This window comes from Cinclus cinclus, chromosome 5, assembly GCF_963662255.1.
Source record: "Cinclus cinclus chromosome 5, bCinCin1.1, whole genome shotgun sequence".
In the NCBI taxonomy this organism is placed as follows: Eukaryota; Metazoa; Chordata; class Aves; order Passeriformes; family Cinclidae; genus Cinclus; species Cinclus cinclus.
The window spans coordinates 72,293,342-72,397,924 of NC_085050.1; the positions used below are offsets into that span (position 1 = coordinate 72,293,342).

At 44.8% G+C, this 104,583-nt stretch overlaps 6 protein-coding genes across 9 annotated transcripts; 3 read left to right on the top strand and 3 right to left on the bottom strand.

Annotated features, from left to right (window-relative positions):
• Window positions 1-1,193: 1,193 nt before the first annotated feature.
• Window positions 1,194-24,139, bottom strand: LARP7 (La ribonucleoprotein 7, transcriptional regulator). Of its 3 annotated transcripts, none has more exons than XM_062493161.1 (13): window positions 22,993-24,139; window positions 20,082-20,290; window positions 19,125-19,225; window positions 18,932-19,015; window positions 16,712-16,876; window positions 16,133-16,241; window positions 15,145-15,516; window positions 14,458-14,587; window positions 11,877-12,025; window positions 10,888-11,006; window positions 8,335-8,494; window positions 6,242-6,333; window positions 1,194-1,671 (listed from the first exon to the last, which is right to left on the bottom strand). In XM_062493161.1, exons 2-13 carry the CDS (start codon window positions 20,278-20,280, stop codon window positions 1,591-1,593), a joined length of 1,761 nt encoding a protein of 586 aa, XP_062349145.1. In that variant the 5' UTR covers window positions 20,281-20,290; window positions 22,993-24,139; the 3' UTR covers window positions 1,194-1,590. The 3 variants fall into 3 exon arrangements, with proteins under 3 accessions (XP_062349145.1, XP_062349146.1, XP_062349144.1); XM_062493162.1 differs by having other exon boundaries at window positions 11,904-12,025; window positions 15,145-15,519; XM_062493160.1 differs by having other exon boundaries at window positions 15,145-15,519.
• An 808-nt stretch (window positions 24,140-24,947) lies between these two features.
• Window positions 24,948-40,545, top strand: ZGRF1 (zinc finger GRF-type containing 1). The gene is made up of 28 exons (XM_062494026.1): window positions 24,948-24,976; window positions 25,094-25,174; window positions 25,287-25,343; window positions 25,802-25,987; window positions 26,364-28,401; window positions 28,711-28,793; window positions 29,450-29,548; window positions 29,862-30,035; window positions 30,318-30,423; window positions 30,505-30,605; window positions 30,810-30,954; window positions 31,696-32,384; window positions 33,402-33,540; window positions 33,924-34,108; window positions 34,224-34,411; window positions 34,931-35,067; window positions 35,145-35,291; window positions 35,861-35,975; window positions 36,102-36,361; window positions 36,797-36,956; window positions 37,565-37,642; window positions 37,793-37,940; window positions 38,216-38,343; window positions 38,613-38,736; window positions 39,015-39,191; window positions 39,321-39,455; window positions 39,577-39,838; window positions 40,349-40,545. Exons 1-28 carry the CDS (start codon window positions 24,956-24,958, stop codon window positions 40,462-40,464), a joined length of 6,279 nt encoding a protein of 2,092 aa, XP_062350010.1. The 5' UTR covers window positions 24,948-24,955; the 3' UTR covers window positions 40,465-40,545.
• A 5,350-nt stretch (window positions 40,546-45,895) lies between these two features.
• On the top strand, window positions 45,896-46,594 carry NEUROG2 (neurogenin 2). Its single transcript, XM_062494027.1, has one exon. The coding sequence runs from the start codon at window positions 45,896-45,898 to the stop codon at window positions 46,592-46,594; it is 699 nt and encodes a 232-aa protein (XP_062350011.1).
• A 5,532-nt stretch (window positions 46,595-52,126) lies between these two features.
• Window positions 52,127-73,267, bottom strand: ALPK1 (alpha kinase 1). The gene is made up of 14 exons (XM_062494028.1): window positions 73,144-73,267; window positions 69,763-69,917; window positions 61,924-62,122; window positions 60,983-61,042; window positions 60,271-60,357; window positions 59,518-59,594; window positions 58,441-58,536; window positions 57,907-58,011; window positions 55,498-57,502; window positions 55,073-55,226; window positions 54,357-54,519; window positions 54,080-54,266; window positions 53,638-53,844; window positions 52,127-52,238 (listed from the first exon to the last, which is right to left on the bottom strand). The coding sequence occupies exons 1-13, from the start codon at window positions 73,265-73,267 to the stop codon at window positions 53,648-53,650; spliced, it is 3,609 nt and encodes a 1,202-aa protein (XP_062350012.1). The 3' UTR covers window positions 52,127-52,238; window positions 53,638-53,647.
• Window positions 73,268-87,117: 13,850 nt separating this feature from the next.
• On the top strand, window positions 87,118-88,611 carry TIFA (TRAF interacting protein with forkhead associated domain). Its single transcript, XM_062494029.1, has 2 exons — window positions 87,118-87,139; window positions 88,025-88,611. The coding sequence occupies exons 1-2, from the start codon at window positions 87,118-87,120 to the stop codon at window positions 88,609-88,611; spliced, it is 609 nt and encodes a 202-aa protein (XP_062350013.1).
• A 3,485-nt stretch (window positions 88,612-92,096) lies between these two features.
• AP1AR (adaptor related protein complex 1 associated regulatory protein) lies at window positions 92,097-103,473 on the bottom strand. Of its 2 annotated transcripts, XM_062494030.1 has the most exons (10): window positions 103,397-103,473; window positions 99,976-100,024; window positions 99,054-99,080; window positions 98,570-98,595; window positions 98,065-98,161; window positions 97,260-97,358; window positions 95,343-95,404; window positions 94,365-94,438; window positions 93,442-93,570; window positions 92,097-92,534 (listed from the first exon to the last, which is right to left on the bottom strand). In XM_062494030.1, the coding sequence occupies exons 1-10, from the start codon at window positions 103,471-103,473 to the stop codon at window positions 92,272-92,274; spliced, it is 903 nt and encodes a 300-aa protein (XP_062350014.1). In that variant the 3' UTR covers window positions 92,097-92,271. The 2 variants fall into 2 exon arrangements, with proteins under 2 accessions (XP_062350014.1, XP_062350015.1); XM_062494031.1 differs by lacking the exon at window positions 97,260-97,358.
• Window positions 103,474-104,583: the final 1,110 nt, after the last annotated feature.

The window sequence follows — 104,583 nt, forward strand, 5'->3', positions numbered from 1 at the left end:
CTGCACTAGCTTAGAAAAGGAGAAAAAGAAAATTGATGTTAAAGTGTAAGGAATTAACCTGTATAAATATGGAAAGAAACAGAGGGTGACTTCTACGTGTTCAAGTTAGGAATTATTAATAAACTCCCAAACTCACAGTTTTGCAGTTCTGTTCCACTCTCCACCAAACATAAAAAGTCTGAATCATTTATGATCTAAATTATTTATAACACAGATATATTTTTGACTTAAATGAATTTCTGCAGCAAAATCCCAAGCATTTCACCCAAGGTAGGCTGTGGGGTTTATTTTTTGCCTTCACATCACAAAGGGAAGAAGAAAAAAAAACAAAAAAACAAACCCTCCTGTCTTTCAGGCTGGATGCCTAGAAGACATTCATAGATCAATTCTTCTCACAGCTGGGTATGAAAACTCCTCTCTGCCACGTAACCCCATTTCTCACCCATTTAAGAAAAGAGAGGAGTTAAAGATTTGATAATAATAAATTAAAAACGCTGCAAATGGAGTAAACGGGAATAGTGCAGGAGTGCCTGGCATACAGGTTAGTTCCTGCTTTTCCCCTGCAGCCCTCTGGGAGGAATCCTCCATACACCATTTCCAAGAACCATTAGCAAGCTCTTCCCCTCCAGCCTTGAAAGTTGGTCCCTTATCTTGCACTTTTCCTCTCTGTGCTCTTCCTATCTTCAGTCTGATCACAGTTATTCCTACTCCACTCAATCCTGCCCCACCAGCAGACTTAGTCAGACAGTGAAGAAGACTTAGTCAGAAGTGAAACCTTGTGGAGAACTCTTTTTTTTTTTTTTTTCCAGATTCCTGGTCTCCCATGAAATACCTTAAAGCCATTAAAATCACCACTCTAACTCGTAAATTATACAACTTGAACACTTATCTGCAAGTGAGGAATGAGATGTACCAAACATACTCTTATTTCTTCTTCTGAAGATCCTTCTAAAAAACAAAAAAAGTCTAGATTCAGTTTAGTGAGTATTTATACAAGTAAATTTCCTTCCAGACTCCTCAATGGTAGATTTCCAGCCAGTCCTACCCACTTGAAAATAATAGAAAATTATTCTCCTCTATTTTGAAACGGCTTAATGGACTAAGAAGAGGCCTAGAGAGGTTTATGAAGCATTTACCACTTTTATTATTTATAGTCCCATAAAAAGCAAATGGAAGAATTAAAGATACACAACTGAAATTCTCAAGCATTTTATTTTATAACCTAGTGTATAAAACATACAAAAACAAAAAAAAACAAAAAAGAAACAAACAAAAAAAAATCACAAAAAAAGAAAAAAAAAGAAAAGAAAAAAGATGATAAAAAAAAAATCCCAACCAAGTGGAAGTGAACTAAAGGAAGATCTCATAATACACATGTTCCAAAAAGCTTTACCTAAGGGCTCAGAAGCAGAAAACATTCAGCCTATTAAAAATGGGATTGGGAACCAATCTTCACACTTGCAGTCTGCAGAGTTATGGATCCAAGGGCCCGGGTTTACTTGCTGTTAGCAGCAGTGCTTGTGAGGGCTGGTTTTGCTTGTTTGGTTTGGAATACCTACAGTTCACTTGCAAGCTCACCATCAGCCCTGGTTAGTTGTCATCAGTGAATCGAATGTGTTTGCTTGTCTGTTGAGTCTTCTCCAGTCGCATTCTTTCAGCTTTGGCAATCAACTGCAAGCAGGGAAAACGATGTGGAAAATTAGAGGAAAACTGTATTGATAGGATTTGACCTTAGAATATATCCATGATTGTATCTCTCCTTCCTCCCAACATGGTTGAAGAGATCAAAATTGCCACTTCGAAATCCTAAAATACAGCCTCACACAGGAAGTTAAAGAACTCTATCCTTTTATTAGATTCATGTTGCTACTGCTACAGGAAAACCAAAGTTAAATGCACACACACACAGAAAAGTGCTTGATGAATATTGTGGAATTTTGAACAGGAAAAAAATCCCCACATAACCCCAGCACACCACAGAAACTCCACACGAACCCACTCAAGAAAACCCACAAGCACAGAAAAAACACACATGGAGACCACAAAAACCACACACAAAATAAAAAATCCTCATAAACCGCACACATGAACAGGCAAACACACTGAAAACACACACAAAACCCACATGCCACAAAAAAATCCCCCAACCCAGGCAAAAGCATTCACACTGAAACCACCAACTCACATAGGAACACGCACAGAAACCACAGACCCCCTAAAAGCCACACAAGAACATAAAGAAACCACAAACTCCCCAGAACACCACAAGAATGCACACAAAACCACATATATAAACCACAAAACCCACAAATCAACACAAGAATAATCACACAAAGGCTCATGGAGAAATACCACAAACCAACACCACCACACCTAAAGGCACATAAAAACCCCACAGAATCCAACACATGAACACACTCAAAGGTACATAAAGACCACAGAACTCCCCTCAGCCTCCCTAAACCCACCAGCCTCCCTAAAAATAGCAGAAAAAACCCAAACCCACTAGGAAACACCAAAACCAACTGCTGATAATATACAACCTGCCAAAAAAATGCCCAAATGAAAAAAAATACCAAAACTCTTCCAAGCCTCTTAAAACAACCCTAAAGCCCCAGTACCTGAAGGCACCTAAAGGTACATATAAAACCCCCAAATCCCACAGAAACCAACCAAGGCACATACAGAACCTATAAAACCCATCACAATATACACAAAACCACACATAAAGGAAACACAAACCACCACAAGAAATAACAGGAAAACACACTCACATGTAACAAAAAAATACACACAAAAACACCACCAAAAATAGACAGGGAAAAAAAAAACGCACCCCACAACCCAAAAATCAAAATCACCACCCCCTTAAAAAAACCCATCAAAACAAAGAAACAAACAAACAAACAAAAAACCAACCAAACAAACAAAAAAAACACCAGTAACTTTTTTGCTGGGGACTACTGAACCATATTAGCTGGTGTTATGGGGAAGGGTCACTTGCATCCCAGGCACTCCAGTGTGTCAGATATGAACGATTTCACACACAAAACAAATTATTTATTACTTCTGCATACAACTGAGTTTTGCACACAGTATGGAGGTGCACGTTGCGCTGCTGCACTCACTGTGGTAGGCAAGATTTGACTTTCCTAACCAGTTTCCAGCAATAAAGCTGACCTAAAGATGGCTATTTTTTTTTCTCTGGTGGCTAAAAAAAAAACCCAAAAACCACAGTTTAATGTAGTTCAAGCCTAAGAGGAAGCAGAGTACAGTGGTTTACTCCTTCAAGCATATGGCATGGAGAACGACAAACACGGGAATGGAAGCTCTAAGATACGAGCTGCCCGGTTCATATTGTTGAATGTTTCTATTCCAGTGCCCCAGAATTTGCAAGAGGCCTCAAGGATTTTCATTTCTAGCTCATCAATCTCGTAAGATATAAGCACATGGCTGCTCCCGAATCCAAGCAGGGATTCAGCCATTCCACAGACACCAGGGTCACAGAACCAAGGCAAGGGGCTCTGGAGAGGGAGCTGTCCCACGGGCCCACAGACAGGGAGCTGCCATTCTTGCAAGGACACAGCCCCCGAGCCCAGGCATCTGGAGGAGAGTGCCAAAACATTCCCACCGTCCTCCTTTTGCACTGCAAATTATTCCACCCTTCACAAATCCTCAATTCTCACTCCCTCCACAAATGCCTTTCACTTCTACCACCCCTCCCACCCTCTTAGACTTCCTTCTTCCCCCTATGGAGAGGCTCCAAGGTGCAAACCGGGCTCAGCAGCACATCCCCCCGGGAGATGAGGATCCAAGTGGGAAACTCGCAGGCGCTCAGGCCTTGGCTTTGGTAACTGGAGACTCCAATGGGTCTGGAGTTTAAGGCTACAGACTGATTAATTGCTTTAGGTCTGAATAAAGTGGCACTGCCCTAAAAAGTAGTTCTGGCTGGAAGTTTTCCATCCGTATCAGTAAATCATGGAGGTGGTTTTATCAGGCAGTTAAACAGACAAAAGGGAAGATGGATTGGGAGGGGGAGGTAGAGGGGAGCAGAGAGGTGACAATTCTACCAAGCCTGGGGAAAAGACACTGGACATCTTTTTCACTCCCAAGGATGGCCAGGCCTTTTCTAAGGACTTAGGGATATCCTATCTCTTTTGGACATCCGGTTTATCTTAGGAACTATGCCAGAGGAAGTAAAATCTCTACCCCTTGCTTGGGTTTTGGGCAGTGCACCAGCCATCTGCTGCAGTGGTCCTTAACCCTTATCCTGAGGAAAGCCGAGTAGTCCTGGACTTCTTAGAAAACATGGAAAAGAGGAATCTCAAACTGCCTGCTGCGTGCTCCCTGTGATGGGATGCAGTGCATGCCTGTCAACACTGATTCAAAGAAAATATAAGATGCCTTAATTCCAAACACAAAGCACCTAATAAAAGGTCCACTTCAAAATCTTGACAAGAAGAGCAGACTAATGGCACATTTTACTGAATATGTTTAATTATGGATTATTATATTACTTTTTTCTACCTTTGAGACCTTGAGAATAAATCACCTTGGAAGTACTAAGGAAAACATTTCAAATGGGAAAATATTAAGGAATAGAAAAATATTTTTTTCATTAGCAGTCTGTATTTCAGGAATACAGCCTGTCAAAAAGTAAGGAAGGGGTTAAGACTTACTGACTGCTGCCCGGCAATCTTGTCTTGATGTTTTAGCTTAACAGCCTTAGCATTTAAATAGAATTCCCTGGCTTTGAAGTTCACACCTCCCAGGGAGGCAAGGTGATGGGCAGGGGGATGGAGCAGGAGTTTGCATCCTTGTGCTGCCATTGTTAGGCAGAACCAAGACAGCTTGTATTTGCAAGCCTAGGTGAGGTACTGCCAAATTTACACCAGCTCGGTCAACAAATACCAACATTCAAAAGATGAATAGAAACTGGAGAGTAAGGGCCCCTACAGTCAAAACTGAAGTCAAAGGTCTCACGGCACCTTTGGTTTAAAAAACTTAAATTACATTATAAACCTGGCAGCAGTGAGAAATATGTTCTAAAGCTGTAGCTTTCAAATTCCCTTTCTGCCTGTATTAAATAATAACGTCTCAAATCAATGTCATTTTCAGACTTTCAAGACAGTTAAATTAGATCTTCAGGCAAATTCTTTATGCACATCTTTGTTAAAAAAGCCTCAAGTTATTTGTCCACAGGATATCAGGATTTCTGAAAAGAACATTCACACAAACAGGATAAGACATGCAAAATATGCCTTGTACAAGATAAGGTTTTGACCTGTTCGACTGCTGTCCCTTTAGGTCAGTGAAATATTTCTTTTCCATTTTATATGGGACAATATTTCTTTCTCAGCGTCCAGAAAACAAAGAGTCGCCAAAGTCAACAACAAATAATTAAGGTCAGATGATTCCGAAGTTTTGCAAGCCACAGACAAAATAATTCAGGCTAAAGCCAACTCAGAAACCTTATCTGGACTGTGTGTGAAGCAAACCTGGCAATAAAACGTCTGTGAAATACTCTCTGGCTCCTCTCTGTCAAGTCGGGGATCTGACTGGCTTAATCAAGGAAACCTCCATGCCTGGAAGCATCTACTGGGGCCGGAGCATTGGCTGCAAATTCACTGCAACACTCCCTTGAAGCCGCAGCCCAGCAGGCACAGCCAGGAGGAGGCTGCAATTCCCCAGTTTGGAACAGGAGGGTGTACAGCTATGGATGCTTGAAGCAGCACCCAGATTTGGCTGGGTCACAGTGGTCACTCTGGTGCACGGGCTCCTGACCACTCTGGGAACAAGGCATGCACCCCAGCACGAATAAAACTGTGTTAGTTGTGAGGGAAATGAGATTCATTCTCAAGGAAATTATTTTCTGGATCATACTAGAGATTTAAGAGTGTAGCACTAGACTTGATTTCACTAGAGCAAATCAAGACAACTTACTAATGAGCTCATCCAGACAGGGTTTCAAAAGAAATCCAGCTTCCAAATTAAGTTCAGGCCTTTAGTCATGGACTTAACTTTCTGCAGTCGTCCCTGCAGTGACAAACCTCGCACTTGTCAACTGGAGCAGGACACCCACACTCTCCACTTTGTGGCTGTAATACCCTGCTGCCAAGTCAGTAGGAAGTGATTTAACAGAATTAAATACACAGAGTAGCAAAACACGCGGAGCAATGCAGAAACAGTGGCATGTTTTCAAGCGTGCCTATAGAGGAAAAAGCTGTGATTTGCAGGTTACCTTCTCAGTACCCCGCTTCTTTTCTCGAGGCTGGTTCAGCTTAGCCTGTCTGTCCACCAAAATCTTCTGCCAGTAACGTTGTTCATGGTCACCTTGGGGGAAAAGTGACATTGAGGAGGTAAACACACACGGAAACACCTGTTAGGGAAATCCAACAAGTACTTCCCCAGTAGTCTTACATTTCCTATCCACAGAAGCCATACAGAATTGCTCTCTACTTGTAATATTTGCAATTCCTCTCAATTTGTCATCAGCAAAAGGAGCCGAGTTTAAGCTGAAGTTTCATCACAGCACACACAGGCACCTTTGATTTGCTCATGTACTCAACCTGTGACACATTTAAACAACTACCAAACAGGAGGGAAAAAAAAAGGAATTACTGTAAGAACAACTAGTTCTGTTTTGTTTCATGAAAACCACTGCCTGGGCACTTCAAGAGCTGTCAGAAATATTTGAACATGGGCAGCAATAGCAAAGCAAAAAATTCTGCATCTTTTCTCAGCAGCTGCCTTGCAGGGAAACAGAAGTTTGTCACTGTGTCCCCTGGTTTGTGATGCAATTATCACTCAGGGAATTCTGTGATATCATATTGCAAGGTCTCAGGGTTCATCTTCAGCCACAGGGAAGTTTCTGAATGATCTCAGAAGATTGCTGCAAAAGTTAACATCTAGAGGTGATCACACATGCTCACCATCTTGCCAGATGCCAAGCTGAAGATACTTAAAGTCAAATCCTGAAGAGTAAAATACTATTGGGAAATCTTTAGTCCCTGCTGCAGAGAGAATTAAAGATTCTTCCCTTTTCATCTCTCACCTTCTGCCACCAAGAAAAACAAAAATCCTTACTGTGAATCCCTTGTGCATTCCTGGAAAGCTTTTCCATTCTCATTTCAATGAGTCAGTTACAAAAAAAAAAAAAAAAAAAAAAAATCTTAAGACTATGAATGGAATGGTCCTACAATGTAGTACTTACTCCTAATCTCCTACTACACTCTTATGCAAGGATACAAAACCAGAGACAAATGGACACAGAGCACACAGCTGCAGAACACAGAATTTGAGGTTATTTCTGGATCTCTGAGACACAGAGCACACAGGAGACAAATCTATCTCCAAATGACATTAGCAGCACTCACTGAGTCTAAAACTTCAATTAACTTTGATATGATCATGGAGGTTAATGTTTCCATCAAAGCTTCTCCTCCTGCAGTCCTTAACTGCCATCTACATCCCTGCACCCACAGGACTGGGTCCTAAAGGAGGATTTAGGCAGGAGTGGGGTAAAACACTTAAATGCAGATGAGGCAGTCTCATACCGATTGTTTAACCTGTCGGTTTTGGGTTTTTTTTTTTCCATGTTTACAATTCTGGTGGGTCTCTCAAATACAAAAGTTTCATGAACACACCAAGTTTGATGGACTTTTTTTTTCCTGTCCCTCAATCTCACAAAGAGGCTTCTCCACACTTGGCAAACTAATCCAGTCTAGTACAAGATGCAAATGTAGATAAAAATTCACAGTAATTTCAGAAAGAAATAACACACATTTAAACGAAGTTGAAAAGGAGAGCCCTTAGGAACCCCTCTTCCTCTGGCCTAAATTATTCAACTTCCTGAAAAATAAAGATCAATTAGTAGGTAAGTGCTAAACCCACTTTTAAGTGTATCCATGCTGTTAGATCCTTGCCATGCCATTTCACACATATGCTCAGTATTTTTAAGTAAGTCTTCCTTTAAAACTCTTCTGCATTATCAGAATGTTCTATACATAAAGTTGAAATGTGAATTAAGTTCTATAGTCCTTTGCTACTGAGAGTGAAGCAAATCCATCTAAAAAGAACAGAATTAAATTGGTAATACCAAGGAAAAATCGTCATTTTGCTCTGAACAGTGGCATAAAATCCCTTTTAGTTATGTCAGTTTCATAGGAATTGCAAAATAAGAAGATTCTCAGAAAAAAAAAAAAAACAAAAACCCCTCAAACCTAAACATTCAATCTTTTTCTTCTGAGACAGCTAAATAAATCCATAAATTCACCACTTTCACAGTAATTAAGGCTTCTCCTGTAATTCCATGGAAAAAAAAAAAAGTCTTACCAGTGAGAACTTCGAATTTCCAGTTGTTTTTGATCTGTATTTCTTTGTATGATTTCATGACAGTCTGTGCATCCTCAGGAGTCTTAAAACGGACGTGACATTCGGTGTCTCCCTCCAGCATGTCAACATAAGCCACCTCAGCCAGCACTGCCAGAGCATCCTGTCAGAGCATGAGACAACACGCACCATAAATCAGCCTTCAAAAAGAGAACTTAAAAAGAGTGACTTCTGACCATTCCATTTGGAGGTCATTAACATTTTGAAAAAGGTCATGGAGTAGGAGGCAGTAACTGAACTTTGTCATTTAATCGATCAATCTCTTGTCAAAGAGTTTTGAATTAACATTTTTTCCCTAAGAAGGTTATAACTGAATCCTGATTTATGAGACTGCAACATCTACCCATCTATCTTTCATCCTGCCCTCCCATTAACAATTTAAAGCAGTAATTCCTGGAAATGTTATGGTATCATTTCACTAATGGAGCATCACCCATTTCTTTCCACACTGTATCTGACTTTTTTTCAAAATCAAAAACTGTGTACTATAACGTTGAGAGACCTCGGCCTAACAGAAAAATATCAAACTTGATTTTACACATTAAATGTATAAAAGCAAGCTCATACATGGCAGAATATTTGAGAAAGGAGAAGTGGTAAAACAACTCCATCTTCATGAAGTGACCTCTGCCTGAAAATTTTCACTGACAGCTGAAGGGAGAAGAGTCACAAATGCTCTTGCAGATGAAGTACTTCACTCCTAATTCCTGCTGTTAGGGAAATTAAGAAGGACCACACATTCCTAGTCAATTTTGTTCACAGCAGGCAGCTCAAGTAAGATGCTTCTATTCAGCAATCACACACTGCTTTTAACCCTCCACTACCAAGGGCAGCCTTAAAACAGAAGAAAAAAATTAAGTGAAAACACTGTTAAGATCATTTGAGAGCCAACAAAAGATATTTTCCAGCCTTGTTCTGTTATCCTAAAGTCATCATTTCATGGAAAATTAAAACAAATCAAAGAGTCTGCTGGAGCTGGCAGAAGTTAGTAGCTCTGAGGAGCACCTTAAGGGCGAAGAGGGAAGCAGTGAAGTGCAAAATTAAAACATCAAAATAACATTTAAACTACACTGCAAAGACTCCTCCAAGTTGTGTGGCATGCATAATTGCTTCCCTAAAACGAGAAATGAAGGTAATTTTTGGAAGTCAGAGGGGAAAAAAGCCCCGGAAGCACTGCTGAGTGGCAGTTTGCTGCAGCTGATAGCCCAGGAACACAGCAAAGCCAGATCTGGTTGAAACTCTGCTTTCCACAAAGTAATGCAACTAGTAAGGCCAGAAAAAAAAAACAGGAACAAACAAACAAAACCAAAAACAAGCAAACAAAAACAAAACAAAACAAAAAAAAACACCAAAACAAGAAAAAGGAAAGAAATAATTCTCTCAGTGCCTCCAGCACTCAGACAGGTGCCTTCAAAAGCACTGAGAAAGATTAGGCTGATGAGGCTGAAACCCCAGCACCAGTGAGATGAAGGTTTTTGGTCAGGGAATCTCTCCCGTTGCTTAGGTTCATGTACACACCAAGCCTCACATGCTTGCAAGCGGCTGGTGACACAAAATGTTTAAAAAGTTGGATAAAAAATATCCAACTCCTATTTTAAATCATTCCCTCATGGTCCTGAGTGGGCTGGATACATGCACCAACCTGAGTTGAAGTTGTTCAAATTCTTTGCAGCTGTTATTCATCCTAAAGTGCAATATGGGAATGAAAAAGTCCTGGGTAACATTAAAGGAAAATTCTGGATCTGGAGAAAGCTTGTTATTTCTTTTGAAAAACTTTTAATATTTCCATTTCAAAAGGATGCAGTTCAAAACTGGTACTTTCCTTAAAATGAAATTATGTGTGTAACTTCTGGTTTGTGTCATCCCACAAAACAGAAGTTATCTAACCACTTTTTAAATGGAGAAAAATGAGCACTTGCATTAGGAAAAAAAGAGACTGAATCAACAAGTTGCACTGCTGTCACTCTCCCTGAAATTGAGGTTTTGTCATTGTAAAATTCTTTCTGAAATAAACAAAATCGGTTTCTCATGCAGAGAGCATTTTCCTGCCCCCCAAATTCCCGTTAATGATAAAAACACCATAAACATCTAAAAATCCCCACAGGTATAGTTTTGTAGCTCTCCTGTCAGGATGACTGGCACAGTGACAAATGCTGAACACTGAAGCAGTCTCCAGCTCCTTTTTTAAAACTGAAAAGCACTACAGCACTGCTCATCCTCCTCAATATTTTCATTATAAACTTGACATTGCTCCAAGCACACTAAAGGCATGGCTTTACTTTGAAACATCCTCCTTTTGCCTATTCTGCCATTGAAAAATCTGCAATTAGAGATACTAAAGAAGAATTTGTACTCGGCTACTGGCCAAATAGATTAAAAAAAAAAAATCAAAAAAAAATCAGTGAGACTGGCTGAAATGGTATTCCATATTCAAACATTTGGGGGGCAGGGTAAGAGGAAAAGCTAACAGCTACCCTGAGGTTACAAAGGCATTACCTTGATCTGCTTCCTGCCCGGCAGGGGCTCGGTGCTAATGATCTTCACAATTACTCCGCTGACAAACTGAGGCCCCATTGTGTTGCCCTTGGCGGGAGGGGCACAATCTTCACTGGTGGCTGGTCGAGTTAAAAACGGGGAGGGGGAGGGAAAAAAAAAAAAAGTTTTTACATTTATTAAGTTGAAAAAATTAACACATGATGGAAGTACAGAAGTAACAATGTAAACGAGCGTTAAATATTGTTACTGCAGGTTGAGGTTGACTAAAAGAAGGATGAAGATTGTCCATAGGTTCAAGTCGATTTTAGTAAAAAAAAAAAAAAAACCTTTAAGAAAAAGTTTTAAATAAATTTTTACAGTCCATAGGGTCCTTCTATAAAGACATTTTATATTGCACCAATAATAACCCCGCATTTTTAGTGATTAAAGACATGCAGAGGGCCATTGGAACATCAGTGCTGAGGTTACTGAAGAGAAGCAGAGTATTCAGAGCAAATTAAATAAAGAAGAACACTAAACCTTGAAAAAAAGCAGAAATTTAAGTACAAAGATATAATTTCAAGGCTCCTCACATCCACAGAGCTGATAAAGCCCAATTGCAACTTTTTTTTTTAATACCCCTGTTAGAGTTAAACCAAATCAAGTCGGGCCCAAGCTGCAGCACCAAGAAAACTGAATGTTGATTTACCTCTCTGAGGCTTTACAATTGTAATTACCTAAATATATCTCCAAGCCTGGGAAGTGCTATTGAAATAGGCTGAAATCACTTTAGTATTTTCTTTATACAACTCCGTAGGCCCAAATATAACTAAATATAGGGAAGGGGTTACTTCTACTATCCCACATCGGAGAAACAGCAGCATTTTACAAAAAAAAAACAAAACAAAAAACCAAGAAAAACCCCTTGTGGCAGTTTCTGCAAGATCAGGGTCTTGCACCGCTTTTGTTTGCATAAAACATGAGGAAAACAAGCCAAAATCCAGGATTACTTTTGTCATTTTCAGATTTCTGCGCACCAGATTCTGTCTCCATCTCTCCCACGGGCTCAGGTTTGATTTGAGACATGGTTTTCTTCAAGGAGGCCATGCTGGCTTTCTGCAGGGCCAGATATTCTTGTTTCAAATCCATCCATTCAGTCCTAAAAAGAGCAACACAGGCACGGGATGTCACTTGCAAACAAGAAACTGATGTTTAGAAACTTAATGGTAATTTAAGAGGTTACAAACAGCTTTCGGTGGACTTGGTGAACAGTGCAGACCATTCTGCCTCTGGAGATCTCCCTACTCTTCGGTCAAATTCAGTTTTGTCCCTAACTCAGTTTCCCATGACTTGGCTTCAGAGAGTTTCAACAGCATCAACCTGTCATTCCAACAGAGAGGCTTTCAAAATTGTTTTAAATATTCGGACAGCATAGAGAACAGTTGGGTAAACTATGTTTTCCTTACACAGAGCACAGGCACCAAATTCAGATTTAAATCAGAGACAGTGAACTCTCAATCACTGAACCAGTTCAGTGAACCCTCTCCCGCGTCACTACACTAAGAATCAGTCATTCATTTTCTAGAAAAAAATCATTGATGGAAAATCAACAACTGGTTAAAGTCACCAAAAACCTACCGAGATAAGGACATTCCTCACTATTCAAATGCATTTTGGTCAAAAAATACCCCCCCTATGGAAGCAATTTATATATTTACATACATTTAACATGGAGATGTTTCTGCAAACAGCGAGAGCTTTGCTCCACAGCAACACAATGCCCGCAGTGCCACTGTGAGAACGACTCATTGTTACCCTAATCTGTGCTATCAAACAAGCTGATAGAGGATTTTTAAAGAGGAGGATATCTTGTGGTAATGGTTTTAGCTGTTAACAGTGACAACTGTATACTTCAAAAAAGCATCCAGACTCACCCAGGATCATACATTCTCTACAGAGCAAAGGCATTAAAATAACAAAAGACCCACGTAATGATTCTTGGAGATAAAAAGGCAACACCATCCCATAGCAAGGTTTGGTATAAATACAAGCTCAGGGAGGAACTTGGACACATGCTTCGTAGGAAGAGGAGATCTTGGAGAATGATTCAGGCAAGTATTTGCAATGCTTATACTCTTTAAACATTTTATCCCTTTGCTACAATTGAATAACTTTTAACCAGAACTCTTGTTTGTTGCAGTTTGCTCAGGATGCCGACGGCAGAGGAGAAGCTGCGACGATAACCTTTATTTATTTTTTTTTCCCCTGTGGACCCCTTTTACTTTAACATGGAGGTGCTTTCTGTGATAAAGAAAAAGTAAGTGCTTCCATGTTTTAGTAGAGGTGAATCCTGATCGCAATCCTGAAACATCATCCGGGATTATATATTTTTTTGGACTGCACTATATTTGGAGATTTTTAGATCCTGAAGACTTTTTAAATTCGGGAAACAGAAGCTAAGATGTTAGCGGATCTTTTCCAAGAACTAAAATCTTAAGTGGGTGAAGTTTATTTGAAGCGATTTTTAACTTTTAAGGTCTCCCTTTGCTTTAACATGGAGGTACCTGCTGCATAAAAAAGTAAGTGCTTCCATGTTTCAGTGGCGGTGGATCCTAACCTTCAAAGGCTTCTTACAGGAAATGTTCATTTACCTTTTTTATTCCCGCATTTTTACTTAAATTTTATTTACTTCCCTGAAGGACCCCCACAACTTAAATGTGGATGTGCTTGCTTTGGTTCACAATAGTAAGTGCTTCCATGTTTTAGTGGTGGTGAATCCTTTTAACCTCAACACTTTCTTCGGGAAAATGCATAAAATTATGAAAAGAGTTTTGTTTGTACATAAAGCACAATTTTGCAGCCCGAGGCGGCGAGGACCCCCTCTACTTTAACATGGAGGTACTTGCTGGATGCCTAAAAAGTAAGTGCTTCCATGTTTTAGTTGTGGTGACTCCTACCAAAGCCCAACCAATATTTTTGGAATATAAGGTTGGCAGAACCTTGACACGTCAAGCAATGAAGGCTCAAAACTCTGGTATTTCCATCTTGCTACAGGCTAATACTGTTGCTAATATGCAACTCTGTTGTATAAAAATTGGAATTGCACTTTAGCAATGGTGATGGACTGTCAGACATACCAAGACCTCAGGAATAAATGATTTCAAACGTTTGAAATATGGCGAATTAAACTTTTAAGCAATAAAAATGTAAATAAAGTATACAAAGCACATGACTTAAACTCCCCTGAAAGTGATATCAAGCCCTACATACCGCAGGAAATCCTGAACAACCAAACATTTTACAAACACTAAAAATGTGATACCAACAAAGCAATATTCCCGAGGGATAATTCAATTGTACTAAATTGCAAACAAAACTAAAGGCCCATCATAGAACCAGATTAAAACTATATAAAAACATACATATTTCCTAATTATAGTAGGTGTGGCAACTGGAAAACCTTGTTAATTTTGTTGGCATCGGTATTTCATTTGGGGGTCCCTGTACAAAACCAGACAACCATTTCACACTACAGAGGAAAAAAAAAAAAATCAGTGATATCACAGAAAACCGGTCATTTATATCACCTACTTGGAGAGCACCCTGAGGGGAATGACTTCTTCACCCATTTTGTGTCTTTCTTTGTGTTTTTTCTTGTGTTTCCTTTTAGATTTGGAAAGGGATGTGTCTTTTTTATCTTTGTCTTCTCCTGCACAAACTTCTGCATAAAGACAGGTCAAGTGAAAACAATTCAAACATGGATAGTTGAACGTTATTACAATAAAACCACTTTTAATATCTCCTGGATTTTAATACTGACTACTTTCTAGTCATTTCTTTGAGTACACAAAGTTACCATGCTTTTTCACACTACAGCTCTTTGCAATGCAGCTTTTCTTATCTCATGGAACAAACGGACCATTACCTTTTCCCTTTTGTATTTTAATTTATTTATCTAGATTCCCGTGCTGTCTCCATTTGCTCAGGCTGTCTGTTTATACTTTACTTCACTCAAGTTCTATTGATATGAACTTCTTTGAACTATCCTGACTTCTGATTAGATTTCTCTGCTTTGGTGTTGCAAGATTTTCCTCATTCCCTCTAGCTCCCTTAGAGTGACTCCTTACCAAGTTTAATTTTAACTGCAGGGAACACGAATATGGCCAAAATAGATGTAAAGTTTCCACTACATCAAGGTCATGACTCCTAATCTGTAAGGATATCATCGATTTCATTCATTCATACAAATCACAATAATTAAGAGGCAAGAATTTTTACCATTGCAATCTTTTGGAGCTTCTGTTGTTTCTTCTTTTACTGTTTCAACTTCATCTTTTTCGGCAGTTTTCATAACTTTTGGAGCTGATGTCTCCCCATCTCCTGAGGTGGTTCTTTTCCTCTTTCCTGGCCTGCTTTCCCAGGTTACCTCTGAGCTCTCTGCTCTGTCCCATTTCCTCTTCTCCCTTTTGGAGGGCTGTTTGGGAGCCTCAGTTGCCTCCATCTCAGAACAGTCTGATGGAGTCCTGTGTCTTTTAGACTTTAGTACCGGCTCTGCTGTATTGTTAGTGTTTGATTCCTTTGGCTCTGCAGCTGCCTGCGCATTGCTCTCTTTCTTGATTTTGGATTTCTTCTTTTTCTTCTTTTTCTTCTCTTCTGGATTAAAAGAAACATTATTTAAAAACTGCCCATGGTTAAACACTAGATTATTTATTTCAGACAAACAACCACATCAGCACATGTAATAAACTGGGTTGTTCACCTATGGAAAAGATGCAAGACATGGACACAAAGTTTCTGCGGGGTGTTTTAAGAAGAGTAAAAAAACAGGGGGTAAAACACAATTTGAAAACCATTGCTTTCATTTCAGTTTTTTTTGTTTCTACTTGACAGTTGCTGGTATAACAATGATATGGTGATAATTGTGAGGAATATTAATGTGTTTTATCGTCAGTCTTAGAAAAATGATGGGTAGGGTGTGGGAAGTCAGGGAAATTGTATTACACAACCAGAACGGAGGGAGAATGTTGTAATGATGAAGCTGCAATATAATTCTGTGATACTGGTTTGCAAATTACAGCAGATTTTTCATACTGGCCATGCTGGCCAAACACAGCAATGTGAATTGTTTTTATTAAAAGCTTTTAAGACACACAAAATTCAGCTGCAGTAATGCAGCACATGAAAATTTTCTCTTCAGAAGCTGAGGCACAAAACTGATCCAAGTAACTTAACACTTCCTTGATCCCAATAACTTAGTAACACTTACCTACTACAGTGTTATCACTTGAATTGAGTGTAGGAACTGGTTTGTTCTTTACTGTTTTGGGGAAAATCCCAGGTTTCCGTGGTGCTTCTTCTGGTGGATTATTCAAAAACTAAAAGAAGGAAATTGAGAATCGTATAACACTCCAGAATCATACTGTCTTTAACCACTCTGCATTCAAGTCAAAACCAACAATCCCTATCATATTTCAATACATCAGTAGTTTCAAATTACACTTCAGTACAGAAAATTGGGTATGACCATGCTTGCTTGAGGAAATTTAAACACCACCTATTGTTACACAGAGCTCTCTTCCTGTACAAGATGCCAAATTACTTACAAAAAATAAAAAGCCATATTTCTAAGTCCTCAGGTCACTGACAGAACTAAATCTTTAAAGAACTGTGGCACTGATGCTAGGTCTGGAAGCAGGAAAGAGGAGCTAACTCCTGTTAAGTGAAGCTTTTAAACGGAGATATTTTTGGAATTTCACTAAGATTCAGTGGGTGACCCAGTAAAGAGCACACCATATTACAAGGTGACACCAGGAACAGTGTCAGCAGCAGAAGTACCAGCACTCACCTCAATGGCTTTCTCTGCTTGTTCTTTAGTTTCAAATTCAACAAAAGCAAAGCCCTTTGGATCCCCAGTACTTCTATACCGGGGGATACTGACGTAAACTACATTGCCACACTTCCCAAACACCCGCTCAATCCAACTGTGATTGACATTTTTGGGAAGCAGCTCCTAAAGGAGAAAAAAAAAATCATTAAAGTTTGATGTCAAAACATCGAGAGGCAAAGTATTCAGATGGTAAAATGTGACCTGAGAATAGATCTGTAACTGTTCATATACCTACAACAAACACATGATATATTTAATTTAGATTATTATCTTCTTCACATGACAGATACCAAGAGCTTACCTGCAGCTGGACCTTTGCAACACAAAATCTCCTGGTAAATTTAAAACCTTGGAGCAAATACCAGACTGGCTTGTCCCGAACTACCCTCTGCAAAGCACAAGCTAATGTTTTTAATTGGTGGTAATGCAGGGAGACATCACAGAAAGAATTCCTTCAGGCCAGTAAAGAGTCACTACTGATAACATTTTTACCAATAACCAGTATTTTCAAGTTTAGCAGTTAGAGCTTAATTCATCAGAAACTTTTAGGCAGCTTCTTGGATGACAAAATTATCTTGATTTTTACTTCTATAAAGTGCTTAATATAGCAGCACTTCTTAGCAGCTTGCAGACATCGTGTCTGAGTTCAGCATTTCCCCTCCCCAATCAAACAGAAATCGTGTCACACCAACTTGTCCCTAGACCCAACAGAAGAGTTTAAAATCCCACTCTCAAATCCATGCCTAAACAACAACAGTGTCAGCGCTACTTCTTTTTTTATTCCACAAGTTACTGCACTAAAGGATTCTCCTTGTAGGGAGACATTTACTACATTCAGATTTTCTTTTTCCATAAACTTTGCCATCCTCAGAAAAACATTCTGGTATGGCTGGGCTCTAGGTTGAAAAGCCAGTGCCTTCAAGGTTTTTTTCAAGTTTTAATAGTATAATAGTAATGTCCGTGGTGAACCATATAAAAAAGTGAGATAATTCCAGAGAAATTTAACCTTCCAACAAGTGGATTACTTCTACTCTCCCAATTGCCACAAAGCAGCTATTGATAAAACATTTAACCTCACACTTAAGCTCTGTATAGACAATATAGCTCACGACTTAGAATAACTTATCCAAAAATTATACAAAGTATTTCAGAGTTCTACTGGCACACAGTGTTAAAAAAACAAAAAAACAAAAGCCAACCACCTTTTTCAGGTTTTTGTTAAGGAAGGAATCATCAGAGCACTTTAGCTCCTCCTTAACTGCATGGGCTGGCATTTTGGCCTGATTATTTTCAATCTTTATCACAGAAAGCTCAGTGCTGTCTGAAAAATACTAACTCAGCTGCTAACAGCTACAGGTACATAGCAAAAATGGTACTTGTCATAAAAAGAAAATAGAGACAAAGCAAATTCCATAGGGGCTTCAAATCTAGCAAATAAAATTGCCCAGGGTTTAAATAAGTAAAACTCGACCATCAGATTTCTTTCTATCTACCACTTAGTTGGCTCCACAATGTAACAGCTTTTTCACTCTGACAGGGCTGAAATACCACAGTGAGAGGCAGACTTATCCCATCAGCACAAGCTATTTTCATTCAAATTAAGCAGTCATCCCAGTATGAAGGTAGCCATGGGATAGTGTGCTGTTAAGAGGATAGTTAAAATTTTTCAGGTATGGTCTGCCTTTAAAAGAATGGTGTTTGTGTGTACAAAACCAGGGGCACTTGCAGTAACAGATCTTATGGACAGATAATGCTGTTAAAAGTACCCTGATAAACCTGGCAATGCAGCTAGATGCTGTTTGATGAAGCTAATTTAGCTGTTATTAGAAAGCTTTAACTATATTAACATAATTAGTAAATATTTCTTAATACCACTGGTGCTCCTCTAATGGCATTTAAAAAGCCCAGGGAACACAGCAATAGCTCAGTGCAATGAAATTGCACCTTTTCAGCCTGGGAAGCTGCACTTTGCTCAGCATTCAACATGATTTAAGACAGCACAAGAAATCCACAGCTTGCCACGGCCACTCCCAGCTCTTGCTCACCTGCCTTTGCTTAATTTACTTCTTTTAACCTTTGCTGCACCATTAGCAGCAGCCAGGGAAAATCCTGACGCACAAATGGAGTTCCCACAGTTAGGAACAGACAAGCAGGGGACGCTCACGAGCCCAGCCTTACCACATAGACAGTCCGACTGTCCACGTCCTTTGGGCGCTCGCCCAGAGGATGGCGCCTCCTGATCCTGGTTCCTTCCAAGTCCAGCTGGAAACAGGGAGAAACAAGCATTTTCCATGAGATTACTGCTTACTTCAGCACCCCCACGATAATTTTTCCAGCACCATCAAAAATAGAAGGGTCAGATGTTAAATACCTCTACAACAGATGAACTCTTAACTGCCCGAGCGATCAGCTTCCCATCAGTAGTCAATTTTTTCATTTTGTTGAAAGAAACAAGAAGTGATATGTCAACATCTAGAGGGGGGGGGGGAAAAAGGGTAATTATGAAATCGGGTGATGTGTTCTAGTCCACTTGTTTACTTGTGAAACCATCTGCAAGTTCTAAGTGCACTATTTAACCAAGGATTCACAGAAAATTTTTACCATCAAAATTTAAGTACGCATAAATTCAATTTTCTTCTGTGCAAACCTTTATCAAAGGAGTTTTGTTCGTTTACCTCCCCACTGATAAATGTTGTCTTTAAAAAGAAAGGAAGAAACCCCCCATTTCTGATGTAGTTTCACAGCACAAAACCAATCTGCATTGAAAACATGCCTCTCCTCCAAGTACTCACTGAGTATTTAACCCAGTGCTGCAAACAGAGCCCCTGCTTGCACTTCGGTTTCAACCAGACACGCTGCTTAAAACCTTGACAAAACAATTACACAGCACTAGTCTTAATAAAAATGTAGGCATTTTTAGTGTCTCTAGAAAATGTAGGGCAAATTTTACTTATTTATTACTTTATTAAATATTTAAGAGGGGCCTTAGACAAGTCCAAACAACCACATAAAAAAGTGTCTGGAGAGATTCACAGGAACCCTACAAGCAAAAACCACAATTTCTTATCAAACACGTAGAGAGAAAATTAACAAAATACCTATGCTTAACAACATATTCGAGTGACATTTTAGTGTCTGCATTTATCTACCCTACAAAACATGTCCAGTACCTCCGAGGGCAAAATGACTCTGACTTCCAGCATGGAACTCCTGCCTTTCCCAGGAGAAAGACAGGCACCTCAAAACACCCTGTGACTGCTGCCAGCAACACAGGGAGGAACAAAGTGACACCTAAGTGTCTGCTGAAATATACTGAAAATCAACTTACAGCCATCTCTGGACTTCTCTATTTGTTCTCGAAGAAACCTGTCTTTGTGCAGATTGACATCCCCAAACCAGAAATCCACTTGCTTGGCAATATCTGCCAGCACCTGTTTCACTCTGGACCTCTTCTTCTTCTCTCTCTCCTTTTTCTGTTCAGTGCTTTCTTCCTCCATGGCTTTCTCTCTCGCTGTTTCAGTCTCCATTCCTGTCACTCTGTCAAATAGACATAAATAAAGTATTAAAAACACAACGTCTTATTTCAAGGGCTAAATGCTCTTGTTTAATCTTCTGCCCTGCTACCAGAAGAGCAAGTTACTTCCTAAAAGGAGTCTACAGCAACTAAAGCTGAAAAGCAGGTCATTTCCCTCCTTATAAACACGTTTTTCTAAGAATTGGGAAAAGATGCATATTTTTTCTCCACTCCCCCTAACTCACAGTACAAACCATTAGAAAGATCACACACAAAACCCACGAGCACTACACACTTCAGAAACTAGCCTTGCATTAACTTTGCTCATGGCAGATCTGGTAGCACTAAGGTTTGGTTTTAAAAAAATTGTGTTTACTATGTCAGAAATGCAAACCACTCACTCCATCAGCTACCAAGAGTGTCAATAAAGTGCCTCTAATGGCAAACCCAGGTCTGTCAGAACTCCAGAATGGGCCCCTGGAAAATAACTAGAATCGAGTGACTTAACAAACAGATCCATCTTGAAAAATATAAAACCGTTTTAATGCACCAATTCATCTCTTTTGTGCACGTTTCAGTCCTCTGCAGCTGAGAACTGCCAGTCACCACTTCAGTACCTCATTTCACAAAAGCAAAACAAAGCAAGGCTGCCAGAAGCAGACAGCTTTTGGAAAATTAAATTAACACAAAAATTAAAGTAATTAATGTCGCAATCACCATATGAAAGAGTTCTCAGCTCTCTGCCAAGGCAGCAGAGAGGGAAAAGAGAGTACAGCCATCAGAGAGGAAGCCCACCTCGACAACAGGATGGCAGAAATGGAAATGGTCCCCAAATTATTGTGCAAATCAGGTTTCCTGAGCCTGAGATCAGTTTCTCCCCCTGCTGTGAGCTGAGGACTCAAGATAGTGAAAGGTCAGCAGTTACCTTGGAAAGATAAGTCAGGTAAAACTGCTCAGCGAGTTCCAGCTCCACTCAAGCCCTTCAGCACGTTTTTTAGATTAATAACCAGCAGACAGTACGGTGCTCAGCACTGAGGTGCTTCATAAGCATGAAATGTCTTAATCCATAGTGGCTGAACTGGATTAGGGGACCACACCAACACATTAGCGCGGCCCATGGACAGCACAGTTTTGTTTTAAGGAGCGTTTTGAGTCACTCAGCTCTGGGACTTCCTCCCCAGAAGAGAGGTTCTCACTGAAGCTAGAAGAAAAGCAGCTGCAAGCTGCATTCCAGGCTTCCCTCTCACTTTGTGTTTTAGCAATGAAGCTTTGAGGAAATTACTTTGTACTTCAAGCTCCTCCAGAGTCAGAGCATATACAACTACTAACATGTAGGTAAAAACCCAAGTCATGAATTCAGCAATCTCCATATGCCCGGGTGTAAGGCCGTCTGTAGTTTTCACCTGGCAACTCTCACACTGATAAACAATTAAAATCAAAGCAAAGCAGAAGCAGGGTCAAAACTTCACACTGATAAAGCAAAGGTCTCCACAGGAGAAATAAAATCACAACGCCTCTGCGTGCCAGAGTGAAACCAGAAAAGGAGGGACAATGAAACAGGGGGAAGGAACTTTAGGAAAGCAAAGATAATGTAAATCAAAATAACACAGCTCCACACTCATCTAGAGAAACTTCTCTAGGCTGGATAAAAATTTAATAAAATTCAACTGAATTACAAGGTTTGGAAGAAAGAGGGTGCAGATATAAAATATACTTTATTCTTTTAAGCACAGATGCAAATGTTTGTTTGCTTGGGGTATTTCAAAAATTAAAATGGGGCAGCAGGAAATGAGCAAGAAAAAGGAATTCAAAAGGTACTACTAAATGTTTTTGTAGAGTCAGGGCAGCCCCAGGCATGTACTGCAGAATAAACGCGAGTGCTCAGCAAACCTGAAACTACTTAAGAAGACACATCCTGAAACAGTTTTACACCAACACAGACACAATCAGAGCTGCAGAGTGAAGTTCCTGCCCTGCCCGGAAACTTTTCACTATGCAAAGTGAGGTAACAAAGGACAGGAGTTAATACATGGGGGTCAGCACAAATTTCTTAACCTAAAACCCGAGAAAATTCTGCTTTCCCCCTCCCATTTTATGCAATGAAACCAATGTATTACTTTAAACGCAGTTTTTAGGCATTTGAGAGATTCCATGAAACTGGTGTGCCCACAGACAGAAAAGGCTTGGCTTCCACTAGACAGTGATGAGTGTTAAAGCTTTTCCCACACATTGGGAGATCCCTGTGTGTTAGTCGTGCCCTTCCCTCTGTCACCTCAGGAGGTGCAAAGTGGATTTATTTGTGTTCAAGACCAGTCATGGGACTTAGTGCCATGGTCTGGTTGGCAAGCTGGTGATCGGACAAAGGTTGGACTTGGTCACAGAGATCTTTTCCAACATAAGCGATTCTGTAGTTATAATATATGCCAGTGCCAGATTCTGATTAGGTGGATTCACCTGTATGACACCAGGAGGGCAACCCAAGTCCTTCACCTCACAATATCTTACCCTCAAGAAACACAACTGAATTGGAAAGACTTGAGCACTTATTTCTGGCTCTTCCCTGTGGGCACAACCAGGTGATTAAGGAACTGAACAAACAGCAGAGCTACTGGAGGCAAACACAAGAAATAAGGACTTGGAAGTTGTTACAAAAAACGAGCATTCTGAGGCCCTGGCAGCTGCTGCACTAGACCAAAACCACTGTAAATCCATGCGAGAGCCTCACCTTCTTTACTCTTCAAATAAGGGGCAGACCACAATGCAAGGAAGATTTTTCTAGCCGTGATTTATCCTGAGAAGCCTGACCACCATACACTTACCACGGCACAGGTGCTGACCACTGCAGCGACTCACAGATTTTTCCGCGATAACACTTAAAAAAAAAAAAAAAAAAAAAAAAAAAAAAAAAAGCTCAGACTATGTTTGTGGGGCCCAAAGACCGCTGAGCACGAGTCCCTCGGCCCCAACACGAGGCGTGAGGCCACGACACCACGCAGCACAGGCACGGGGGCATCACCGGCGGGCAAAGCCGCCTCAGCGCCGCGGGGCGGCCACGAGCCCTCAGGAAAGCGCCACACGAGCCGGGATCAGCGGCCACGGGGAGAGGAGGATGCCCGGGGGCGGGCAAAGGACGGGTCAGGGTTACAGCGGGGTTACAGAGCGATGCCGGCGGGGAGCGCTGACCTGAGGGGACCGACGGGACCCCCCCCCCACCCCCGCCCGGGCCGTGAGGGGAGCGCGCGGGAGGCGGGAAAGACGCTGAGGGGAGGACAGCGCCCCCTGTCTGCGCCGCCACCGCTGGAACCGGCAAACCCGGAGCCCCTCCCCGCCCCCTGACCTGCTGCCGCCGCCGCCACAGCGGCCACACCGCTTCGGCTCCGCCCGGCCCGTCCGCGGCTCCAGCTCTGCCGCCTCTCTCGCCAGTCCCGCCGCGACGCGCTGCTCGTTCGCTCGGTTTAGCCGAGGAAGAGGAAGGGAAGAAGGGAAAAAAAAAAAAAAATAAAAAAAAAATGAAAGGGATTAAAAAAAAAAAAAAAAAAGAAAAAGCCCCGCGGCAGCGCCCGCGCGTGCGCGGCGGCGTCGGGGGCGCGCCCGGCTCTGGGCGCACGTGACTTCCTCCTGGCCGGGCGTCGCGGCGTCGTGACGTCACTCGGGGCGCTGGGGCGGGAAGTTCGGAGAGGCGGCGGGAGCCCCGTCCCGCTGCCGGTGTCGGTCCCGGTCCCGGTCCCGGAGCTGCCGGGTAGGATCGGGGCGTCCGCCCGCGTCCCCGAGAGCGGGGTCGGGGGGGCTGCGGTCGGGGGAGGTGGTGCTGGCGCGGACGGGAATGCCGGTGGATGGAGGCCGGGAAATGGGCTGTGGGGAGGGGGCCGCTCCCACAGCGGCGGGACCCATTGTCCCCGGCCTTCCTTTCCTCGGGAGTCACCCTAAGGGCTCTGCTGTAATCCATTAATGAGTAACTCCGTCCTAAAAGTTGGCGTGTCCAAAGATTTTCACCTTAGGAAGTACCTAAGGAGGTGGAAACCATAAAAAGCGGCGCAAATCTCCTTTTCGTCATACAAACGTCTTCTCACCAATGTGAAGAGTATATAGCAACTTAGCTTAAAATCTCTCGGGACCTAACTTCAAATACACAAAGAGGTTTGGGTTCACGGGCAGCTGGTTTGGAGAGTCAGGTTTTTTTAATTTTGCATAAGCTAAACATGCATGATCGACTCCACACCTGTGACAAAATCATCCTGGCAAATACTTCTCTTTCTTTTTTTTTTTTTTTTTGGTTCCTTGTTTTTTTTTTTATCTGCAATTAAACTTTTGGGTTTTTAATTCAAGTAATTCTGAACAAGAGTATTCAGAGTTGTCAGCCATTCATTTAAACGAATGAATTCATCTAAAAGCTGGAACGTATCTTGACATGTATTAAGAAAAGAGATTTTTTTTTTTTTACCAACAGTCTCCTAGATTGTTGTTGAGTTCTTTCTTTAAAATGCCCACAGGAGCTCTCTCCCACTGGTTTAATGCTGTGGGGAATTGCATCTAATTATTTTCTTTTCAGGAGAAAACAAAAGTAACGTTTTATTCACACTTTTCCTTCACAGCTCTGGTGCATCCTGAGCATTTCTCTTTCTCTCAGGCTGTGGTGAAAATGTGGATATTTGTGAAATAAATTGTTGGATTACTGGGTTGACCAAATAATGGCCTCCCAAGAATTTACCGTGAGTGACTTTTAATACTTTGCAATTAAGTAGGAATAAGTTTAAAGACTGTAGCTCCTGAAATGTTGTCTTATTTCTTATTTTTTATTTTTTCAATATTTTTCATATTTACAACAGGTGTTATATACTCACCAAAAGATGAAAAAATCAAAAACATGGCAAGATGGAATTTTGAGGGTTAGAACTGGCCGAAATCAGGTGAAATTTCAGATTTAATCCTGTTTGATTTGATATTATTTGTTACTGCCAGTGGCAGTTTACTTGATTAGTGAAATAAGTGGTTATTTAAAATCTTATTTTTATATTGCAGGCTTCCTTGTTTGATGATAAAGGACAGTGTCTGGAGAGTATTTTTATGAAATCTCAGGTATATTTTGTTGTTCAGAGTTGTTATTTTTATATATAATTTGTCTTTGAGGCAGCATACCAAACACTTGTTTGGTAGCCAAAACAGTCATTGTTCTTGTTGTTGGTGTGTTTTACAGTTTGCTACAGTGCTAATAATGGAAAGGGAAAGCAGTTTTTATTAATTAGTAGATCTTACTGTTTGTCCAGAAGGTTTCATGGAGTTTTTCTTCCTTTGTGGTAGAAGCAGTTTGTTACAGTGATATATGAAATAATCATTGAAGTGATTGAAGTGCTAATGCTTTTTGGAATGTCTGTATAAATAAAAGTATTATATGGCATCTGGGATATAGTAGGTGTAAGTACCTGGATTTTTTACATATAAGTACTTAGAAGACTATATTTATTTAAAATAAAACTGTATAATATTGTTTCTTATATAGTACTATTATGTACACATGGCGGGTGTCTCTTTTCCAGGTGACTCCTGGAGATGATTTCGAAAGTGAGAGATATTTAATCACAGTTGAAGCAGCCAAAGTGAATGAAAAGCCCTCTGAAGTCCAACCAAAAAAAGCAGAAGCTCCAGCAGTGAATAGAAATGGTGTAAAACCCAGTCTCTTATCCCCAAGACATCTCCCTGTTGGCTTGAAAAGGAAGTTTACGGTGTGTTTTTGTTCCAAATTTTTACGTCTCATGTTCAAATGCATTATAAAACACAAGGGACACATATTTTCATGAGTGGTAAATATATATGTGATTTTTTTTCTGCCTTTCTTTTTTTGTTTGTTTTTTTTTTTTGAGCTGTAATCCAGAATGTATTTTTTCCACATTTAGGAAATCTGGTTTAGCAGGATTGCTATTGCTAAGCCTGCAGTAAAAACCACAAGGACTTGAGGTGGTTTCTGTGCCCCTGTGGAATCATCATGTAGATTTGATCAGAATGTTTTCAGGCTGCTCCATCAGAATGTAGTTCATGGAGCATGCCCCATTTTCAGCATTTGGTTAGAAAATGTGGATTAATTGAAACTTTCTCTCCTAGGGGTTCCAAGGGCCACGCCAAGTTGAGAAGAAAATGCCAGCTGTGGAAGATGAGGAAAAACCCACAGCAATGCCTTTCTCTAAGGAGTGCCAAGGGAGTTTTCCATCCAAGTTTTACATCAGCTCTCCGTTATTTTCCACGATTTGCAAGAAGGATGCAGAAATAAATCCCTCTGCTGGTTGTCAGGAAGGGAACAGTGGTAGAGAACAAATGTCTGTGTCCTCACTGCTTTCATCTCCTTTCAGTGACAAGTGTGAGGAGACAGAGAAGCCCAACTCCAGTCAGTTTGTTGTGAAGCCAGGATCTCCTCTCCTTACTGGGCACGCTGGTCCTGGTGCAGTGTCCCACCACATCAGGAGCACAGCGCAGATAATTGCTCTTCTGAAGTCTAAACCAGCACAAGGACACAGAGAGCAAACATCTGGAGTCACAGGTGGTCTTTCCTGGTTTCAGGCAGCAGAAAATGCAAATTTATGTGCCAAAAAAAGCCCCGTCCTACCTGCTTTTTCAGGCGACCCTGCCGAAGGACACATTCCAGATACTCAGCACCTGCCTTTTATTCAGGGAACTGTTAAGGATGAAAAGGACTGGAATGCTCAAATGCTTCCAAATTCAGCTGAACAACTTTGTGGTGAAGAAGTCACAGGACAGAGACAAGACAAAAAGGTAAATAATTTAAGTCCAGATTTACAAGATCACCGCAACACCAATAGTTACCTCCTACCTGAGTCCACTGTGGGTAAAACGAGTGACTGTCAGTTTGTCCCATCCTCAGGTGACATTTCATGTTCAGCAAGTCCAGCTACCTCTGAAAAGAATCCTTTTGGATACAGGGAGCATTCAGGGACTGACAGTCTTGGGGAGACTTTATCTGTGAAGATGCAGAGTGAGCTTCATCCAAGACACAATTCAAAGGGAGTGTCTAGTGACCTGGAGCTCTCTGGGGATGTGACGTGGACTGAAGGTGGAATTGTGAAGGAGGAGTTCAGTTTGCAGGGCACAGACTGTAGTCCTGATGGGGAACGGATGGAGGTTAGCTTTAACCTAATGGAGACTTTTGATTTTAATGACACGGACAGTGAAGATGTGTGTGAAAGAGAGGGGAAGGACTTCTCAGAGGGAGAATCTTCACGGGGCCCAGGTTGCTTCCAGGGAGAAGGTGTAGCACAAGATGCTGCATCGAGGCCTCATTTGAAGCCTCATTCTTGCTGTGAAGTAGAGACATACAGCAAAAATGAAGTCAGATGTTCCAGTTTTGATGGAGAACGGGGTACACCACCCCAGCTTTGTGACAGTGATGCCAGGAGAACTGCAGAAGAAGCTGCAAACCAGACCAGAATCCAAGTGGAACTTGTAGGTGATGGATGCAACTCAAAAGAGATCAATGAGAGTCAGTCAAGTTTTGAAGCCACAAAGAAAGAGAAGGATCTGGATGGCTCTGCAGCACTCACCATTAATGGCACATCCTGGATAAAAAACCAGCTCTCTGATCTCTTGCCTGGTGACACCAATGTTAATGAAACCAGGGTGTTTGATCCAGCTGGAAGTCTTCCAGATATTTCTCCCAGCAGAATAATTTCTGCTACGGACAAAAAGACCAAGGAAGGAGTTATGCAGGTCGGGTGCATGGAATCCCCAGATGTTGGCTCAGAGCACTTCTGGGGTGCTAAGAGTGATGACATTAAACCAGGCAGCCCTCTTCTGGCTTTGTCACCAAAATCAGATCATCTAGGAACAGGTTATTCACCTCCAGAGCAAACAGCAGTAGGAGAAACTGCATTGGAAAATGCAGAGAGCGTAACTGCTTCTCCTAAAGCCTGCAGAGGAGAAACAATAGGGGTGGATGGCCTGAAATGCACAGCACTGGCTGAGAATTCCTCAGCACTCTCTGATTTGGTGAATGATCTTGCTCTTCTAAGAGCTTTGACTCAGCATAGCACAGCATTAGAGAGCTTGCAAAAGATGGAGGAAAATAGCAGCGTGTTCTGTGAAACAGACACTTCTAAGGAGACACTTGAACCCCTTGAGAAGGATGAAGGTTAGGTCAACTTGTATTTTAAACTGGATTCTGTATGTCTGTACCTGTTTGATTTAATTTCTCCTCATATTCAGAAGTACTTTTGGAGTGATGTGTTATGTAGGTTCCCTCATGGAATTGTTACTGTTTAAAGCAGTGTTGTGAGCTCCAAGTCTGTCTCTGTTTGCTCTCATTCAGACTAAAATTAGTGTGCAATTTGTGGCAGGGGTGAGGTTTGCAAGAACCTGTAAATATTCAGATGTTTTCGTGTAAAAAAACCAAACCCCACGCTACTGACTGTAACTCACTGTGCTTTTCCATCTCTTGTAGCTATAAAAGAGTTTACAGAAATGCCTTACTCAGAAAGTTTACAGGCATCTTCCCGTTCATACTTTGATTCTCCTGGCCTTATGGTAACCAATTTTTGACTATATGTATTTATCTTTACAAGATAAATTCATTTTGCACCTGGAATAAAAATCTTGTTTTATGGAACCACAGAGGTTGAGCTGCAAATTGCTTAGGGACGTTGTTTATGAAGCTGGTAATAAATAGAAAATGTAATCTAGACAATATTCAGGAGGCCTCATGTGTGACAAGGAACTTAATGGAAATTGTAGTATTTACTAATGTTTAATATTCCATTAATACATCTGGTGCTACTCCTTCCCCATCCCATCTTTTACCACCTTTTTCTTTTTTCCCCCACTGTCTTTTTAAACACATGGCTTTCCTTGGAATTTTAGCATTTGGGTTGAAATGCATTGGGAAAAATGTTTGGTTTGATAATTCACATTGATTTTTATCCAGTGCTATTCATAGCTTTTTTTTTTCTCAATCCATCTAAAGCTTCAAAAGCATTTTAGAAATCCTTCCCTTTTTCCTGTTCTGTTTGAAAAGCAAATGTTGTTTCTTATCCTGTTGTGGATGGTCTTGGCTTCCAAATAAAAAAAGCTGTAACTGAAAAGGCTTCCTTTGTATGAATACAAGACATTTCTTATGCTACATTTTGAATTTAAATGGTTATTAAATTGTTAGACTAATTAGGTTTTGATACTTTCCTATGCAGCCCAACTGTGTGGACAATTTATTACAGAAGACAGAGGCATTTATTGTACCAATAGCAGCAGCCCAAAGAGACCCTGGGACGTCTGACTGGCAACCAAAGGTACCATCTCTGTGGAAATGAAATATAATTAACAGTGTTTCCTAGATTTCACTTAAATGGTTTGCTAATTGTAGTATATTATACTAAGTCCTAATAAAATTGCAACCAGTTCTTGAAATTTTTAGTACACTTCATTTCCAGGAGAGTTTTAAACTTGCATTACGAGGAAAAAAAAGCCCAGATTTTTTTGTTTCTCTCCTGCAGTGTCAACAGATTATTTCTGTTCTGTGTGTAAGAAGTACCTGTGTTGACTGTAGATAGTTGCAGAGCAGTTTTTACTTCCTGTTAGTGATAATTCCAATGCATTGTGTAGCCTGTTGCCTTCCAAGGGCATCAAGTGAAAGGATCAGCAGCCAGTGAGGTCATGTTGAGAGCTCCATGCTCCCAGCTAGGATGGCAGCAGCACTCTGAGAACGTGGACTTTGCAGATGAGACTTTTTTCTCATCCCTCTTTTCAAGGAATTATGACCTTGATGACTTCAGACAGGTAAAACATTTTTTATGTTCAGTTATCCTTACTAACCTTAGTGCAAAATTGTATCCTGTCAATTTCGGATAGGAAATAGTTCATTTTTAAACAGCTGCAATAATGTCAAAATCAATTATTTTTACTTACCTTTGTCATAAAACTTTGTCATGTGTGCTTGTTTTTTCTGCTCCTTTGATCAGTTGCACTTTGAAAAAAAGAAGATAAACAGATTAATTTCTAACAAGTTTTTGCTTATGGTGTTTGTTTGTTTTTTGTTTTTTTTTTTTTTTTTAAATAAAGCCTCCAGTTTGCAGGAGCCTCCATAAGGATGATGTTGATATTATCAGAGAAGAGAATTTTCAAATGAAGCTTGATGATATTGAAGAGCTAGGAATAAATAGATCCTGTAAGTGAAAGTCAAAGGAGAAGGGCAGTGATTTGCCTCAAAATTTCTGCATGCCTTCAGTGCTTGATGTGTTTTTCCTAGCACTGGCATTGGATGTGTATGCTGAGGTTTCACCAGGGACAATGTCACTCTCACCCTCTGACTTGAGGCAAGCACAATGGACTGCCTGGGAACCTGGCAAGGTAGGGACTGGCCATCTCTTGCAGATATTTTTTGGATTTATTTCCTGTGTGTTCGTGGCAGGTTCTTATTTTTGAAGCTGTTGTATCACAGCTCTGAGAGACATTGCCATTGTTTAGAATGATGAGAGAGAGAACACTGATAAAAGAGTTGTAATCAGGGCTTTTTCCAGTCATTCACCTGCTGTGTTCATTCTTCACCTGTAGATTTCATCAGAACAATCTTCCCCACCTGATCCAGATGCTACAGTTTCTCTACCTTGGGAAAATGAGGATGCTGTTGGAGACATCCAGGAGCCCCTGACACATGGGGTCTTACCAAGTGAACCAGACCTCCCAGATTGCTTTTTCAGTAAGAATTTTCAGTTTTATACTGGCACCTCACGGTGTTTAAGCTGAAAAATCTCTGAGGATTCTTGAGGCACTATGAATTGGGCTATCATATACAGTTACTCTGCCAATTATATTCTCCTGAAAGAGGCTTCAGCAAAGGGATTTAGTTTTATAAAGAAAAATATGCTTCTAGTTTGGGGGCAAAAAGGCTGTAAGATAAGATTCTAAATGGTACCTATATTTTTATTTACCTGCTTTTAGTTTTCTTCCATATTCAGCTGTCCTCTGACCCTCTCCCACTTGACACCTATCTGTAACTGTCTCTAATGATAATTAATATAGTCAAAAGGATGCTTTTTGATACTAAGAGTTTATTTATTTGCACTATTTAATATTAATTCATAGGTTTGTGGGTTATCTTTTGGAAAATGCAACAAAGGTTAAGCTGGGGGCTTTCTAGTTGGCAGCTGTCAGTGTCATCAGATTAATGACCTCCAAAACACAACCATGTTTAAATAATGGTCTTTCATACAAGCAGAGTGGCTACACAATTTGTTGTGAATATGGAGATTTCAAACTAATTAGAAGAATCACACAAAATCCATTCTGTAGTATAATGCTGCACAGGAACACTCCAGAGAGCTTCCCAGTTAAAAGATAGGATGTAAAAGGAAGAACTTAGGAGTTCCTTCCTTTTTGTGCATCTCAAGTGCCATCCCTAGGTGCTGCAAGTTGCTTGTAAGCTGTGTTTGCCCCACAGCCCGGGAGGAATCCAGCTATCCAGAGGGATGCAGCCTCCCAGCATTCAAGCCCACGATGAAAACACGAACTCCATTTGTCACTCTTCCTGCCACTGATGACATTCCTGACATGTCTGACCCCGCTGAGAGCGAGGAGGGCCAGCAATCTTTGGGCTTTTCAGGAGGCAGTTTGTGCATTCAGCAAGTGGCATTTCCTAGGAGTGCTCCTGGCCCCGAGGACAGGAATTGTGAAACCTCTGTGTTTGGGGCGTACAGGGAAGATGGACAAAGGGCATCTGTGCCACCAGTGCTCCCTCAAGTGACTTCCCAGCACAGACAAAGCAAGTGGCTGAAGTATCAAAGCAGTGCTCAGTGTGATTTGATCCCTGAAAACAGCACTGATGAGGAACAGAATGAGGACATCTGTGCCCAGAGCATCCTCGGAATGGCGCCGTGTGACACAGGAGAGGGCAGAGCCCTGGATCCAAGGGGGAATCCAAGTGGGAATCCAAGTGCTCCCAGCTCTGCGCTGCTGCTGCCAGCCGGGAGCTCACCTGGGGAATGCTGCAGGGCTGCAAACACCAGCCCCTCAGATCTGGTTTCAGAGGGGAAGGTGCTTTCCCTGCACTTAAGGCAGACACCTTTGGCTGCAGCCACACAAAAGGTGTGGAGTCACCTGAGCTGCCACGCCGGAACAGGAGACGGCCAGGTGTGTAACTGTTCAAGCAAGCACAGCTATCGCTGACACAAACACATTTCTCTGGCCCAAGGCACTGCCTTTATCCGATTTCCTGCAAGATATTATCAGTATGATTGAATGAAATCTTTCTACCTATGTAGTGGCACAAAAAAAAGTATTTTTTTTTAAAGTGCCGTGACTAATCCTTGGTAAAGGTAATTCCTTGGCTCACGAAGTGCCAGATTTACAGTTTTAATCTGAATGTTGATGACAGGAAGATGAAAGAAAAGCTGGTGGGCAGTTTCAACATCTGTAATTGATAAGAAATCATGTGCACAAAGGGTTTTTCTTAACTGTGGTATCAGCATCATTTTCACGAATACCTGTTTTTGCTTCAAGGCATAGTCTCTGACTTCAAAACAGTGTAAATTCCTTCAGTTTTACTTCCTTAAAAATGAAGTTAGGTCACTGAATAAGCACCTAAAAATTTAGCACAGCTGTTTGTGACCAGTGGACAAATGGAGTAAATTGGGGGAAAACACCAAACCAACCACAAGTCAGGTTTTTAAAGTTATCAAATGATTTTGAGAGTTAAAGAAAATGTTAACTCTTTTTAATAAAGTTTTTTAGTTCTTTAGAACTGTCCAGTTCAGTATTTGTGTGAAGTAGAGGTGAGGAAATAACTAATAGATTTGATATATACACTGGTATACACTTTGTGTTTATATGCATATACATGGATGTAGATATAGATATGTAAAATCAATGTATATGTAAAGTGATGCTAAAAATGGGGTTTGTGTGTTCCATACCTAGTGCTGATAAACTTGATTTTGAATTACGTAATTTACTCTAAAGCCTTTGCAAGTATTATTTGTGTTGTTATTATTAAATGCAGGCTGCTTGGCAAGGGGCAGATTTTAACCTCACTGTAGATCCTAACTGGCAGCCCAAGCCCTAGGAACATGTATTTTTACAAATCTGTACAATTTGTCTCATTCAAGGTCTTGGAGTTTTTAATGGTTTATTTTCCTGGGTCTTTTTGAGGTCATAACAGTTTCTGAGCTGTCTTTTCCTCCTGTGGATAAAGTGAAACATGCCAATCTTCCCAAAAGAAAGATTTCCATCCCAGCTGTGTTTCAGTCTCACACTCACTACAAACAGGTTTTTAAAGCTGCTCTGACAGGTAAATCTCTGCTCTGTGAAATGCTGTTATTTTCAACATTGCCTATTAAAGCAACAGGGTGCTTTTATTTTTCTACATACATACTCAAATATATTCAATCTATACCTCAAATTGCCAAGACAAAACAAAAAGATTTCTGTTCAACTATGTAACCTCAGGCCTGTTTCCCAGTCTTAAGATTCCTAAGCCCCCTTTTTTTTTTATTTTATTTTCTCCTGGAATAAGTGAATTTTGTGGGTCACACGGTTTCTTCTAGGACTCAGATTAAATATTTATTTTGGGGTGGAAATCTTCCAATTACAAGAGATGTTTGAATGTTGTGTACCCGTGTAAGCATTTTAAGGCTGTGCTAATGATTCTGTTGTTCTCCTTTCCCTGCCAAGAGCAATTGAACATAATGCTGTTTGAGTTGGCACAGAGGCTGCACAATGCCCTCTCCAAAGTGGATATATCATTTTACACTGCAGTGGAAGGTGGGCAAGGCCAGAGCCAAGGAAGCTGTGCTCCTCTCTGCAACCACATGCACCCTGCCAAGCTGGTGATGGTTAAAAAAGAAGGTCAAAACAAGGTGCTGTTAACTCCTTGTGTTTTTATACTTATGGGTGAAAGTATCCCTGGCTTTCTCTTTTTCTTGCTTGTTTTAGTGCTCATGGTCTCTTTTTTTTGCCTCCCTTGCCTTGCAGGGTCGTTTGTTCTATGCCTGTGATGCCCCAAAAGGTGAGCAGTGTTCTTTTTTCAAGTGGATTGAAGATGTGAACCCCACACAGACAAAATCCAGACCGAGTGCAGTGCTCCATGATACAAAAAGTATTGGGACATACCTCAGGAGTCAAAAGATTGCTGTCTATGAGGAATGCCAGCTTTTGGTGAGGTATCCTGGATTGCTGTGCACTTCTCTCAAGTGCTGTGTGAATTCAGGGTTTATAAATCTTTCAGTAGCTCAGGATTTCAGCAGGATTTAACACCTTTTCTCTGTAAAGAAATGCAAGAGCTAAATAAGTGAAGGAAAAATATAGCAATGGTATTTCCTTTTAGCAAGGATCAAAACTGCTGACCAATAACTTGATCAATTGCTTCATGTTACAACTGCTGCGTTTGAATTATTGTTCATTTAATCATCAGTAGAATTTGATTTGTTCTCTTCAAGATTCTAATTTTAATGCTAGAAGTCATCTCAAAGGCTATTCTGTGCTGCTTAACTGTGGAGGAAACAATTTAATTGTGGCTGAATAGGAAGGAATTTTGCAGTCAATATAAAGGTGTTTAAAACTTGTTCATGTAAAGATGATGTGCACCCACTTGGTCGAATCTGTGACCATTTCTTGGTGCTGAATCCAAAATGTGCTGATTGTTTACGTACTTTTTTTTTCCCAATATTACAATTTCCCAGGAAAGCCTTTGAAATTCCAGCACAGCGGTACAGTAAGCTCACGAAATTTATGAACACATCTGCCAGCTTTGGCGACTCCAAATCCAAATTATATCTGAAACTAAGCAGAAAGGAGCATTCTTCTCTCTACAGCAGAGGTGAGCACATCTTAAACATCAGATTTAAAAGGTAGCATTAGGAGAAGCTTATGAGGACTCTTTATTTTTTTTGGTAGATGACATCTGGGTTGTTTCAAAGACTCTAAACTTTGATCCCATCAATACTTTCATTGCAAGCAGTGCTTTCTTTGGACCATCCTCCAACAATGAAATAGAATTGCTTCCACTGAAAGGCTACAGTCCCTCCAACTGGAGATCAAACAGTGAGTTCCACAGCAAATCATTCAGAACTGTGGGAAACAACTAAGGAAAAATCCAGCCAACAATGAAGGATGATCTTACAGTTTCTCAAATCTTGTACATGATTTAACACATAGTATATTTTTTTGCCTGTATGTTTGAATATATAATTGGACTGCAGAAATTAATGGAATTAAACCTGGCAAATTGCAAATGGGTGGGGAAGAAATGAGAGTAATATAAACAAGTAGTAAATTATATAATATGATGTACAATGTAAATTGACTGTCAGAGTGTAAGGAAAAGGAAAATGTTGTTACTCTCCTTGAAAAAAAAATGCACAAACCTCAAGCAACTCAGTGGAAAATTCATATTTATATAAAAAGCCATGTATTAAGTCTCTGTTTCTGCACAAGTTTCTTGGTGTTGCTGTTGAATTGAGTTAAAGCTTTGGGGTTGTTTTGTTTTGTAAATGAAGAAGATAAAATCAGTTAATTACTCTTATGGCATTTTATAATTATTTTTTTAGCAGATTCAAAATTTCTGCTCATTTAATTTTTTTCTCCTTCTGTTTTTTCTGTGGCCTTTCCAGTGTGTGTTCATGCCTTGCTGGTTTGTAATGCCAGTGGTGAGCTGGCATCCTTAAGGAACCTGGAGGAGCATTTCAATCCATCCACATTACCAGTAATCCCTTATCTCCTGAAAATGTGAGTTACTGTTCTGTGATTCTGTGAGCACGTCATAAAACAGCAGCAGTCCAGTGTAGGAAGATCAGAACCAGGAGGTACCAATCAGATCATATCACGACTTTTGGCTATTTTTTGTTTTCTTAGGAATTTTAATTCTGAAAGTGCTACAAAAAGATCCAACAAAAGGAAATTTACTCCACCTGCCATGAATCTGAAATGCTCAATGATGTCTGGCCCTGTGAGCTCTGAAGTGGCAATGGGAGTGGCTGAAGAGATGATCCAAAGGTTTTCCCTGAACCCAGACCAAGCAGCATCACTGATTCACATAGCTCAGATGATGACCTCCTGTGAAAACCCCAAACCAGGGGAGGAACATCAGAGCTTCCCCATCACAATCATACGTGGTACATGGCCAAGAATTGTTACATTTGCTGCTGTTGTATCTTTGGAAATGCCATTAATATGGAATGCCAGAATCAGCCCCTCTGATAATGGCAGTGGCATTAATACATCCATTCTGTCAGCACAAAGCTTTTGCCCCTTAAATTTTCATTCTGCCTTGTGCAGGATTTTGCTCTAGTATAGGAGGCTTTGCCTAGAAATATCTGTACATAAAATCAGTTATTTAGTGTCTTCTGCTTCCTTCTTTGGTATTAAAACCACTTTTTGTCAGGTACTAGCTTTGCTTTTGTAACTGTAAGGGTGCCCCTGGGAGCTGCTGAAGCAAGCCTATGCAATGTTTTTAGAGGAATCACAGCATAACTGACGTTAAAGCAATTGACTCAAACTTTGTAGAAAATTCTCACTTGTAACTTGTTTTTTTTCTTCTAAAATGCCAGGTGTTTTTGGAGCTGGCAAGAGCTACTTGCTGTCTGTAGTGATTTTGTTCCTCGTGCAGCTCTTTGAAAGCAGTGAAGCTGTAGAGGGTCCAAGGGCAACTCCATGGAAACTTCTCATTGCTTCTTCCACCAACGTTGCTGTGGACAGGATACTGCTAGGGTAGGTTCCTGAGGCTTTTATGGACTCCTCTTCCAAAACCAATAATGCATTTGCGTTTTAGTGGTAATTGTGTCGCTATTGCCTGTAAAACATATCAAAAAGATTGATTTCTTTCCCTAAAACAATGCCACTTACAGGCTTTAATTTTACCTCAGCTCCTTTGCATAGTTAAAAGAGTAAAAGTACATAAAATATTGACAGAAGACTACTTAAGGCTCTGCTCTTATCAAATTTACTATTAAAATCCATCATGACCAAGTAATACTGCTCAGGAATCTTTGTGATGTAGCAGTAGGGGAAGGAGGAACAGAGAGAATCAGATTTGTGAAAGTTCAGCATGAAGTTACCATGAAATAAACACATGGTTAGGAAGGAAAAAGGAAATTACATATGGAAAGCTAGGAGTGGGGAAACATCAAGGCATTAAGCATTATTGAGGCAAATCATTATAAGATGGTTTTTTCCTGAATTACAGAGGTTCTTCATCTCATTAATCACTGAAGTTTGTGTTCCTCAATGTTCTGATGTGTCTTTGGAAACCGCTTTTCAAGTTTTCAATATTTCCTTTTTCCATTTGTTTAATGTTTATCATCTCTTTTTCTTTGAAGTCTGCTCGATCTTGGATTTGAGGATTTCATACGAGTGGGAAGTATAAGGAAAATCACAAAAGCAATTCTTCCCCATAGGTAAGAAACCCCTTTGAGGGATGTGATGCTGTTTGGGGTAGGTTAACACATGGCTGTATTAACATTACTGTTATCTATAAAGTATGGTTATTTTTCCAAGCAGTGCTGTTTTCAGACACTGTAATGTATGTTACAAAATCTTCTTTGAAGTTTACATGCAGGCTCAGGAAATGAAAATGAGCAGCTGAAAGAGCTGCTTGCTCTCATGAAAGAAGATTTGACTCCAGCTGAAAAAATATATGTCAGGAAGAGCATTGAGCAACATAAACTGGGGACCAATAAAACTATTCTGCAACAGGTACAGTCCAAGGGATGGGGTGGGAAAGCAGGGATTAGCTGTGTCCTATCCACAGGGCCCAGCAAATCAAAACTGAGAATCCCCTCTCACACCTGCCACACTCCTGGTTCTGAAATACCAAGTGAATGTTAGGTTTGATTCCACAGGCACAGCTTAGTGTCCTCTTTCTGCAGATAAACCTAGGTGTGTTCTCCTGCTATAGTTATGTGCTGCAGAGATTAACTATGAAATGATCTCAACTTTTTGCCTTGCCGTTTTCTCCTGGCTCGTGGAAGGTGAAAGTGGTTGGAGTGACGTGTGCTGCCTGTCCCTTCCCTTGTCTGAACACGCTCAGGTTTCCTGTGGTGATGCTGGATGAGTGCAGCCAGATGACTGAACCTGCTTCTCTCCTTCCCATCGCCAGGTACAGCCTGCCTGTGGGGCTTCAGCAGGGGCACAGGCTCCAGGTAGTGCCAGACTCCACACCTTTTTGAGCACGTGAGCCTTAGAGAACAAAAAGAGTGATTTTTAAATTGAGACCTGTCCTCAGGTCGTGTTAAACTGGGGTGGAGAAGGGAGGCAGATGGGAAGCAATGTGATACAGAAACATAGTACTCTCTTTGCTTATGAACACCCTTTAACATCCTTTTTAGAACACTTCTTTTTTCCTTGTTTTTTCATGTTCTTATTTAGGTTTCAGTGTGAAAAGCTTGTCCTTGTTGGAGACCCCAAGCAACTGCCACCAACTGTTCAAGGGTCTGAGAGTGTTCATGAGCAGGGATTGGAGCAGACTCTGTTTGACAGGCTCTGCTTAATGGTAGGTGCTGCTGAACACACCTTCAGAAAAGGTGGAGAGTGGAACTGTAGGTCCCCTGAAGTCGCATGGGGAATTCTGGTCCAGGTGTCAGAGGATCAGGATTTCAGCATTGCGAAATATCATAAAATCACAGAATGGCCTGGGTGGGAAGGGACCTCAAAGGCCACCTAATCCAACCCCCCACCATAGACAGGAACGCCTTCCACTAGACCAGGTTGCTCCGAGCTCCATCCACGTGAACTCTTCCCAGTGCTGATTTGTCTGCCCTCCTTCTTTAGGGACACAACCCCATTGTTCTTCGGACCCAGTACCGCTGTCACCCTGCCCTCAGTGCCATCGCCAACGAGCTGTTCTACGACGGGAACCTCATTGATGGGATTTCCCAGGAGGACAGGACTCCTTTATTGGAATGGCTCCCAACACTCTGCTTTTATAGCGTTCATGGCATGGAGCAAGTAAGTTCCTCAACGCTTCTTAGATATGCTTCTTATATAAAAAGTCAATATTGTAGTCTTTTCCTCCACTCCATTTCTTTTTACCTTGTTTGTGAGAACTAACTGGGGAATCTTTTCCCTCTTTGCCAGATTGAAAGAGACAACAGCTTTTATAACATGGCAGAAGCTCATTTTACCGTCAAGCTCATCCAGTCTCTGATTGCAAGTGGAATAGAAGGAGCTGCTATTGGTGTGATTACCCTTTATAAATCACAAATGTATAAGGTTTGTATCATAAATCAGTAACAAAAATCAATGAAGCCGTTTTCTTAAACCTACTCGTACACTGAGCAGCCTGACTCTGCACTATTCCTACAAGCTCCCTTCCCTGTTTCTTTGCCCACAGATCCAGAATTTGCTCACTGGGGTTCACTCTGAGGCTTTTGAAGTCAAGCCTGTCCAGGTGTCCACGGTGGACGCGTTCCAAGGCGCCGAGAGGGAAATCATCGTCCTGTCGTGTGTCAGGACCAGGCAGTTTGGGTTCATAGACTCCGAGAAGAGGATGAACGTGGCACTGACGAGAGCCAAGAGACACCTGCTGATTGTGGGAAGTCTGCCCTGTCTGAGCAGGAACAGGCTCTGGGGAAGAGTAATTCATCACTGCAAAGGTAAGATGTTCTCTGCTGGGGTTTTTGAAACCATGCGCCTCATTTCTTTTTTTTAAATTAGACTGTGTATAATGCAACTTATAGTGTTTATATACTATAACATAATATATAAAACACGTGGTATGGGCACTAGAGCAACCACTATATTCATTACGTATGAACTCCTACTTTACATATTACATAGAAAATCTAAGATATTGCAGGAAAATCCAGGAATGTGCAAGTTGCACATTTGCAGTTTGACCTGCAAACTCTTATTGTATTCAAAGGGGTTTTTACTTAAAGGGGTTACTTACTTTAAAGGGGTTCCATTAATGGAACTTTACCTGCCTGGCTGACATCAAAGAAAGCATCTTGTTAGTGACTGAACTCTGAAAAGCTGTTTTCCAAGCAGAAATATCACAGCCAGTCAATACTCTTGGGGAAATAGGTGTTGGCATTTCCAGGGGCTGATTCCGTGATGGATGCTGTAGAGAGAGGTGTAATTATCCTGTTTATTGCTGCTTTTAGGATGGGAAAATGGCTTGCAACATGCAAACCAGTGCGAGCAGCAGCTAAATGACATTCTCAAGTCTTACTTGGAGAATTGGGAGGAAGAAGAACAGAGTAAGAAAAAGGAAAAATAAAATATGTATTGATTTTTATGAACAAAAAATTGCTTGTTACAGCTATAGCTCCAGTCATTTTTAATCCAGTATTTATTTCATGTGGTCTATTTTTGTTTGGATGTCAGTGCACTAATACTTCTGTTTGACCTTGTGGTCATACAACTAAACATTATTAAAGTGACTTTATTTGGTTGATAACCAGAAATCGAGTGACTTTATCTGCTTGAGAAGTGAAATCCTTTTTCGCTGACAGTGTGGTTCACGATATTAGTGGCATTTCATTGTTCTTCAGATTAAACACCGTGATGTTTTAGCACAATTCTGCCACCTTCCATACTTAGAGGCAGGTCACATCCAGGAAGGAGCTGGGCTGGAACAATTAAAAGGCCCCTTCTGCACTTTTTGGAAAATCTGGAGTTCAAGGGCATGGAGAGTGCCAGGACAGGGGGGAACGTCTTCAAAATGCCGGGGGACGGGTTTAGCTGGGATATTAGGGATAAATTCTTCCGTGGGCAGGTAGCGACGCACTGACACACAGAGCTGTGGCATGCCTGTAAGTACTCAAAGCTAGGCTGGGCGGTGCCCGCGAGCAGTGCTGCAGCGGTGTCCCTTCGGCCAGGTGCCCCCCCCCAGCGGGAATTCCTCGTTTTGTTCCCAGTTTTCCCGGCGGTCCCGGGTACCTCCATGTCCCGCGGGTTCCTCCGCCGCCAGGTGGCGCCGCGCGCGCGGCGGAGGGAGCCGCCGTGGCGGTGATGCGCCCCTCCCGCCTGCCCGCCACTGCGGCCGCAGCACCGCTCCGCCCTGAGGGGCAGCGCCGGCTCCTTCCGCCGGGGGTGGGCTGAATAGCGCCTTTAAATTATTGCTGACACCGCTGTCCCGGCTCCCTAAAATCTCAATCAACAAGCCATTAGAACTCAACGGGAGTAAAACTAAATCCTCGTTTAAGTGTATTTATCCGCTCTCTTTTCTCTCTTTCAAATGCTAAATCCATTTCAGCATATGCCCCTTCTTTCTCTCGCCTTTCTCTAAAGACTGGCAGCCTGCACTACTCTTGTAAATATGAAAGATGCTAATCATATGACATATCACGTCTCAGTCGGAGCCTGGAATAAAGCCTTGAGATTTGGGATCATTGCCTCCAGACAACAGCTTCATCAGCCGGAAAGTTGGGTTTTTTTCTCCTTTCCTTCAACTCTCAATCCCTTCTTTGTCTGAGGGAAAATGCAGCCAACTCGAGCCACCCCGGCCATATGGTTCACTCTGTGTTTTCTTAGTTGAATCCTGAATTGTTTGTGACTTGCGAAGGTTTTTTTTTTTTTTCGTTTTTTTTTTTTTTTTTTTTTTTTTTTTTTTGTATAAAGACATAGAAGAGGCTGCCCGGACCGGGGCGGCTCTGCAGGATAACTCCGTGTTCTTCACGTGATTGCTTTCAGCCACCTCACCACACAGTCAAAAAATTATAAACCTGCAGATACACTTCATACCAACAACCTGTTCCACTTAGCTGGTATTCTTCCCCTTCTGGGCAAAAAAATCCAGGTGCTTTTCCCTTTTCTGGGTGGAAGTGCCTTCTTGAAACACAATTTTTGTCTTTACTCAGCTCCATAAAGCAGAGTTATTCCTCACTGGCAAATCCTTTCTAGAAATACCTTAACTAAGACAAGTCCCCGAGTATTTTGAGTAAGGGGAAGTGTATTTTTAGACCTGTAGAAATATAAATTAGGAGCCCGGCGCATTTGGCACACCCGAGTTTGGATATCCCCATTTGATAACCAGCGTGCCAAATTTTCTTTTTCTCTTTCCTTACATAACCCCCCCCCCCCAAAAGGCCCTTTCACCAAACCATTAAATTCTACAGAGGTGGTCAAGCTAGTCCTGCTTTTCAGGCATTCGAGAAAGAAAAGGGTCCTTGAAGTTTAGAAGATGCCCAAGGAAAACTCATTGAATGACATCAAAAGAATGAGTTTCCATAGCTGTTGAAGCACGAGAGCCGTGTAGCTGCACAAAGGCGGGTTGGGGCAGTGGGACTGTCCCACTGCTCTATCCCAGCACAATTGGGTCACTGAAATAGGGAATTAATTACCATTGGAGAGTGGGCAGCCCATTCACCACTGGCTGAGTTTTATTAAACGCCAATATAAATAACAAAACAACTCTTGTGGCTGCACTATTCCTACACGCCAAAGGAAGGATTATGTTGGGGATTAACATCTTAAAGTCTATGAGACTTTCTGACTCAAGGCTCGGAGCTGGTAATCGTATTTGTCTCCTGGTTCAGCGATTAGTGCTCTCCCTCGCGCACCTTCGCCTGGATGGCCAATGTCCCTTTTTGCAGGCACTGGGTTTTTCACACAATCGGCTGTTCTTTTCCCCACATCTATAGAAAAGAATAAGAAAACTGAAGCGTGTTCACGCGATCCTCAAGCTTCTTCTCTTCTTCATGGGAAAGGAAGGCACCGGCAGCCTTTTTTCACAAGGGGGGGGGGGGGAGGCAAAGCCTCTTGGTGGGGGAAGGACTGAAAAATCTCTCCTCAGGCCTGCACCTGCCATGCAAATCGGCCGGGAACAATCGGCCCCCGACGAGGGCCAGGGTGGGGGGAGCCAGGGAAGGATGCCGGGACAGCCCTTATGATCCCAGAACAAACCCCAAATGCCCTAATACACCTTGGGAGTTGGGGGGCTGGTTCTCATCTTGTGGCTCTCCTTGCTGCCGCGTGCACGGGGTGTTCGGGAAGGACCTGGATCAGGACGGGGGGGATACGTACCCCAGCACTTTTGATTTCTTCCCTGTGCAGAGCACCCCAGTACTCTGCTGTGTGGGGACATATTCTCGCACCCTATTTGAGAGCAGAACCACCTCGCTCTCAGGGTTTGTAGGTGCTGCCCAGGGCTGGGTACCACAGGGTTCAGGGAACCCTGATATGTGTGAGCAGCCCTGGGACCCTGAGCCCCTAGGACCCTGCAGGCTGCGGGATATGAGGGAGGCAGAGTGGGGAGGGGTCAGGCCACCCCGTCTCCACAGCTTTGTCCCCACATTTCCCGGGATGTCGTGCCCCTGTTCACCTGAGGCAGGCTGGCCATTAACGCCGGCTCTCAACTTGTGAGGTCGACGTGTGGATGGGCTGTGCCCAAAGGTCTCTCAGCAACACAGACCCTAAACTTTTAGGGCTATCGGGTCGCCTCAGAGTTCAATCTTCTTACAGCAAACAAAGCCCTTCTGAAGGTCTCCCCCTCTCCCCCACACGAGCTCAGCGTCCTTTATTTCAGGGCTGCGCGATAAGCTTAAATCATTGTGCTCCCATTTCTTGATCATTGCCTACTTTGGGCTTTTGTTCCCCTAAAGTAGGATTGAGTCTGGCAAAGGGGCTGAAGTTGAACAGTTTGACCCTTGGAGGACAGTTCAGGCGGTGGGCAGTGGCAGCAGCATTCCTGCTCCTGATCCCACTCCCTCTCCCCCCCTCTACCTCCTCTCCCCACCGCCCTCGGCCGAGCAGCTCGGCCCTCGCTCTGCCCACAGACCACACAAGTGCCTATGGAGAGCTGTGAGGATTTGGCAGCCAAACCATCCTTGGTCACCTTGTGCTCAGCCCTACGGAAAAAAACGCTGCATGGCAGGGCTGGCAGCAGGAATTGTAGTGAACCCCAGAAAAGCTATGCCCCCCACAGCGCTGCCTCTGCATCACCTCTCCATTGCTTTGCATCAGCAGTGGAAGCACGGAAATCTCAGGAAGCAGGGTGTTAATAGAGGGATGTGCTGGCCCTGTCACAAGCTAAGGTGATGAAAAAGAAATAAGGTCCTTTTGCGTCACTCTCCTGGGATGCTAAGGGGACCTGTGAGTCTCCTGTTTTTAACAAGGAGGCGGGTGGAGTGTTAAAGTGTTTCATGGAGTCACAGAGATACTGATGGAGGCACCCAGCCGGCCTCAATTGTTCCCAAAGGCCATAAACACAGAGGGCAGCAGGAGCGAGGGAGTGATTTGAGTGTGAGTTTGTGGTGTGCCGAGCACGACTTGTGCAGAGGTTTCAGCTCCTGAATCTATTTGGGCTTTTCTGGCAGTTGCAGTTAAAATTCTGTTTCAAAGCCCAACTCCCCCTGAAGAGCCTTGCTGATGGTGTTTCCGTATGGAGAGGACAGTGTGCTGGGGTTTCAGTTTTGTGTGTTCTCATTGTCATTTCTTTGACAAGGGCTTGGAGAGACAGGGAAGAGGCGATAGCTTGACGCTGACAGAGGGCAGGGTTCGATGGGATACTGGAAGAAATTGTTCCCTGTGAGGGTGGGCAGGCCCTGGCACAGGCTGCCCAGAGAAGCTGTGGCTGCCCTATCCCTGGAAGTTTCCAAGGTCAGGCTGGCCAGGGCTTGGAGCAACCTGGGATAATGGAAGATGTCCCCAAGGGGTCTGCTGAGCAAAGCCAGCCTGCCGACTCCAATGGCTCTGCCATTGACGGAAGGCTGGACGGGAACAGGGGTGAAAGGAATGAAGATTTTCCTGGTGCACTGACCAGTTGGTGTTTGGGTTTTTTTTTTTTAATAGTCTCCTCCAGCCTGTGAATTGTATTTGACGGCACTGAGCTGCCCAGAGCCCAGGGCTTTTCCCCCACTTCGGGTTTAGCCTGATGCAAAGGGAGCAGCCGCATGCCCGGAGCATCTCCCCAGCAAGCCACGTATGGAACTATGCACCTTCACCACAGCACCAAGCGTCCCCAGAAAGGCAAAACCCTCCCGGGAACGAGAGGGGCTGAAGGGGAGTCCCGCATCCATCCATCCATCCATCCATCCATCCGTCCGTCCGTCCGTCCGTCCATCCGTCCGTCCGTCCGTCCGTCCGTCCGTCCGTCCATCCCTCCCTCCGTCCGTCCGTCCGTCCATCCCTCCCTTTCCTTTCCCGGCCGGGCCCGTAGATGAAGCGGCTGAAAGGGAGCCGGCCCCGGGCGCGCGCGTGGCGCGCGGGGCGCGGGGATTGGCCGCCTGCTCCTGGCGCGCCCCCCCCGCTCCCCATTCATTAATAAATTAGCGGCACGCTCCAGCCGAGCGCGAGGCGCCAATGGGGCCCCGCCGGAGGGGGGGGGGGGGGAGGGCGGCGGCGCCCCCGACAAGAGTCGCGGGAGGGGCGGGCAGGGCGAGGGGGACCCCGGGGGTAGGTTTGATTGTTCCCCGCGGGGTATATAAGGGGTGTTAAGGAGGGTCGTGTGCCAGACACGCAGCCCGACGGGCCCCGGGCGCCGCTCCCGCCGCACGCCCGCCGCCCCCGGGGCGCGTGCCAGCGACGCGCCCCCGCCGCCCCCCCACCCTCCCCCCCGCCCCGTCCCCCACGCTTTGCTCCCCCCTCCCACCCCCTCACGACCCCCGCCTCGAACCGGCGAACCGTCACACCGCCGGACAGGCGAGGAGAGCGCGCCCGCTGCTTCCCGGTAGCTGCCCGGTGCGGCCCCGTCCAGCCGCCGCGCAAGGATGCTGGTGAAGGCGGAGGTCCTGGCGCCGCCCGCCGAGGACGAGCTGCTGCTGCTGGGGCTGGGCTCTCCCGCCCCCTCGCCCTCGCTGCCGTCCAGCGCCGAGGAGGAGGAGGAAGAGGAGGAGGAAGAGGAGGAGGAGCTGCGCGCCGCCCCGCCGGCTCGCCCCGTGGAGGCTCCGGGCGGCCGCGGGCTGCGGCGGGCGGAGGGGAAGCGGCGGCCGGGGCGGTCCCGGGGCGCCCCGCGGGCGGCGCGCACGGCGGAGACGGCGCAGCGCATCAAGCGGAGCCGGCGGCTCAAGGCCAACAACCGCGAGCGCAACCGGATGCACAACCTGAACGCGGCGCTGGACGCGCTCCGCGACGTGCTGCCCACCTTCCCCGAGGACGCCAAGCTCACCAAGATCGAGACGCTCCGCTTCGCCCACAACTACATCTGGGCGCTCACCGAGACCCTGCGGCTGGCCGGGGCGGCGCGGCTCGGCCCCGACGGGGCGGCGGCAGCGGCGGTCCCCGCCGAGGGCAGCCCCTCGCCCGCTTCCTCCTGGAGCGGCGGCGCCGCCAGCCCCGCGCCCTCCGCCTCCCCGTACGCCTGCACTTTATCGCCCGCCAGCCCCGCGGGCTCCGCCTCGGATCCCGAGCACTGGCCGGGCCGCTTCGCCCCGGGGCCGCCGCCGCCGCTGCCCCGCCGCTGCCTCTAGCCCGGCCCGGCGCTCCCGGGGATCCCCCCGGAGCGGCGGCGGCATCTGCCCTCTTCCCAGGGCAGACCGGGCTGTGGGAACGGCACCTGCCAAACCAAACTTTCCGTCTCTCTTTCTCTCTCTCTCTCTCTCTCTCTCTCGCCGATGTGCACTTTGCCCAGTTTTCCCAGATCTGTCACCGCGGGGCTTTTGTGTGTGTGTGTCCCCCCCTTTTTCCCGCTCCCCTCTTTGCCATCTGTCCCTTATGATTTATAGGCGGGAGGGGGGTGCAAAGCGAGGGGGGGAAAAAAAAAAAAAAGTAAATTGTTTTGTTAGGGGTCCAGGTTAGAAGTCATTGTATAATTTGTAGGCTTTGTGAGGGCTGAATGCAAGCGTGGAAATTTAGGCTGAACTCTCTATCAAAAGGGAAAAAAAAAATCGGGAGGGGGGGAATGGGGAAGGATCTCCTCATACATTATTTATTTCGACCTTTAGGGGACAAGGAACTCCCCCCTTCTTTCAGGAGATTAAAAATAAATCAACAGACTGAAAACCTCAACAGACACGGAACATTACAGCGATCAGCCACACACGTGTTCACATTTATTTATTATAAAGACAGATTTCATGGAAAATATGTATTTTTTTGTATAATTTACAGAGTTTATTCTAGTATGTATTTACACCTGAAGAGCAAAGGAATTGTCCTTGCGATAAAATATAAATAAAAAGCTCTAATTTTCGTAACTTTGGGGCTGCTGCTTTTTCTGCTTTACGTGCCAGCGACTGGGAGTTACGGGATTGGGCCTGTCCTTGTCTCTGGTGAAACCAAGGTCCAGTGAGGCTTAATGTCACTGGGTGCATGGGCAACTGTTTATTTGGGAAACAACATGAGAGAGAGGGAGAGAGGGAAGTTCAGTGGAAGTTTACTCGTCATTTACCTTTGCCTCTCAGTACAGAGTATGCTGACAGCAAACACAGTAGGGATGGATGGATGGATGGATGGATGGATGGATGGATGGATGGATGAACAGTTATCCCACTTCAGGCCGATGGATTTCACCAAAAAGGCAGTAGGAAATAAATGTTATCGAGGAAAAAATGTGCGGGTTAAAAGAGGAAGGATTTCCTCTCCGTGAGGGTCAGATGAATTCCGGGTCACAGGCAATTCCAGGGGGTTCGGTTCAGCATGCACAGCACACAGCCAGGGGTGTCACCATGGAGGGGGATGCTGGAGGCTGCCCAGGCCCTTCAATCATCATCCCCGTGCTCCCGGGAGCACTTTGTGACTTCTGGGTACAAACACTTGGAAATCATTAAAAACCAGCAGAGGCGCCTGAGTGTATTAATTAAATAAAACGCTCAGCACGCGAATCCCGCCCGGTGCCCTCCGGATCCTGGGAGCGTGAAACCCAGCCCTCGGAGCGACGTCCGCAAAAGGAAGGCGGGCGGGGGAAGAGAAAAAGAAGCCCAAAATGTGTGAAAAGAGAATTAGTGAAATTAGGTTAGGCCAATAAACCGCGCGGGGGTCCCCCGGCCCCGCAGCCTCGGGCGAGCAGGGCTATCTAGCCTCATCTATTGTTTCCCCCCCTGGCAGGGGGGTTATTGTGTGATAAATAATTCCCTAAAAAAAAAAAAAAAAAAAAAAAGTGGGAGCATTTGCATAATCACTTGCTTTGATGTGGCCAGCAAGATGAAGCTGTGTTCCCCCAAATCTGCCACGGGCCAGGAGGAACAAAACAAGAGGGAGCCTTTCACTGGCGGTGTGTGGGGCAGCCCTTGAGGAGCGGGTTTTTCACTCTCACTCGCTTTTAACGACCCCTTTTAATGACTAAACTCCAGGAATGCCAAAAAGAAGCCAGGCACTCTCTCTGTCTTTTCTGCTCGGGCCTCATTGTCCTTTCTGGTTTCTCTCCTTCTTTCCAGAGACACTGGAGTAGGTGCCTTCGGCTCTCCAAACTGAGGACGGCATGGATGGGACGCACTTCTCTCTCGGCGCTGGAGCCACGCAGGAGCAGGAGCGACATCCCGGGTGGCTCAGCAGCAGGATGCTCCCCGCAGCTGTCCTCGGGGAGGGAACGCTGCTCCTTGCCAGGTGCGTCATCCTGGAGGGATTTCCCTCCATCCCAGGTACAGACCCTGTTGGCAGGAGCGTTACCATCCTGTTGGGGCTGTGGCACCGGGAACCACCGTGGGAAAAAGCACACAACGTGTTGGAGGATGGAGAGGGTTTCGGGGTGGGAGCCACGCTAGCCAAACCTTCCCTGCTCCCTGGGGGAGGCTGGCCTTGGTTGGAGATGCCCTCGGAGGAAATGGGCCTGAGCGGGACCATGCTGGGAGAGGGTGGAAGGACCATGCTGGCAAAAGCTGAGTTGGAGAGGCTGGATTTGTCACCTAACCCGGTCACCTACATCCTGAGTTTTCATCTGAATGTGGCCGAAAGTATTCATTTCCCTTTCTTGCCCCTTAGTTTGAGTTTATTCCTCTCCTTCAGTTCTTTTTTTCGTTTCCCTATTTTCTCTCAGACGACTGACATTTTGGAGGTGACGGGGAGTCCCCAGAGCCAACTGCAGCCTACCTGGAAACAGACCAGGAGATGCAAGATGGGCAAACACCTCCTTGGATGATGTGAGGAACCTGAGGGTGGTTTCCATGGCAGCCCCTTGCCCCAGAACATGTGTTTATGATCCTTCTGTGTATTGTATTTTGGCATAAAAGCTCCTCTGCGCCGGCAGGCCTGGAGGGGAAGCTTGAAGGCCCCCAGGGGGGTTTACAGCCCTCCTTGGCATAAGAATGGCCACGAGGAGCCAAACCAGTACCCCAAGGGCTGCCGCACGCTGCCTTTCATGGCAAGCATAAATCTGTCCACGTAGTGCCATTGCTAAAGAGCCCTCCCGACACGGCTCTCAGCTGGCTGGTGCATTTTAAACCCACTTTTCCTAAAGCCTTCCTCAGGTGCCTCAGGTTGGGCTTCCCCATGGTCCTGTATTATGCATGGGTTTGGCCCACGTAGGCCCAGTTCCCATTCCCCACGGGCAAAAAGGATCTCAATTATCTATTACACAGTCAATCCCCTGGCATAAGCAGAAATCCCAGGGGGATCTTTTTTGTAATCTGATGAAGGTTGCGGTCTTACTACAAGGCAAAAGCTTGTGTTTTAAAGCCTAAGACAGACTGTTTTTCTCTGAGAAGCTCACAATTAAGGACATAAAGACACAAGGATATCCTGCCTTCTACCTACGATTCTGCAACAGCTGTGCAGCTCCAGCAAAATTCTGGCAGCTCGCTCATCCCTGTGACCTCTCGTACTGAATTCAGATTAAGGAGAGGCAGAACTCCTGCCAGATTTAAAATCAAGCCTCTAAAAACTGATTGGAGAAAAAAAAAAAATAAATCCTTGGAAGGTCACTTTGCAGCGGCCGGGAGGGAACAGGGATGGTGCTGGGGTGGCTGTGACACACAGCCGTCCCCCCTCCCTCACCTCCCCTCCTCCTCCTTTTATTAAAAAGCAGAGAGACCGGCCCAAAGCTGATGGCATATTTACCTTCATGAGTTTTAAAAAAAGTTAATTACCGCTCGGAGCAAGTTGGTCGGGCTGTCCTGAGCTGTCTTTTATTAGTAGTCGCCTTCATTAATTTCCCTCGCTGGATTTGCTGCTAATAGCTGCCTAGTCCTGGGCAGCACAAAGCAGCATCTGTGCCATTGAGCAGAAAAGCGGGAGTCAGGCAAAGGGGGGCACTGGGGGGTTGGGGGGGGTGTGGGGCGACGCCGTTTGCAAATCAACCTCTATTAACGTGATGTCCTGCTCGGAGGGGACCGCAGCCCCGGTTAGCCGGCACGGCAGTTTGGGCCGTTTCCGAGGGAGGAAAGGCACCTGCTGCCTGCCGGGGGGATCCTGCCCTCGTCCTGCTCCCCTGGGCGCTGGCTGTGCCCCTCGGGACCCCCCCCCCCGGGATGCTGGACCTGCCTCTGGACCCGTGCACCCAGCTCGGAGCTGCCGACGCTGCGGATTAAACAAATCGTTAATAACTGGGTGTCTTTTGATGGGAGATACGCTCTGCCTTAAGAGCAGCTTGGCAGAGAAGTTTGGGATTAGGGAATGGGATTAAGTTCTGTCTGGAGGGGGCAGCGGGAAGGCCCGGCGGGGGGGCTGGAGGCACGGCTGGATCACAGGAGCTGGGGCAGCGGGCAGAGGGCAACAGCCCCATCTGCTCCCGCTCAGCCAGGGGAGAGCGGAGATGATTTCATCCGAGTGGAAGAAAGGAGGGTGGCGTGTGTCACTCCCGGGAGAGGGGTGAGAGCAGCACGCTGCCACCAGCTTCCCCACAGAGCTGCGGGAGGCACCCGTGCGCCCGGGACTGCCCTCAAGGCAGCAGGTGACAGCAGCAGGTAGCAACACCTTGCTGCAAACACACCGGTTCTGGTTAGTGGGAAGGACGTGCCCAGGAAGCTGATGCTGCCGCCGTGTTCTTCCAAGCAGAAGAGATTGGGGCCGCGGCTCTGCGCTTGCTGACGTGAGGCTTTCCCTTCATTCCCCGTGAACAGCCGTGCCTGGTGAAGGAGCTGTGCCTAAGTCCAGCAGCTGGGCTCTGGGGGCAGCTGATGCCGGGTTTATGGCAGCGAGGCCGGGCTGCCTTGCGTGCAGGGGCTGCCCCACAGCTGGAGGGGTCAGCCCGTGCCCGCTGTCTGCCAGCCAGAACGGCCTGGGATGGGGCAGCTCACAGGGAGAGGGAGGGAGGCAAGCTTGGCTCAGCCTGTATTGTTGGGGTAACTGAGGGGCTCCCTTTCCACTGCATCTTCTCTAACAGAAATTCTCTCAAGTGCTCCATGGAGTCATTAGCTATTGGCAAACGAGTGAGAAAGTCATTCTACCTGTCAGCAGGCTTTGGTTGCATCAGCTTGTTCCCTGGATAGCAAATTTACTAACTTGGATGCACAAGTACGACACAGCCAACAAGACTCCGCCTTTCACCTGGATACCTGCAGAAAGGGAAGGAGGAAAAACCTCTTTAATACGCTCCCTGAAGGACAGGAAAGGGTGTCACCCCTTTGTCACAAGCAGGCTAGTTTTGTGCTCGACTTACAGCAGAGTGTAAGTGCTCAAAATCCTGGAGCTTAGGTGAGAGGAGATATCCCTGCAATTCATATTTTATTATCCCAGCACGGCACAGTTCCACTCATTCTGTACAGACTGGCCCTCAATGGTTATACCCAGTACTTAGGTTGGAATTTGGAGAGTGTTACAATTAATCAAGCCCAAAAAAGCATCTTGGCAGCAAGTTACTTAATACAAACCATTGAATCTCCAAAAAAAACTTCCAATTCCTAATTGAAAAAAGAAAAAGTATTCCCGATGCCTCAGTTAGTTCAAATCACTTTATTCTGAAACCAGAGGAAATAACAGCAATTTTTTTTTTTTGTCAGTAGCTCTAAGATGAAATTTACAGCCAAAATATTAAATTCTCCATCCTCAGAGTCAACTATTTATTTCCTCAAAAATTCCCTACTTATACCACAAACGTGAACCAATAATTTAAACTCTGTGTGTTTGGAGCCATGTGTGTACCCCAGTTCTTCAGGCCATGGGGTTGTAAATCCATGATTTCCAGCATCCAAGGCCTGGATGAAGACAGAGTGCCCGATACACCTGAAATTGTGTCCAATCCTGCAAAGAGTAAGACCAGTAGAATATGATTCCATGTCTGTTTTAACAGGGAACTGGACAAGCTGATCCTTGACCCTAACTTTTACCTGTAAGTAGCTACAGCTTTGGCTGAGGTGAAAGCAAAAATGTCTCCTAAGACCAACAAAAGAAATCAGCTGCTAGGTGGAAATATGAGTAAGGAAGCAAAATATTACAATTTCACAGGGATGGATTAATTCAGAAACGTGTCCAAATAAATTTTCTTTCTCTTCCTTTGAGCAGGAAGGAGCTGGAAAACGCATGACTGGTCAGGGAGTCCCAAAACTACGCGTGCTGTCGGAACAGCCACGGCGGGGCCGGCTGCTGGCAGCGCGTTAGGACACTTTGTTGTGCAGAGATGATTGTCCCAGAGGTTTTGTTTTGGTTTTAATTGTCTCTATAGAGCAGGGAAAGCTTCTGCAGAGAGGTTTTAACACAGCATCTCTGCCGCCCGGCGCTGGCCGACCGGAGCACGGAGCTATGCGAGCGTGGCGCTCCTCATTTAGTTAAAGCCAGCATTTCCCCACTGCCGAGGACAAGGCCGGCCTTTATTGGCTGCACAACAAGATAACGGGGCTTAATCTTCCCAGTAACACGTGAGTTTTCATGTATCACTTTAATCTGCGAGACACTGGGGCCGAGTGTCCCGTCACATGCCGATTTCACTGCTGTGTGAGCCGGCGACTGCCCAGCTCAATGATGGATTGTTCCCTGGCTCTTAACAACAGGCAAGATGGGGAATGCCCCGGGGTGACAGACAGTGTGCAATGGGAACTGCTGCAAATCTGATGGCCCGGTTCAAGTTCACCTGACAAAGCTGGAGCAGTCTGCGAGCAGCAGCGCTCGGGAAAGGATTATTCACACTGGCATTATATTTTTGAATGCATTTTTCTCCCCGCGCAGCTGCGCAGCTCCCCGAGACTGAAGGTTTATGCACCATAATAAAGAGATTTAATTTTTTTCCCCCTCTTCCTTCTCCCTCTTTACACCTAGTTCTAATCAGTTGGCCCAGGGATAGGGCATCTTTCCAAACAACTCGGCACAAACATCACCTAGAAAACAATAGCATTGCTGAAACGTGGGGACAAAAGCCTAAAAATCTCTGCTGGCTGCAGAAACAAAAGGGGATGGTTTTGTTAAAGCAAAGTCTGTTGGGGACCCATCTTTTTGTGGAACTTTGATGCTGTGCTCCCTTTCTCATAGTGAAAATCTCTCCAAAGGAGTGACCCCAGCGCTCGAGGGCAGCGGGACATCGGGGCTCTGTGGGGGAAGAGGAGAATGGGAAATGAAGGCAGCTTTTCCCTGCCTCGCTGGACAACCTGTCGCCAAAGATGTGCAGGGTAAAACAGTGTCCAGCTCATGGGTCATTCCGTGGACTGACCTGTGCCAGCCTAGGCCAGCAGCTCCACCGAGGGCCTTCTCAAAGACAGGCAGCTACAGATCTCGTTGCACTCCACGTGTTGATTGTTAAAAAAGTAGTAAATTCCTTTCTTCCCAAAGTTGGAGCGCGAGATGTCTTTGCTATTGAGGGAATGAATCTGGGGGTCTGTGAGGTAGATGAGGCCTTTCCCGTTACCTGTCACCCAACCTGTGGAAGACATGGTACTTCTTGATATCAAACACCACAGCCTTTGTATCACCACACTCAGAACTCTCTGCCTGGCGTGGCCCTTGCTCTGCTCAGTGATTCCCAATTTCCACCCATGGCAGCAAAAGCAGAACCCTATGAGACACATAATGAATTTTAACGAAATGAATAACCCAAAGATACCTGTGGGCTGGAAGTTGAGTGTGAAAGGCACCAACATCACTGCCATACTCACCTTGAAGGTCGACGACGACGTCAGTTCCCTTGGAGAACTCGTAGGAGAAGTGGCCGTAAGCCAGACCGTACTCCGTGGCTTTGTACTCGTTCTTCACTACCTTGGTGTTGTTGGACAGCTTCACAAACTCCCCGAGGATGTAGGGCTCCACACTCACACACCCTTTTATAGTTCTGTCTTCCAGTATCTGAAAGGAGACAGCCTCACTGCTGCTGTACTTGACCCAGGACACCCTTCCTCATCGGGTCCTTGGAATTGCTTACACGATGGTTCTTACCAGGAGTACTGCAGAGGGGATATAAAAGATTTGGGTAGGGACCTTCTGCTCATACAGCCTCTTGTTGAACTCTGTCACATAGTACTGGGCGGTCATTTGTCGCTCCACGTCACTGAAATGATGGAGGAGACCTTTTTCTTCTTTATATTCCTTCCCAACATACCTAAACAAAAGGAAAAGTGTCTGGAGTGCTGTTTGTTCTGGATGCTGTGATACAGAAACGTCACTGCAAAGCAGAACTTGTCAGAAGCAAATCCACCTGTGGGTGATGCATTTAAAATGGCTGTGATTAAAACTGGGTGGAATTCTTTTATTTTCAATCTCATAAAAGTGAAAAATTATCAATCAAATCCTTGGATGGGGGTTTCATAACACTGGAATGTTTAAACTCAACTCTTCTTAACTCTGAAGGGAGACCTGACTCAGAGGCATTAAAATACTGCACTCCATCCGAAATAATTCATAAGCTACTCCTAGTAATGATCTGAACTCTGCAATTAGCTGTTAGAAGACAACAGTAAAGCAGCCTTTCCTTCCTAGAAATTAAAATGTAGACTCACGTGGAGTGGTGGGAGAGATTGCCAAAATGCCAAATACATTTGGCAAAGCCATAAAATATTCTTGCTACGGCAAATCTTACCAGACAGTTTTTGTCCATATTTACAAATAAGCAGCATTGATAAACACTTTGTTTCAGAGATCTGCTAGGTCCATACCTTCCCAGGCTTTCTTCTTGGTGCAGGAAGTGTATCCAAAAGGCTCTTCTCTGCTTGCCTTCCTTGGCCACGTTCAGGTAGTCCCCGATGAACACGGCTGTCTCCTGGCCTGTCCACAGCCCGGATTTCTTGGAGTATTTCAGAAGAAGAGCAGCTACAAAAAAGAAAACGCACAGGTAAAAGGGAGAAATCCAAAGGACTGCCCTGAGCCTGTGCTGAGGACTGGCTGTTATTTATGATTAACTTCATGATCATTATCTTAAATCAGTTTTCAGGTATGCCATGTGGAATCTAAACTCAAGTAATGGAGTAGAAAGCAATAAAAAAAAAATTAATTATAACAAATGCTGACTAAAATACTGAGTTAAAAAGCCTGAGTCAAGCCTGTGCTCTGTGGAGGCACATGTTGCTGTGTGGGAACTCACAGTACGCTTTGTGAAGATCTTTGGTCCTAAAAATCCCAGTAGCCATCAGTCTCTGGACAAGCCAATTATGGTCCACCCCTGCCAGAAGCTGCTTGTAATCATCATCCCTCAGAAACCGAGCGTCCAGGATCTCTTCCTTCAGCTTTCTTCCAGGTGTGAAGGCAAAACCACTTCCCCTTAGGACTGACCCTTCAGGGGAGCTCGTGGGCATCTGTGCTGGTTTGATCCATGAACTCAAAGAGGAACTGGACTGTCTCTTGCTGCTGACCCCATCCTGAGACTTCTCTTCATCTTCTTCTGTAGTGGCACAGTCAAAGTGCTTGGTTGTGGATACCTTTCCCCAGCAAGGCAAAGCTGTTGGCACACTGAGAGCTGCTTCATGCTTTGGAGCCAGTGCTGGAAGAGAACTGTTTGCCAAGTCTCCCACACTGATAAGTTCAAAGTCAGGGTCATCTATGGTTTCTGCCTGGGTGTCAACTTGAGGCACTTGGAGAGAGCTGTTCCCCAGCATGGCAGATTTCCTCACCCAGTCATGCACAGAGGAGTCACTGCCCGTTTTTGGTCCCATGTTTATTGATGGTACAGAACTGCCCCTGTTTTGGGGGGGCGGTGGCTCAAATGAGGGATCCTCAGTGCTATCTGCAAGTTCTCCTGAGTGGACCCACTCAAAGTGACCAATGCCTTCCTCCCTGCTGCTGTCCTTGGTCCTGCAGCTCAGCTCCCTCCAGGGAAAGCACTTCTCCTCCTCCTGCCCTGTAAGAACAGAGTAAGAGATGGAGAGGGAAGGAAATTCATCGTTTGAGCCCTTTGGTTTCTTTTCTAAAGAGCTCCTTCCACGGTGCCTTCCCTCCTTCAGCTCTTCTCTGCAGGGAGACTCCTCCACCATCCTCCCTGCTCGAGGGGCACACCCCTCTAAGGAATGCTGAGGAGACGGCCCACATCCATGGAGGGACTCTGGAGGAGCAGGATGCCAGGCTCTGGGAGGTAAGGAGCACCAGGGCACGCCCTGACCGTTTCCATCGGATTCTGTGGTGCAGCATTGCTCCTCCAACCAGCCCTTCTCCCCTTGCTGCCTGTCCTTGAGAGACTCGCTGCTGCTATTACAACTTAGATCCTCCCAGCTGGAAGAGTAACTGGATTTAGACAGCTTGCACTGAGAGTTCTTGGAAGTAGTGCTTTGGCTTTTGTTTTGCCCTCTGCTGAAAACATCATTTTCGCTGTTTATTTTAATTTCTAATGGTTCAATCTCTTCCTCGAAGGAAATTTTCATCACACCAGAGCCAATGTCTTGATTTCTCTGGCCACCGAGTCCCTCTGAGCTGCTTCCTGCTGTTGATGAGTTTAGGATTTTCACAGCACCTCTCCTCTGGTGAACTGTGTCTTCAGTAGTACACACAGTGTCCGTGGTTTTGGTCTCTGTTCTTAAGGTTGTGATACAAGCTCCCACCTGGATTTCTCCCGGTGTGGTTTTATGAATCCTGCAAGATTTTTCAAACACTTGGCACACTGACACGTGATGCTGGGAATGCTTGGCAAGGATTTTCTCAAAGCTGGTTTCCCCTTGCAGGACAGGTTTTTGTACCGAGCCTTTATAGCTGTCTGGGACGTAAGACCTGGCATCGGAATTCGGGAAGCTTCCCACTCGCAGGCGCTTCTTCACGGATGCGATCAGAGACATGATCTCTTTGGCGAGCATCCCTTTATCTTCCTCCTCTGGAATCAAGGTGCTGTAGGAGTGCAGCTTTCCCAGGGCTTCCCTGCACAGCTGAGTGACCTGACGGAGCTCCTGGCTCTCTCCGTAGAGCCATCGGTGCACGGTGGCGAGGCAGAAGGCAGCTTTGATGAAACTGTGCAGCTCCTGCTTGCTGGTGATGGCACTCTGATCCTCCTTGGTGAGGAGCCCGATCTCAAAGGACTCTTTGGCTTCAGACAAGTAGAACTCTCTCTTTTCTGGGGGACAGTCCTTGGAGTGACTGTAGGACAGCAGACACATCCCACGGATGTTCTGGGAGGGGATCAAAGAGGAATGAAGGGATTAAAAACATGTTTCTTTCCCTTACACAATTTGAAGCAAAGATTGGCTCTAACTGCCTGCTGCTATGTTTCCTGGAGGAAATAAACTTTCTCTCCTTTATTTCCTTTGAAATACAGCTGTAGTTCAGGAGAAGCAGCATTCCTGGGGCTTGAAAGCCCATCCTCACTCTTTGAATAGCTCTCCCGACTGCAGTTTGGAGCAACACACACCCCACATAACCAACCAAACCCTCAACACAGACACGATATCCTGTGTGGTGCACACACATACAGACAGTGTGATGCACTGTTTGAAAGCCATGTCAGAGCCAAATCTAGCAGCCTGGACTCTTCCCCTGCACAAATCCCACTTCCAGAGGGAGGTGTGCTACTCACCACGGCCGTGAGGACAAACAGGGGGGTGTACTGGCTGTAGGCAGCTGCCAGCTTGCAGGCCTCTGCCGCTGATAACAAGCGGTGGCTGAACTCCTGCAGGAGTCTCTGATGAAATAATAAAATAATAATAATAATAATAATAATAATAATAATAATAATAATAATAATAAACATCAGGAAAAAAATCCTCAACTCAAGGACTTTATTTCCAAATATATGGGACCTGGTAGGCAGGGACAATCATATCTTAAACAACAGCCTGGTGTGTTTCTGCAGGACCCTTTTTGCTGAGGTTTACCATGGATACGTCACTTTTGAATCCATAAATATTGTAAATATATGCACTCCATAAAATACTCTTAATATGTTCTTTTTCCTGAAGCCAGGCATTCTCCCATCTAGGTGCCACTGAAGTTTTTTTCACTGGGAGCAATGGAAGTTTCTTCAGCCCTCTCAGCACAGGAGAGGAAATGTGCAGGTGAATTTGAGACCACCTGAAGAATACACACACACAAACTCCAAACCAAGTCTCACCAGGTCAATGTCAGCATTGGTTTTAAAGCGTGTGTAATCCTGTTCATTCATGGAAGCAAAGATGTCTGCCATAATACCCAAGGATGTGGCAATTCCCTGAAAGAGAAATAAAACTTTTTCACAGTGGGTTTTTTCCCCTGTATTTTGAATTTTACTGCTCTTCTGTGTAGAACGTGCCAGAAAAACAAGCAAACAAACACAAAAATAAGATCCAAAGAGAAGCATGGCTAAGAAATTCAGAGATGTCATCTTGGTAGAATTTTATTAATTTCACTTGCAGGAAGTGTAATCTGGAAGACCCGAAGCCACCTAAGGGCCTGCCTGGACAAATAATTAAGAAAACCAGGTAGGCTTTCACAAAATTCACTGCAGAATTCCCTGCTCCCACTGAAATGAGGAACACAGAAACGTTCTGAGCTTGAGGTCAAGCTTTCAAACGTGGCAAACAAGAGGTGAAGAGGTCTGGGTTTGTGGGATACCTGATGCTGGGGTCCAAATTACAAACCCTCTCCAAGCATCACCTGAGGACTTGCCAGGCTTAGGTTCACATTCCTGTTTAGCCATGGACACATGGTGCGACTGCTGCCTCATCTCCAGTGGGAAGATTAATGCTGCCCAGCCTCACAAAGGTGTTAGGGACAGGCACAGCGTCACTGTGAGGTGTCCAGGTCCTGCAGGGCCAGGGGGATCCATCACCCACCAGAGACAGTGCAGAGCAGCCCCACAAACAGACATGCTTGGGGGAAAAAATTAGTTGTAATCCTAAGAAATGGCTAAAATCTGTGGCTGCACTCTGGAATCAGGCTGTCCCTGTCGGAGGCACCAGAGGCATCCTGGGGGATGGTTCACTTCAGGTGGTTCTGCTTAATGAGAAGTATTGCTTTCATCCCCCTGCAGGGAAAAAAGTGTGGGTAAGGCCGTGCATGCACGCGGAAACAACGCGGAATACAGACTTTGTGCTGCCTGTTAACCCTGGCTGAGGTGTGTCATCCCAGCACTGCTGCTCAAGGCAACAAAAGCCAGGCTGGAATGATTACTGGATTGGCAGGGAGATGCAGAGTGGAAAGGAAATGCTACCTTTTTATCTGGCTGAGGAAGTTTGAAGTATCCCACGACTGAAGCCCAGATCAACTCTGCTGCCTCATACCACATCCCTGAAATAAAGCAGAAAACAGGCACTGAGCAGGTCACTGCCAAGGATGGCTTTCCATAACTTATTTTACACCTCGGGTTCTCAGAACAAGATAAAACCATACCAGGGCATGTTTTGCTTCAGTGACTCAGACCATTTATGAGTTTCATTTAGCTTTTGGCTGTGCATAAACATCCCTTTTGCCCTCATAAAAGAGTTCAGTTCCACAGTCATGGAAGATTTGGTGTCCCAAACCAAAAAGACAAAATGAAGGCCGCTGCCTTAAGTGCCAAACTCTGAATACAAAAGTCCAGCCTGCTGAAAATCAGGAGTTTTCCTGCCTTGAGAGAGGATATTGCTGGGATGTCTCTGTGTTCAACTACCACCTGCCTTTGGGAATAATGAATTTGGGACAAGCATTAGCAAACATGGAGTGGTACAGGGGAAAAGGGAACATTTCAAATTGTTCCTTGGCTTCAGGTGAGATGAGTAATAAAATGAGAACTCCTGCAAGATGTTTGCTTGGCACTGGCTGCAAAGAGATGGGCGTGCAACTTCCCCACCTGTGCCTGTTTTACAGGCGCAGGGTGTCCACCATAAGCCAAAATTCCCACATGTGCCCAGTGTAATATTTTAAAGGGAAAAACCAAAAAAAAAAGGGGAAATCTTGAGTGGAAGCTTTCAGAAGAGAGCCTTACCAAGCTTTTGCAGAATCTGTCCCCTGATTTGTAGGCAGACTGCCTGAACAAGAATCCTATCGCTCTCCTCGGCGTATCGCCAGGTTCCTGCAGGGAGGGTGGGAAAACTCAGCATAAAATAAAAACTATTCCAGTCATTCTAAGGCTCCAAAGGTGACCTGAATCCCAGCAAACTGCCATGATTCTCCTCTTTACATGGAAGCCCTTTCCATATGAGAATCTCAGCTTCTCATGGAAAACAAACCAACAGAACCCTGAACTGCCTGAATTTTCACAGTTGTGTAGCACCTTGAATATACCACTAAAGAAAGCCCAAGGAAAGGAAAATAAAACGTACAGAATAAAGTACTTATTTAGTCTGTAAGATTAAATAAGTATGAAGATTACTCCAACAATCTGGATTTTGGAGAGGATAGAGTTGTCTTTGTTTTCTACATCACTCAGTTGCTTGAAACTGCTCCACAGGTTAAACTTCTCCATTCAGAATATTTTCCCACCCAAGTGAAGGTAGAAGAATCAATGATGGAAATTTCAACATTTTAGTAATGTTTCCACATTTTAGGAGAGAATGGTGAAGGAAAGAGAAGTGTGATGTAAGGAGTCATTACTGGGGTTGGTTTGGCTTATTTAAGGCTGGTGTAACTGTTAAAATTGGGATCAAAAATCACACCAGAACAGCAACTATGAAATTGGAAAAGAAATTTATACATACCCGTTGCTCCGTTGTCATTAATCAGGCTGCTGAGGATATATTCAGCTTTTAAAAGTTTACCTGATTGAAAATTAAAGGGAAAGAAAAAAAGACAATGAACATAAAAATGTGTTGCGGCAGGACGTGAATAAAAATGCTCATCAGGTATCCCCTGCACACAGAACTGCTGCTGTCCACAGCCAGAAATGCACCTGCCCCACCTTCTGCAACATGTGGCTGCATAGTAACATGAAGTTGTGAATGATATCTTTTTTTATTTTACACATTATACATTCCTGGAAGATTGTTGGGATTCCCAGCTCTTATTTCCCTCCCAGATGAAAGTAGGTCTAGCCTGCTTCCTGCAGCAGCAACGCTTCTGGATTCTGTCCCAAGGAAACATGGGCTTTGGAAACCCATTTAGGGATGACTGGGGAGTGGAAAGCACAGTCACAGGAAGACATGTTAAAAATCCTTCAGGTGTTGTCCATGTTACAGGAATGATGGAATTTCATTTTTTTTTTTAATCCTGGAGGAGTTGTAATCTGCATTGTTTGCATAGTCAAGTGGCCCCACTGAAAAATAAAAAGCAGCTGGGACAGTGTAGAGAAAATGCCAGGATTCTAATTTCCTTTCTTCAAGGCCCTTGCTCAGGAGTACAGCAATTCAGATATCCCTGTTTGAAACCAGCAGGGAAGATTTGTTAAGGAACAAAAGCTCCAATTAGTATTTTCCACACCCTTTCACAATTTTCTCTCCTGCTTTTGCCTCTGAAACCCTTTATACCGGCCCCTTTGTGCTAGTGAGAGGAGCCGGGAGGGCTCGGGGCGGGGGGAGAGAAAAAAGATGGCACGGTGAGCGTGTCACTCCCAGCGCCTCCCAGTGCCTCCCAGTGACTCCCACATGCTGTCCCGAGTCCGGGAGCTGCGGATGGGGCCGGAGAGGCGGAGGCAGAGCGGTACCTGCGTTAAGGGCGAGGCGAGCCTGGCGGATGAGCAGCTGCGGGCTGATGGGAGCGCAGGGATGCAGGCGGTGCAGCCCCTTGGCGATCCGCAGGAGCCGGCTGGAGGCGTCGATCCAGTACAGGAATCGGTCCATCAGGAACACCACGGCCGTGGCCGTACTGCAGTCCCTGGCCAGGATGGAGGCCTTCAGATAAGCCTAAAAAAAAAACCCCCAAAAAACAGGCAAACTTAGGGAAACTCATCTCCAGCGGCTCGGAGAGCTGGGAAATTATGTTCGCCTTCAGCAACCTTATTCGTCACCCTATTTTTATGTTTAGGATAGGGAGGTGCCAGCTGTTTGTTTGAATTGGAGATATATATATATATTTTTTGGGGGGGTGGGGGGGTTCTTTATTAATTGCCTGATATTTGGAACTGCAGAATTTGGTGGTCTGCTACTGAATTTAAGAAATGCCCAGCAGGAAATAATTGAAAAGTGGGGGATGAGACTGGGAAGGCTGGAAATGGTCACTGTAGCCATTATCCCATTTGGAACTCAGGCCACCCTCTCCTCTGTGCACCACAAACAGGCAAACAGGCCAGGAAGCCCAAGTTTTCCCCTGCAGGCCATCCTTAATGACTACTGAGTGTCCATGAACTCTCCTGGATTCCCACAGCAGCTCAGCCATTGCACCCACAAGGGGAATTGTCAGAATTCCTGAGATCCTTGCTGTTACCAGGATGGGAGGCCAACACAGCCTCATCACAGGTGCAGAACGCCACCTGGACCTGGGGACATTTGCCAAAAACCCATCACTTCCCATGCTGGGCAGGGCCTGGTATTCCTGCCTGGTGGAGCGAGGCGGCGCTCCACACACTGACACCAGGAGACTGCTTTTCCAGAGACTGCCAAGAAACCTTTGTCCAAATCCCCACTAGAGCATCAAGTAGCACCCTCTGAGGTGTGCAGGAATAAGCCCATGTCAATCTGGGGAAGAGCCTGTGGCACGGCTTGCAGCACCTACCCATGGCAAGCATTTCCCAGCTTGCTTGCACTTCAGCAAGGTGAATTTGTACAAATGTTTCTTTTTCTTCCCTTTTTTTTAAAATATTTCTTTTTCCCCCTTTCCTCAGCCTGAGTTGGATTTCCTGCGAGGATGGCACTTGAAAAGGATTCCTGAAGCTCCCTGCATGCCAACAACGGAGGAATCCCCCTCTCCAAGCACCTGTAAACTGACACTGCAAACCAGCCATTCCAAATGCTCATCAACAGGCCATATATTTAAGCACAGAGCATCGCCTAATCTATTTTTTTTCCTCCCCTTCTTCCTTTAATAGATCGGAGCACAAAAGCCTGAGAGAGGGTGACCTACCAAACAAAAGGGCCTTTGAGTTCCTAGGAAAAGTAGACTTGGAGGAGGATGGAAGGAATCCAAGTGGCCCTATTATTTCCACTTGCACTAATTAGACATTTTTCTGTCAGCTATTGAGCACTGCTGAGAGGCCAAACTCACTGAATTCATTTCTAAAGTGTTTACAGAAGTTTGCATCTGTTTGTGTCTCTTCAGGAGGAAAATAAGCACTTCAATAGCATTGTGGAAAATCTAAACGAAGCATCCTATTCTGAAGGGTTTGGCGGTCTTGCAGCTGCATAATTTAACTCCCCGCTCAATGCCGAAACCTCTTGTGTCCCTCTCCAAACCCAAATGGACACAAAATGTAGAAAAGTCAAGCCAGGGGGAGAAACTGGGCTATTTTTTTTTTTTCTTTGGGAGGCAGGGCCGCATGCTGTGTGGCACACAGCGACACGGTTCCGTGTCAGCCTTTGCAGCGACGTCCCCCTCCCCGTTCTGAGCAGGACACCAAGAAATTAATACCCGCTCCTTTCATCCCCTGCCAACTCGTGTGGCTGCAAAATTCCTCAGCACCTCCAGCGAGCGCACCGGTGTGCTGGGCACGCACCCAAGCCGTGCACAGGGACCCTTCCCAAAACACCACTCCAAGAGGAACCTGGGCAGTGGCTCCCTGTCACCAAGCTCAGAGCCAGGGAAACCCTTCTGGCTCCCAGGATGTCTCAGCCTGCTCCATCACAACCAGAGACTGGCAGCCTACACAGATTTACTCACTTTCTCTATTGCTTTAGGCACATCCAGAGAGAGACAGAGAGAGAGAGAGAGAGAAGGAGCGAGGTACGGAGCACTTTGTTTTCACATCTGTGCCCGCGATGTGAAATGGATCTGCCTAATTGAGTTTATGACACAAAGGGAACCTCGCGGCTGGGAAGCGGAATCAGGTGGTGGGAAGAATTAGATTTGCACCGGATTTCTATACACGGGACCATTGGGGGAAATGCAAAGCAGCCTTTGGAGAAGGGGGTCTGGCCTTAATGGCGCTGAGTGGGAGGGTGTGCGGTTCGCATGGCTCCCTGCATTAGCGGGCTCAGCTCCTCCTCACGCCAGGGCTGAAGTTTGGGTCCCAGCTTTGGGTTCAAAGCCACGACGCCTCCTTTGCATTGACAATGGGGGCTGCTCCCAAGAGAGGGGAGAAGCTCAGAACCGGGGCCATCTGGCACTAGGACGGGCAGGAAAGCGTCAAAGGGAAATTATTGGTGCATAGTAAATGAGGATGAGGAGGAGGGGAAGGAAATTGGGGAAAATCTTTATGTGGCAGCTGATGTAAGAGGAATTACAAGCCCAAATAAATGAAATATTGATTTAATCCACTCTCTCAGCCCTCTTTATAAAGCCGAGATCCCAGAGGCAAGCCTTCCTCCATAGCCTGCGGGCTCAGGAGGATACCCTTTGGAAAAACGCCTCTACAAACAGCGTGATTAAAAGCAGGGGAAAGAAAGATTTAATTTTTCAGTGTCCCCACAGTTTTGCAGATGCTCTGGACTTCTGTGTTTGCTGGTATCCACTTGTCTCAGACCGGTCCAGTGACTGTGACTGCAGCTGAGGTTTAAAATCTTTTTAGGAGGACACAAAACTAAGAGCGGACGGCAAAAGAATTTCTAATTCCGTGCACAAGGCAGGAGTGTCGGAGGCACACACGTACTTCCAGGTGCTTTAGTCCTCTCCAGGAGCTGCTCCCAGATAGCACTCCACTGAACCCTAACAAATTGCCCAGTTTTCTTCCCCCCTGTCAGATGAAACACGGCTGGAGCCTTTCCCCCTCTTACCCCACGCGCTGCTAGCAAAGCCCATCCTTCCCAGAGACCAAAGCTGCTGTCACCGCGAGGGACTTCTCTATCAACCCCTGCCTTTCAGCTGGCAATCAGAGCCCACTCCACAAACAGCAGGGAATTAAGCCTCCCACCAGCTCGGTGATGGGCAGAAGAAAGCGTGTCTGGAGGTACAGACTGACACACGGGACAGTCACACGCTGGATTGCTGCAGACTGAGGAGCCAGCAGCTCCTGGACGCTTCTCTCTTGGCTCAGAGCAGATGAGAATTCTCCCCCCACCCCGAACCTGTCAATTATCTCAAGTTATTCATCCTGCAGGCAACGAAGAGTTGGGAATTCAAAGGCAGCAGCATTAGGTCCATTAGGAGCAGCTCAAAACACCATAGACTGGGGCAGCTTTTACAACCAACCTGAGCTTGCTTCACCGACTGAGGAAGTCCTCAGAGTGGGAATAACTCCTGATTTCCTCAAGAAAAAAGAACAGCAGCATTTTGTGATGAGGACAGAAGGAGAGCTCCTAAAGTGCCCAGGAAGCTGCTTGAAGGGGGGTGCCTGGGGGCCACGTATCCAACAGGGTAGCAGGAATTTGGGGGACCATGGTCGCATGCAGGATCCCTGCTTTTGATTAGTACCAAAGATACAGAGGAGCCACAATAATTTTGTGGCCCTGGTTTGTTCTGGACCACTTGTAAACTATTGTGGCACATTAAAAGGAGATATTTTAATACTTTAGAATATAGCAAAACCAGTGAGAGAGCCCCTCCTGAGGGAGCAACAGCGAGACCATTATCGACATCTAAAAACATAAGAACTCTTCCCTGAATCTGTGTCCTCAAAACATTGATCCACTTGAGAAAACACCATCTCAAGAATACAACATTTAAAGTTGTAAATACTCCAGGAAGCTGCCTCTGAGAGGAGTAAATCCTACCCATAAGCAAAGTGAAGTGACAGTCCTACGCAAACCCAAGATCCAGCTTCCCTTTTTTTCTTTTTTTATTTATGGTCTGCATAAATTTTGCTGTAGGCAGCAGAAGACAGAGTGCTCTGCAGCACCAGGGCAGCTCACCGTGGACAGCTGAAACTCTCCTGCCTGCACCTAATCCCTGACACTTCTCACTTACAAAGCCCCAGGGAGGCTGGGGTGCCTCGATTCCCTCCTGGTTTGAATTCATCACTCTCCTTGAATTCATCACTCTCCGTTTCACTGGGATCACCCAAGAAGAGCTCTTTGGAGGCAGGTATCAAAAGGTCAGCCTCAACAACCGAGATCCCAGGGCTATGATTTAGGGCTTTAATTCTCCTGTTACCACACTGACAGTTAGAAGGAGGGGAGAACTAAATCCTCAGCCCCTGCTTTAGTTCTTTTTCAAAGGCTCCCAGCTCTTAAGCGCCACACACACACCTACAGCAGCTAGGGTACTGTCCCTTGGAATGGGTTCCCTAATGGCAATCCATCAATACCTAATTAGCCAAGGCCCAGCCAAGGGCTGCAGGGCCTTATTTTCCACTCTTTTCAATATTCCCATTAAATCCCATGAGATGCCAGGCTAGCAGGGCCAGGATCTGTGCTCCCCCATCCACAGCAGGGAGCATGGAGCCAGCCCGCACAGCTCCCTCCAGAGGGACCAGAGTAGCCCCACTCTTGGAGGCTTTTCCTTCTGTATTCCCATTGTACCCATCCCAGCAGATCCTGGTCCATGACTGAACACAGGAACTACTGATAGGTTTGATGAAAATGAAGTAAAGCCCCACATCATCACTATGGGTCTGCAAACGGGTTTAAAAAACAAAAGAAGAAAAAAGATAAATGAAATAATTACGTAGCATGAATCATCCCACAAGAGAGCTATGTGTGTGCTTAAAGTTGTCCTTCAACTAAAGTCACAGCAGGTTTTTTGGGATCAAAGCTTCCCTGGACATGGGCATGTTGCCCTCTATTGGCTGCTCACCGAGCATTAGGCTAATTCCATCTCTTGGGAAAGCAAAGATCTGCAGGAAGGGCATCCCTGGCAGCCTCCCTTTGGGATCTGCAGCCCTATTCTGAACCCCGCAGCGCACGTGGTATTTAGAGAGGAAAAATAATCCCTCCTTCTTTATCCCTGCCAACAAGGATGCTGTGACAATTCTGATTCTGCTTTGCCTTGTTAAAAACAAAAATCCCAGCGTTTGCCAGCTTTGGCTATGGATACAGATGTTGGCTATCACCCTTTGAGCCTTAGTGCAGATTCCCACCATGGGGGCTGCAGGAAGGGCTTGGTTTGCTCGCTGAAACCTGTTAGGAAAACGTGGAAAACGTCGCGTTGGGCTTGTTGAACTGCGGCTGCCTTCGGGAAAAAAGAAAAATAAAAACAAAACTAAAATTCAAAGCAAACCCTGCACCTTCTATGGGATGCAGAGGGGCACTGAGCACTTCGAGAAGCTGCAGGTGGCTTTGCCTTCCCGATGCGCCGAAGGAGAGCGGTGCTGCCAGCAAGGTGGATCCCACTTTTTTTTTTTTTTTTTAAAGTGCCACAACACGGAGGCAAACCCTTGAAGCTGCAGCCCTAATCCTCTTACTCCCTTTGCCTGTGTCTCATGGAGCTTTTCAGCCCCCCTCCCAGAGCGAGACATCCTCACCGAGAGAGAGAGTGAGACAGAGAGAGAGAGACAGAGAGAGAGAGAGAGCCCCTGTAGCCTGTGCTGCCTCCTGCAACAGCACCAGTGTGTTATGGTAATGAAGTGCCTTCCTTTCATGGATCTCAAAGCACTTTTTAAATGTAATGAATTACGGTTTATGAGCTTATTCTAAGCATGGCAAATTAAAATAAACGGAGAGGAAAAATTTTAAAGTTTTTTTTTTCTTGCTTTTTTTTTTTTTCCCGAACAATAAATCGATAAAGACTTCAGGTTTTTTTGTCCTTCAGGGAATTAAATTATCCTTCTGTCCCTCATGCCAAAAAAAATAACCAACCCGAAAAAAAAACCAAGAAAAGAAGAAAAAAAGTTGCTCAGACTTTTATCTTTCCTCATCACACTGTAATCACTTCTCTTCAGCCTCATTTCCCCCCCAGCTTTTTATTCAAAGAACTGAGGCAGCCTTTGCTCTGCCTTGAAATTTTATTTAAAATAAAAAAGAGGGGGGAGAAGGAATGGATGAAGGGGGAAAAAAAATCCCTTTTCCTGACTAATACTAATAATACAGGTCAAAATGTCAGTCTATCTACAATTAAATGGAAAACAAAAAAGGTTTTCCCTTTTTCCCATGGTACAATGGCACTGGAATATAAATTACCGGTGAAGATGAAATAATACTTCAAAGCACATGGGGAAAAGCAGCACAACGTTTACAAAGTATTTTCCACCACAGGATGAAACATTGGAGACAACAGCAACCAATGGACTTCAGGGGGTGTGGGTGAATAGTCCAAAACTAGCACGGAGGAGGATTTGAGGTCCCTATAGTCTCTGACCCCACGATAGGCTTTGTTTAACAAGGGCAGCTGCAGTTATCAACAGATGTTTCAGCAATAAATAATTGGTATCATCCCAGAAAAGATCCATCTACCTGGGGAGAGGGCATAATGCTGCAAACACTGCTCCACTATTACAGCCACATTAATCTCCCATCTAGCCAGGTCTCTCGGGGAGTTTGCTGCAGGTGCTTATCCCGGGAGGGAGCACACAAACGCTCCAAAGTTAGAGAGCTGAGCTGGAATTGTAAAGGAGGTCAACCTCCGTCATAAATTTCTGTCTGAGGCCACACACACCAAAGGGAGAAAGAAAATAAATACCCGAGAGCAGCCACTCCCCGCCCTCCCCGGGGAAATTGAGGATCCCTGCGACGTGGGGATGCTGGGGCTCCCACTTCCCAGCCCTGCAGTTGGCTTTGCTCAGCTTCTCATTGCTCCATGCTGTTCAGAGCAATCAAAGCTGTTCCCTAGGAAAACCTGCTGGCCTCACCGAGGCAGGGCTCTCCAGAGCAGGTGAGATCTCCTGGCCACCTTGGAGTTAACAGCAGGCACGAATGGGACTGTGTTGGTTTCAGACACGTGCTACAGGAACACCCCCCCCCCCCCCCCCCCATAAAATTCACAAACCTCATCTTTATTCCTGTCCTGGCAAAGCCCTTAGCCCAGATATTATATTTACCATGGAAAAAAGGTGTCCTCTATTTGCCACATGTCTGACATGTCTCTAGGAAAATCAGAAAAGCAAAAAGTAACCCACGTTTCTTGTCACTTTCTAATCTTTAAGCTCAAACTCATCCCTTTAAGGGACGGGATCCCCAAGGACCTTTGGGATTCTGCAACTCCTTACACAGCCCTCCTTTACCCACAGGAAAAGATCACACTGAATCCTTCCCTTTCCTGCCTAAGTTTTGGCCAGCTTTGGTCCCCAAAGGGATTCTGCCATGTAATTTTATTGAAAGAAGAGCAGGTGATGAATCGTGCAAGCCCTACTATAGTGAGTGATCCTCACGATCTACCTGCAGTGCAGAATTAAAAGAAGCACTGCACTCTTGTCAAATTCATGGGGTTTTTTAAAAATAACATTATCTAGACATTTGGCATTTTAGTGTTATTATAATGCCATCTCTCCAGGGACAGAACCAGAACCTGTGAACCTGCCCTGTGAAACCCCCCGAGCACCTCAGTGGGACATTTTACACCACAGGTGTGTTGAACTTCATACCAGCAAGTCAGGGAGCCTGGCGCTGATCATATCTTGCAGGTTTGTTTTGTCTTCTGGGCCAAGGTCTTGTTTGTACTGCCACCTCTCCGGCACAAAGGGCCACTTCATTTCCTTTGCCTCCTCCAGAAGGCTCCTCAGCTCCTCAGGAAGCAGAGCTGAAAGGGTCAAAGAGCAGGTGAGGATAGTGCAGCAGGTTCAGCCGCAGCGCTCGCGACAGCAACCTCTGAAAAAAGCCTTCTCCCAGTTGTTCCCAGCTCTCAGCCCTTGCCACCAGTCTCGTGGGGAGGGAAGGGGAGCCTGCCTGCCATTCGTTCCCCTTGGCTGCACTGCCCTCCAGGTAAATGGGAGCCTCCAGCCATTAAAAAGGCTTTTAGCAGGAAGTCATGCCGGCTGGTGGCTGCCTGGGCATGAAGAGCTGCTCCAAAAGAGGCAGGAGGAAACCTGTTCCCCCATGTGGGGAGAGGACAATGGGGTCAGTGACACAGAAGGTCTGTCCCCCTTGCTCTGGTGACAGTGGCAGAGCCATCCTGGACAGCCACTTCCAAACCTGGACCGCAGATAGCAATCAGACAGAAATCTAAAGGGTTATAATAAATAGTAAGCACAAGCTCTTGAGCAGTTTGTCCCTCCCTGCTCCCTCTCCATACTGGTCCTAAGCCACTCTTATCAGCTTCAGTTGGAACTCCAGCCTGATCCAACTAAAGATGCAAATGCTAGGAGCACACAGCCAGACATTTGGGCTTGGATCTGTCCCTTCCTTTCAGCCACAGCCCACATTCATTTTCTTTGCAACAGGGGTGATGTGGATGTGCTGTGCCGTGCTAACCACTCGTCTGGGCAGCCTCTCTGGCCAATAAAAGCGGATTAACAAAGATTATTGACCAGATGGGGTTAATGGTGATCATCAGCTGCAGATCTGGCCCCTTCTGGCAATTAATCCACCGAAAAACCCCTGCTCAGAGACCATCACTGCTTTAACGAGGCAGTGCAATAAATGCATTGCTACATACTTTTAAATCAATCCTGTTTGTAGGGGCTGTAGAAAATGAACTTCATAAAAAGGATATCACAGGCTCATATTTCAGCACATTTACAGGTATGGTTTCCCCGGGAAGAAACAGGAAGTTGGTTGTTTAAGGCCATCCTCCAAAAAGTCAAGTTTACGTTACCCCTTTTTCCAATCCACATTTTCTCACTTGTTGCCCTCCCAAGGAAACATGGGGTTTGGCAATCTTCCCGTTGCACATCCTGGCTTAACATAAAGCCCAGTTTCCTTATCCTCCTGAAGTGGTGCCTGAAGGGGCTCAGGCCTGAATGCCTTGGCAAAGCGGACAAGTGCCAGAACTGATGGGCAGAGGAGGTCCTGCTCCCACCCTCACACTTGGCACTGGAAAGTCAGTGCAGGAGCAGAGATTCCCACCTCATCATGGAGATATTCATCTCATCACAAATCATCCACCTCATCATGGGGATGTTCATCTCATTACAAATTATGGACAGAAGGACTTATCTCCCATGTAGAAGAGGGACGACTGAACTTCCTAAGTCTTTTCCTAAGGAAGATCCAGCTCCAAAGACAAGAGTTTACCCTTGTAACAGAGAGCTGTTCTCACCCACTGCTGGCAATATAAACTCATTAATTAACGAAGGCTGAATGGGCATAGAAGCGGACTGGAATGATTTCCAGCCTAAAAAAGAAATAAAGAAGAAACCCAGACCCACCCAAGACCCATCCTGCCCCTTAAAGTGAGATAAAGATGTGCTCCTCCTCTCAGCTCTCCCCACCATTTCTATGGATTTTTCTATGGATTTTTCTATGGATTTTTCTATGGATTTTTCTATGGATTTGGCTTTCAGTCCTTCCCGCTGCAGGTCTCAGAAAACTGGGGGGAACAAAGGCAGCCCCAGGAGGAGAGGGGGGTGAGGAAAACCCCTCGGCCCCTGTGCTGGGAGGGTCCCCCCAAAGTCCAGAGCCTGCGGGGCCCTGCCTTGCCCGGGCAGAGAGCCCCAGCAGTTATTAATGTCGCTGTCACCACCCCGCTGCTGGGTATTTTTCTTCCAGCTGATGGGAACACTGCCCTCGGAAAAGCCCGAGCAGCACTCGAGGCTCTGATCGCCCATTTCCTGAAGCAGTTTACCTGAAGGACCGTGTCTAATCGAGTGATTATAAGGGCACTGATTTACCTTATCTGGAACTAAACTGATTATTTCTCATACTTTGTGGTATTTAATAGGAGAAAAGGAGGGAGGAGGATGAGGGGGGAAAAAAAGCGCTACCTGATTAGGAGTTCAAGAGCCTATTCTGCCGAGCCATAATAAAACTTAAAAGAATTTGCTACGAGGAAACAAAGTACCCTTTGTTGGAAACAAAAGAAGAGGAGAGAAAAATCTTCCAGTATCCATAACAGAAACCTACACGCCACCCTCCAGCGCAAACAGACTTAGGTGCTTCAGAAAAAGGCACAGCTGACCTCCCAGCAAGAACAAGGATGGTCAGAAAAACATCTCCTCAACGGCTCCCGGCCCCGGGATAAACAAAGGGTTTTTAAAGATCACATTAACGTTATGGCCCAGCCACTCAAGCAAGGCAAAACTAAACATTATTAACACCAAACTGGAAAACGGGCAGCGCCGCAGATGTGTCACGCAAAGGGAAACCTTAATTCCGCCGGAATTGGGAAATAATAAATCCTCCTTTAACAGCGCCGCAGAGATGCTGAAATAGCTGCTGGTTTTCAGCAGGTAACGCCAGCATTGGAACAAATGAGGAATCCTTCTGGCACAGCTCTTGCTAAATGCTGCTTCATATCCTGGTTGTTTATTCCAGCCTTTAGCCAGCATGGATTTTCCTTTCAAGAGGGATATTGCAAAGGTTGGGGTTTTTTGTTGTTGTTGTTGTTGTTGTTTTTCTTGGACACCACTTATAGAGGTCACACACATTTTACAAGATAAAGATTCGGGCAATGAGCTCTTTAATATATGAGGAGAAGCTGACAAATAGAGAGGGCCCTCCCCCAGTCTCTATGAAAGGAGAGGAAATATGTGCCCGTATTCAGAAGTTGCATCCTTTTTTTATCTTTTTTCTTTTTTTTTTTTTTTTTTTAATAACTGAAATTTATGTGCATCAGCAAACTTTCGGGCATTGTTCTTCCCAAACTAAACTGTTCCTTACAGCCTCATGTTTACTGAAGCCTAAAATTAGAACTGACAGCAATTCACTGCAACAAAGTGGACTTCTTTCCCTGCCTGCCTGCAGCCCACAACCCATTCATGGCCTCGAAAATCCAAGCATCCCTTGACACTCATCTGCCCGGAGAAGAAAAATAGGGCAGGGCTGAGGGCTGGCAGAGTCCTGCCGCCTGTCCTGGGGAGAGAGCTCACCTTGGCAGCGGCGGTATTCCCGCTGCTCTCCCTCGCCCGTGCCTCCCTTTGCCTTTGCCAGGAGCGTGTCCAGAGCCCGCTCGCACTCCCGCAGCAGCGCGGCCACGGCGCTTTGCTTATTCATGAGCGCTGATCCCGCTGGGATGTGAATTGGGTGTCCCCGGGCGCGAGGTGATCGATTACTTGGGAGAGCGCACGGGGTCCAAATGAAAAGGATCCCTTGGAGGCTGAGGTACCTGGCAAACAAAGGAAGGGGAAAATGATTAACTAAAGTATCATCAATTATCCGAAAGGCTCAAGCAGGGGGAAATAATAGGGGAAATACATGAAAATACGTGACAGTCTCCAAGGACTTTATTAGAGGAGTGTGTGAAATCACTGCAGGGTCCTGGTGACAGTGTGTGAGGGGAACATCTCTGGGATGCCAGGGAGACAGGACAGGCTCATCAACGGAGCCATGACATCCCAAGCAGGGAAGTGACAGTCGGGGCTGTGCGGAAGCCCTTTGCACCTGGGAGGCTCCGGCTGTCACACACACTCAGCCAGGACTGAATGGCAGAGAGGAGCATGCTGTGTGCATTTCCCAGACCACGGACACTGTCTCTTTTACCCTGGGATGCCATCCCATGGGTGAGTGCTCTCCAGGTGCTTAGGATGATGCAGGTGCCACTGGTGATGCAGGAAACCCCCACCATTTCCATGAGTGGCATCTGGCTCAGTACCTGCCAGAACGTTCAGACAGCTTTCCAAAATTAAGCACAAGATAAATATTTAGGGTTCGGGGGTTTTTTCCCCCACCAATTTGATGATGGTTTCACTTAGAAAACTGTTCCTGCAGTTGGAAGCAATATAGTCAGGAGCAGCCTCAGTGGAAATGTATCTAAAACTGGGGAAACACTATAGTAGTGAAGAAGCAAGTGCAAAGGACAACACACAGAGGCACAGTTTGCTCTGCTGACTGGAAACCACTCACACTTCAGCAGCTACGTTTCCAGGCAGTATTTTCCCTTTCTGCTGTGGCTCTGGGAGTGCTGGATCCAGGAGCTGGTGGCAGATAGGCTGTGCTCTCAACGGCACTGAGCAGGAGTAAGCTGCCAGACTGAAAAGCAGAGGGCAAAAGAGATGCACTCATGCGAAAGCAGAGAGGATCAGAGAGCCTGCAGTGGAAGGGCAGCTGGAGCAGGGCAAAATATGGGATTCAGCAGTGAAGAGCCTGGAGGCAGGAGCTACTCAGTGGGGCTCTGACTGACTGCAGACAAATGTCACAGAAAGAAGAAATTTTAAAAGTAGCTGTAAAGGGGAGACCCAGAGAAGGAGCACAAGCACATCAGAGAAGCTGGGAAGCACAGAAAAGATCAGCCAGAGGCAGAGTCACGGATAAAAGCAAAAGGAAAACCTAGAAAGTGTTGCTCATCTTTTTAGCCCCAAGTAGGAGCCACCAGGGCCACCCTCTGCAGGGTTTGAGCCGGATGAGCACAGCTGGATCTTGGGATCACATCCCCATGGATGCCCTAGGCACAGGGCCCATTCAGGGACTCCCATCAGGAGCAAAAGGAGATGGGGCCAGACACAGGGCTGGGGACAAAGCAACAGCATGGTCCAAAGTCCACCCAGGAGATGGGGCTGAACTACCTGTCTCTGACAAAGATGAATTTAAAAAATGACACAACAACGAGATTTGCTCAAGGAGCAAGGTCCAAGTCCACATCCTAGTTCCCAAAGGTCCTTTCTCCCTAAGGATCTGTCAGGGACAGATCCCTGAACCCAGGAACAACAGTCTGAAAGCAGAGTCCTCTGCTTCCCCCAGCCAGGTACAGACAAGCTGATCCAGTTGCTGGGTATCCATCAGGGAAAAGCGTAGCCATACTAACACACCTATGCCAGTGTGGCTTGCTCTGCTAACTGCACTGACATCTGCTAATTGATTTATCTGATTACCCAGCCCTGTGGGAAGGAGTGTGCAGCCATCCCAGGAGCACCACCCAGGTTGGGATGAAGCATCCCTGCCATCTGGCTCGGACCCCATTCCTTTGTGTAATTGATTTTTCAAAAATCTCATTTTCCAGGGAGCCCACTCCAGTGACTACCAAGCATATATACACCTGCCTTAGATCTGCTGTGGACAGTAGTCCTGGAAACTGGGACTTGGAAGCTGGTTCAGGAGTGTGCAGCAGCACACTGGAGAAGGACTGTGCTCAGCCGCCACCTCGCAGCCTGTACAAAACTTCTCATAAGCACAATTTACAGTGCAGATGCCCTAAAGCAAGCAAACACCAGGGTATTTCCCTTTACAGAAAATAACATGGCACCAGGAGCATCCAAGGGAGCTCATGGATGTGCTCTACTTGTCTGTGTTGCAGCGCAGAGCCCCAAATCAGAGGTTTAAGCCCAGCTCTCCTTGGGTCTTTACTGCAGGCAGGAGGGCCCCGTGGCTTTGTGAGCCACACAAGCTGCCACTCTCACAAAGAGCTGCCGGGGCTTAGCAGGGAAGCTCAAATTAGTGTGGAAGTACAGCACTTGGCTTCCCTGGATTGGGAGGATTTAACTCACCGGGAAACTGCCAGGTCCCTAACAGTGATCTATGCATGTCAGCAAGCAAGGGATTTTTCTTCAAGTACATTTTTTTCCCAAAGAACTGAATAAACAGCAAGGACACGGGGTAGTAAAATAATGATTTACGACAGCAGCAACACCGAAGTGCTGGAAACATAAGAGAAAAGTGCAATAAACTGTACATTAGTACTCAGAAGGTAGAGGGGCTTTTGAGAGCCATCATGGGGGACAATGACTCGCATCATAAAATCAGCTTAAAATGCACCACAGAGCTTGAAACCACATCAGCATCCTTTACACAGATGCCACTTGGTAAGTTGGGTTTTGTGCCAGCTGTGGCGTTGAGTGACAGCTGGGAGGGGGAAATAACCAGGCACGCAGCTTTCCTGGGGAAACACGGGACCTGAGCCTAAAGCCCAAGAGCAGAACAGCAAAAACTTCTGGAGGCCTTTAGAACCCTCTCAATGGTTACTAATCAGCTTTCTCAAAGTTCCCTTAAATCCTAACAAGTGGTACTTTAAGGAGATGGTTTTGAAGTGGTAAAAATTGCAGCTTGACATGCTGTAAAACTGCCCGGGCAAAAATGTTTTCTAAGCACGCGCTTTAAAATGTCCTTTGAAAACACATAATAAAAACAATTTTGTGTCAGATTGAGGATTTAAGCACTCCTTGGTGACAGGAATGCTGCTTTACTCCTGTTTTGGGCAGAACCAGCTTTTAAATGCTTGATGTAATTGTTAAGACACTTCAAAACAGAAACGATGAGAAAAAAAAAAATCTGTGCTATTTCTGATTGGAGTCTGGATTAAAGTAACTCCTTGCATCAAATATGATGAAAAAATATTACACAGGTCTCAGGGGATAGGAAAATACATTTCTGTGGTTGCCTTCTAATTGGAGCTGGGGTTCAGAACAAGAGGGATGGAGAGAAGTATTGGGTGGGCTACAGAGAAATGATCTCTTTAATAAGAAATGGGCCATACTGTGACATTACAGAGCCCTTGGGCTAGAAGACCAAAAGATCTGTCAAGAGAAAGGAATTTTAAGTTCTGCCATGGATGGAAGGAAGCCTGGGAGTCAATCTAGCTGTTTTAAGACTGCAATTAGCTCTGGAGGCTTTAAGAAAAAGAAGATGTAATTGCTGCATTCAAACTTCAAATGCAGCAAGGATAACAAGCACTGGTTTCTCAGACAACATAATTTGGGAAATTTTCCACAGCATTATGGTCCTGAAACACAAATTAGAGACCGCCAAACCTTTTCTCTCTGATAATATATTATCCTAATTTTCATCTTATTCAGGTTACCCTCGAGTTCCATGCAGAGACTAATGAAGAGGAAGCAAAGACCTGATGAGTTCCATGTGGAGACTACATTTATGGATTAATCCCAACAGGGAGCAAATAAACCTTATTCCCAGAGCTCTCGGTTGGGACTCGACACAATCAATCGAGGAATGGATAGTTATTTATGACTGAGGCTGTTTTGACTTTCAAATAAACATTTTAATTATTTTAAGTGTTACGCTGGAACTTAGAATGTGATCCCTGTTTTCATTGCACTGCCTTGCTCTCCTGTCTCCTAATCCCAAACCACTCAGGTCGTTATGACACCGTGCAAATTGTACTGATTTTCATGCCTAAAACCTCTGGAAGGTAAAATCTACAGACGAGGCAAACTGGAGAAGAGGAAGGAGGAAAAGGGAGGAGGATCCCTCTGAGAAGAGCCAGCATAAACAAAAAGAACACTCTCAAACTACACTGAGCCCAAAGGAAATGAGGTGCCCAGCTCTGAAACCCTTTTGCAATCAGGTTGGCACATCCTGATCCATCTTTGTATCCTGCTCTTCTCTGCCTGCTCCTACAGCAATTCTAATAACCAAAGTACTTCGTAGTGTTTCTTTTCTAACAGTTCATTTTCAGTTCAAGTACCTGCACCACTTGCACTGCTAGCTTTTCCCTCCTGCCTAATTTGGTGTGCTGTGTCCTTTCCACACACGGCTTCCCTGAGGTTAATGAAGCCACACACATTTTTGGGGAAGCTCCTTAGGCTGTTAGAGATTTTTGCTAAGCAAAGACAAGGGGTGAAACCACGACACAGAGGCAGCGCTAGGTCTGTTGTAGCTGTTGGAGTTATAGTCTCACCTTCACTCCACATTATGGAATTTCACCTCCATCTGCTTTCCGCAGGGAGACTGAAAAAACTGCAGGAGATTGTCCTTGGAAGAGCAATGGAACATTTGGGCTGGTGTTTTCACCTGCAGCAGGTAAGAGGGAGCATGCACATCACACAGCACCCTCGGCTGCTCTCCCTCCCATAGATTTGTGCATGAGCCTTCTGGAGTCCTTCCCACCACCCCTGTCAAAAATAACAGGCTCGGCTTTATTTTTGGGTTTGGCAGCTTGAGGGATTAAAAACTAAAACAGAAAAGAAAAGAAAAGAAAAGAAAAAAAAAAGAAGAACAAGAAAACATGCACTTGATAACTTAGCAAAGGTTTCAATAATTGAGTTAATACCATCTTCCACAGAAGGCAAATACAGCTTCCTTGAATATTTCAGTGCACACATGCTTGTGTTTTCCTAGAGCATTCACCCTTCTTTGCAAAAAAAGATGTTTTTTAAAAAATAAATAGATTTGCTAGGGGCTTTATTCAGCTAGTTAGCTAGTTTACTTCTCTGGCTTAAAGATTAGATGTTTTCTTTTGGTAAAGCTGGCTATCCCAACTGGCTGTATTAAAATAAGGAAGAATCTCAATCAAAAAGCCTCTCCTAAGGCAAGCTTTCTTGTTAATATGCACCAACATGAAAGGGTTTCTTTTCATCCTATACAACTACAGTGTGTGTAAATTGCAGGGGGCTCATTGGCATAAATCTTGGCTGTGACCTCTGAGGTAAACTGGATTTACATTACTTTCTGACAAGAATTAAATGAAGGCCTTGTGGATATATGAACAGCCTTCTAGACTGCAACAGATGGGCATGAATGTGCTCCCTAGGCAAACTATCAGTGACATCTGTGTCCTCCAAATTCTGGTGGTCTCAGCCAATTAGCAGGCAAAAGGGAAAAAGAAAAAAAAAAAGCAAAAAAAAAAAAGCAGAAGTGCTTCTGTTTGGAAATGGGATCAAGAACAGCCTCCAGCAGCAAGGAGGTGCTTTGGGGGATGCTCTAATGCTGAGGTAACACTACAGAAAAGGCTGAAGTCATAAGGTAGAACAGATTAATATTAATATTAGAGAAATGCCAGACCCACCCAAGCCTGTGTGGGGCTAGGATAACAGGCTACCCTCATGGATTGACACTGATGCAGCCAAGGATGGAGTCCTGTGGATCCTAAAAAGCAGAGCAGGGATGAAAGTGAAGCCCAGTGCCTGACACAGCTAAGGCAGGAAAAGCCCCACTCCTGGTCCATATTCAAACCCCTCTCCCTGCAGAAGGAGCCAGAGCTGGAAGGGACCCATAAGGATTCCCAAATCCTCTCCAAGCATCCTTCCTCGGGTCTGGGAAGCAACACCCTCGACAGCCACTGCACCTGCCTGCTCCAAAGCTCAGTGCTTTGTGGAAGAGCATTTCAGCTACAAAAAAAAACTTTTCTAGTTTTGTCGGAACGAGGTTTGGGATTTCTTGGTGCAGCACAGGCACAGAACAGAGCCAAAGCCCCACAGCAACTGCTCACCACACCGAGGTGTCCAGAGGGGTTTCAGGGAGTCAAAACCCACCTCCAACCTACAGCAGAGCCATGGATTCAGGCCAGTTATACCAGAGGAGCGACCCAGACCAACACAAAACCTAAGCTTATTCCCTGTCTCCCAGTTTTGAATGGAGCTGCCATAGCAGGAGCAGGCAGGACCTCTGGCTAAAAGCAGAGTATGGAACAAAAGCACCTGTTGTTTCGCCCTGGTCATGACTTTTCAGAGAGGCCACTTGGGTGCTTTTCCCTCAGCACTGCTGTCCCAAGTACTACTAGGGGATGTTTAAAAAAAAAAAAAAAAAGAAGAGAATAATTGAGGGGCAGATCAATAAATTAAAAAGTTCTAAAAAAAAAGAAAAAGAAAAAAAGGCATAATGAATTTGGTACAGCACATATTTTTAGATCAAAGATGCCTTTGAAGTGACAAACCCTTAATCCATAAACTAGTGAAGCACTTCCTTTCTCTCCCAAACTACTTGTTGTCAAATAAAATGGAAGTTAAGGAAATTATCTTTATCTGAAAATGGCCAAAAGAAGCCATCACCTAATGACAGCCTTGTCAAAATGACAATTGGGGAAATTGTTAGGAAGGGGAGGCCTGACGACTGGAGGAATAAGCTGGCTGTTTGCTCTAATCTGGTCAGGCAGGCCCCACACAATTCCAGTCAGCTTGCTGTGTGAAACAGCTAAGTCTTTGTCAGTGCAGGCAGGGGCTGGAAAGACTTCTCTTTCATGAATATGTATCACCACCCTCCAAGTCTACAGAAAAAAAAAAATCCCCAAACCCTCCAAACAGCAAAATCATAAAAAAAACAAAAACAAACAACCTAACCAAAACCTAGAAAATAAATCTCAGAACAACAAAATCCTGAGATATGGAGTCGCACAGAAAGAAAAAACGACTAAGCAATGAAAGCACACGTTTTGGAAGTGTAGCCAGAAGGATCCTCTTCCCAAAGGCTTTCTTTGCACTTTTATGCCCCAGCAGACTGGGATGAGGCACTTGAAGTGCACAAAGACAGAAGGGCCCATCGGGATATTTAATGCCCTTCACTGGGGTTTATATTTGGGATCGGTGGCACCAAACTCCGGGCCACAGTCACACACACACACACACACACACACACACACACACACACACAGAGCTGGGCTGGTGAGACAGAGCTCACAGGAATTCCTTGTGTGAGGAGAAATCACCCAGAGCAGGTCTCAACACCTCCAAGGGCAGGCACAGAGGCAGCTTTGGATCAGGGGCAGAAATTTCCTGTGAAGCCTAAAAACTCATGGAGAAGCCAGGGTTCCTTGACACAACCAAGGTGCTGGGAAGGGGATGGTGACTCCCTAGAGCTCCCAATGAAATGATTTTCTGAGAGATGTCCATGACATCTGCACACAAAACCCTTCACACCTCGACTCAGACAATTAGCTTGAAGGTTGGGAGATTTTTTTTTACATCTCTCATTTGGGAGACTTTTATTACACACAATATTAGATCTCAAGCATTCTGAAGACTGGCACAAAGGTGAGACAGAAGAGACAAGTGAAGCTTGCTGGGCAGCTGGTGGAGGTGGATGTACAGGCAGAAAGTGCCTCAAAAGGTGAAATGGCTCAGAAAAGCATGTCAGAAACACTGTGTCTCTGCAGGACTGACGCTGAAACTCCTGTAAACCCAAAAATGGTGTCTAAAGCAGATGGGAAAATAACAGAGGATCGAACAAAGCCTATGCCTACTGCAGAAAACCCAAATGAAGATATTTTAAGCTGTGGTGGGTTTTGTCTCCGTTGGAGAACTATGACATCATTAAAGCACAGCAATGTCTGAAAAGTTATCTTCAATGGCTTCCTGCCATCTTTTTAACTTTGCTTGTAGAACTGCAAACTAGATCTTGATTTATTACAGAGAGCTTGTGGTGATATTATAAACTTCAGTTTTTCTTGAAACAACGACCAGAATATGGAAGTTTGGCTCCCAGCAGAGACATCAAGACACAATGCTCAGTTTTGAGGTTCCCAATATTATGCAATGTTTGCTGAAGACATTTCCATTTCATTAGCATATTCTCCTTTACATGAAATCCAGCAATGAATGCTGTCCCTGATCTAAGGCTAATCCTCTTTAAAGAGCTACAGGCCATATTACATGTGGCCACAGCCACGGTTATGCCAGGGCTGAATCACTTTGAAGCTTATTGAACAGTGTTCCCTTGTGAGACCATACTCAGAGCCATAAACCAGTGCTCCCTGCGTTGTGAAATCCTGCTGTTTCCATGCCCAGGAGTTTCTGTCAGGGACAGAGCAGAGTCCCAGGCAAGGGGCTGCAAACAAGGAAGAGACACTGGGCTGCCTTCACCACCCCTCAGTGCCAATTTATGTGCCCACAGTCATAAAAATTCCTTTTTTTTCCCTAAACTTCAAGAGCAACTGCTCCAAGGGAGGGCTTCCAGAACAATCAAAGGTGAAGGTGAACCAGACATCTGCTCCCCTGAGTGGGAAGGAAGCTGCTTGAGTAGTCTGGGACACAGACAAATCTGTCTTTGAGGGAAGAAGAGGGAAATGGTCATGTATGTACCTGTAAGGCTGCACTGCTCACAGCTTGGTGTGCTGTAAACTGAGATAATGGGACTGCTTTTATTGCCACACAATGTGGAATCTTCAACACCTTCACATCTATACAAATTTAAAGGGAAAAAACAACTACAAAACAACAACAAAAATCACTACATTCTCTGGTCCTGCTACATATCAGCAAAATACAGCTTATATGATCTTTAATTGTTCAAAATTACTTTCTTGGCTCAATGAGGGGAACTGGAAAGTTTGGGCTGTGCTCAGCCTGCACTATGCACGTGAAATTTTCTCTGTCTGAAAGCTGTCAAACCAGACAAGGAGAGTGGATTCAGCCTCCACAGTACAACTGGGGCCTGGTGAAGGCAATGTTCAATCCCCTCACTATCAAAATAGCTGCACAAATTATTTTTTCCTTTGCAGCAGAGGGAGAAAGGGTCCAGAGAAAAACAACAAACCAAAGGCGGAGGGAGAGGGAATAGGAAAAATAATCAGGAGGATGGTGAGAGGGAAGAACAGCAGGAAAGTGCTAGAGAAATTGAGAAGAAAGAGAAAGGGAGAAGCCAGAGAGGTTCTGAAGGAGGACGAAGGGCAGATCATGATGAAAAATGAAAATGAGAACTTGGAAAATGACATAAACAAAGTCCATCTTGTCAGGACTACTTCTCAGTAGTCAAGGTGAGATTCCTCATCAGTTTACTCAGGTCATGTGAGAAGAAAAGAGAAGTGGAAGAGTTCTTTTCCCTGAGTAGACAGGCAGCAAAGAAGGAAATAAACAGAGGGAAACTGCGCTCTCTCTTCCTCCTCTGGAATATCTCCCTGCTCATGGAATGGAGCTGCTCTTGGCACTGGGAGCTAAAACTTCATGGAGCACACGTCCTCCCCGTGCTTCTCTCCTCCCTCTCACACTGACATCCAGTGGAATACAACGGGATATCTCTGGAGTACACCTGCCTTCGGGAAGGGCCTGTCTCTTTTCTCTTGGAACACGAGGCACTCGGGTGCTGCACAGTAACAACACCTCACTGCAGAACCTCACTACAGGTTGTTGCATACTCCATTAGGCCTGTCCCAACTCTTGGAAGGTATCAATGCCATAATTTCCACTAACTTACAAGTGTCTTGACAACTCTTGCACTACCAAAATTAAATTTATGACTCAAAACAAAAAATAAAGAAAAAGGAAAGAAACTCCCCCCTCTTCCCCCCCCCCAACCATCAACTAATAACCACAAACCACAAAAATCCCCCAAAGCAAACATTTTCTTCCCATGTCCGGTCTCACATTGCCATCTACTGGCTCCCACTCCTGTGCTCTCAGTGCTTGGGTGGCTTGGAATGAGAAAAGCCTGTGAGCAGCCTGGGGTTTATGGCTCTACATCAACCAGCTCTCACTCACTCACCTCCTCCTCAGTGACTCCGTAGGTCCCTGAAGGATGGTTTAGGGTCACCCCAAAAGAGAGCAAGCCCTGGGACAGGGTGGGTACGGCAGCACCGTGCCCAGGCACACATGAGAGGTGACAAGACACCACTGAGGCATTTAATGCCAGGGAAAGCCAGAAAAAGAGAGTGACACACCTCAGAGAGACACACCTGGGATATGAAGAGGGCTGGGCAGGACAACTACCCTCCTCCTGCACCCTTCTGGGGCCTTCTGAGCTCACCAGGCCACAGGTGCCACCCGCATGACACAGAAACGCACGGCTCCTGTCCGCTCGTGCCCGGAGCCAGCCCAGCAGGAAAGCTCCACTTGTGCAGATTTCTGCCTCAACAGCAACCCTCAGTGCACTCAGACCCACGAGAGGTGTCAGCTGGTCACAGCATCTGCTGTAACGCTCGCGTGGTGACACTACGGACAAGCTGCGCCGGTGAGTGGGAATGCTGGTGACCAAAAAGAAAACCCAAGGGAATTACACACAACGTTTAAAGGTGGCGTCACCCTTTGCACCTGAACCCACTGGCAAATCCGAGCACCACATCGACAGTTTTGATGTAACAACAGGTGTAAAGGCCAATTGTGACTGACAGCAACGTAAAATTCCCTCGCATTTTTCCATTTCCCAGATTTGCCTGTGTAGGCTCTGGAGTTACAGGAATTAGTTGTCAGAAGAACAGTGCACCACCACAGCCATGTCGAAACCATCTCTGTCTTCCAGCCTGAAAAACACTGAATTAGCCCAAACACCATGTTTATCTGGAGTTTCGGTTTCGACTGAAGAAATTTCAACTAAAAGAAGAAGTTATTGAAATACTGGAATGACCTCTACTACAGCATGGAACAATTTTAGCAGCATGATCACCCAAAATCCCCACAGGCACAGAGTGCCTGCACTTTTTTTTTCTTCATAAAGGGCACAACTGGAGCTGTTTTCCTGAAACTGGCAGCGTGACCAGAAACTTAGTGAAGAGAGAAGCTGTAAATCCAGTTCCTGCCCTCCCCAGTACAAAATCGCACAGAGCTATACTTAAATCATAAAACAATAAAGGAATATGCAGCTAATTGAATGTCACCCAATCCTGGGGGAAAAAAAAATAGGTCCTTACATACCTCACTCGATACAAGTATCAAAGTAATCCTTCAGAAAAGTTGTCTCATGACCTCGTTTTCTTTCGGGTAAGAAAGGGCTGACAGGAATTACAACCATCAACACATGCAATAAATAGCAGGGCTTGCGCAATTCTGGCTTTTCCAGAAAGCAGCTAAGTACTTTATTTTTCCTGTGTGGGAGCACACAGGCCCAGCCCTGCCTGCTGTGAAAAAAGACCTTCATCTGCGGGAGAGAGTTTGCTTTCCTTCCCTGCTTTTCAACACAACTTTTTGCAAAACACAGTTTAATCTCTTTTTTTTTTTTAATTTTATTTTATTTTCCTGGTGTCGGGGAGAAGAGCCCATGGAACAGCTGTATTAGACTGCACGCAGACAAAAGCTATCCCACAAGAACTACAAAGCAACTTATCAACCCAACCTGTTTGCTGAAGGTGTAAAAAGAACCAACAAGTGGAAAACAATTTCTGTGAACCAACACAGCTCTGCACCGCCCGTGCCAAAGCAGTCAGTACTCACCTGCCAGTCCCAAAGCTGCACAGGGAAGGGAGGACAGGGAACATCTGGGATCTGGGTTGAAAAGGAACCGGTTTGCTTCGCCACTTGTTCTGTGCTGGGGTGGGGGGTAACACGGATCCATATGGAAAAACCAAGCCGCTGGATACAGGATAATCCAGGGCTGTCTCGGGATTTGTGAACGGAGATTAAAAAAAAAAAAAAAAAAAAAGAAAAAAAAAAGAGAAGTAAGAGAAAGGAAAAGTTTTCAGATCGGTTTAGAGCATCGAAAGACAGGGAAAGATTAGGTGACTTCCCAAGGGCGGCGCAATGAACCTGAACTGCGGTTATTTAAAGAAAACTACCAAATATTTAAATACTGTAAAACAATCAGTTGAAGATCAACATCAGGACAACTGCTACGCTCACGATGCGCCGCTCACCAAAGCGTTTTACTGCTCAAAGCGTTCATTTGGGGGTAAAACCGGAATTATTTCATTACTTTGCCTGACAGCTGAGCCCGCGCACTTGCGATCCCGGCTCTGAACACATTGTCCAGATGGCCCCGTAAACCCCGGGCACACCTGTGGCTATTCCTTTAGAGTTACTCACTGTAATAAATTGCTTAACACTCCTTTATTTCATTTTATTTTATTTTTTAAAAGAAGCTTCACTTCCGGCCCCGCCGCGCCCTGGGCGCCTCCCGCCTCAGCGCCGCCCGTCCCAGCTCCTCCCTCAGCGCTTCCCTCAGCGCTTCCCTCAGCGCTTCCCTCAGCGCTTCCCTCAGCGCTTCCCTCAGCGCTTCCCGCTGGAATTACCGGGACTCAGGAGCCGCTGGAGCCCTCGACAGGCGCCGCAGGTGAGGAGGCGGCCGGGCCGGGACGTGAGGGGAAGGAAGGGGGCGGGATGGATCAGCGGGCATGCCGGGATGTCGGCAGGAAATTCCCACGGATGGTGGGTTCGGTCCGGAGATCCCGGGTAAGGAAGCGGCACCGAGCCTGCTCCGGGAGCCGGGGCCTATGTTGTTAGGGCTCCGCGTTGTTCTCCTGCCTCTGGCAGTGGGGATAATGACACCCGCCGGGGGAGAGGATGAGGTGAGGTCGGGGCCGGCTTGACTCCAGCCAAGGTAAGCGGCTGCCTTAGAGCTGAGGGAAAAACCTACAGAAAGTTTCTTTCTCCTGGCCAAAACACTCGAGTGAGCAGCAGCACCTTTGGCATTTAGGTGGAAGAATGTTCGGTGTGTTCAGCCTCGATGGAGCTTTCAGGCCGTGCTGGGCAGCCGTGGGGGGATGCCTGAGGTGATGGTGGATCTGAGGCGGTCTCTGTGGGAGCTGCCTTGGCCCAGCTTCATCGGTGGGTGCTGCCCGAGCAATGGGTGTTGTTTCTCGGTGAATGTAGCCATTTGTCCAACTCACTCATTGCAGCTAAAGGCACGAGGCACAGAAGTGGCTCTGTGGGCTGAACTGGGAACAAAGTGAAAGTGCTCAGTGGTTTTCCCCTTCACCAAAGATGACCTCCTATAACACCCTCTCGCTGGTGGAAAACAAGGAAGGGCAGAACTGGACACGGGAACAGTCCCTCCTGGCTTTCAGGGCTGCTTCCAGCATCCCAGGGCTGAGGAATCCACGAGGAGGAGGGATTGATAATGGTGCTGCCACAGCTTGTCTCACAGATGGCAAAGGAATAACCTGCTATCAGGGTGTCTGTCTGTATTGCTGTCAAAAGCACAGATGATATTTCCTAGCTTGTTTTAAAGTGAGCTCTGCTGGAAATTCCGTGTTTCGCTCATCATCTGTGCTGTTGCAGGCTGCTTCAGTGGCTGAGCTGCTGTGTCAGAACTGTGGCTGGTTTTCTGCTAAAGGCACAAAGGAAGCGGTTCTGAGGTTTCGCACAGAGAATGATGCACTGGCACACCGCCATTCACTATGCTTGGTGTTTGTGTGCAGGGTGTAAAAAACACAAGTCAACTCCACCGTCACAAAACACAATCATCACTTAATTGCAGTGATGATTCAGCTGCTCATAAAGCTCTGAATGGAGTTGGTGAGCTCCAGATCTGTGTGAGACACGTTGGGAACCTACTGCAATCTGGATGTAGAAACATCTGCACTGTGTGATGCCAGTTAAATGGCTGCTCACATGTTTCTCTGGTGAGTAACTGAAAACTCATTTGCTGGTTTCTACGTTCAAATAGCAAGACTATTCTTTTCAAGACTCGGTTTCAGTGCAGGAAGAGACTGGCCTTGCATTTAGAGAACCAGATGGCAGCCTTTCCTGAGCAGTCTCAGGTTTTATTAGGATGCACTGCAGTCACTCAGTCTTTGGAACAGAATTTATTTCGAAGCGTGTGGCCTCTGTGCTGCATGTGGAGAACTTAAAAAAACAACACAAAACTACCAAACCCAAGAAAAGCTTTTTATTTTATCACTTCTGCAGTGCTGCAGAGGGCTGGGATTTTCCAACACACAATGGGGAAATAGCTAGAGGTAGTGACAATTCCTCTTTTAGGTTTTGTGGATAGTCCAGCTTTTGCATTCACTTTTTATGCCATCACAGCAGTCAGTTCTAAACACATTTTCCATGCAAGAGCTCAGTTCAGACCCAAGAGCCAAAGGAGTGTTCTATGCACATTTGAATTACCACTGCCTACAGCCAGACTGTTGGTAAAAGTAATTTGACACCTTCCAGGCACAGGACAGACCAAGAGCAGAGCACACAGGTCAAGCCAGTATTGCTTAACTCCATTTTAAGTCTTATCAGGTAAATCTTATCTGCCGAATGACATATTTCTTGCCAAGATAAATCTGCCTGTGAGATCCTGGCGGAGAGCTTGTCGGCAGCAATGGTCACTCGTGGCTTCTGAGCTCCCACTCCTGTGCTTTCATCATATTTATTGTCAGTCAGTTGTCTGGAAGTTGTGTACAGCCAGCACAGAGCGGCACAGGGAGTATTTCAGCGCCACCCTGAAACCAATTTGTTTGTGATGTGTTCGGCAGCGATTCCGTGCCGTGATTTCACCGCTCTCTTGCTCTGGGGACTCTTTTCATCATGACCTCTTCCGAGGAAGCCGAAACGGAGGAAACAGTGACGTGCCTCCACCTGACCTTTTACCACCCTGGCCAGGAGGAGAAGATGATGTTCCGCTGCCTGAACTTCTGCAAGCGCGAGCAGGTCAGGGCGGACGACGCGGCCAAGTTCGGCCGCGATTCCAGCGTCTGCCGCTACAACCTGGTGGACACCCGCGTCTCCCGCATCCAGTTCTCCCTGCAGTTCTACAGGAAGCTCCACACCTCGGAACACGGCTTTGAGATAAAGAACTTGAGCAAGAAGACAAAGCTGACTGTCAACCAAACAGAACTGGGGCACTTGAACAAAATCGACCTGCCCTGGAAGTGCATCATCTGTTTTGGGGACTACCAGATCCTAGCAGAGATTCAAGAAGGGGAGTCAGTGGATTATTTTGAGACACACTTACACTTGGCTGAAGCACCAATCTCACAAGAAAGGTGCCTGCCACGCCTGCCATCCCTGCAGCCTATACCCGAGAACTGCATTTCTCCTGCCTTATTTCTTCCCCAAGGCAAAAGCCCCACAGAGATTGATGAAAATGAGCTGTGCTAGCAAGGAGGAGGAGGAGGAGGAGGCTGGATCAGGTTTTGTAGCCTTCACAGCTTCCAGCGTAGACAGCTCTTACCTCAGTCCAGTGTTCTTGGTGGTGCTCACTGTGGTGGTGCTGCACATCAGTCTTCTCTACTTGGTGTTTTCAGCACAGGCATCCCAGATCACAGAAATGGATTCCTGCCACTGCCTTCACTGAGGCCTAAAGGCTCTCCGATACCCAGAAAGGTGTGGGAGACAGGATGTCACTCAAATCCATGGCAGCAGGTTCAATCCCAGAACCCTGGCTATGTGCCTTGAAGGGATATTTAACAGGCATTAACACAGAGCGTGCACAGCAGGGTTTTTGCCCCAGCCAAGGGATGACACACTGTCCTGTTGCATATTATAATTTGTGCTTTGCTTTGTACGCCAAATTCCAAACAGTATTTGCAAGCCTAGGTTGTAACTTCACAGATTTTGCAACTTAGAAACGCTTTGTCCTTTTACATTTTTATTCGCTTCAAAGCGAGGTTTGTTTTTTATTTTTACTTATTTAATTAACATACATAATATATATTTTTGCAAGTTAACTACTTTTGCTTGTCGTGTAGACAAATATGTAGCATCAGTGATCATGGTCTATAAAAATCCACATTAATTTTGTAATAAAAGCATTTTGTTCCCTGGTAAGGATTTGCTCTATTATACAGCTGCAATCTAAAAGAATTTTTGGAAAATAAAATTATTTCCAGGACCATCCAGATAAGAGACTGTCACTATCCCGGGCGTTCCACAAGTGGCATTGCTTCAAGGTAAGAATTTACTTAAATACTTCCAGGAAGTTTTCTAACCTCTTCTCCTCTACCCAAATCTGTCTAATAGTTTTCTTGTCTTTTGACAAGTATTTCTCAGGTTGTTTCAGTCAAGTTTTTCTTTGTCAGCTTTTCATTGGCATTTGGCTTTTTTATTTTGTCAAGGATATTAGTTTGCTTGAAAGACACACTGGGAAGAATAGGAATTACCCACTTTATCATCCCTAATTATTAGGATGCATTTCAGCATTAATCATTCAAGAAAACCATAATTATAACTGGGGGGTAGGACCAGCTGAGATTAAGGCAACCAACCACTGGTGAGAGAAAGCCATAGGAGAGGCAATGAAACTCAAACACAGCCTTATGTAGGATTTGTCTATTCATCCCCTCCTTGACAAAATTGCTTTGTTGCCATGTTTTCCACTCTTGGAACTAGGCTGTGGTTTCCAAACAATGACTTGCACAGCTCTATTCACCTCAGGTAAGAATCAGCTGAGTAAAATACACATTAAAAAATGAATAGTCTCCTACATTAATCCGACCAGCAGAAGTTGATTTACCAAAGGAAGGTTGTTTCACCTTTGAAGGGGGAGGGTACAGCTGCTCATTTCCAACAGGAGAAGGGCTCCACACTCCAAATTCCTCAGGTTTTCTCAGGTTATTGCAGCTTGTTTTGAGCTTCCCTTCCAAAGCATCAGGTTCCCAAAAAAGGACACTGTGGGATTCAGCAGGGCTCTGACATGGGTGCCACATACCCATCAACAGATGCAACACTGCCAAATATAAGTAAGACTTGCTGAGAATTTTAATGACTTTTAAATTTGTACAGATACGCATTTTACAGTACCCTCGAATTGTTTCACATGAGCTGTTTGTAGAATCTCTCCATTTCTCACATATCCACAAATAGGGAGCATCACTTCAAAGTCACTCAGTGTGGTGCACTGAGCCCTGCAAATGCTGTCAATAACCATGGCTACAGAGCATGCCTGTCACAGAAAAAGCTGGAGTCAGCCTCCTTTTTCCTAAGTGCTTGTTCATCCCAAGGGCAGGACTGTCAGCGAATTGACTTCCTCAAGGCATGGTCAGGACAAGGTCACCTCATGTTCACTGGCCAGGAGAAAAGCAGTGACTGGTGCAGGGGAGGTGACAGTTTCAGCAGGTAAAAAACATGTTATTTACATGCTGAGGAAGTTGCCTTCCTTCCCATAGGAATATATTATACAAAGAAATATCCAGGAGAAGTCACACAGCAGTAGCTTAGGCCAGACCCAAAATATACATTTGAAGTGTACAGATCTTTAAAGCTCATTACAAGTATTTAAATATAAATAATGGCATCAAAATATTTTCAGTGACATAGCTACAACTGAAATGAAGAGATGGAATGTTACCAACAGGGTTTCTCTGTTCTCTCAGGTTATTTGTACATCCCTACTCCCAGTGTGCAGTATTTTTTTGTTCCTTATCCACACTGCAATGACCCAAATATTCCAAATAGTTTCAGATAATCTAAACCAGCGACACAACTTTGACCAGCAAATTCAGTTCTGATGGTGACAGTGCAGGCTCATCACTTGTCACAACATGTTCCTTTTACTCCAGAATAGAGCTAGACCCTGTCACCCTTTCTCCATGGAAAAACGAGACAGCTACACAAAATAATGGCAGAGTAGAATGGCTTTTAATTTGAAACTTGAAGAAGGCTTGAGATCTGCAAGTATTTTGCAGGTTCTCTTTTGTTAAAAAGTAAGGGGGAGACCACGCAGCCCAGGACAGCAGTGGTGCAGTCTGAACACTTCCTTGGATTTCAGCCCGTATTGGCAGGATTAACCATCCACTTTAGAGGCACAGGAAAGGCAGAGCACTTTTAACACACAGTTAAAACACAAATTTTTCTTCTTTCTTTTCAAAATGCAGATAGAGAAATTCAGTCTTTAGCTTCTTGTTCTTCCCTCCCCCAGTTTGCCCACTGAACGTTGCTTTTCAGTAATTGTTCTGGTCCAGTGGAATTGTAAATTTTCACAACTGAAGAATTTTAAAGGACCATGTAGTAACGAACGTTGGTCTCTTCAGGGGGGGCTGGGAAAACAAGACTTTGGTCCTCCCAGTTCTCCACTGGTTAAAATTCCCATTTTATTGACACGTAGAGAATTTGTATTTTATTTTATTTTTGATTTTCTATCTAGCACACGCCTACTAAGTCTGGCATATTATACAAGGCAATATTTTAGCTAACCTGCTGAGTTTTGCTATGTTCATTGAGGTTAACCGTGCTTAGCATAAAGTAATTTAAAAAATAAAAATAAATGGAAAAAAGACAACACAAGACTAGGAAGACTTTAACCTAGACAGGGAAAATCTGCAATTTGCCATGTGTCAAATTTGTTTTGCAGTTCTTACTTTTGCACCCTCTAAACAGCTGAAGAGCAAGTCAAAAAGCACAGGCCAGAAATAAAAATACTTTGAAATGATTTCTCTATCTTCAAGTATTAAATAAATTATACGAGACTGTTTCTGAGATAAATATTAGGCCAACGATGAATTTTAAACCAACACCAACAGAAACATTGTCCAGAAAAAAAAGGCAAGTTAAAATATAGAACGTCAAGCTACGAAGCTTCAGTTAGTGCAGACAATTTAATATTAAACCCAGATATCCAGAAATACACGCGACAGAATCATCCCGGTTTTCACAGAGTGGAGAAGGTAGCCGATAAAATTGCACTTAGTTCCGAATCCCTTCGGACGGGATCCGCGCGTGGAGAGAAAGGGAAGCGGGCTCGCAGAGGAGCAGGCTGGCTTTGTGCATTCCTTTTCCCTTCCCAGCGCTCGGGCACGGGCAGGGGCCGTGCAGCTGTGCTCACTACCTGTCCTGGTGCTCGCAATCCAGCCGGACGTCGGAGGCCGACAGTTCCAGCACGGGGTTGACGAAGCCGGCGTACTCGGAGTTGCCGTTGTCGTCCATCTCGGCGCTCACAAAGTCATTCTCCCACTCCAACCCGTTGGAATCGTCGGAGGCCGAGGCCGGGTGGCTCCCGGTCTTCCTGCTGTTGAGTTTCAGCGCTGCCCGCAGGATGTCCTCCTCCGTCTTGGAGCGCTCCCTCACTGGAATCATCCTGTTCATGCCTGGTGTTTAAAGACACACGCGTGTGAGGAGCACGTCCTCTGTGAGTTTTCATCTGACTTTTACGTTTCTGCTAGAAGAAACAAGGGTGACATTTGGACAGATACTGGATTCAGCGGTCTAGGAGACGTCTTGGGTTTGTCCGGAAAGGGAAAATATGGTTCTGGAAACCGCCCAGAGGCATCTAATATTTTACTGGTTTTTGTCAGTAATTACAGATGTTCTTGTGGAAGAAAAAAAAAATCACCTACAGATTGGTTAAAAGAAACAAACCCTTGCTTATTTTAGGTGAGCCTTTCAATAGTCAAGGTCTTAACATTTGGGATAAACTTTCAACTAAGAGCTTTTGCAGGTTTAGTAAGTAAAACCAAGTATTGGTAACAGTGAGGAAATACAGAAAACACCTGTAACAGCAGCAATGAGGACAGCTGGGAAACTCCTTGGGATGCAGATCTAAGTTCCCAGTGAGTGTTACAGTACAAGTAATAAGCGTTTTCCCCAAAATATTTAAGTCAGACTCCTGACCAACTTCCACATTTTAAAAGGAAGAACAAGCTCTTCCTTCTGCTCCTGGCTCATGAGAGGGCAGCATTTCTTTACCATTCCTTTTGCCAGGAGTTTACGAGTCAGTTCCACAAAATGCAGGGAAATGAATTAATTTGATTACTGGAGTATTCAAATGAATTAATTCAATATTAGGGCTATCTCCACATTTATCAAAATAAGGACTTTTCTCAGTAAAAATGATTTGCAGTTTAACCATTACAAACTTGTGAGAAATTCTTATCAGAAACAAGTTTTTAAATCACTTCCCTTTTGAAAACAGCAAATTTACAATGAACATAGCTTAAACTGTCAACATCTTTTAAATTTTGAGTTCAGGATGAAGCTGAAATGCAAGATCAATACCTTCTTCATCTTCCCACTCTAAATCCAAGGAGGTGCTGTCATCATTCCCACTCACTGATTTGGTTTTGGTCATCAAGTCACAGCTGCTCTCAGTGTTGGGTGTCAGCACTGTGGCATCAGATGAAAGTCCTATTAAAAAAAACCAAAAAACAAGCCATAATGTATTTTTAATTCTTAAATGTACTTGAATTTCAGGTTCAACATGCAAAATTAAAATTTTAAATCAGGCTTTCATCGTACTTTGTGGCCCTTTAAACCTCAGGAGTGCTGGAAAAGGCACTTCATCCGTTCAAAGAGTAATCAGTAGCTTATTAATAATCAATATCACTGAGATATTGCCTAATTAGAACTAGAAAGGAATTTAATAAGCTCTAAACTGATCTTGTATGAAGACCTGTAAAGAAATAGACCAAACCCCAAATCAAGCCTCCCCTCCCCAAAAAAACTAAACTACTGACAGTATGTCCTGAAACACAGCCCTCAGTCCTCTACCTTAGTGGTTATCATGTACCAAAACTTACAGATAAAAGCTTATCAAATTGTTTTCCTCTAAACTATTGGTGGAATTTTTAAGTACAAGCTGCCAAATTCCCTCTTGCACTTCATTAGGAAAAAAAAAAATTAGGCATTAATATGTTTCTAATTACTTTGCCAAGGAATAATTAAAAAAAGCTATAAACACACATCTGCATCTTCAGTACCGGGTCTGGTTTTACAAGAAATGTTCACCACTACCTTTTATCTATCAGATAAAAAAACTACCAGATTTTTAAATTACAGATATGTGTGCACACATCTTATATTTGTGTGTGTAAACATAAAGCTAGAAATAATCTTGTGTTTATCTAGAAAAAGCAGCAGCACTCTGTGCCCCTCAGAGTCCCTTAACATTTGAAGATGTGCTTAAGGAAAGGCAGACTTACTACTACTTCGGAATGCTTCATACTGGAATTTTGTATTCCTTAGGAAAGGATCAAGATCTTCCTCTGCCACAGAGCTGCAAGAGCAATTTTTTTAGCTTTAGAAACCTCCAAGGGTGCCATAAAAAAATACATTAATCCACAAGCCCCCAGCTCTGTGCTACAAAGCACACACACCCTGAACTAAATTCTTTTATAGAATCATCTGCAAAATGCCTTTCTATTCCTGTTCATCACATCCTCTCCCAGTCTGTGCTTCTGCTCCATTTTTATTGATATTTTCAGTTAAAAATTAATTAACTCAAAACAACTCTTCCCCTCTCTTCACTTTAGATAAAATCCCCTTAATTTTCAATTCATATTTTAAAGTAATGAATTAAAACCCTGCTCCTGCAGTCCTTTGTTTTTAAAATCTGGCCAGTTCTTACTCAGTTTTCACAGCTCCTGTTCTAACTGTGCTTCCATAGCAAAATTCTTCCTGCCCCTCTTGTCTTCCATGCATGAGTTTTTTCTAAACTCAAACACCATTCCACTGTAAATTTCTCAACTTTGTTTTTTTTTAAGCTTGTTTTTACCACCACTGAACATAGAAGGTGGGAATGAAGAGATTTAAACTATAAATGAAAACATTCAATATTTAATAAATAAATATAATTGGGAATATTAATGAAGAAACAGGCAGACTCTATAAACCACTTAAATAGCATATTTCTATTGGGTTTTTAAAACCGGGCTCTGAATAATAAAAATATTTTGATGTTAGCTGAAATTTTAGATATAAACACCTTTTTGAAATCAACCACTGGATTTTGTGTGTGTGTAAATATCTCTTAGTAGCAGGGAGCAGCACCGTCCGCAGCAGCCTTGTAACTCCAGCGATAACCAGAATGGATCCTAAACACCCCCTGACTTTCCAGATGAGGAACAGGAGTGCAAACAGGCAAGATTCTCAGTTATCATGAATGAAATGTGGTCTCTTACCTCTGGAACTCTCCATTATTAACAGCATGTGCTCTCTGCGTTATCCTGTGCTGCCTACGTTGCTATCAAGAAAAGCGAATCGTTGAAAAAGCTGAATACTCAAAACAGAGCTTCTCAACACTTAATCCTGTTTCAAATACCACCCCCCCAAAAAAAAAACCCCATCAGTTTTTAGAAACGTGGACACCACCTCAGCCATGACTGCACCTGTCTTGCGTCCTGTCTTCTTAAAGTACTTTCAGTGCACAACTAACACCTGGGTGATGTTTGATTTCTTTTGTTCCGTGCCCGGGAAAAGCCACCCTGCCATTTGAAAGATGAGTATTTCCTACAAATCCTTTTATCCCTGTGCAAAGCAGTACTGCCATCTCCTCTGGCTGTCTCCATCAGCACTAAGTGCTTCATCTATATTAATAACATCTTTGCTGCCTTGCAGGGCCAAAATATTAATAACTCTGCTAATGTCAACTTCATCTGAGAATTGCTCTTTGCTTCAGGTGTGGGGAGGTCGCTGCACTGGATCTGGTGTTTTTCAATCCCAAGATGATGATGATGGTGAGTTCGTTTTCTGGCACACTTTGCATCTTGGGTATTTAAACAGTAATAACTGCAGGTTGAAATGAGTAAATGGGGAGTGAAGAGAAAAAAAAAGCAGAAGTAGAAATAACACATCGTGGTGGTTAGGGGTGAAAAGACTCAAGAAATGCAGAGAGGAACAGACAGAAATTTGGCACAACACAGTCAACAAATCTGTCAAAATCAATTACTGACACATGCAACAATTTTCTTTTAGGATTCCTATACCCACATAATACCCAATTTAGATTATCTCCCCATTTTGCCAGGTCACATCCCAATATCCAGCACTGCCAGTTCCAGGACATATTAAAATTCCCTGCTGTTACGGATCCTGACATTTAGTAGGGCAAATCAGCAAGCCAAATGAGCTTTAAAAGAGGCCATGCTTCCAAGGAAAAAAACCATTTTCCCATTTGTGCCCACAAACAGCAGAGAGATGAGTGATGCATTCAAAAATAGCTTCCAGTTTATCTAGAAGGGCTAAGTGCTTGATGTATATCTGGACAAAAATGCTTCCTTAAAACCCTTATAATCCTTATGGGTTTTGAGGAGGGTGTTTGAGCAGGAGATAAGTGATACTAATTTTACACGAAGAGGAAATTAAAATCTCTATAATCCATATTATCTTAGGTCCTGACTAAGAGAAGTGCATATTAAAACTACTGAAAGACAAGAAATACAGCATTTCTTGCACAGAACTTCTACAAAAACCAGTTAACACCACTAAAAAAAAAAAAATATTTTGCTGCCCTTCTACAGATCAGAAGTGGTAAGAAAAAAAAAAAGCAGGCAAAAAGGTCAGAAAGAATTAACCCTCCCACACCAAGTGGCAAGGGGAGAGAAAGAAATGTGAAATGAGAGCTATACTTAGTGGCATAAAAATCAGATGAAAACTCCAAGGCAGGGTGAACACAAAGCACAAAGATAAGGAACAATACAGTGCACAAATATATAAAGTACATTTTACAAGTCTAAATGATGTCACAATTGTGCTTAATTTCAGGGGGTTTTTAACCAAGAGCCATCACAGATCATTTTACATTTAAGATCAGTAACTTCTACATATTATATAAGAAGAGTGCAAAGCTAATTATAGACTAAAATTATAACTCATTCAAAATCTATACTCGGCGACAGAAGCTGTTTCAAACAATTATGGTGATTTTCAGCTGTTCCAAGCAGCTGCACTTTCAAGTCTTGTACTTCTTTATCTACTTTTCAAGGCAAAGCCACCTCCTCCTCCTCAGGTCCTCTGAGATGGAAAGGATATCAGGGAAGTCTGCATACATGGGAACAGGACAGAGGCTCTCATATATATTGGGGTCTTTTTCCCCTCACCTCCAAGAGCTTTTTCTGCTTTGCTGCCCTGGCTGCTTCACGTTGTGCAGCATATAAAGCCTCCTCTTCTAGTCTTAACTTCTCCTCTTGTAAGGCTAACTGTATATGAACAAAACAGTAATGGTTAACAAAAGCAGAACCTATCTATCTTCCTATTAATAAAGCCATAAGTGCAAGGAAACAAAAGAAAAGCAACTAGAAAATTAAAATAAAACAAAATCGACTACAGCTAAAGCATTGACTGAATTTAACAGCTTCCCTCCCCGCAACCAAACAGCCCAAGAAGTTTAGGTAACTACTGAATAAACATTTATTGTTAGTGAATTGCTGTAATGCTTCTTCTATTTTATCATGAACTGCACAGTGAAAGATTTAAAGGTTTTCAGCTCCATAGTTCATGTGCACTTCAGATTCAAGTTCATTCAGGTTCTACATTGTATTCCACATCATATTCCATTAACTGCTGCAACACTAAAACAGAATAACGAATTATGTGTCTTTTTCCTCAGGAAAGTTGTGGAGAAAATTGAGCACAAGAAAACTTGAATCAGGAATATTCCCCATTTGGTCTTCCACTAAAAAAGGCTCAGATTTAAGAGATCCTGGTCACAGACCCAGCCTATTCATTCCATTTTTCAGGTAAGAGGCTAGTGAAAAGAAGGAATTTGTGAATCTTGTAGACTAAAAAATAGTAACTGATGAACAAAACCCAATTGTTCCATGTGAATGGAACCTCCCGGTGTCCGTGGCTGATGCTAACATTTTTGGAAGAAAAACTATTTATACTGTCACTGTAACCACTTACCTCTGACTGAAGCTTCAGATCAACAACCCTCTGCTTTTCAGCAATGGAGTCGTAGTGTCTGTCTTTCAGGTCTGCAATTTCTTCCTCAGTCAGAGGCCTGGAAGCATGGGAGAAACACAAAAAAGCTCCATCTATTATTCATGCACGACAACCCTCATTTGCACTTCAACATTATCTGTGTGGTCCTTCCTGACCAGTCCTCTAATGCAGATCCAACAGGCTCTGCCTGTGGCCTGGTCATCCTGAAAGTTCCAGTTAATTCAGGACAATGCTGTCTCTCCCCACTCTCACAATATATATTATTTATATCTTTATAGAAAGTGTATTCTCAAAACCGTCTCTGCTAACAGAACTACTGGAATAGAACCATTACCCTCGCTGCAGTCCAAATCTCATTTTTTTTCCCCTTAGCTGCTTTTGTCCCTTGTTTTTTCCTTTACTCCATTTTGTTTAATATTCACAGTGGGACAGGAGAGGGAAGAAGTCCTCAGTCTCAAAGTCTTACCTGTGACTGCTTCCTGGGCTTTCCCCCTGTTAAAATAAAAATGAAAAAGAAAAGTCTGATTTTTATAAAGACAGAGTGCTTCCAAAACTTCCCTTAGCAAAGCAACCCAGGTCCATTTCTGTTCTCAGACTGAGAGCACTTGCTGAGTCTTATCCAGGAGTTACACCAGGAGCAAATTCTCCTTTAAGTCTTCTCAAACACACTTTTTCCCCACACCTCTTCCCTTCTTTCTTCCCAATGTCCGTAATTCCCCCTTCCTCAATGGGTTATTTTCCATGCTCCCCGAAACCAATCTCTTAGAACTTTATCTAAAGTCTTAAACTCATATTCCTAGTGCAAGGAAAACTGAAAGTAAAAAAACCCAACCAACCAAACCCTGTGATTTATGTCTACAACTCAGCTTGAAATAGGAGGAAGATTCAGATGTTGGAGCCATTTTAAAGGACTGTACAAGCAGGTTTCACGTGATGCCCTAGGTACTCACCTCATCACTTTCCACCAGGTTCTCAAACTGCAGAGAAAAAGAAATAAATAATTTTTACAATTCAGTATAACAAATCACTAAAGACATACAGCAAATACAATTGCATATTTTAAGTGTCTTGTAAAAACACTATTCCAATTCTAACAATGGTGCTCTAATCCTACTTTCAGAGGAGTTTTATTTTTAGAGTTGGACCTTTCTTCTTCCCAGTGTTTCTTGTCTTAAACATTACAGTCTCCTAAAAGGAGAAGAATCCTAATTAAAAAGCTACACAAACTCATCCAGCAGAAGTTCAACTGTCACATAAATTAAAAAAAAAAGCAAATAGAAATCCTCTGTACTGTTTTCCCTATAGCAACCTTAAATCTCCTCAGTGCACCAGACACATACACAGAGGTCAGCACCTACAGCAAGACTCCTTATTGACCTAAAATCTGGGAGGAGAACAATACCTCCTTTTCCCTGTCATATTCCTGTGGCAAGAACACTCTCTCACAACGGGAGGTTCTGCACAAAAACAGATTTCCCCCGCTGTACACACACATCTGACTCCTTTCTTGATTGACAGCCAAAGCATTAATACAATTAATTAATGTTATCCTCAGTAATGGGGGCAATCTGGCTGGTCTAGGACTTCCAGAGCACAGGAACCAGCCAGGGAAAGGAAACCAGGTTATTCCTGGCTAACCTTACACTACCCTTGGCAAAAAGGAGTTGTATCTGGAGGCTGGGAAAGAACCTCTGTAGTGAACAAAGTAGACTACAGATGCAGCAAACTATCAGGTAACTCCAGCACCAATTTGGGCTGGAATATCCCGGAATAATTTCAGTGTTCATCAACTGCAAAAAGTGTTAAAGGCATTGCTAGGATTCATCTTTTCCCACTCCTTCTTAAATTGCTAAAAATGTTAAAAGTACTCACCTCTATAGTGAAGTGTTCTCCTGTAGAACATGTTCTAAAATACTTGGATCTGGAAAAATAATTTTACAGTTAGACTACAGGACACTCTTCGATACACAGCAGACGGTAAATGAGCCCGAGAAGTTAAAATAGATTTTAAGATGTGTTAAATACGAAACAACAACAAAACCTTCATGTATTTAACATGGTGACTTATTAAGAGGAGCTCTGCATCGCTACTACAGCAGAGAGAGCCAAAAGTATGTAAACATCTTGTGTAGAACTGGGGAAAAAACAAAAGCCCTTGTGAGATGAAATCATTTGTCAGGATGCTGGACTTGACATTTACAGACTATTAGCATGTTCTGCAATCCCTCTAATACATTTTTCCTGGGAAAAACATTGTTCCAGGCCATTTCTGAAAATGCTGTTGACACTTAACTCTTGCTGCTGTTGGCACTTAACTCTTTCCTGGCAGCTTGTACCTCACCAGTGTTAAACAATACGTTTTATTTTAACAGCTTGGCACATCCAGAAGGCTGAGCCTCAAAGGAAAACATTCATTAAGAGGTCAAGGCAATACTTTAAAACTAAATACATATATATATAAATCACGCTCTAATTCTGTACAGGCAATTAGTTTCTTCCTTGATTCTTTATTCAGAATTCTTCCTATTTTATTTTAATTCTTTTACAGAGGACAGTTAGCCCTGTCCTCCAGAAAACCCAACACAATATTAAGTTACCTGAATACACTTTTACCTAGCCAAGGAGGTTTGGCCACCATCCAGAAGAACATTCTAATGTAAACATTCTTCAGTACAACATCCATTTCATCGAACTGTTTCAAAAACCAGGGTTTCCAGTTGCAAATGCTGACTGGTACAAGGAGTGAACCCAGGGCCTCAGGGATTTCTACACTTGCACCAAAGATCTTTCAGCACTTGCAACCAACACCTACTTTGACAGTAACAAAAGCAGCACACGAGCCAAAGCCTGAATTATTTTAACCATATGGAATTTCATCTCCATCTCATTTTTCTTTGGAAGCCAGTTCAGGGAACGTCTCCCCTGGCAACTTGTTGCACTACCCACTGGTTCCTTGTTGCACAACCTTTCCTGCCACAAAAGAACCGTTTCCAGAGAATTCACTGCTGTGAAACCGGACAGGAAAGGTCACCTGAAATCATGGACTACATGGCAAGGATAATATGGACATGTGGCATGGACACTTAGAGCAATTTCACTGCTGCCCTTCTCTGTAATTTGGTGTGTAGGAGACAATACCATTAAGAATCTCATTTAATAACACTGTAACGGGAAATTGTTCCAGGGCTATCTACACTTTTAACAAACGTGTAATTCCAGTTGGCAGCACCAGGCTTTAGGTAAATTACTTCCAACTTCCCAGACACTCCAGCTCCAGCCAGCTTGGTTGCAAGAACTGAACAGCAAACTAAATGCAGTGCAAACTCCCTAAGTGTAATCACAAAGAGCCCAACAGCTGGAAAAGGAAAAACTACTCTTTCAGCTGCTTACTGAACAGGGACTCAGTCCCAGAAGATCTAATTCTGTGCCAGAGTTTGAGCCCATAAATCCCAGAACTGTGGAAGCTTGAGGTCATTAAGGACACAAACAGAAGACCCATCACCTTCACCCCTATACAAAACTTCAAGTGAAGTATCAGCAACCTATTGAAATGTTTACACCTTTTATCATTCTCCTTTAAGCTCTACTTTTCCATTGTTTTCTAAGACTTGAGAATCCTTTTGGTTGGACAGTTCCTGGAGAAAACCATTCAGCTGACAGGTCACAGGATGTGTAGAGACAGTCAGATTAATCTTCCAAGATCTGAAGCTGTTAAAAAGACTAGCTTTTCATACATGTATATATATATATATATATACATACTCCATATATATATATATATTTCAATTACAAGCAAAGGTAACTTACAGTGTTGCAGGATATTAAAACACTTACTAAAAGCTCTATACTTAGTTGTTCAGTTAGGAGTTTATTTCTTACAGGCAGATCTCGGAGCATCTAAAAATAATGAAGCTGGGGTGGGGGTAGGATCTGAGTGATTAAGATAATCATTAAGTTGATAAGCTATATTTTTACATTATGGTGTTCTAGAAACAGCCAAATGTGGATGATGTGGTATCAATCTAATTTGCAAACTTGGTAGTAAGACACATTTTACAGTTTTGCTTTTAATACAATTCCCTGCTTAATGGAAGGAGAATAACCTTTAGCACTCCGATACAGCTCTGTGAACTACCACCACCGTCACAACCCGGAAAACAAATCTGACCGGAACAACACAGGCCAGCAGTTCTCTGTACTTTTTATATACCTAAGACCTTCACTTGCAGGTTGTGCAACACCTGAACAATTGGACAACAAAACAGCGGGCAGTAAGATTTGTTTCACTGGTAAGGACAGCCTGCTGCTGGACTAACACATGCAGGGATTGTCACTACCCTGCCCGCTAAAAAAAGGGATGTCGGTATGTGGAAGGAGACTCAGCAAAACACACATGTGCAGGAAGAACCTTTCAAGTACTGCCTGGTGTTCTCAAAGCACAACAAACTCATACTTCAGTGCCAGCTGTCAAGGCATTGGAGGTGTTCTCATCCCCTCTGGTGGAGTACTAAAAATACAAGCAGGTATCCTCGACATGCACTGCCCTGGTTTTTCACCCCCGTCTCTGAGAAGCAGCTTGTCTGGAAGGCCTTTCAGAAGGCGAGACTCGCCTGCCAGAGCTGATGTGAAGCAAGAGGCCACGAGCTTGCATCATGTAAAATACTCAGCATGTCTGCTGAGAACGATTTCTATCCTAATACATCCAAAATAAGTGATAGGTAGGTATGCCATGCTGGTCAGTATACGGAACAACCCCAAGCATTTAATGTTTGCACAGCGCTTTTCCACGAACTGGTTTGTGGCAGAACGAAACAGGTTGTCACACGTTTCCAAGAATTCCTCTGAACCATTCTGATTTATCCCAACAGCGTCTCAGCCTCTGAGTCACAGCGAAGACGAGATCACATTGCAGAAAACCGGGTGTTTTTCCATCTTTCGCAGGAGCACGGCCGCCTGCATAGGTTTTGGCGACTGACCCGAGAAACCTCTCTAAGCACGTCCTGCCGGAAAACCACCAGCGCCGGCGGTGATAAGGAACCTGTGACCCTGGAAGCGCATGAGCCCCGGCCGCACAAACCGCACGGAGCCCGGCGGGCTCCCGGCGCCTCCATCCGCCCGGGATGCTGGGGATCCCGAAAAGAACGAGCCGCGGGCACCGGGCGCACCCAGATCCCGCATCCCCTCTCTACCCTGTCCCCCCCTCCTGCCCCACGGGGAAGGCGGAGCCGCCGGCCCGCGGCACCTCCCCGCCCCGGGGAGGGGAAAGGGACAGACAGCCTCGGCTCCTGCTCACCCTCCGCCGCGCTGGATGCGGCCGGCATCCCTCCGGAAGAACAGCCCGCAGCACCACTGCGCCCAGCAGTTCCCCATCGCATCCTGGTGGGAAAACAGCTCCTCCTCCGTGCCGGCGGGCTCAGGCCGGCCCGGCCGTCGGGAGGGGCGGCCGCGGACCCCCGGGAACAAAGGGCCGGCACAGCCTCATGGCTGCGCAGGGGCGGGCGATGCTCGCCACCAACGCCGGCACCGCCCCTGGCACCGGCATCATCGGCCACATCAGCCCGCCCCTTGCCGGGACCGTCCCAGCCGGGCAGGATCCCGCCCCAAACCTGGCGTCCCCCGAGGCGATGGGAGATGGGGTCGTGTCACGGCAGCCCGTGTTTTGAACGGAGGAAAACGTGCCGGGGTTGCCGTGGGCAGGATGAAAAAGCATCGCCAGTAATCGCGTTTTGAAGGAGAGGAATCCCGTTCAAGGTCCCTGTTATTACGAGGTGGAAAAAGGGAATGTCTTCCCAGTCATCGAGCCCGGGCTGGGTCAGTGCCATCGACGTAGCTACAGACGGCCAGACAGACCTGGAGCACAGGCTCTGTGTGGTTTAGCAAGGCTCCTCTCTCATTCTTTGGCCTCTCTGGTTTCTTAAACAGCGCCGCGCCGACACTGAAACACAGGAACAGATCCCGCGGAAACACTGAATCGTGGAATGGTTTGGGTTGGAAGGGACCTCAAAGCCCATCTCATTCCAGCCCTCTGCCGTGTGCAGGGACACCTTCCATTATCCCAGCTTGCTCCGAGCCCCGTCCAACCAGGTCTTGGACATTTCCAGGGATGGGGCAGCCACAGCTTCTCTGGGTAATGTGTGCCAGGGGGTCTCCACGCTTACAGGGAAGACTTTTTTCCTAATTTCCAATTGAATATGCAGTCTACTCTCTTTCAGTTTGAATCCATTCCCCCTCGTCCATGGTAAGTTAATGGTGTCAAATGACCTGGCTTACGCCTTTCTTTTAGCAGACCCAAAAGAATCTCAGCAGTGGAAGAGTTAATTGGATTCCGAGTCGCTCTCCATTAGCAGCGCAGGACAGATGCCAGGACCCAGAGGAGCTACTTGCCACAACAGTGACGACCAGTAGAAGGTAGGAGGAATATAATACATCACTGCCAACCACACTCTGATGCTTTCCTTTCCCTGGAAATGTGAGGTCAGC

What these genes read in the sequence shown, in the direction of transcription:
- LARP7 (XM_062493160.1), bottom strand. Translation starts at nt 20,280, where the DNA reads ATGGAGACTGAAACAGCGAGAGAGAAAGCCATGGAGGAAGAAAGCACT. An exon ending in AGAGTTCATCTGTTGTAGAG is followed by an intron (nt 19,016 to 19,124) that starts GTATTTAACATC and finishes CCCTGTTTCCAG; the next exon opens with CTGGACTTGGAAGGAACCAG. An exon ending in ACAGTCGGACTGTCTATGTG is followed by an intron (nt 16,877 to 18,931) that starts GTAAGGCTGGGC and finishes TTTCTCCTTTAG; the next exon opens with GAGCTGCTTCCCAAAAATGT.
- ZGRF1 (XM_062494026.1), top strand. Translation starts at nt 24,956, where the DNA reads ATGGCCTCCCAAGAATTTACC. An exon ending in TTAGAACTGGCCGAAATCAG is followed by an intron (nt 25,175 to 25,286) that starts GTGAAATTTCAG and finishes TTTATATTGCAG; the next exon opens with GCTTCCTTGTTTGATGATAA. An exon ending in GCTTGAAAAGGAAGTTTACG is followed by an intron (nt 25,988 to 26,363) that starts GTGTGTTTTTGT and finishes TTTCTCTCCTAG; the next exon opens with GGGTTCCAAGGGCCACGCCA.
- NEUROG2 (XM_062494027.1), top strand. Translation starts at nt 45,896, where the DNA reads ATGCTGGTGAAGGCGGAGGTCCTGGCGCCGCCCGCCGAGGACGAGCTG.
- ALPK1 (XM_062494028.1), bottom strand. Translation starts at nt 73,267, where the DNA reads ATGAATAAGCAAAGCGCCGTGGCCGCGCTGCTGCGGGAGTGCGAGCGG. An exon ending in CCAGGCTCCCTGACTTGCTG is followed by an intron (nt 62,123 to 69,762) that starts GTATGAAGTTCA and finishes TTTTTTTTTTAG; the next exon opens with GCTTATCTGAAGGCCTCCAT. An exon ending in TCCCCTCTGCAGTACTCCTG is followed by an intron (nt 54,267 to 54,356) that starts GTAAGAACCATC and finishes GTCTCCTTTCAG; the next exon opens with ATACTGGAAGACAGAACTAT.
- TIFA (XM_062494029.1), top strand. Translation starts at nt 87,118, where the DNA reads ATGGCTGCTCACATGTTTCTCT. An exon ending in GGCTGCTCACATGTTTCTCT is followed by an intron (nt 87,140 to 88,024) that starts GGTGAGTAACTG and finishes CTCTTGCTCTGG; the next exon opens with GGACTCTTTTCATCATGACC.
- AP1AR (XM_062494030.1), bottom strand. Translation starts at nt 103,473, where the DNA reads ATGGGGAACTGCTGGGCGCAGTGGTGCTGCGGGCTGTTCTTCCGGAGG. An exon ending in ATCTGAAGCTTCAGTCAGAG is followed by an intron (nt 97,359 to 98,064) that starts GTAAGTGGTTAC and finishes GTTCATATACAG; the next exon opens with TTAGCCTTACAAGAGGAGAA. An exon ending in AGAGTGGGAAGATGAAGAAG is followed by an intron (nt 92,535 to 93,441) that starts GTATTGATCTTG and finishes TTTAAACACCAG; the next exon opens with GCATGAACAGGATGATTCCA.